The sequence below is a fragment of the Limanda limanda genome, chromosome 9 (genome assembly GCF_963576545.1).
Source record: "Limanda limanda chromosome 9, fLimLim1.1, whole genome shotgun sequence".
NCBI lineage: Eukaryota > Metazoa > Chordata > Actinopteri > Pleuronectiformes > Pleuronectidae > Limanda > Limanda limanda.
In genome coordinates, this window is record NC_083644.1 from 13,046,938 (window position 1) to 13,191,116 (window position 144,179).

Below are 144,179 nucleotides of genomic sequence, written 5' to 3' on the forward strand. Positions count from 1 at the left end.
TGCCTGTTGCCATGACAATGCTTGTTGTTGGTGGATGGAAATAATGATAGGAGAAAAAGGGGGATACATCACCGACTTTGTTCACAGATGAAAAAAAATTAGGCCAAAATATTGTGATCGCCCCCTGCAGGCCAGCGGCATCATAGGTCATAGACCCTGCTCCACTCCATAGTGAATGGGACAATGGTCAAACTTAAAAGTTAAAGAAATGTTTTCCCATAGATGGTTTCTTATCGTGCTGATGTATGTTCATAAATTACTTTTTTTGATAAGCTTGTTTTTTTTTTAAATAAAAGCTAGTAATTTGATGATATAAGAAGACAGTGCTCTTTCCTGCATGACGACTGTGACTAATTCACAATTGGGTCGGGTGAACATAAGGGTGGGACCTAAATACCAAGCTGCTATTCTATAATGTGGATGTAAACCGTTCTCCTGATTGATTGGAAAAGGTGGATGCTATCTCAGCTGAATAGAATCCCCCACAGAAGGTCTTCACACATCCTGTCTTAATGTGTCACTCTGGTAATATACGCACCGGCAGGGCCTAAGTGGCTGTTAATCACACACTGGAGCTTCCCCGCAGCCAGCCTGTTGCATGGACAGTAGCACACTGACCTAGTTGTGAGCTCTGCTGTTTGTGTCTTATGAACTATCTCTCCTGCCATACACACAACAGAGTAGGTCGACGTATCCCGGCTTCATTATAGCAAACCTTTCCCTCTGTAGTATTTCCATTCACCAGTGTGCATGTGGAATGTATGCCTCTGTGTACATGTGTGTGATTGCCTCTTTTTGTTTGTGTGTGTGTGTGTGTCTGTGTTTTCCTCAGTGTGTGATTATCAGAGTGTGTGGGTGAACATATGGGATAGGGCCATTATACTGTATATGTGTTAGGAGAGACAGAGATGGGTGGTTACAGTACTTTCAAATTAAACACACTGGAGTTGTTGTGTAAGCTCTGCTGCCACACACACACTCACACACACACACACAGCAAACTTGAATAAATGCCATTTTACGATCTTGCCAGAGGCGACACGTGTGGCCTCATTGTGAAACAGACGTCATATCCCCAGCATTACCACAAAATGGGGTCAGGTTGTAGGTCTTGTCAGGTACCTGACATGTCAGGAGCTGAAAACTTAAACAAGCTCAACAATGGTGACGCACATGGAGCATATAACAGACAAGCTGTTTGGTGTTGAAGACGTTTCAATGCCCACGAAACGTCATCAGACCTACAGGGCGTTTGATGTTTTAACATCTGGGTCATTCACACTGTGAAAGAATAAAAGTGATAAAATCCAAGATTATTCAAGACTAAACAAGTTCTGCTTTAAGCTTTGAAAGAGTTGTTTTTATTTCCTCCTTCTTTCTGAGCAGACTTCTCTCTCCGCAAACACCAAGTCCATGAAGTGTTTTACAGTCAGATATTGTCTTTGCAGGAGAGGAGATGGCCCGATTCGCTGTAGACTCATTTGGTCCTTGATTTATTCATTTAATCAACTCGATAACTAATATGGGAGCTTCATTTTCTGCCCACTCATGTCCACCATCACCTGACAATTAACAGAGATGAGCAATGAGAAAATAAGTAGGTCAAGATAATCAATTCTCCTCTAAGCTGTTGGAAGGTGAATATTTTCATTAGTAGTTCCCCTAAAGACGTGTTTGATCTCAATTTATTTTAAATTAAAAAGGTTTAATGTCTAAAGAAAAACATTTAAAGTGAGAATGTGTTAAGGTGGATCATGATCGTGATGATGGATCGTGATCCTGGAGGCAGCTGATCATGGATTATGATTACAACTAGATTGCTTGGATGTATTATCCTTCTACTCACTTAAACTACAATTATTGGCAATACCTCTATCATTGCAATTGTCATTTCTGCTCCCTTCATCTCTGTCAGACCTTCTTTTGCATAAACACTTGAAACAATGATACAACTCTCCATTCATGTAAGACACTGTCTTTCTCATCAATGTTATAAATATTGTTTTGTTGATGTGCTCTGCTCCTCGTGGCATCTATTACAGTTCTGTCCGACCTGGGAGAGGCGTCCACCACATGTGACTCTCTCTGAGGTGTCTATGATTAAAGGTCAGAGGATATCAAACCTTGTATAACCCTTTGCGGCAAATGTTGATTTGTGAATATGTGCTGTACAAAATATTTGGTTGATTGATTGATTGATTGAAGAGCTAAACCCAATCTGCATATTGTGTTGCTGTCCAAAATCTAAATTAAATCTGTTAAGCAGCACCAACACAATCCATTGAGATTCTCCAGGACTGAAGGCATTAGGCCACTGCCGCATGTGAAAACCTTCAACCAAACAGCCAAAAGTTGCAGTAGAGGATAAACTAAGATTTCAATCTTCTGTGTAGAGAAATCGTCCACATACTGTTTGTATACAGCAGCACATGGGTTTGGGGTTTAGGGGGAGATTTAGTTGATACATTTCGTGGAAGAGACTCTGCTTTTTGACGAAGCTGTGGATTCTTTCGAGAGAGCTAATCCCTCATTAATCTAAGGGAGAATCAGGGGACCACAGTCAATGAAAAAATCAAATCACTACAGTGATTTGTGCACATGAATTGTGTATGCAGGTGTTATGACATGAGTTTGATAAGTGAGTTTACATAAGAAGTGCATTTAGTGAAATGGGTTGGAACGCTAGCACTACTGAATTAATCCATCTTTATTATCCATGTTTTTGTTTTTAGTCCAAAACTGTTGAAAACACAAACTGAGTCAACGATATAAAAGATGATAAGAAAAATAAAGCCATTAAACCCTTTTCATGCATGAAAAACGTCACCTTATTTGCTTCATCAAACCATTTTATGCTTTATCACCAGATAACCATATTTGAAATCTTGCAAAAGACCTTGTTTTTGACTCGCACAAATTGCACATTTACTTTTTTCTGTTTTTCAAATGTAATCTGGGCAGATCATAGTCATTTTACAATCTGATTAAAATTACTTCCATCACTACCTACCCCTGTAGACTCACTTGTACTTTCCTGTCTATCATGAATCAACTAATTTAAACTAGACACTAGTTTCCACCTCATGAGATTTTCACATTGACTTTGAATGACCTAGGGTCCAGTTTCTAAAGTATTTTAAGACCAAGATGATCTTAATCTCATTGTAACTGTAAGAGTTCAGGTCATCTTATCCTTCAGATGCTTTTGGCTTTTTCAGAACTGAGGCTGATACATTTAATTACCAACAGCAAAGCCACATTTCAGCCATAATCCATAAAAAGTGAGTGAACTCCACAGTACTGGGGACACGTTCAATCAGAAATCCCCCAGGTTGCCACCTCTGTTTTCAAATCAGACTCTGAAGCGAAATACAAGATTGGATGTCCACACTGGACATTTCTCCCCGTGGACTTTGAAGTAGGGCGACACAGAGACCTAATTTCGGTGAGCTGGAACCATATATTATGTGGGTCAGCCTCCCAGCCAGTGTTCACAGTTTGCATCCTCCCAGAAGGCATTGTGATTCCATATCTTGTGAATAAATGACTGAAATTTGTCTCAGTGTTGCTCTTGAGACCCTCTGTTCATATATATCTCATTGGTCTGGTCATTGTGAGACGCTGGCTTCCCTGCGGTTTGTGATGCACCTCGTACGCCTGTTTCCCCCTGATCTCACGTAGTCTACCTTCTGTCATTCACATGATTAAAAATGAATATACAGAACATATGAGGAAATGAGCTTACGTGTCTGGGGTTGTGTGCTTCCTGTTGTTGTACTTGAACTGTGCTGTGCTCCATATACATAATCCCTTAGAGGCTTCGGTAACACATTATTTCACAGAGGCTTTGTTACATCCACCAAGGAGGCTATGTTTCCATCTTTGTATGTTTGTTTATTTTTCAGTAGGATTATGCAAAACACTTTGTGCAAATAGGTTCAGTATATTTGAAGCAATGTCCCAGAGGGGTTGCAACAACCTAAACACACTTATAGATATCAGCTCCTTATATGATCCTTTTTTCATCAAGATCAATGAATCATTCCCTGGGCAATTAGTAACAATTTAGAAAAAAATGGCAGTTCTCTTTATATTAAAGAAAATCAAATAAATCCTGGATCCACCCCTAATCTGTGTCCATACCAAAACTCAATGGCTGACTCAAACTGTATAATCGTGTTTACATACAATCAAACTCACATGCAGGAATCAGGCAAAACTCAGAAAGTTCAAACCCACAGTGTCAGTGTCTGTCACTCAGACATGCAAAGGTTACAGGGGATCCAGAGGCAAAAATCACGACAACGAGAATTAACAAGCAAAAAATCCCAAAACAGAAGAAGGCAGCAAAACCTACAGCGCAGAGGAAGTTACAAAGGAAAACAGGCAATGGTCTCACCAGGTGGGGAGATGTGAGGACAGAATGCTGTACAGATAGACATGAAGCACAACATGGCAGGGAAGTGTGTGTGTGTGTGTATGTGAGAGAAGGTGTATTATACTGGGTTATATGGTGATGAGGTGCAGGTGTTGTGAGTAAAGTGGGTGGGAGGGAACTGAACAATGGAAGGAAGTGAAGCTGGAGATCATGACCAGAGTGGAAAACAAAATAAAACAGGAAGTGAGAGTTCAGTCAGGACGGGTCATCTAACAAATGGACAGGCGTGAAAAACATAACCTCTTAGGTGGAGGTAATAACCCCAAACCCTAACCCTAAACCCAACACAACCCCAACCCCAACCGAATACCAACCGCAGACCCCAACCCTAACCCTAACTTACCAAGGTCGTACAAACTTGTAGATGGTACAAATCGATCAGGCGTGCGCGCATCAGTGGGGGTACAGCGTCCTCCCAAGTATCTACAACATTCATCAACCCTAACCCTAATTGCAACCCTAACCCTAACACTTCACAAATTGGGTTTTTCCCTTCCGATGGTCGTAGGAGCTCAGGGACGGTACCATTCAATCAGGAGTGCCTGCATTAGTTGGGGTAGAGCCTACTAAATAGTCTCTACGACATTCATATCCATAACCCAAGCCCATAACCCTAGCCCATAACCCTAACCCCAACTCTAACCCTAATTGCACCCTAACCCTAATTGCAACCCTAACCCCAACACTTAACAAATTGGGTTTTTCCCTTCCGAAGGTCGTAGAAGCTCGGGGATGGTACCATTCGATCGGGAGTGACCGCATTAGTGGGGGTAGAGCCTACTCGCAAGTCTCTACGACCTTCTTATCCGTAACCCTAGCCCATAACCCTAACCCTAATTGCAACCCTAACCCTAACTCTTCACAAATTGGGATTTTCCCTTCTGAAGGTCGTAGAAGTTCTGGGATGGGACCAATCGATTGGAAGGGCCCGCATTAGTGTGGGTAGAGCCTACTCACAAGTCTCTACGACCTTCTTATCATAACCCTAACCCTAACTCTAATTGCAACCCTAACCCCAATACATCACAAATTGGGTTTTTCCTATTTGCAGGTCGTAGAGGCTCGGGGATGGGGCCAATCGATTGGGAGTGCCTGCATTAGTGGGAGTACAGCCTACTCGCAAGTCTCTAGGACAGTGGTTCTTAACCTGGGTTCGATCGAACCCCATGGGTTTGGTGAGTCACTCTCAGGGGTTCGGCAGGGGTCAGGACACACACAGTATAGCCCGGTTCACACTAGCAATGTCTGGCCGTTTTTGTCGGCCGTCAAAAAATTGGCTCCCCACAATTTGGCAGCACACAATTTTTCTTCGCCTGTCAGATTACAAATATTTAGTTGCTTAGTAAAAATGTGTTACACAAAATAAAATCAGCCCATTCGTATTATTCGTGACGTCACGCTCCGCTTGGCTGTCATTGGCTGCAGATGATCACGCCATATTGCTTAGCTTTGATATCTGTGCTGCAGGGAACTTGATGCGCTCAGTAGTCGACTTGTGGCTGTTGTGATTGTACGTCATTCAGCAGAGCCAGCTTCAACAGCAACTCTTCAGAACAACAACGCTCTCAACGTTTTGGTCTCACCAAATGGTACCATACCCCCTTATTGCTAAGAAAGCCCTTGAGATACTCACACCGTTTGTTACAACGTATCTTTGCGAGCAATCCTTTTCAAGGATGGTAGACATAAAAATTAAGAAAAGGAACAGACTTTTGCATAAATTATATGAGAGTGGCACTTGCCAAGGTCAAGACGCACATTTCTGAACTTGTATCTGAAAGGCAACAGCAGAAGTCCCATTGATTTGCAGTAAATATTCATTGAGTTAATTTAGAGTTATGTTTCTGTAATTTTTTATGGTTGTTTTTGTTCTTTGAACACAGTGATTTTGTGTGAACTGATGCATGGTTCATTTTGTGCACTAACAAAATATATACCTATGTTTTGAAGAAATCATATTTTATTTTCCAATTACGAAGGGTTCGGTGAATGCACTGATTAAGCTTGCAGGGTTCAGTACCTCAAATAAGGTTAAGAACCACTGCTCTAGGACAATCATATCCATAACCCTAGCCCATAACCCTAACCCTAGCCCATAACCTTAACCCTAATAGCAACCCTGACCCTAACACTTCACAAATTAGGTTTTTCCCTTCCGAAGGTCGTAGAAGCTCGGGGATGGTACCATTCGATCGGGAGTGCGCGCATTAGTGGGGATAGAGCCTACTCGCAAGTCTCTACGACCTTCTTATCCATAACCCTATCCTCTAACCCTAACCCTAATTGCAACCCTAACCCTAATTGCAACACTAACCCTTCACAAATTGGGTTTTTCCCTTCTGAAGGTCGTAGAAGTTCGGGGATGGTAACAATCGATCCGGCGTTCCCACATTAGTGGGGGTAGAGCCTTCTTACCTTCTGGAATCAAAAAATATTTCATCTCCTGCTTGGGATTTAATTTGCTATACTTTGTAATATTGTCAATCCACAGAGTTCAGGTTATTCCACTGTTGCAGCCATTGGATGTCAGTCTGGATATCAGCACCAGCCAAGTGTGTGTGAGCCAGATCCTTAAGTCACACACAAATGAATCAGCTACTCACACTCAAACTAATGAGCCACAGAAATGATGTTGACCGGCACTGACACAGTTTCCAGCCGTTGATGTTTCATCTGTCGGTGATTCACAAAATGTCACTCTGCTGTCATTACCATCCCCTTCACTTGTGTGTGAGATTTGGCTGCTGTGACCCTGGGAGGTGCGAAATAGAGCAATCTCTGAAGGCCGCAGATGGTGCTGGTGTGTGTGAGTGCATCTTAAGTTCTGTCTGGCTCTTTATGAATATGCAAAGCCCTAGGAAGATAAGAGCATGATGATGAAAAATGGACAGAGAGTAGCTCAGCTTCTGTTGATATAAAAGATGGGGTTGTGTGTATTAAACATGATTACGCGTCTTTTCTTTTCTCTCTGGATCCTCGAGGGAGACACGGACTGGAGAAATGAATCAACACCTCAGCAGCAACACCTATTGTTTCTGAGTGCGGATGTTCACCTTGATATCGACCATTGTCGACGGACTGGACATAAAAGGAGCTCAGCCGCTTTCGTGACGGCCTCTTGAATGAAACACTTTCATGCATATTGACTTGTGTAAAGGTGAGTCACGGCTGAGTACGCCCCATGAAAGAGTCACTAAGAGAGGCCGGGATTGAAGAAATCATTTCTACGAGCTTTGACCCACAGACCCAAGTACAAAAAAAGGTTAAAAAAATGCAATACGTTATCTACACAGAGTCTGGAACTGCTGCGTTGCTAAGTTACATGTTTGTGGACAAACAAAAAGTGTAAAAGCTTGAAGCAAAAATGTAACAAAAGAATATTTTAAATGTGGCAGCATGGTAATCCTTAAGGTTTGCAGATATAGATATAGATTCAGATTCTAGCCAAACACCTCTTTGTATAAATCAATATCGTTAAAAAAAAGCATCACAGACTATATCCTCCACATGATCATATACAGTTGAATCAACCATTTTTCAATAGAATAGAATAATTTTATCTTTTAGAAAAGAAGATTTATTGAAATTATATCAGACTGTATTCGTTGTTGCTTTATAAATAAACGTTGAACTGTGTGGATGTGGGGAGCAGGATCTTCCTGGCTACCTTCACCAAGGAGGTTTTGTCTTTTTCGTCCATGTGTTCTCTTATTGGTTTGTTTGTTTGTAAGCAGGATGACACAAAAACTACTAAACGGATTTCCATGGAAGAATGGGACATGGGCTGAGAAAGAATTTGAATAAATTTGGTAATGGATCCAGACAAAGGGGAGGATCCACTTTTCCACTTTGCCTTCTTTTTACATTTTCACCAATTCCCCGGTGAACTACAATGCCACTCAGGAGCACACATAACTCTAACAAGGCCCAACAGTCCAATCAAGCTGCAGAAATTTACACACACTCAAAGATATTAGTTCAAGATTCATAATTATGCTCTGTAAAAACAGGGGAAATGTAAAAAAAACTAAACACACATCTCACAATGTTAAAGAAAGACATGTCTCAAACCACATCCATCCACCAACAAACAAAACAAACACAACCTTCTTGGTGGAGATAATAATGAAGGAATCTTGATGAAACAAATCAGCCCTATTCAATGCGTAGTTAACGGAACTTCGTGTTTAGTGTAGTGAAATCCCAGTTTGTCACTATAGTAGAGACACTGGGCTTATATTGTTCAGACTTGTGCAGAAACAGACAAGTAAACCAGACCAATAGGTCACCTATTGTCCTTGTATGTAGGAGTGTCGTCATGGGATGTTTCCGCTGGATTTGAATGCAGGGCTGATTAAGTGAGTCGTCTACGATAAGCAGCTCAAGCAGCGATAGATCCTGAGGAGGGTTTTCTATCGGCAGGAAACAGAGCTACAAGATACAAGATACATCTATTAATCCCACACACATGCACAGACACACTCATGACCTCTGCTTGTCCCTGCCCAGGGAGCAGATGTTGGGGGAGTAAGGGGCCTTGCTCAGGGGCACTAGACAGTGGGGTAGGGAGAGTCCTCTTGGGCTTTTGAACAGATCCAAGTGTTGTCGATCCAGGTTCGTTTTTTTGTTGATGTTACTCCGTCCAGGTAGGTTTTTGTTGTTACTCCGTGGAGTCGAACCAGAGACCTTCCAGTCTGATGTCTTCCCAATTTTCTGTCCATAGTCCAAGTTTTGGACTATGGGCAAGCTGCAGAGAAACACTCCTACTCTCACTGAGCTGTGTTGGACGTGGATGCTGCTGCTGCTGCTGCTCGCCCTGGAGGTGAATGAGCTGTTTGTCGATGAATCCTGGCTGAGGGATTTTAGAAATTACAGTATACTGATGGTCTGGAATGCCCAGGGTTATTGAGCTATTATAATTTCATCAGTGCAGGAGCTGTAATACAAGGCCAGGCTCTGGAAACTCAAACAGCCAGGGGAGACAGGAAGTTTGAAAATTGACTTTGTTAATGGTGTGTTGGGATGAGCAGATGAACAGTGTTGCTCTCTTGTTTACCTGTACTGAAATGCCTAATGATCCATGAGGTCACGCATGTGAGAGATTTCTCAAGTAGTGCAGAGATCTTTATAAGAGCATGTGTAAAGTGCTATTATCTCTGAACAGGTGAATTTTTGTACATATTTGGATAATGATGTGTTTTTTGTGAATCAAAATGCAGTACATATACTCGCAACATGGAGATAAAAAGGCCATAAAGCCTCGGTGGGGATAGGAACTGTCTGAGCGCCTAATCCCACCAAGGCACAATATCTGCTATCAGAAAAAGAAAATCTAGAAAAGCACGAAGCAGTTTTGTTTTCATCTCTTAGCTGCATTATTAAAAGAAGTGCAGAACAAACATCATTCAAAAGAAAGTAAAGGTCATAGACAAGGAAAGCAACAAAAGTCTCTTCATTGTAGAGACAAATTATCTTTATATTCTGCTGTTTTACTGTTGAATGTAAATTGGGATATGATGTTTAAAACTCCCCAGTATTCATGATCATGTGCTGTTTCTTTTTGCCAGAATATGTTGAGCGAAGATGAAAACTAACCACTGAGCTAATCTGAAGACGCTGCAGGCGAAAAACACACGGTTCCCTCTCAATAAAAGTCACAGTGAAGAATTTCCACCGTGCGTTGGTTAGTTCTGATTTTCACTGGGTATAGTCATTGCATTTAGCAGCTGGCTGATGCTGCAGTTCTCCCTGCGCTGGCAAGCTGGAGTGACAGAAACAGGTCGCGTCTCGCTCCAAACAAGAACACAGCCACAGGTGCGTAGGATGACAAACGTGCAGGCGCTCCCATCAACGCACATGGATTTCACCACCTCAGTCTAACCTTTAAGTGACTAAACGCGTCATGTTCATCGTGAGTGTTGTCAGCTCTGCCCCCCCCCCCCCGCTACACATTCTCACACACACACACACACACACACACACACACACACACACACACACACACACACACACACACACACACACACACACACACACACACACACACACACACACACACACACACACACACACACACACACACACACACACACACACACACACACACACACACACACACACACACACACACACACACACACACACACACACACACAAAACCTGTCTCTCATGTGAACAGATCAATAACTGGAACAAGAACACAAAAGCTTTTGTTTGTCTTTTATTTTTTTAGGAAACAACATGAAAATCATCATGTAACTGATTTGGGACACATATAGAAGAAATAAAACCAGGAAGCTCGTCTATAAAAAGATCATATTAAGCTACTTGGAGTTTTTAACCCTTAACACAGCATCTTTCTAAATCAAGTGGATTCCGAGTAAGAGAGAGGACAATCCCATTTATTAAACAAATATTCATGAGCCCTTTAAAAATATCATTGCACAAAAACATGTGACTGATGGGTTAAAACAAGAATACTACCTTTAGCACATTTATTAAGTTGCACCTGTTCATTCATGTCGCCCTCCATCTTAAATCTCTACCTATTGTCACTGCCCCATGTTTTACAAAGGAGTGTGTGTGTGCACATAAAAGCAAGAAGGAAAAACACATAAAGCTTGAAGTAGAGAGATAATTAACTATTAAATGATGACATTAGTGTTTTTTGCACATTTTAGCCCATTAACTACAAGACAGCAGTATTTCACATGATTGCCAACCACAGACCGTAGCTAAAGATGGACGACATCACAGCTCCCCACAAAGTGAAGCCAAATACTCCTGATCTCCCCCTGGTGGCTGACTGCAGTATATGGCATCAATCCCACTTCACCATGTTAGTGGATGGGACATGGACCAAACTAACATGTCATAGCACATGTCAACACATTTTTTCTTGAAGATTCCATTTTCTTATCACACTCATGTTTCAAGTGTTTATATTCAGGATAATTTTGACATGTTAAGAAGATGACTTTACTTTCAATGAATGTATATTTGTCCATGAGGGTATTCCAAACGTGCGACTGCAATGCAGTATCTTTAATGTATATGCTATACTTTTCAAAAGCAACTACTATTCTGCAGTTTCTGTTGTGAAAGAAACTGAAAGTTATTGAGTCGGGTATCAATCAAAGTTATACAGTGTAAACTTTAGAGTAACAGTCATGGGCTAAAATGTACATAAACACTATCTGTAAAACAAAAAGTTATAATCAATAAATCTGGTAATATAAATGCATCCTATGGTACTAAACTCTTCACAATAAAGCGTGTGTTTTGAATTTGTAAAGTGCAGTCACGAATGGAGGATAAAAATAGTTTTTCAGCATTCACACTAACAATTTGTTTTCAAGCTAAAGAGAATCGTCTTGAAAGAGGCAGAAACCATACTGATCAGTTTCAGAGTGAATTGAAGGGAAGCTTATTGATTTCGAGCGATGTTTATTGTCAAGTGTCGTCAGTAGCCTCACTTTGACTCCACAGGATATTCAGCAGCTTAACTGTCACTCTGTGTGTGTGTGTGTGCGCCTAATTGGGCACCACCTCAAACATTCTCCAGGCTGAATGTTGAGTGTATACTTGCCTTAGAATCTGTCTGTATATTCAGTTGAGCACAAGAAAACTCCCTCCCTCTGAAACGTGTGCTGTGGTAAAGTGTGTTTGTGTTTGTCCTTGGCTGCACCATAAATGCAGAGCGCTAACAACAGCCATCAGTCACATTATTGTTAGCCATTATCTACTTAACCCCCCCTCCACCCTCTGATGTGATTTTTTCCCCTCTTCCTATCTTCCAAGCTGCAGGAAGATGTGTTCGAAAGAGCAACGGCAGAGTGTTTGTGCCCTGCGCCCACATGGCTCCAAAAATTTGGAGTCAACTGCTATTAAACATATCCCTCCCTCTTCTTCCATGAGCCACAGGGGTGGAAAGCAAATGGCACCAGATGAGCCGTCACCTGGTGTTGCAGGAAGATAAAGTGACACAGGCTGAACTCGTCCCACTCATGGAAGGAAAATGGAAAAAACAGGTCTCTTGTTTTTAGGCGCCGATTAACACATTTGCTGACTATACTTTGTACTGATATTTCAAAATTGGTTGGCAATTGGGGCAACAACTAACTAAATTATTTTCATCATCCATTAATCATTTGATTATATTCTTGATTTATTGGTAAATTATTTTGTCTATAAAGTCAGAAAATTTGAATATTCTAGAGCCAAAAGGTAACGTCCTCACATGTCTTGTTTTACTAAGCATTCAATTCTCACAATAAGAGAAGCTACAGCAAACCATCATTTGATAACGATTAAAATAAAGTGATAAAAACTACAAAATAGTTGGTGACTAATTATTTTGTGCAGCCCCAATGGCAACATCAATTAATGCGAATTATCAACTCAAAAATGTGATATCTTCCACTACTTTGCATACAGGAGTGGTCTTTTAGACTCTCCTCAACCGAAACACCAATTTAACGATAACAAATTTTAAAAAAAAGGAAATTTTACCATCATTTGAACGGGGGCAACACTGACTCAGTACCAATGCAGCTCACTCTGACAAAAACGTGGACTTACCCTGCAAAGTGCATCTTTGGCCCATCACAGATAATCCAGACCACATTCCTGGTAGATTACTTGTTATTTTCGAAAAGGATAGCCACAATACAAAGTTTTCAACGGCAGAAAAATCCATCCGATAATATTGTTAGCTCCTATTTAGTCTTGAGAAGCTAATACGTCTTCCTGAAACTAAAATTCACATATTTCTTCATCTTTGTACCACAGGACATGATTAGTGCAGCCCTCTGCGGTGCTGTAACTCCAAGCTGTTTTCTCTAGATTGACACAGATGAACGCCATACTTGTAGTAAGTGTGGGGGTCTCTTCACCAGCCCCTTGACCAGCAGGAGGCAGAGTCTGTGGCTAGAGGCGCACGATCAGGAAAGTCACGATGTGTACACCCAACAAGCAGGAAAAGGATTTCTTTTACAACAGCGGTGCAGCACATAGATCAGTCATCTGGTATGGGAGAGTTACAGTTACCATGGTATATGTAAACAGGTCCTTCACAGCGATAATACATCTGAAACACGTCTCCGTATCCGTGGTCCCGCCACCAGGTGCACAGCTGTCGGTTCCAGCCACAGGTCAGGGAATAAAACAGTTCAGGGTGCTCCATGCCGATCATGGTGAAGAAGTCCTGGTCCCCGAGGTGGCCCCTGAAGCGATACTGGTCGGCCAGTTTGGCAACGTTACTGGGCTCCAACAGCTGGTTGTAGAGAGCCGAGGCCCTCATCGCTCCCAGGTCCAACAACATCACGCCGCTGTTGAAGCCCGGGAGGCCTTCAGGAGGAGGTTCGCCAACTCTGGTCTGAGGGTTCTCCTTACGGTACTGCCAGAAGGTGTGTCTGCAGGAAGAGGGAAAGAGGGGCACGCTGGAGCTTAGTCCACAAAGCTGATTTCAGACATGCACTCAACATCACATAATATCAGAGTCAGTTGCTTTGGACATTATCTGGATTGTTTCCTGCCAGCCCCCCTAGTAAAAACTCTGGATAATGTCAGAGCCCATGTGAGAAGACAATATTATGCCTGTAGACAAGAAGGGCAACACAAATATCTCAGAAATCACTAAGGAGACGCAGAGGAAGGTGTTAACTTGGCAAGATAATTCGATCTAAAAAACAGATGATGCAATGTCACTAACCAAATATACTGAACGTGTGTGTAAAACAGAAGCTTTCTAAAGCGGGACAAGATGTTCAAAGAATACTGAGCTGCAGCAGAGGAGTTTAAAGCCACAGAGGGAGCAAGGGGTTTGGATGAGGTCCAGTTCACTTGACCAGTAGCTGGAAACGTCCTGTTGCATCCAGATAAACAAATGCTCTCTTCTTCAGTCACTGAGCTGATGATCGTCTACTGAACCGCTGTTGTTTGAGCATATATGTGTTATTTAGCTTTTTCCACTGAAGTGATAGGTCCACGTCTGATGTTTTCTCACTGCGCCTCTGTTGGTGAGGTTTTTAAAACTTCTATCAAATCCATTGTGGCTATTGGCTGCACTGTTTTAAAAAAAGTACAAGATGTTTTTTTTAACATTCTGACTAACAGCTGGTGGAGCGTCACACACACACGCACACGCACAGAAACACAAACTTTGGATTATTCTTAGCACTGGCCCAGCTAAAAGTAACCAGTGGATTAAATATTTATGGTAAATGCTGCTCGCTACAAACACACACAAGGGGATAGCAGAAAGGCAAAAGGCAGTTAAAAAAATAAAACTTAATGTTAAACACACATGGGGAAATTGTGTAGAATAGTTATGCTCGTTATAGCAGAGGGTACTTTCTTTCTCTCTGTGCAGTTTGAACAAATCCAGTGGGAGCTGTGGATTCTCTGAGTCACACTTTGATATTATTACTGACCTATATTCAGCAGCTGCAGCTCGTCCACACTGTTCTACACAGTGTGTGGGTTTAGGAGCTGGGGACTGGTGGCCCCTGTGGAGCATTTATCATCTTTAAAAGACATACATTTGGGGCTACGTGCCTGCAGACACACTCAGGGTGAGCACGGTCAGCGAGGGAACATTTACACAGGCTTTTCCATTGGGCTGTTAGGACTTCACATGCCACGGCGGTCATATTACACAACTGACACCACACTGGTTTAGGGTTTGGAAAGATTAAATGGGACATATTATGTGATCAGTGATTGATGCAGTTGATATCACATGGATCTGGATGGTGATAGTTGATGTAAACACTAGTCCACCAGTCGTGTTCATTAAAATAAGTAATAACCATCAGACAAAGAAAATCCCGCTAGACCTTGGCCTTTTATAAAGTTTCATGAAGTCCACTACACTCTGACTGATTCGTCTCACATGAACTAAATCATTTCACAGCAAATGTACCTCAAGTAAACGTTAAACCCTGAATTTAGACTTAACCTTAGGTCTTGTTAATTTGAACAGGGAGTCAGATCAACCAGGACTTTTCTATATTGTACTTTGAATGAGGTCATGGAAATTAGCAGAAGCATTAAAATACACCTGAATGAAAATGTTTCCAGTCATGTTCTCACATAAATAACATCAGGAACTATTTAGAGGGCTGCGGGTTCAAATCATTAAATGTTTACAAGCCTCTTCCTTTCACATACTATATCAAATACCTCATAGTTGTTTTCAGGCTTATTTCAAGGAATTACAAATTAAAAAACTTGGAAAGAGTTTGGCCAACATAATCAAACCCAATAACCCAAATCAGTCACATGGGTCAACTTCAACATATGCTGCGACAGTTTCCTGTGAGATTTGAACGTCGGGTACAGAATGCAGCTCTGTCGTTGGTCACGATAGCCGCAGGCGTTTCTGCTCCACTCAAACCACACTAAGTCAAACTACACCTATACAACCTCTTACAGTAACTGGGATCACTGCCACAAGTGCCTCTTCTCCAGCTCTGCCAATTCAGAGCTCCATCATCTCCTTCCTGCAATTTTCCCTGCCACCCTTTCAGGTGACGCCTCTCTCACACGTATTACACTGAGAATCATTAGCAGGTGACAGGGACATTCTGTCCAAATGTGTCCTCCGTTTTGTTCAGGAGGAGCAACGGGCTGCTCCCTGAAAGCCGTGGAAAACACTCTGACAGAGGCGAGCCTGGCTCTGGGGAACCCAAAGGACATGTCTGGTGTTGTTCACCACACAGTAGTTTGGCAACATGATGAGGATATAGTAAAGACAATTTCAGGGTTATGGAAAAGAGGGTTATAGAAAGCATATGGTGCCCCTGCAGAAATAAGATCCACATTTAAAGAATCATAAAATATCTCACAAAAAATACTTGAATTTGCAACATAACTAACAACCATCTAACTGAAAATACTAAGATTAACAACCACTGTGTTTAAAATGTAATTGCATATTTCACTTAAATATTTGAGTCCAAATAGGAGGGAGTACGTGGGATGAATAACACCATGGAGACTCAATGTGCTGTCTTTGTATCTGTGGCTTTAACTGCGACACTTATGTAAGAGGGTCTTGTCTCCTGGGTTTTTAAAACATTACTAACGCAACTGCATAGAAAAGACACGGGGCATTTGTTCCAATAATGAACTTCTCAATGGCAGGATGTGGCTGGTGGGAGGAAGCATTCTCCTGCAGAACGCTCTGTCCATTAGCACCAATACAGAGTGGGAGCCGAGAGCCATCCACACGCTGCACAGGAATACACTCCAGAGAAGAGGATGCACACAAAGGCTTGGTAATACCAGCTTTCAAAAATTCCAATATTTCATTGTCCATTGGCCACTGGCTAATGGCTAATGGCTAACAGGCCATCTTACTGGGCTAAAGGGCTGGCGGTAGATTTGTTCCTGAATGTTCTCTCTGGCTGGATTATCATATAAATAAAGAACTTGATGCACGGACAGTGTAACTATACTGGTTTGTTTTCAGATACAGTGCAGCTGGTGAATTTTTAACAGGCTATACCACAATGTTCCCATATAAGACATCCCTGGTACCCATTTTTTACTGTCTTTCAGTTCCCAATCATGAGATATTCTTGACCTGCATGTCAGATGATTCGATTCCTGGTGTGTTCCTGCGATAAAGATATTGGGAGAGGCTTATGACTCATCTGAATTTCTTCCTGTGATAACCCTAAACCTATAATCTTTTCAATCTACATGAAATGTTTGGATTTTTATCCAGTAATTGCACCTGGCATGACAAGTCTCCACGGATCAAAGCGAAGCTGTAGACAATTATCGCCTGGGTGGGTGGTAATATCCTTGAGAGTCTCAGTGATGTAATCCATCGACTGCTGTCAACACTTTTTAATTTCTTAAAAAAAAATGAGAAAAAATCTGGTTCTGGAATGTGGTTCATAAGTCTGAACTTGAAAACTCAAACACGCACTCACACATGCAGTTGCGCACTCTCTTGTTCTTCAATCTTAGTGATGGAAGAACCCAGTGGAGGGGCAGAGATAAACATCCGTTTAGAGACGTTGGTGCCAAATCAAGTCTTCCTGGAAAACAGCTCTAAAACTTCTTCAAAAACATGACATCACCCATGTTTACAGTTATACACAGACAGAGCAGGTGTAAGTAATCACTTATCCACCTAGTATTACGACAGAACCATCGTCAGCAGAATCACAAGGCAGACACCATAATATATTTCTACATTTGAGGACCTGAGTGAAACAAGACATAGACTGACTTATTATTTATATTATTATTATGATTTATAATTCTAACAAAGACAGATAAAAATGCTCATGTTTGAAAACCTAAAGCTTGCAAACATTCTTAGTTGTATTAAAAACTTAATCTGCAATTAATGTTGACATGATTGTAAAATTGCTAATGGTCAATGCTCAATTTCAGCTTTTCTGTCAAATAAATTTAGTAGTTGAATCTTGCAAATCCTAGACATTTGAATCCATTAATATTGACTTTAAGAATCTTCTTTAATTGTTTTAATGCCAAAGAATTAACTTCAAAAAAATGCTTAAAGTTTCATGAATATGGTGCTAGTGTTAGTTCATGAAATTACAGAAGGAAACTTACAAAAACATGTAAAAGGCTACTTATGAGTAAAACACTTTAAAAAAAAAACAAAAAAAACTTGCAATTTATATTCTTGTTTCATTCACACAAACGTTCAGGGTAATTCAGAGAAAAAACAAACTGATTGTATGTTTCTACCAGTAAGCAGCTGGCACTTAAAAACTCCCACCTGAGTCTGTATGGGGGAAAATAGATCATAGGGAGATTTGATGTGTACTGATTCCCAAAACTTCTTACTCAACAACTTTCCAGACTGATAAGCAAAGACTTACTGTTCCAGTAAAAGCAGAAGTACTGGTCGGCAGTATCTCAACTCTAAAACCTCAGTGTTCTTCCCTATAATTGTACAGCCCCTGCAGACCAACAGGCCAACAGAGATATTAACTTATTTTGAAATCAATAATTATTTGAGTTTTGTGCAGCAAAATGTAAGTGTCGAAATAAAGCAAAAATCTAAACTCGATCTTTCAGTAACTGCTGCAGTGACTCTTACACACACTTCCCTTCATCTTGTGCTCTGCATGGCTAACAAGGGGCCCTGTGACCTGAATTGAGTTTAATTAATTGATGTTGAGTTTTCGTTTAACTTGACACATTGGACAAATAATACAACCAGTTATATGAGGTTATACTGGTGCTATGAGCGTGTTGCCAGAGTTTGTTTATTGGCACCAGACAGATCTGACGGAGAGACTGGGGGCACGTCTGATTCATACGATGAGAACAAAACATTTCCTGACTAGAGACGCCTCTCTGCTTAGTTCCTGCCGAATCCTCATTTATTTATCTCCCATGCAGGACTTAAAATAGCATATTCATGAAAACATCACATCAGTCTGTCAGTGTTTCACTATCAAGCAACTCTCTCACAGCAAAGGTCTCGATGCAGGTAAAAGGGCACGACTGAGCAGTTTGTTTTGTGGCTGGTTGCTTTTCTAATTTAGCTTTTTAATGGGAGAGGAGTATAAAGCAGGAAACATAGACCATCAGATTAAATGCTTCATTATAATTCTGATGATAAATGACAGACAGGTAACAATGTTGAGGTTCTTGTGAATCAGTTTGTATTAGAGACCACTGATGTTCTTTCTCACTTTGAAACTGTCTGAGAAAATAATTGTGAATGTGTAAGCAGTTCCTGAAAGTACAATAACAAAATCCATCTGTTGTCAGTGAGATTAGTAGTTCAACACAAAGAGATGGGGACAAACAAAAAGCGTACTGCTTTTGTGGCAGATCTGACCAAAACTGTGCATAAATACAGTATAACAGCCCTGAAAAATCTATTTGAGACGAACAAACAGTTTTTAGAGTATAACCAAGTGATTAAAGCAGGATAAAGTCAGAACAAACTAACAAGAAAAAACTTAGTGACCAAAACAACCAAAACCCGACTGTCTTAAAAGACAAAAACAAACCTGTAAGTTTCATTGACTCACAATGGATTTGCAGATATAATGAATTACCTAGTCTAATGCTTCATCAATCCATAAATTTCTGCCTCTGTCTGGGTCCAGGTCATGTTCTTTGATCGTAATCTTCAAATACTGACAAAATGTGCCACAAAAATCCTTGTACTTAAACAACTGTACACCTTATTGTCCCTATTGTGTTTCAGTCATTCTTTGACTGGTATCCAAGGGTGTTGAATTAATTTTAGTGTGGTATTAAAAAAGTTTAAAATATCTTAAATTGAGTCAGAATTCAATGTGCTAAGCAGCAGAAGCCCGGCAGCAGCATGTGTGTTGTGTGCAAATTGTTTACCTGTAGACTGGCTGCATCTCTCTGGTGATGCCTATCACGGCTCCCGGAGGAAACAGGTCAAATTCTTGGAAGAGGTCTCTGATGTTGGTCCGGTACTTCAGATCCAGGTCCAGCTGCACTATGCGCGTCTGACCTGAAAGACGAGGACTTTGTTTAAATAAAACATCAAATGTACATTACACTGATGAGACTTCAAACTGATCACTGTGTGATCTCAGAAAATGTAAATATACATCCGAGTGAGCTGTGTTCAAAGAGTTGTTTTGACCAATGGCACATCATCTAGTGATGGCTTGGCTAACCACTTCTAAGACTCCTTCAGGAAGACAGAGTTAGAGGAAATAAGGAAAGACTCCTTAAAAGAAAGGAGGAGCAGCAGCCTTATATGGTTGACTATGTGGCTGTGTACTTATCTTAACCTTCCTGTAATGTTACCATTTACCTAAACATTTTAACTGCACAAATGTGTCTATAAATTATGCAGCGAAATATATAGAAGGCTGAGAATACTTTAAAATCACAAAGTGCAGTTTGTGTTTCGGTAAATGATTAACATTGTGTCTTGTTTATAGATGAAATCATAACAACCAGGATATTCAGGCCCTCATCTGTTCATTGTTTCAGCTTCCTCTGTTTTGCTGGTTGCCGTGGTGATGAAAGGATGGGAAATACTCAGGAAAGGTGCCCCGCGGCCACAACTGACAGACGAAAACACTTGCAATGTCAGATGACGGCCTGGAGTTTTACTGCAGTAAATGTTTATCGGCGACGCAAAAGCTTGGTTTGATGGCATCTGTGCAGCTGCTGCTGAAGGACTTACAAGATGGAGCCATTAAAGAATTATGAGCTGCATAAGAATCACATGAATCTTGAAAGTACATTGAATATAATCAGGATTGTGTGAAAGAATCCATCTATATCGTTACCCTTCTAAAAAGAAAGAGGCTTAAAGAGGACATGTTGACTTAATATCTGTGTCTCAGTTCAAGTGCTGCAACCTTGAGGCTGTATTTGAAGAGTGATTGCATCACAGTGGCCTGACTTGGCTTTCCCATTACAAATGCTGAGACAATTCTTCATTCTTCCATTCCTGAGCAACCAAGGCTCCACAGGTTCCTTTACAGGCCAACCTGTCCCACGATCCATTGCAATTCGGTGACAAATAGTTTTGCAAAGCGATTATGACGCTGGCAATTGATGAGACCAAAACGTCTGATGGTCACACTTTTAAATGCAAGTATACGGCCAATGTTAAAAAATAACGAAGGTCAATGCACTTTTCTCATCGTGTCCCTCTGTAGCTTTGTTGGGACACAACAGAGGTGGTGACGCAAATAACAGAAAACTCCCATAGACCAGGCGTCTCATTTAGGCTTGTCCTTCGTGGTCTATGTGCTCCATGAAGGCCACCTTCTTTGTAGGCCACATAGACTGCATCCTCTGAAGAAGGCGGCCCCTGAAATGGGACACAGCTAATGTGGGAGCAAAGAACAGAACATTTTATTTCACTAAGTAGAATTTCCCCACAACGACTATCAACCTGTCAGCATATGAGCTAGTCCAACAGTTTTTCTGATTGAAGCTGGCAAACTGCATCTCAGTTTCCTCGAGTACATCAGTGTTCAAATCATAAAAAAAACGATGCAGTGGTCTCTCACCTCTGTAATTTGATTTAATTTTGTCCAGATAAAGAGTGGATCCTGAGATTGTAAATCTTGAAGGTAGTAACTGAAGTGGGTATTTTCGATAGTAATCACCAGCTTACTAAGAAGTCAAAATCCAGCAAAGCACCAGACTCAACAAGGACGGGAATCATAGACATCGAAAAAAAAAATCACAATCTCGGCCCCAACAAAGCAAATTGGAATTCGGATCAATCCAGAGAGAAGCTATGGGAAGACCGTGGGCGGACTAGAAGTATGCGCTAAAAAAATCACGTCAAAACAAACGACAGAAAAGCACGACTCAGCAGTACGGCAGCGACCTGTTTTCTGTGCTCTCCAAACAAGGAAGCTGTCGTGACAATGCCTTCGTGTGCTGTGGCAACAGAGAGCGGCAGCAAGTGTGATCCCTGAGTGATGGGCGCTGTTTGTTTGCACTAACCAGGCTTAACTAGTGGGATTACAACAGGATGAGGGTCTTAAATTATTAGAACATTGTGATGTGGTGCCTTTGATGTTAGATCAGTTACTCAACACAAAGTTGTGGAGGTGAAAGTCCAGTCGGATGGTGGGCGGTGGTTGTACTGCTGCTGGGTTTTCTCGTTAGAAGAACAGAGATCAGATTATTACTGAAGCAACAGTTCTGAATTGTGGTTTTTTCCCCCACTAGCTTGTTGCTTGTGTCAAAGCTGGAGAACATTTTCAAATATTCCTCATCTTTACGTGATATAAACTTCTTTCATCATGAACATGTGTTTGTTTTGGATTAAAAAAAAGGACTTTCCATTCACATAGCGTACGCTCAATTTGAAGATATGTAGAGCGACAAAAGAAACATAATTTTTCTTGAAAAAGTGCAAGAAAGAATCTGTAATAATTATCAACTAGTGTTTTAGTTAAAGCTGGATATTAGCCTGGACAGAGAAGGAGACAGAGGGTTCTTATGCTTCCACCCAGTCAATGTCTTTGTCCATAATTTCCTCAGCTTGGTGATGAACAAACAAAGTTGGTTTGACACTGGTTAAACAGAGTTTACAATCCAGCTGATTATAATTAATTTTGCCTTTATTGACAGGACTGTTCAAGTGTGAAAGGTTGAGAAAGGGGGTTTTCCATGAAATGTATTAAAAAATGTCCCTTTAAAAACATGAAACATGAATTAATGTTGCATGACTTGCTCATACACTATATATGTACCGAATGTTTGACATGAATTGATAAATAAAAGCAAATCACCTTGAAGAAAAGATGGATCCTTTTAGTCATTTATAGACCGAGGTTCTGTTCAACTTTTTGTGGCCGTAATGAGAATCACAAAAACAAAATTAAAGAATGTTGTCTCTTCTTTCTACAGCTCCAGAGGGAAATATGATGAGAGATAAAACTTAAAACTAGACAGAGTTGGTTTCTAATTCTTAAAACAAAAGTATATCTTAACGTCATAATGTTTTACTTGAGTAAAACCACAGAAAGCTGTCACATAAACTCAATGACTGCTGGTGCAGTTGATCCACATCATTTTGAATTGTTGGAGATTTTCATCGTTTGATCTTAAATCATTTTCCAGCAGCATTAAGAGAAGTGTGACGTTCTTCGGATGATGGAGGGAAACAGGAGGCAAGATAAGAAAGCTAAATGCACATATGTAATAAGATTCAACCAGTATAGAAGCCCAATGTTTTTTCCCAATAATCTCTTAACCCCATACAGTTTGATGTTTTCTGAATCGACAGCAGCCATTGAAGGAAACCCTTGAATAGAAAGAAGATCAGTCTCAGCCAGGTGCATGGGGGGTGTTACGACGGCTCGGAGCTCGCCCGAGGCTCTGGATAGATGGGACATTTATAAGTGACTAAACATCAACACAGCCACAGCAACAACACAACTGAGACACTGTTATCCAACAGCACTTTTTTTTTCCTGAGAGAAAAGTGGGTCAACCTTGTTAAAGCCTAATATCAGTCTTGATGTGAACACTTGCCTCTTTGTGAGGGTCATTGTATTCTGCTTTGCCACAACATTCATGAAAAACACACTGCTGCTTTTCTTCTAAAAAGGCAAACACTTCCCATGTGTCCAACCTCTGATGTGTTTCCTGCTGCAAGAAAAAACAAACAGTCTAGTGCTAACCAGGGTCCTCAAGTCACGGGCACAAGTTACAGGATGAAATATAAAGAAAGAAATAATCTTTAGATTTTGAGTCTTTACGATTAAATTAAAATCAAGTTAGTGTTTGTAATTATCTAGATGGTAAAACATTATTTAACCCCCTTTAATTTCTCACAGTAGTGGATTTTTATCTTATTTAATGTTACCTTTTTTTCCAAGACAACAGAACAATAGATGTTTCAAAAACCAACACTGAGAAATACAAGTTTTACTAGAGCATTTACACTCGGATCTCATTGCTTTGACACAATACTTAAAGAAAGTAATTTGACTACAAACTGACAATTTAAATCAAATTGGTATCCATCACTTTGTTGTTAGTTTAATCTTGTTGTTGGAAACAAAGTGGGGATTTACGTCAGTGATTAATTTTATTGGGTTTCATTGCAGATCCAAGGGGATCTCTATGTGAAGCTGTCACATGCACTTCAACATGTGTTAGTTGGACACTGATGGTTCCTTTCAGTCATCTGTCTCGCAGATTAGATTAGATTCTTGTTTGATATCTAGCCATCTACACAGGCAATTACGTTAAGTCTGGTGTTTTACTGACGCTATATGTGCAACAAAAAGGATTGTGTGTTGGTCTCTGAGGGTGACCTACAGGAAAAAGGACTGACAAATTTGTGTGTGTTTTTTACTCTGTATAAACACTGTTTTTACTATAGCTGGGCTGGTTATATTTATTGAGAGATGTGCATCAATATTGTCCAGTATGCCAACTGACAATCATTTTAAATTCAATATTTCCATGCAGCATCAGTTCTGAGTGGTAAGAAAATATTTACTGAGGTCCAATATTGTCACCAGAATCTGAAGTGTCTGAAATTTTTACTCAATTCTGTACAACCCAGTTACTTTATATCACTAAATACTTGAGGAAAAGTAGGACAAAGTGTACGAGGTTTGACTATAGCAGCAATATCTACTAAAGCTTTATTTAAATATAAAAGAAAATGTATACATTGTTTATTAGAACCGCTAATTGATTAAAAGGTTTTATGCTAGGTATCTGTTTTCAGAGATTCATGAACAGAACGATCGATTTCCTCACTGTCAAGAAAATAAAGACAGTTTGACATACTGTTTTTCTGCCATGTTATTTTTGGCCTCCCTGATGACAAGCAGATCCGTACAGGCCTGCTCCATCACCTTTCTCATTTATATAATACGAGTCACACATTCCACCTTGGGTGGAAAATAAACGTCGGGGTTGTGGAAGAGACTCATGCCCCGACATGCTGAGACCTCTAGAGGGGATGCAAAAGACGCAACACCTCTCCACTAACAATAACAATTTCTTAGGAACCTTATCATTCATTTCAACATTGTTCTATCGTACAGTTTTATTTACCGTCCTCTAAAGACAGATGGTGTGAACATAGTATTCTCTCCACCTGACTGCTTTCATTATGGTATAAGTGCCTGTCACAGCTTCAGGGGTGTCACAGAAAGCTGCTGTTAATTACTCGCTAATAATTGACCAAACAATTTTATCTCAAGGTCTAAGTATCTCAATGTTTCAATTATAAAGCACTTCACAGTGCATTTGGTAGGAGGTTAAAAGTTCTTAACCATTAAGTTAAAATTATTTACTATGAGCTGCTTTATCCAAGGACAAATCGATCTTAAATACTCAACTGTCAAAGATTTATCTTCAAACTGTTTCTATTTGAAATTAGGGTATACAGTTCAGTCTCATCTGTCTGTGAAACCTTTAAACTTTTTTATTTTCCATGAATGTTCAGCAAAGACTTTTGTTCAGGCTGTGTAATTAACTTAGCACAGACATCTTGACAATTTCCTTTCCTTCCTCCTTTTCCGACAACCAAATATTCTGAAATCACGACATCTCCCACTTCACAAGTTAGAGATTAAGACTGATTTAGATTTGAGTTCCACATATTTCCCCACTCCCTGTGTCAAGACAAACTCAATATGCCCTTTATAGATGAAAGAATCTGTAAATAGAAACGGTTGACCACTTGGATGGAGAGAGAAGAAAAGCAGCACTTTGGTTGATCAATAAGTTTGGTTGATCAATAAGGATTTTCAGGAAGCAACACGAGACACCAGCAGACACACAACTCCAGTTCCGCTGTCATATGAAACACACAGTGCCTCTATAACATCCTTATAATCTAAGCACTTCGATACTTCACCACAAGCAGACTGACAACCACACACTCAAACACCACCTCCAAGCAGGATCATCTTTTGTGCCTTAAAAAAATTCATCCTTTCCTCTCCTGCAATTATATATTCTCATCGAGCAGTGGAAATAGCCAACTCTGATGATCGATAGAAAACCTCAATGAACACGTGGATTCGACCACAGGGGTTGTGAAGTCTGGAAGAAATCGTCCTGGAAGGGGGAAAGCATTTGAACACAAAAAGACTGTTGATTTCCCCCTGTTGTGTTATGATCCAAACTTCTGACATCACTCCTCGCCATGCACGCTGAGCTACAGTCTAAAAACCTTCAATGGGATGATGCCGGGCTCTCTGCAAGACACGCTTCCGGTTTCACATGTGCCTGTGTTGTTTTGATCGAAACCGCAAAAAGCCAAATGGTGTGGTGCATCTGTGGCCTGACGCCCCACGCTGCACACCCACCGACTTAAACAGTGATCACCGGAGGAGATCGCTGCCATCAGTCAGCGCCAACACAGGGGGCACTAATGTGGGAGGCAGTGATAGATCACGTCTTCTTTCCTACTCCCCAGGGCCTCTGCAGCATGCCACGTGTCTGTGAGATACCTGCCCTCACTGGCTTCTCCAGCTGTGCACTGTGCCAGAATAGAGATGTGAGCCTCTGAGTGAATTTAAAAACACCTCTGATTCAGTAGAAATAAATGCATGGGCAGAACCGAACTGGGGCTGTACTGCATCTCACCCAAACACAACTTGGAAACTTCTCAATAAGTCCTTTAGTACAAGTTAACTTCTGGCATAAAGTGACAAAAATGGTGAAATCTAATTTTCCAAGTGTCCTTGCGCAAGATGCTGAACCACGAATGTCCCCACCATGGATGTTGATTGCACAAATTTGAAGTCGCTTTGGATAAAAGTGTCAGCTAAATGACATGTAATGTAATATGTACAGTATTTGACACTATCCTTAGATCTGTAATTCAGATAAGAAAGAACCTCCCAACAAAGGAGGGATCACTTACTGAGGGGGAACAGAAATGTAATAGATAGTGGGTACAGAATTGAGAAACAATAAAGTTATTTAATAAATATAAAGGGGGAACCCTAAATTCAAAATATAAAAAATAAAGGATCAGTATCTGCTTTTGCAGCCTTTAGAACTAGGAAAAATACAAAAGAATGTTGAAATCTGAGTTATTAATGTTTTCTGATGGTGTGGTTTACAACTAAATACTATCTATAGAACTTTGACTCTGAAAATGCATTGCGGTCAGTGTCGATTTTAAACATCTGACCAGCTTGAAGGTCGTTTCATCCCTGTTACGTTGGAGTGGTGACAGATTTCCCAGAGATAGATATCTCAAAACTTGGCTAAAAAATACCCAAACTATCTGCATTGGCAGGAGAGACTTTACATTGTTTTGAAATATGGGTGAGATGACCCTTTAAGCATACAAAATATAGAAAGTTATCTGTAACATTTACCTTTAGATTGTTTAAAAATTATGTCATCTGAGACTCACACCAGCAGGCTATTCTAAAGTAATCTGCACAAGTAGTTGAATCACTGCTACAAAGAAAAGTGCTTTTCTTACTGTCAGGCATGATATGATGCATGGCCACAGAAAGGAAGAAGATGGCATCGCTGTAGTAAGCTCCGGAGCCGGCACTGAAGTGCTTCTGCATGGCCTCCACGATAGGGAAGAGCTTCTGTGTGAGGGCCACCACGTCATGAAACAACACCTGCAGGAGAGATCAGCAATGAGATCAGGTCAGTGCAACAGTCACCAAACTGCAGAGGAGCTGGGGAAGTATTTAAGATGCTGGATAAGATATTGCTTTATTAGACCATCACAGTCACAGATTTTGGTCAGTGGCTTCATTTGTGTTCTTTTGGTTTAAAGTTTGTGTTACAATTTGGATTACATTGAAGAAAAACTGCCTCCACGTGCTGGGATATCCCATCAAGCTGAATTAAGACCTTCTTGTGTGTAATCATCTTTTTAAGCATAAGTACTCATCAAAACTCATCTGGACTTTTGCAGAACATGTGGTGAACAACTAAATTAATTTCTCACAGTTATCCCAATGGCAACAACGACTACAATACCAAGTAATGAAATCATAAGTGATAAAAATGAAAAAACCACTGAAGTGGAATTTTCATCATCCAACAAGTTGGGGGCCAACTAGAATATTTAACATAACATTTTGTTCTGAAGATTGCAAAAGTAACCAAAGTGACTCAAAGCAATCCGACGCTCGCCTCCAGTTCACTGCTGACGACTGCAACTAAGCTCTGAAGAGAATTTAGACAGCGATTAAATGTCATCTTTGTCTTTGCTAATGCAGATTTCTGTTGGAGTGAGTCACTTGGAGACGACATTAAATGTAATAATTCGATGAGAGACCTTCACAGAATTGAGTGGAGAAGTCTGCTCTCCTGACCTTTATAGCTATGAGAAAATTAGCTCCATCGTGTTGAGAAAGTTGATCGATGCTATTGTCGATTTCAATGCTTAATGAGCTGGGGATTTAGTGATGTATTGACAAAATGGAAAGAGAAATTGCTCATAACTGAAAGCTCCACTACAGAAAACTTCTGACCTCCTATAACCTCACACAAAAGGACCACAGTATATTATTAGGAAGAATAAAACCAAAAGTACTAGTCTTTTGTTGCGCCACATTATCATATGTCGTTTTCAAGGTCTAACATTAAACTACAGCCCAATTTTTTTAAATTCTGTCGGCTTGTGGGGAAGTTTCCTGCCGCTCCTGAGAGCTTTTAATCCTTCCACAGCTGTGAGGCAGCAGTTTCTGCTCTGACCATGTACAGGAGATATCTAACCAGATTTATGAAAGAGGATCTTTTTTTAAATACAGTAAGCGCTGATAATCAGTCAAGCTTTCCTGCAGGAGAAAAACTAAATATGCTGATTCGAGGCAGTATTTCCGGAGGACGATCAAGACTTTTCTGTGTTAAGCCTGACATCAGTAAGTGTGTATGTTAGCGGCTTCATAAAAAAAATAGACCGTATGGATGTAATATTATAAATCAAACCCAGGTGCCTCGTTGGGAAAATATAATTTAATGATCCCTCACAGATTAAGGTAAACCCTCGGCCATATGTGGATATCAGTCATGTCCTGGACTGCAGCTGGTAATGCGATGTAAAGGCACATGAAATCCTTGCAATGGTTTGAAGAAGTTAGTTCCAAGGACCTCATAAATAATAATCAAACATGAAAAGGGTAATGAGGTTTGTTGAAACATTGTTATTATGCTAGAAGAACGTTATTTCACTTACACACTAGAGAGTGTATGAAAGCCCTTAAATTCAATAGGCCCACTCCACTTTTCCGACCCAGATTTCTCATATCAGACTTAACGACATGATGACGATTGGCAAATAGAAAATCAGCATTTTTATTAAGTGATCAAATAAATACTTTTGTGTTTATAACCTATACTTCTGATACCACTGGTATCCAGTCTATGTGGCAAAGTATTGGTTTTGGCGTACAGACAAAACTAGCTGCACAAAGCCGACTGAGAGACTGGACTTGTTTGGCAGTCGTTGGCACGTTGAGCTGCTTGCCAGCAACAAGCAAAACTTCCTTTTTTGACTTTGGTGGTAGGACCTGTAGCCTATAATCTCTACTGAAGACAGCATGAGAGGGAGAAATAAAGACCTTTAAGCCTGTATAAACTTTAATACAGAATGAGACATATTACACGTGAAAGCTGGATATGCAGTTGACTTTAAAACAACATTATTGTTTTCATTAGAGATTTCTTTCTCTGTCTTTTGCGGGGGCAGATTTTCAAAAATAATGAACGCATCTTTTAATAGAAACAAATCTGGAAGAAAAAGAAAGTAGTTCACAAAGTGGAGATTGAATATTTGTACAAATCAGACTCCTTGATATCAGACGATCTTCATATAGAGGTGAAGATAATGACGATGAAGATAATGACCCTTTTCTTCTTGGCCTTTAAAATTCACCATCCCACCCATGGGGCACTTGAACGTTGGTAACATTTCTTGAGAAGTCTTTTGGTTCGTATCGCTTTCAGTCTTCCCACGAACTTGACAAATTCCACATTGTTTGATCATTCAAAGTCTCTACAGGTTTCTACCTGTACAAATAATTATTACAACGTCAGCGCAACAGCTGTTGACGCAGAGTTGGTTCAGACTTGTGGCTCTGAAATGTTTTATTCATATTTTATTGGGTACATTATATTCAGACTTGTGCACATCGTCTGACAAAATGTGAAGTATTACGGACCCACATTCAGGAACTCTAAAAGTCTGATTTACTTTGACTAAGTTTTATGACATTCAGGTACTCCTGCTTAAAGGAACAGGATTTTCAACTGGGAATCGTGACACAACACTCTGCCTAATCTATCTCCAGTGATTAACACCAGAGCACACAGTGTGAACGACTCCAGAATGTAGTGAGAAAGCTGGTCAGCAGTAATGAGCACAGCCCCGGGGCAGTGACTCCACAGACCTTTTGTCGACTGTCAAGTGGGTCATTGAGTTGTCGGGAAGACATGGAATTTAAAGTTCTTGCATAACCACTGTCTTACCACTATGCTCCTCTAAGATAAATAATTAAAGAGAATGAGACTCGAGATGTCAACATGCTCGGATACACTGCCTGCGTCAGCCTCTGGGCAGTCGGCTCCCAGCTGTAACTTTGTCAGGAGTGAGTGTTCGAGTGCACATTATGAGAGACAAGTGTTGGTGGTGGCAGACAATCCTTTCATGAGTCATTATCTTAATCCATGTTTGAAAGCAGTGGACTGGAATGATGTGAAGAGACCAATTTAAAAGAAAATACAAAGTTTACTTACTTTATGTAACGGCACTGAATGTTGTGTGTGTGTTCAACAGAGACACAAGCAAGATTGTGAGTCTGTTTTCTATTGAAGTCGATGAGAAAATGACCCTACTTCACACTTAATTAACATCAGTCAACATTTCTACTTTAAGAGTGTTTCATCTCAATCGTTGGTTTCAAGTCTTCTTCAACACGGCATCGTGTTCATTTAGTAAATTATGAACAGATTTAGTGTAAAATAGACGATCAACCATTGAACATTAATTGAGCGTGGATACAGTGTGAATGAAATCGACCGGCCAATGGTTGCAGGTCACAGATGTAGGTGGGTGTGCAGTGTCCTCAAGCTCTCAGTGGGGCTCACCCCCCCCCCCCCCAAACCTCCATGTACAGCTGCTTTCAAAAAACCAATGGGGGCCCTGGACAAAATGTGAAAGTGGAGGCTTCAAAAAGGGCAGTATCACCCAATGTCAGTCTTGTAGATTTATCTTTGTAGCACTGACCAAAATGTAAATGAAGATGTTGGACAGCACGTCATGAGATTTTATCAATATTCTGTCTCATATATCCAGTATTGCAACGGCCAGCACACACCACTAATGACCAACAGCCCTCGCCTTATAGGTTGGTCTGAACACTTATAAACTAGAATAGATCATAGCATATCTCCACTATTTCTTATTTATGCCTCCGACATGTTTCTGATGACAATTTAAATAAACATTACGAAAAACATGTGTTTCTTAAAGCCAAAATGTTTTTATAAATGTGATCCTTTAAAAAAAAAAAAAAGACTCTTACGACTCTTTCCTTTGAGTACTGCCACTACTCTGTGCTATCGCTGTCCCACGGATGTGTTGTGTATCTTGGCAAACTTCAGTCGTTATTGAGCAATCAGTGATTATTAATGTTGGCCGCGTGGTGCATTAGAGGAAGGGGTGGAGGAATCATCTCTGCGTGCCAGTCTGAGCTGCAGCTAGAAGAAAGACACCTTATCTGGTCTGTCTCACACCCTGCTAACAAAACAGACCCAGCTTTAATGAGTGTTGCCGACCTCACATCATTACACTGTCTTGTCTTTTACCGTACAAGACTCTGAAAAGAGACTTTGAGTGTAGAGAGTGAAATGAATAGTGAGCATCTAACCCACGGGCTCCAGGCTGCCAAGAGATGTCAAGCTGAACAAATCTCGGACCAAATGCAGAGCAGACCTGGGATCAGTGTGAGCTAATAGAGAGCGGTTACATCCGCACCAGATGCTGCTGCTGCTGCTCAGGAGGGTTTAGGAGGGGATGTGTCATTTGTAAGCAAGTTTGTGATCATGTTCTCTGTGCAGAATACAAAAGAGGAGGAAGGATATTGCATGTCAGAGAAAGACCAGCAGAGAGGGAACATAATCCTCTGCTTTGGCAGGAAGAGAACAGTTGGGGAGGGATACCCCTGCTGCTGGGGGACTTGTTTGGCAGGCCAACACTGCCCCCATGTGTTTGAACTTCAAACTGCATCTACGGCCAACGCAAACATCAACAAGGAGGCTTTTATAAATGTAGGTTTAGGGCTTTAAAGTTAGCATCTGCCATAACTTAGAGCAAAACTTATTGTAATGATGGATTAATCAATTGGCAATAGCTTTTTTTCGTTGCAACACTAAACTGTTACTGTTTGGTCTTTGAAATGTAAGAAACTTGTCAAAATAGTCAACAACAATTTCATAAATCTTAAATATCTTTTGTCAGGTCAATTGTCCGAGATCCCAAAACTACTGATTGACCATCACTCATAAGGAAAACTGTTATTTCTTCATATACTGTTTATTATCAGAATGAATTGCCTCCGCTGAGGAGGTTATGTTTTCGTCTGTATTTGATTGTTAGTTAGTAATTTTGCGGAGGGGAGGAGCATGACCCAAGAAAGAACCCATAAAATGATCTGTGTGGATCTGGATCAGGGGGCAGATCCAGGAAATGTTATCATAAAATGCTTTCTATCTTTAACATTGCAAGCATTTCTTAGAGAATAATTCATGAATCCTTATGAAAGAAATGTGGCATATATAGAGAACTGATATTCATGAAATATGGATTTATAAAAGACTGTTGGACCTTGGTGGAGGTATCCACTGCTGTTTCTAGTTTTTGAATGTTTTAAAATAAAATACTCAAAGAAGCTTTACAGACTTTTTATACTTTGAAATCAGTAGGTGACTGACAAACGGCACAAGGCCAACACATCTTTAACTTGCTTACCTCGTACTCAAACGTTGCGTCGAGGAGAAACTCTTGCAGCATCCTCTCTCCCAGTTCTTTGCTGGCCTGGTCGCTCACGAAATGAAGCACCAACACCTCTCCCTCCAGAAAGTGTCCGTGCTCCACCATAGACAACATGGCCACCCGGAACTTGTCCTGCAGGCTCCGGCTCTTGTCCACCTTGGTGAACATCATGAGTGCGTGGTAGCGTTGGTCAGCAACCTCACTAGGCCCCGACTTTGACCTGAAATCCTCACTCTGTCCTCCTGCATCTCCTTGCTCCTCAGACCCCCCCGTATGCGAGAGCCTGGTGTCCACGGTCAGGTCGGCGTCGTTTCGGTTGGTGTTGTGGCTGGCCTGGCTCTGCTTGATCCTCTTCGTGGTGCTGGAGAAGTTCTGCCTCTCAGAGCCAAAGTAGTAAAAAGCTACGACGGCGAGAGCGGCCGCCAGGAGAAGCACAAACTGATAGGACCTGAAGGTGCTGATCCTACCCATGATTCTGAGCACCAGTCTGAGGACGCCCATATCTTCCTGCTGGTCTCATGAGAGCGGGGGAGTCAACGGGTAAAAGTTCACCATTTTGTGTCCGTCCGGGTCATGGTCACTTTTTATGACTCGTCAGCATTTTCCTGTAAGAGAATGGACAGAATGGAATAGAAAAGATAAATTATTAATACTAATCAACTGACATGTATTATGTCATTGTATTATGTTGATTAACACCATTGCGAAGTAATGTTATGCCACTTCAGATAAGTCACAACTCCAAAACCAAACTTTCTGGAGGTTCTGGAGACATTATAAACTATCTTTGGATCCAAATCTGATCAATTGCACAATATATATTTTCCGTGCAGTTCCACTGTGTCTGTTTAGATCCCTCACGATAATGTCAGGGACAAACATCTCATCACTAACCATGCACAGTAAATAAACGATATAACACACCTTTGTGTAACCAATGCAGACTAATAGGTTCGGTTGGAGCCCAATGTGTAAATGCCAAGACACAGGAGACACAGGTAGCTTTTGAATACAATTTGTATTTTTACTTAACAAAACAACAGTATTACAAATCGTTCAACAAAAATAAATATTTCTCAGTTAATTAGTATTTTCCACTTCAGTTATATAAGTTCAGTTCATTAACATGATTTCAGTTCAGGCAGATTATTTCAGGTCATGCACATTAATTTAGTTCATGTAGTTAATTCAATTCATGCACATTAGTTTAGCTCATGCACATTAATACAGTTCATGCAGATATGTTCAGTTCATTAATATAACTTTTGTTGATCCAAGGAACGTCGGAATGTTAACAAGGGAAAACCAAGAAAAAAGGGGTTAGGCAGAGAAAGTGTGGGACTCGCCTGCCTCCTGCTGCAGATCCGTGCAGTCACATCCTCTCCGGTGATCCCCGGGATCAGACTTTCTTCATCCTGGACCTGAATAACGTCACACTTGCACTTGTCGCCCCACCTGCATGCACAGAAACCCCGCAGGAGATGAGACCCTCCGCGGGGACCGAGCTGCTGCAGAGACCTGTTGACACCTCCGGCTGCGAGGAGGATGCTAGCGAGCCACGACTCTCCCTTTGAGTTTCCCTCCGACGCTGAGTTTGCACCGAGCCGAGCAGAGTTCGAATGTTTGAAAAGATAAACCGACGAGTGCGAACCTTCGTGGACCCGCAGGAACCAGCGCGTCCGTGCACACGTAAGGGTTTAAGGAGGGAAACCCGCGGGGGGAGTAGGAGCCTCAGAGCTGCAGCTAACAGCCTAGCAGCATAATCCTGTGACGCTGCCGTGACCACACCCACTCTGCGTCAAACGTGGTCCGGCCCGATGCCTTCGGGTACTGTCGGGAAAAGACGGCACTTGGTGTTTTTAAAGGCCACCTCCACCCCGTAGATAGACTCCATATTAAGATGGACGACATGGCTGCTCCCAAAAGTGAAGCCAACGAGAGGCTGGCTGCATAACGTATTGTTTCTTACTGTATATATTGTTGTCTTAATGTATATATTGTTGGTTTTTGCTGTTTTATGTTTGATGTACAGTGCACTAACCACACCATGGTAATTTTTCAATATGTGCAAATATACTTGGCAATAAAAAGGATTCTGATTCTGATAATGACACAATGACTGTGGACTATAGTGGCATCCGATCTTGATGGTGGATAATGATCTTGCCGGCTGCTGACCATAGACTATGTTTGCAGCATACATAGTCTTTCTCCTCAGATACTTGACCATTACTGAATTTTTGATTGATTGATTGATTGATAATGCTACATTCCAGACAACTCGCATATTGGGATTTTCCAACCTCCGACTTGTGTGATGGAACGCCACTTAACTCTGGTCAAATCTATCTGCCTCAACCTCACTGACGAGCAGTTGTCTCATGTCACTCAACAATGTCGGCACTCATGGAGACATAGATACTGTAGCGCTGAGGCCTGTTCACCCTCTGTTGGACTCTTGTTTCCTCCTTTGTGAGATTGAGGGAGAGTATGTGGGCTCGAGTTGTCGCCTTCTTATGTATTGGAATGTGTTTCCAAGTGTAAAAGTGCCGTAAAATAAATGTAGAATGGTGTCTGTTGCCTCTCGTGTCATTTTCCCTCCCTGCTTTGTTTATGAATGGATGCTCCACTGGTGTCAGTTTTTATTGTCTCACCATGTCCCAAATAAACATCAGCTTTTCTGTCCTACACCTGTTTCCTACATTTAAAATGCCATAACATGATCTAAAAAATGTGTTCATGAGAAGATATGCTCTACATCACAGTAAAGTAACGTGTATGTGCAGAGGTGTGACCTTTGACACTTTGTCACCTGTTATTTGTATAGCACCTTCCAAACAAGAAATGCAGTACAAAGTGCTTTACATACGATATATAGATACAAATAAAAACCTAAAATTGTATTCACAAAAGAGACCAGATTTTAAGAAACATAAGAATATGTGAAAAGGAAATTTAAAATAAAAGGAAATCAAAAAGAAAGAGATTTGAATGTAGCCATGACAGTAGATTGAGAATCTTTGGGTTTTCAGCTGTTGGTCAAAACATGTAAACTGAAGGGCTGTGGGAAATAAGTGCACCTTTTTTATTTCTTTCACCGTTAAAACATTGTTATTACCATATTACTGCTGCCCCAATGTAATGGATCCAATTGTGTTTAGTGTGGAAAGAATGATAAGTACGCGCTGGACTTGAACGCACCCCTCTGCCCCTCCACAGTGCTGGTCGCGGTCTAGTCTCTGGCTGCTCGCTGCTCTCATTGTTTGTCCCTAACAACGACCAACGTCTACTTCCTGGAGAGATGCCGCTTCCTCTTCTCGACTAATGTGGTTTTCTTCTTTCTGAACGTTTTCGCAGCTCGTCTCTTTTGGCTTTAAACCCAGGCGCGTCGCTAGCCTCGAGCTAGCCAGCTTGCTAACCAGTCGGGAAACATGAACTCCAGCACCCACGTCGTCCAGGTGACCAATGTGTCCCCGAGCACGACGTCCGAGCAGATGAGGACTCTGTTCGGCTTCCTCGGGAACATAGAGGAGCTCAAACTGTTTCCTCCCGAGTGAGTATCCCCCATTACACCTGGGTCAAGCGTCTGTCTTTGCCTCGCCGGGGTCTGTGCTCTTCCTCGGGCCTGTAGCGTCGAGCAGGCCCCGCTACACGGCTCGCTAATGCTAATGCTAGTGCTAATGTTTGCCCGCGCCTTCGGTGAGCGGCTCCCCACAGAACAAACTATCTTTACGGCCAAAAAAGCCTCGATTAGCGATTAATCCTCCGACCAGTTCTGGTTAATTCCCATGTGTTTTAATTAACGCTTGTAAATCCTCATCATATTCTACAGGGTAACGACTTATGTCTATATGTTGATAGTAAAGTTACATTTTATTTTGAAAAGCTGCTACCAAAAAATGTTTGACATATTATTTTACAACGATCAATAATAATCAAGGATATGATCATGTTGTAAATACGCAGTATAGTTTATTTCCAGTTGAGTAATCGATAATGCATTTGATCAAGACCATCATCCAATAGAAATATAATGTTGTCGATTCATCGTCTGGAAAAAACATAACTTGACCAGTGAATGTTTAGAAAATGGGACAAACTGTAAACCTAATAAATATTCAGTTTACTGTTAATACAAATAGAGCGATAAACAAACACACAAAAGTCTGATCATCTAGTTTGATTAATTTATGAGTTGACAGAAAAATACCAAGCATTAGCCGTGTTCTGCCTTTTTTCTGTTTTACATTACCACAAATTAGTAACATTCTTCCTTTAGATATTTTAATAAATAAATATAACATTAACTGAGATTTATCAACTTTGATTAAATGTTTGTTACGTCTCTATGTGGCAGTGAAGAGCTGAGGTAGAAAACGCTCAAAAATTCATATGGACAAATAGGAGGAATACATGCAAATCTCGTGATCAGTGCCTCCCTTAGAAGACCCAGATCCCTCTAGGATGCCTGGATTGAAGTATTTTTCATTTGACTAGGAAATAATTGTCCTCTGCTTTGTATTCTCTTCTATTGAATTACATCTGGCTACTGTGCAGGTAGGAAATGTCCTGCTTTTCAGGCAAGATGAAGACATCACAACCATCTAATGAGAAGAAGGTCTAAACATGAGTGATTGGCAGTATTCTTTAATTCTCAACCGTGTGGACACACATGTGGAAATGATTGAACACACTAAAGATATTGTTTTTTAACCAAGTCTTATCTCAGTATGTGTTTTTCTCTCATAATCCATCAGTAGCTCAGTTGTCCCTGGGGACACAAACTCAGTGTAAACATGGCTTGGTGGGTCTCCTTGTTTCTATTCTTTGCACAACATATCTGTATTTTTTTCCAGTGACTCTCCCTTGCCTGTGACTTCACGTGTCTGTTTTGTAAAGTTCCTTGAGTCTGAATCGGTGGGAGTCTCTCAACACCTGACGAACACCGTCTTCGTGGACCGAGCCTTGATCGTGGTCCCCTTCGCAGAAGGTGGGTCCCTGTTTTGTTCTCATGTCACTCACTTGGCTATCTCTGAATGTTACATCACAATGTGTAGGTGTGTTAAACAGCATTGCAATCTGAGCCATTGTGAGTTTTTCCTGACCAATCAAATTAAGCTAAGCTTTTCACTGCTTAGCATTTCTAGGTACATAAAAAGGGACTTGTGCATTTGTGTCCATGTCTTACAATCTAGCTGTAAACTTCTCTCTCTGTTATTTGTGTTGTGGTTTTCATAGTGGACAAGTCATTTGCAGAGAGCCCCTTCCCTGCTGGCTGAAAGTGGTCCACTGCTGCCATCAGGAGATTAGAAAAAAATATTGGCACCAGGCTCGCAAGCCACCTTCTCTCTCTTGTTCTGCAGTAAAATATTAACTCTTTATTTTTCTCTCTCTGTTCAAGGCATCTTTTCTTTGAAAATAAGAATAGCCACATGACTCTTAAGTTAATTTAGGGGAATGGGGACAGGGTGCAGGGCAATCTCAATTCCTCACGTTCAAGTATTACAATTACAAAGTAGGCATGCAGCGACCTAGGGATGCCCCGAGCAGGCCTGAATCGAGGCCTATCAAGGTATTAAAACAAAAATAGATCTACTGTCAAGCTTGAACCATTTCTTATCCTGTGTTTATATTTTTCAACCTTTTTCCAATGTGTTAGTCTGGATAAATCCAGACTAACACTTTGCTGATAAATCCAGACTAACACTCACCTCTATTACAGCCACTGTTTGCCATCACACAGCACTGATGCTGGTATTTCATACCACATAATAGGAAAGCCTCAAGTACTGTGCACTGACACACAGGTATTTTCAGTAACTGGCTGATTAGAGCAATTTTTGGGTTCAAGTTGGACCGGGCTCTGGGAGGAGTTTGCTGATGTCATCAAACGCCAGGTGTCCTGCTCAAATAGGTGCAAGAAAACTAAGCAGGAGAGGGAGATGTCAATCATTCTTACAGGCCCACCCCCCTGAGGGGGGGGGGGGGGTGCAGTCAGCCAAACAGGCTAGAAATCCTGTGAGTTTACTGTGGGAATCCCTTTTTTCTTTTTCTTAATGCAGAGCTGTTCAGAACACAGTATACTCAGTATACAGTACAAATACATGACAAAAGAAAAAATATAAATACTGGATCAGGGCTTGGTATTGGCAGATTTTTATTATTAACTTGCTCTGATCGGAAATGTTCGGGACCTCCCTATACCACAAAGCATGCAAGATAAATTAACTAATCAGCTCTGCATGCAAGACTAAATTTCCAAAGTGTGCTGTCGTCTACACAGTCGATTTTGTGGAAGTAAATAAGCATATCATTTGGTTATTAATTATAAGCGCACAAGCTGCCTTTGGATTTTACTTGCTTCATGTGCCAAAGCATCATAGTATTTTAGACTGCATTTGTGTTCCCAAATTTCCACTAACATACAAGCTAAAAAGTAGTGTTATAAGTCTGCTTGATGTTGCAGTAAAAATGCATATTTTTTAATTGACCCTCTCCACACATGACTCTGACAGAGTTGAGTGAATCTCACGTTTAACAGTGGTGTTTCTTTTGTTGTTGTGTTTTACAGTTCTTTTTCCTGGTTCAGCCAGCCCCCTATATACCAGGCCCTGCTGAAAATGCCACCAACAGTTTTGTCTTCTGCAGCCTTATCCTGTTCTCAAGTGTCCTTTCTGTTGTGTGTGTGCGCGTGTGTGTGAGCGTGTCTCTCTCTCCCCCCCTCTCTCTCTCCCCTCATGTTTTTAAAAACCATGTAAAAATGTCAGTTTAAAAATAGCCCGTTTTCAGATTGCACAACCATGGATGATCATCTCCTTTAAGATTTTGCTGTTTGGTTTTTCTTCAGCTTTGGGCACATTTTCCATGATTTTTGCTGGCACAAGCCCATAACTGTTTAGTACAGATTATCTTGGACATTGTGTATTTGTACTCTGACATACTGTTGGCTAACACCAGTTCTGAAGCTTAGTAGTATGAGTATTTTATCATGTTGCAAATCAGCCTTTTTGTCTTTGTTATTCTGCTGGTATTGTACAAAGTAAGCACAATCAAATCCCAGAAAAGGTAAAATGACTGAACCTTTTCTGTGTTTTTTTTGTATTGGTAGTGGTAAGTCATGTTGAAATGTACCCTTGTGTCTACACCCAAATCATGAACTTTGTTTTCTGTATCTCAATGTTCTTGTGTACTTTATAGCGAAGCAGCCGGCGCGAGTCGCTTGTTCATAAAACCTCTAATGAAACTTGAGAGCACATCCCACGGGACAACTGGCTGTGCTTGCTAACGTTTGGTTCATGACTTAAAAAACAAGTACAGGTGATAAAATCTTGGCAGTGTTGACCACAGTGTGTATTGTGACTTTAAGACTCATAGCCGCTAATCCTACAATCATACTTTGACACAAAAAAAAGTCAGGGATCAAGATTTACAGACGAGACAAAAAGTGGTATTATTATTTTTTTTTTATTTTTCACAAAAGTGGAGTTAGACTAAGGAGGCTTGTCTGCAAGTCGTGAGTGTTTATTGATTATATGCTCTGAGTATATATTGAAATGCTGTTGTTTTTCTCCAGGAGTCATTCCTGATGAATCTAAAGCTATGTCTCTGCTGGCTCCAGCCAATGCCGTGGCAGGAATGATGCCTGGTGGAGGCCTTCTCCCAACACCCAATCCTCTGGCATCAGTGAGTTCTTACAAAAAAAACTTGTGCTCCTCATATATGCTACTCGTTGAAAGATAAATAAATGTCATAACTGTTTTTAGTATTACTTGATTTAGATTGTTTTGTACCTTCCAGGCAGCCTCACATATCAATGACCGGTGGAATCAGCCCACATGAATAAATGATGCATTAGAGTTGTAAATGAGCGCTGCCTATCTAAGGAAAGTGGTGTTAAATGACATGTGTCCATAATATGGTCAGCTTAGTATCTTGTAGCACTTAGCACGTAGCAGAGAGCAGAAGATGAGCACTGTGCCATTGTTAGTGTAGCTTAACATGCTGATAAATTTCCCTACAAACAAAACAGCCGCTGTAGCGTTAGTAAAAAGTCACCTGTGCTGTGTTGGATGCTGTTCATCCAGCTTTGCCTTCAATTTCAATTGTTTGACATTTCAGATGGGCGGGACACCATTTGGAGGTCTGGGAGCTCCCAGCATGGAGCAAATGGCTGCCATGGGAATGCAGGGAGCAAACATGAACCCCCAGGTGAGCTCCCAATGAGCCACATTCCCAGTCACAGCATATTCAAACAAATTGTCTGATGTTTTAACATCTCGTGCGTCTCTTTCAGGCTCTTTCTGCAGATTTTCTGAAGCTCATGCAGTCCATGGACCCCAAGTAAGAAACTACAGTCTCATCTAGAGTATGTAATTTCAAATATTTATTGAAGAAAAATGTAATTCATTGATTGCTCTTTGCAGATTGAATTCATTAGCAGCCGGACTGAACTTGAACTCGGGGATGAAGAATGACGCCTCCAACAAGGAGATTGAAGAGGCTATGAAGAGAGTCCGAGAAGCTCAGTCTCTCATCTCTGCAGCCATCGAACCTGGAAGTGAGTTGTTTGTTTCTTGTATACGCTGACAACCAACTTAAGTCTCTAAAACCTTGTACATCCCGTTTGTTCTATTGTCAAAGCAATTAGTCTCCACTACATGGTCGATATTTAATTGTCGTCGTTTTGCAGATAAGAAAGATGACAAGCGTAAACATTCCCGCTCCCGTTCACGCTCTCGGCGCAGGCGGACCAGATCTCGCTCAAGACACAGGTACGGATGCCTACTACTAGATTACTAAGATGAGTTCTGAGCTACGTGTCCACATACAAAACATGGCATACAGTTGTGTTAATACCCTTTAAAAATGATCTTATCTTTATTTTGGCAGACGTTCGAAGAGCAGGTCTCGGCGAAGGTCCCATTCTCGTAGTAGGAGGAGGACCAAGAGCCCCCGAAGGAGGAGGTCCCACTCCCGGGAGAGGAACCGCCGCAGCAGGTCCAGGTCCGCAACTCTCTTAAGGAACATTTCAGCTAACAACATTCAATGATGCAAAGCATGTGGTGGTCATTAACATTGGGCCTTGAATAGGATTTGTTTCTCTGCTTTGGTACTTTACCTCTGTTTTGCTGTGCATTTGGCCTCAAATAGTAAAAGTGTGGCGTTTTTTATAATGCCACACTTTTACTAGATGACCACTGTTATGTCATTGTCTAACTTTGCTTGTGTCTTGAACAGGGACAGGAGAAAGGAGGAGAAGTCTAAGAAAAGGTCCAAAACGCCTCCTAAGAGCTACAGCAGCGCCAGGAGATCTCGAAGCATCAGCCGGTGAGTTGTTGAAGCAGTTTAACTTAACTGTAGAAGTGAATAGTTTGAGAACCAATAATTGAATTAAATGTGGACATGCCAAATTAAACCCAGATAAGAATTACACAAAGTAGTATTTGTTTTTTATTTTGTGCCTTGACTTTTATTTTCTTTGATTGGCTTCAGGAGACATAGGCGAAGCCGCAGTGCGACTCGCTCGCCCAAGAGGAAGGTGTCCCGGTCTCCGTCCCCCAGACGGTGAGTTGAGTCATGTGCATGCTTCTTTAATTTACATTCAAGTAAAAAGCTTAAGATAACAATATCATGTATTGATAATGTGTGCAGCCATAAGAAAGAGAAGAAGAAGGACAAGGAGCGCGAGAAGGAGCGGGACAGAGACAGGAAAGAGGACAGGGACCGCATAAGAGACGAAAGGGAACGTTCCACCAGTAAAAAGAAGAAGAGCAAAGACAAGGAACGAGAACGAGACCGAGAACGCAAGTCAGAGAGCGAGAAAGGAGACGTCAAGGTACATACGACTACGTTCTGTGTGTTGTTCAAATGTACTTTGGGAACTTAAAGCAGCATTTAGATTCCAAATTCCCTTCATTGGTTATGAACACTCTTCAATTGTGCGTCACAGGTGACCCGGGATTATGACGAGGAGGAACAAGGTTACGACAGCGGAAAGGAAGTTGAGGATGATGACGACGAGAGGAAGAGCGACTCCGACTCGGCCTCATCTCCCAAAGGCCAAGAGGAGGTGGAGAGTTCCGAGGGTCAAATTCCCAAAAAGTCCAAACAGAACGGAGACGATCACCATCAGGAAGACATGGAGATGAGTGATTAACCCCCCCCCCCCCCGAGAAGACCATGGCAACGTTCTCTTCCCACTGTCCTTTTTATATTTTTAATATCGGCCACAACATGTCTGTGCCTGATCACAAGGTTAAAAAAGATTTGTTGTCTTAACTGTAGACGCCTTGGGGGAGGGAGGGGTGTGTAGAGGAAAACAGTCCATTCATTTTTGTAAAGACGTTAGAAAACGAGGACTAAATCATGAATAACACAAGACCTGTTTTTAAATTGTCTTCATGTACTTTTTTAAGATCCTGTTTATTTTTGCTTTGAGTTCAGATGTTGTCTTCCTGACGGTAGAATACGCAGCGTTTCCCTCTGATCGGCTGCATTTGTAAATATTTTACTGGTCAGGACTGAATCTTTCCCTCAGACTGTTAGTGACGCAGCACCAGCTTCCTGTTTCTTTTATTTTCCTCTTTGGTTGTGGAACCATTTTTGCTTCAACTGTTATGCACCCAGTGGTTGTTCAGCTGACCTTCCTATTTACAGCGCTTTGTAATTGTACACTGTAGACTGAATATGTTGCAATGAAATAGTTTGTCTGCAATAGGTTTTCCAAAGGAAACAAATAAAATCGGATCCGACTGTCGACTTGTTTCATTTGAAAAATTTAGGAAAAGTTTCATGGTTGTGACTCTTTTGCTGCTGCTTCGTCTTTGAACATTTTCCGCACAAGCAGAGAAAACGGTTGTTTTCATTTGTCAAACGTATGAATAAGCAAAATATATAATTCATTGATATGAAATGTACAAATCGCAATCATAAGATTAGCAATGACACAAACTAGAATTTCAATTCCTTTTACTTGTTTGAAATGCAGAACCAAAGCGTTTTACAATTTGGTTATAAATGTGACGTTTCCTTATTCTCGTCGATGTGTTTTGGATCAGTTAGTTATTCCACCAGTTTTTAAACTGGAGCTTTTTTAACACGTGACATTTCATCAACTCAAATTTCAACTTTAAGCAAAAAATATTAACCGATATACATGTATACGACAGTAATTAGTGTCATTGTCCGCTGCAAAATAAAATGTGTTTGTAGAACTTTAATTTAACTTTTAACTAAGCAAATGTAATAAAACTTCATATCTTGACAGTAGCTCCACATTAACCTGACAAATCAGTTCAATCTTCTAATTACACTTAAACACTTATTTACCAAAATGTCAAACTATGTCCTCCTGAAAGAATTATGACTGTAAAAAAACATGGAGTCCAAATTCAGTTACATATGTGGAATTTTTTATTTTAGTACTTTTTGTATGAAAATAGTGTTGCAGACCTTTACAACAGTTTTGGCTGCACTGAATATGGATATAAATAAACATGTGCTCTTTTAATGTTGATGCTGAACAGCCAGGGAACAAGAACATCCTCCAACATCTGTTGTCTCAGCTTCACTAAGAGTTCATGAACCATAGCAGCACCGGTTCAGACCTCATGGCGGTTTTCCCCAGCCTCCAGTGAACGCCTCACAGCCTTTCACACACTCACTTCTCTAAGAACCTCTGTGCTTTGTGCTTTACACGTGGTGGAAGTGATTTTTGGTTCCACACATCTGAAGGCTTGTACAATTTATCAGGGGGAAAAAAATGACAGGAGAAATGAAAGGTTTTCATTTTTTTCCTTTAAAACAACACAAATATGTACAAAAATAGCAACTGCCACCATGTTTACAAACCAAGTAAATGGACCTGTGAGATGCTACTCACAGGCCTTCTGGTCTTAGACGTAGCACGAGTAATGAGAAAACATAAAAAGACAAAAGCAATAAAACTTATTGTGCAGGAGGAAAAATCCTGGTTCTGGTTTAAGTGTAAAAATGTTGTGAATGTTTTTGTCATTCATTCCCTAACATCTAACATCTGTACAATGTCCGTCCGTTGTACACTTTGTTACATAGTTTACAAAAAGGTGAAGTCAGAAACAAAACACCCGACATTCTAACATTCGCTCGCCGCTGCTCAGAGAAAACAAAAAATCTGTGGTACCATTAAAAAACAAATTCTGCAGCATTGTCTAACGTCGCCTTGACAACCAACGCAGCGTTGTGCGTCAACAAAGTGAACTCAACTGAACGCAGTCGCTGTAGTGGATCTAAATAGTGCCCAGGAGCTCAGTGGTAGTATTCCATGCCCATGAAAATCATCTTTACACACACACACACACTCAAGACTTTATAATGTGCAGGGTTAAAGTGGAACTGTAGAAAAAGAATATTTTTTAAAAGTTCTTTAACCTTCAAAAGTAAAAGATAGACTTGAACAGACTTTCAATTTTGTGAATCTTAAATGTTTAGTGTTTATCTTTGGGAAAACTTTAACATTTGATGATGTTCAAGAAGTGAGAGTTAAAAAATGAAAAGAGGATGATTCCATTCCCCTCAACATCTGTCTGAAACATCTGGATTAGACTATATACAGTTTTGTGTTGTTGACCTTTACATCGAATATCCCAAAGTTAAAATGACTTTGCACCTTGAGAGTTTTCTTTTTTACTTCAGTAGGAAAAGAAGTTAAAAAACAGGTTTTTAGTGAAACTCCTCCTTGACGTGTCACACAGTAACATCAGTGCTTCACTACAGGTCAGTTAAAACACAGTCGCTTTATAAACATCACGTACAGATGGAACTACGGCGAATCAGCTGAGCCGGTCGTCTTTTCACGTCTGCTCCTACCCCCCCCCCCCCCCCCCCCTCAACTGCCCTGCTCTCACCCATCTCTACTTCAATGCCCTTTCACTGATGAGACGCTCCCTCTCATCAGGTGCTGACGTCTCCGTCAGCGCCGTCATCTTCATCAAACTCTGCTCGTTGGTTTGGAATCAGAGTCTGGACGTCCGATGAAATCTATAAACTGTCAAGAAGCGATTACCGCCGCTTGTTTTTCCCTCAGTTTCTCCTTTTCGTATTTTTATAAAAGTATGTCTTGTAGCAGAATGTTGCCCGGTTGTACGTTTGTTTCCTTTGCCCGGCATGGAGAGGTTAAAGGTCAGGGAAGCGGCTGGGGTCTTCTTTGTACTCGCTGGGAATGGTAAAGATGGTCGCCTCAAACTCGTCGTAGCGAAACTCCTGGAATGTCACCGTGGCCGTGATGGTAGGAAAGACGGGGATGTCTGCAGGGAGGCAAGAGCACAATTAGAAAACAGACCAATATCTTATTCTTTGTTTTTATAAAGTCACAACATCTCCAGTGGATTTCGTTCCGTATAAGTTACCACATCCTTCAGTTTGCTGACCCTGTATCTTTTCATTTCTCAGTCAAACTGTCAGAAAATCCTAAAGATGGTTCAAATCTCTTCTTTTATTCACATCTACTTACCGAGTTTAACAGGAAAACCAGGGGGGAGCTTCATCTGCACAAACTCCCTGAGTTTATTAAAGTGCTTGAAGGGAGCAATCACCTCCAGAACATTTAACAACCTGAGACAGAACAAGACGAACAAATGATTCAGAAAATAGACACCGAAATCCAGACAAATATAAAGCTGCTTTTGTCAGTTATTAATCCTACATTGTTAGATTTTGGCATATTTAGCTTTAGATCGATTTTTATATATATGAATGTGCTAGTTTAGGTCATTATTACAGTGTCACTTCACTTCAAATTTAATTAGAGGACAAAACCCCTTGAGATGCACAATTACATTTCGAAGGGGGTCAATTACAAAATCAACATAGTATCAATAATATTTCACAAACCAACATATTAACAAATACATACAGGCTCCCTCCCCAAATCTGAAACCTACTTTATCTGATACAAATGTTGTCTGCACTAATAAAAACAAATGAAAATAGATAAATTAAGAAGGAAAATATCATAAACAACATGAACAGCTTCAACTGCAGCTCACAGGCGACATTTGTGTCTTCCACTAACTGTGGAAGTGTGAGAGTTAAAGAGACGACTCACGATTCGATGCCCAGAGGGAAGTCTTGGCTCATGGCGATTGTTGCTTTGAAGTTTTTCTTGCTCTCTTTGCAGGTCAGCTCTCGTCCCAGATGAGGAGCTCTGACACGAGACAGAAACAGCAGCTTGTCAGAAACTCATCTCAGAATAATGTCACTGACGTATTCTCCTAATTCTGCTGCAGTGGTTGTTGGTTGAAATGTTCCATTGGTTGCGAATCTTAATTCTCAATTATGATCTTTACCCTGAACACTAGTGGTGGGGGAAAAAATCGATTCTGTTCAGTATCGCGATATTTTGCGCCCGCGATTATAATGATACTGTAAAACAAAGTATTGCAATTTTTTTTTTTTTTTAAATTATATATGTAACAGCCCCTGGCCGGCAAAGCATGACGAGGAGAGTTTCAGAGTTTAAAAGATACCTAGTGTGTATGCGGAAAGGATGTTCTCCACTGCAGGAGATATAGTAACGTTCCAGAGGAGCACTTTAACATCTGAGCATGTTGACCAACTCCTTTTTCTGAAAAAAATGCCAATATTCCCAAACGAATTTAACATTTTGGGTCATTACCTTGCAGACATTTGTTTATTTTTCTCAATTTGATTGAAGCTCTAGGTTACTCTTATTTATATGATTATTCTCAGGTTTATGTTACTCTATTATGTCTGCTTTATGTTACTGTATTGTATTTAAATAATTGTAAGTTATGTGCTGGGAGCTCAGCGTTCATGTGAGAGGTCTCCTATTCAGAAAATAATTACAAAGGTCCTGTGTCCTGAATGTTCAAGGACAAAGTTTTTGCACTTCAGTTAATGTGTAGAAGACAATGTTGTTCACAGAATTAAATGTGACATTTGAAGTGAGTTGAGCAGTCTTATTTTCCTCATTTTTTGTAATGCCTTTGAATAATATGGGCGACATGAATCGCAATATATCGCAGAATCGAATCGCAATACTTGCAGTACCGCAATATATTGCAGAATCGCAATACTATTGAATCGTGGCCCAAATATCGCAATACTATTGAATCGTCACATTTTTACCAATTCCCACCCCTACTGAACACTTACCAACATGAACTTCATCAAACCAGAATATCGCAGTTACATTATCAGAGACATGCAGCATGTGTGTAAAATGACATTGTCGTGTATCAAAATTACGAGTTACACCCCAGTTTTTCTTTTCATTAAACATATTAAGTCATCAGGCCACTACTGCATCTGTAATTTACAGTTACTCTGTCAAAAATACAAGTGGAATCTTCATGTGTTCAGAAACCTACCTTCCATTGTCAGAACTGATGTATTCCTCCCAGGATATAGTGTTGGGTGATGGGGGGGTTAGAGATTGTCTCCTCACGGGCTGAGAAGCAGAGACAAACAAAATAAAACAGGTTGAATTCAGATTTCAGATGAAACATCTGATAAAGTTTCCCCAGTCACAGAAACACCATCTTACTCTGACTTTATAATATCTATGATCTTGAAACAGGCTGTGAACCTGTGAGCTGTCAACTTGGGGATCTTGATTCATGAAAAATCTTTTAATACATTATTCTTGTGTTTTTGTATGTATTTCCACAGAGCAAAGCACAGGACACTAGAGGGCCCCAGTGGATCAGTAAAACCAGTTTATCCCGGTCAGCCTCACAGTGAAACACATATACCACCAACAGTCAAACACTGAACATGGGATGTGAATTCTGATCCAACTTTCTGACCTTTTCCTCCTGAACACCAGTGTTTATACTGATTTTGGGGCATTTAGACTCTACAAATGCAACAGTGACAAATAAAAGTAGTAGAAGTAGTGTGCCTCTGTAAGAATGAGTTCTTTCGTACACGCTAATGTAAGATTTGTATCTGTGGCTGGAGGACTGGATGCTGATGGTGGACAAACAGATGAATGGACAAAGACCACAGGAAGTAACAAAATAAAAGCACTCATATGATCATCTGTGTTTAACATCATGATCTATCAAGGACATAACATCCTGTTAGATGCAGTTAACCACCAACGATGTATTAAGTACAATTCTGAAAGATTCACACGTTGATATAAAGATACAAATGTAATATATATATATATATAATTTACAGCAGGGTTAGTTTTATCTACTATCAATGCAAGATGTACTTTGAAGTGATGAAAATACAAATCAGAATTATCTGAATGAAATATATAAAATATATGTACAATTAAATGAAAGGCTTTCATAATCCTGTGCAACTTATTTTTTAATTATTATATTTAATTTGACCTTTTTTCAAATTCAACTTAATAACTTCTGAAATCTACCTTTTTAGAAAAAGCTAAGAATAAAAGGAAACAATAATTCAACCAAATATATATAACTTATTGTTAATATTTCCTTTAAAAAATATAAATTTTCCTTTGTTTGTTGTGTAAAGTATAAGTTTTCATATTGGCTGTCATAAATACCGATGCTGATATGTTTGTGAGAGGCTCACGTCGGCCAACCGATAAATTGGTCACGCCCTAATCCACAGATTCATCCAGCAGCAAAGCAGCATTAAAGAAAACTCTCTCCAAAACAAATCCATCATTTCAACTTTCTGTGGAAAACGATCTCAACTCTGCCTCCTATGTCAGTTTATTTTCAGATTGGACGATCTCTCCTTGCTGACCCTGACCTGGGATGAGCTCTATCCACTTTCCCATGAAAACTACCGTTCATTTAAAAAATGAAAGAAATAGAGAATGAGGCCAGCTGACCTGTCCTCTGTGGTTAAACAACTCAACTAGGGCAGAATAATGTGGGGAAATGCGGCGAGTGACGAGACCCCGGCCTGAGCCAAGAGTCAGTCGTCTGAGGTGAGAAAAACACCGGGGACAATCATGTCCCCATCATTTCCAACAACAGTGCAGCCATCACAGAGAGGTTTGGTTGATTTTCTCCTCCTCAGCAGCTTGGTCAGGTGCTCCCTCTCACACTGTGCGTATCAGCTCTGGCGTGTTGTTGTGACGAGGGCAGAGAACACACAGGCCGCGGAGGCCCTGGTACGCTGGTATGCTGCTTCCCGCTCCCCCCTCCATCATTCCATGGCACCAGGGGTTTTAGCCTTCATCCGTGAGATCAATAGTGTCAAGCCCCAGTTGAAAAGCCTCCCCACGCTTCCCTGTGTCGCCAGGCACAGAGCTGACCCGCTGGCCCTCTCTGTGGTAAACACAGCCACGTCACGGCAGCTGCTTATCCCCCCCTCACCCCCGTCCATGGATCGTTTTCCATCAGTGTTGAGGGAGAAGTTATTTCCACACTGACAGCAAGGCAACCTAAAACACAGCTTTTTACTTTAGACATGAGTAGAGTCTGGTTCAGATCTTCACGGATAGACTGACACACATCATATCATACTGGGATGAGACAAAGCCCAGCACGGAAACAAGGGAGTGTCGACAAAAACACAGGCGAGCAGTTAAAAAGCATCGGTGGAGTGTTTGGAGGCTTTGTCTTCACAAAGCTTTATGCTCCGTGTGTGTGGACAAGGGCTAAGCAAACTCTGGAACATACTGCAGTGAGGTGAGGGTCGTGGGGGGGGGGGGGGGGTGATAGGCCGGAGGATCGTCCCCGTGAACAAGGTGCCGGTTTGTCGTTTTCACCACAAGGTGGCAGTGCTGGGCACTCGATTCCATGCAAAGTGGATGAGGAGGGGAGCAAACCTCCCTCATAACAGAAGTGACCGGAGCAGCGTCTCTCATGTTGGAGACATTGAAGAAACAACAGTGGGGGAATGAGACTGGAATTTTTCAATAAACCATGCAAAATGGATTGATAGAGTCGAGGGGCCGTGCTGTTTCTACAGGATTGATCTTTGAACACATACAGCAGGGAGGTGGTGGGAGGTGGATTGGATTTTTTCTGAGACTTATGTCCTACCCCAAGGTTCCAGCGGGACAGGACAGTTTCAGGACTGGACTGGTGGTTACGCTGCAGGAGGTATAGGTAAACAGGATGTTTAACCAAAGGGAAAACTGTGACCCGACTAGTTGTTCTATCTGCACTGTAATCATCATTGTTCCCCGAGAAAACATCTAAACCTGTATTTAAACCAGTGGAACCAGGAACTAAACGTTTGTGTGGTAGTTTAAGTTAAAAATCCTGTCGTACTTTTTGTTGGTTTATGGGATGAAGTACACAGGACTGAGTGCAGCTGATCGGTCATTTGTCATTCATAAAAACAAGGAAGTAGTGGAAATCACTGGAATTAATATTAAGGCTGAAAGACAAAACATTTATTCTGGTGCATAAACATTAAAAACAAAGTAGTTTCCCAACTAGAGAATAAGAGAGACAGGAGTTACTTATTTTATCATTTCAGCATAATTTTACTTTTCCTTCCTTCATTAAACCCAAACATCAGTCACACAACATTAAATAAACACAACAGAATGACTGTGTGTAGATTAATCTTCATCTGACACTGGTCTCATTTGTAGAAATCCGCTTATATGGGTTTTTGAGGATCAATGTATTAATATTAAGGGAGTAAAAAACTTCCAATATATCAGTGATTGGTATTTTTTGTTTATTCTGTAAATAAAAGTTTTCATATCAGAAAACGCAAAAAGCAGACAATACATACAGATGCTTGTCCTTCCCACTTGTTCCATAATTCATTCAACCTTTTGGTCAAAAAGGTCCAAAGTGATTATGGAGTTAAAATCCAGCTGTCACTAAAAGAGGGAGATAGTTTTGATTCCTTGGACAAAATAGAGTTTTTAGGAGATAGAAGAAGTTGTGTAACAAAAGGAAAACAGAGCAACAGAGAAGTTCAACCGTTGAATCCTCTCTGACCTCTGCACAGCTGGCACATCGTTGGATCGTTGTTTTGGAAAGTTACAGACGTGGTCAGACAGAAACACCCCATAGCCAACATTAAAAATATATGTGTTTGTGTGTGTGTGTGTGTACACGTTTGAGGGAGTTTGCGGATTCCGTGCTCAAGATGGCCCCATAACCCCACTTATCTTTACGCAATCGTGTGTAATTATGGTTTGGCTCTGTAGCACCACACGCCCGCTGTGGACAGATGCTGTAAACGCGACTGTTTACTCTGTCGCTCTACTGAGTCGACCAGTGAGAATCATCCCGACTCACCTCAAAGTTCTGCTCTACGAGGTTCCCTCCTTTGCTCAGGCTCTCCATGATGGCTTTGTTCCTCAAGATGTCCTCCTCGCTCAGATGCTCCCGTCTCTTCCTGGACTCGAGGACCAGGCCGTTCACGGAGTAGAAATCTGCCAGGAAATTTCCCACGCGCTCCTTGAGATAGAAGAAACAGTGAGATAAGTCCCCCCGCTGAGCCGCCAATTTCCCTTTTAAACACACGTCAAAAGGACAAAGGAGCAATTTCCACATATCTCTTTCACCGCCTCCGTGTCTCCCTAACCCTGTCTGTGTTGTTTTTAACCCTGAGCCTATCACCTGCGGTTCCTTCCTGGGGTTATCACTGTGCTACCCCAATTCATTTACTGTCTTTTCCTGCCTGGTGTGGGTCTGAAGCACAGGAAATATGATCAAGAAAGTGGATGGAGTTCAAGGTAAAAAAGTGAGAAGACCCAGAAAAACAACATTTACACATCAAGCAAAGTAAAACAAAATGGAGAGCAGTTAAGAAAGAGTAAACGATAAGGGTTTCTTTGGTTTTCCATTCAAGACCTTTCATGGCCTTAAATATTCTATCAGTCTTTGTTTGTTTGATTTTTTTTCAGGTCAGAGAAGATACAGGTCCAGGGGTCAACTGTCTGGTTTACTTAAAGCATAACATATTGTGTACATTACACGCTGATAGAAATCTGTGTACTGAGCCCCGTCCATTTCCTGCATTTCCCAAAGAATTAATCAAATTTCCAACTTTGTGTCTGGGAAAAGCTACTGAAGATTCCAGCAATTCCTGGAGCTGGTGAGACCCTGTGACCCGGAGCAGCGTTTGGGAAAGCGGTGGCAGTGGGAATAACAATTATAATCTGACAATGAATGTCACGCTAACGACAGAGAACAATAACATGACACCGACCGTCTTGTCTTCTCTGAACAGCCAGCCAGACTGCGCCCTGGAGAACGTGATGGACTTGGTGGAGAGTGTGGCAGAGTAAACGTCGCTGCTCATCAGGATGTCCACTTCCTCCTCCGTCTCCATCTCGGACTCCTGAAGTTACACAACATGAGCATCAATACAAGCAGAAAACTATTAAAAGACAGAACACATCAAAACAAGATATATATGAATACGGCTGTAGGAAAATGTATTTGACATTTATCAGACAAAACGATAAATTGAGACAGATATCAGCAGGTTAATCAGTAATAACAATCACTATCCATAACTGTAAATAAGTGTTGTAATGTTCACTGTGTAAATTAGCAGGGTTCATACACATTTTGACCAATGGATTTCCATGACTTTTCCATGACTTTAAACCAAATTTCCATGACCGAACATTGCGTGAAATCTCGGTGTATACGTGAAAAAGTGACAAAATGTAGTATTCAAACTAACAATGAGAATTCCAAGGCATACAGCACATATTAAATGACACAAACCAAAGTATGCCTGCTTATATTTTGAGCATATTTCTTTAAAAATGTATGAATTACTTAAAACTCAGCGTAAATGAACTAGGGATGGGCATTCGATTAAATTGTCTTAATCGATCGTCGGAAGAATTAACGATCGATTTTTCGATTAATCATTCATATTTTATTTATATCACTATTTATAGCCTATATTAAAATGCAGTGAAAATAGAAAAAACAGCGTGTTTCCTCATTGAGATCTTTATTACAAGATTAACAACTCTTGTTGCAGTTAAACAGGATCCGTTCAATGTTGCACTTGTAAATAAGCGCTGCTGTCCTCCTAAGCCACGCTGAGAGAGCAGCTAGCCGCTGAGAGCTAGCTCGATATGACGGCTCTCGGCCTCTCAGTCCGGTCGTTGTAACGCCCTCACTCCCGGAACCCCTCACCCAGACCCGGGTCTGTCCGGGTTACCCTCCGCGTGGACTGAGGGTCCGTGTGCGGACATGAAGCCGAGCCGCGGAGGCTTAACTCCGGGCTGCTTCCTCCAGCTGCTAACAGCCTCGCTGTGCTGCGTTCAGGGCAACTCGGATATTCCGACCTCCTGCCACATAGCGAACATGAATAGTTTATCGATGAAAACATGTCATCAATGAAATTCTTAATGATCAATTAATCAATAGTCGAGTATTTATGCCCATCCCTAAAACGAACGACATGAAAATAAGAATATAACAAATTTCCATGACTTTTCCAAAACTTTTGGGAAATTATTTTTTTCAATGACTTTTCCAGGCCTGGAAAAACACATTTTAAAATTCCATGACTTTTCCAGGTTTTCCATGACCGTACGAACCCTGAATTAGGCTTTATACTTTCACACTCATATCTGTGTGGGTCTCACACACCTCATGGTGTATCCGCTGGAAAACCTTCTGTTCATTGTCCAGCACGACAAAAGACTCGGAGGGGATGGCGTTTCCATTGAAGATGAAGCTGAGGTCACCGCGCTGGCACTTCATGTCCGTGAAGTCTATCAGGGTGGTGTCCAGTCTACACACACACACATTTTATTTAGTTTAGTATGAGAACTTCGGAAATATGAAAGGAGAAAACAGGAGAAGTAACCAGAAGATGACAGCAGAGGAGCTAAACTGAGTTTACTGTTAGTCACATCTAACTCTGCAGGAGACACTGTGAAAGAGTGTGAGCGGAAGAAAACCTCTCACACCATTGCTCTGAAAGATGAGAGCCGTTGTGTATGCTAATCGTTGCCACGGGAAACCAACATATCAAGAGTCTTAAAAAAAAAAAATTTGTCAGAATGGGAAGTCCTGGAGTCAAATATGGCAGAAAGAAAAACATTCATCTTTTGAAGAGCAGAAACAAAGTGTTGGGTGCTAGGAGTCAATGTGACGGGTTGACACACTGTAGCACGAGAAAGTAGATTAGCTCAGGGTGACAGTTCCTTCACCATCTTCTTAACCCCAGGATAATCAGAGGGCATTATGAATACCAAATCAGACAGGAGCAGATTCTGAGTAACGACGAGCTCCACATCAAGGCCATCTCACGCAAACTGAATTTTTTCTTCAAATAGATTCCGTTGATATGTTGTGGAGCCCAGATATAGAAGCATGTGCGTATGTGCTAGATAAGGGCCTGCCCTTGTCTGTCAAGCAAACAAGAATAACTTATAGTACACTGAGCAGTGGGTTAATAACTGTGCATATGCTACAGATGTGGCCTTATACCAAAGCATTGTGGATTCCTGCTATTGCTTCATTGTTTTGTGTGTGTGTGTGTGTGTCAGCTGCATTGGAGTTTTGCTGATGGCACTTTGTTGTAAGCTCAGCAACACTTTAACAGTTTTGTGTTAAGGGTCTGGATATTTTCCGGAGTTTGTCTTTCAATTATGAGGAACAATGCAGGAGATTGTCCGTGACAGGACCGTTTACAACAAGAGGAAAATGTCCGGCACGCTCCGGTGAGGGTCGCTGCTGAGGCAGGACGTGACGTATAAATTCTGCTGTATATTTTTTATTGACAGCGGCATCTGCCTTTATTGTCAAAAGATCTTGCATCTCGCCTTTCTGAGTTGACATCTTCGTCTGCGTCCTCTACAGATCTATGAGGCTCTAATTGTTTTAGTCTATCTCACACTCAAGTTAAGCAAACTGGACTGAGGAGATGAAATGAGAGGCAGAGAGAGAAGGAATAGATGATGGGTTGTGTGCTGCATGATATGGCAGAAACATTCTGAACCATAAGGTAACTAAGTGCCTCGATTGAAGGTTTTCTTAAGGAATTGCAGTTTATTTCAATGCCGTTTCCACTAAGCTGCTCCTTGTCTACTTTCATACAAACTCAATAGCATATAATGTTCCAAAGCTAATTTAATTACCACATATTTGACATGTATGCATTCCATTTGTGGAGAGGACTTGCCTGATGTTGATGCCCTGCTTGTAGATCTTACAGGCGTCTGAAGGCAGGATTCTGGAGAGCAGAGGCACTGCAACATTAAAAGATTCAGTTAAACGTGTCATACATCTTGGAGGGGCCTCGATTTAGAAACTTCACTCAATAATGAAGGCGACCACTTCAAAGCTTCAGTAGCATATAGACCATGTGCATGTCTAGTTATGTGGCTTAATATTTAATAACTCAGAGCTCCCCCCAGGCTTTAAGTCACTGGAGCAAGAGGCTTCATTTTCCTTTGCTGTTTCAGTTGCACAAAATTAAGTGGGAGTTTAAAAGTCTAGTAAAGTTCTGTGGCTGCATTGTAAAAAATAACAGAAAACACTGGCTTCTTCTACCCAGCAGAATAAAACAGGCCTGTTGGTCTGATCAGGCCTGAACGGCACCAAGCCAGAAATCCCTCAAGCGATGTGAGCACGGATCCATGAGACGTGTTGGTTTAAACATGATTCTTCTCATTCACTAAATATTCAGACCCCGTCACCTATTTTATTTTACAACCCTTTTCACGTTGATGCCTCAAACTTAAACCATTTAAATATTTTATTTATAAATCTGCACACAACGCTCCTAATGACAAAGAATTTATTGAAAAGGAAAAACTGAAATATTCTTTTCTCTCAAAGATCTTTGACATGTTTTTACACTTGATCGAAGTCCACCTATGACGAATTTAATCGATCGGACATTATTTGAGTCTCGCCTGGAGGAAACCATCTCCTGACCATTTAATCCCAACTGTGAAACATGCTGGTGGCTTCATGCCGTGGGGGGGGGGGTTTCGGGGTCAGGGACTGGGGGGTTCATCAGGATTGAGGGAAGGGTGCAGAACAAAGTACAGAGATATCCTTAATGAAAACCTGGTCCTGAGTGTTCAGGACCTCATACTGGTCCAAAGGTTCATCCTCCAACTGAACAATGACCCTGGACACACAGTCAAACACAGGCTTTGGCACAACTCAGTAAATTACCTCGAGTGGTCTAACCAGACACCTGACATGAACCAAATTAAACATCTCTAGAGAGCTTTAGAGAATCTGCAGAGAAGAACGACAGAATATCTCCAAATCCAGGTGAGCAGAGCTTGTTGTGTCATATTAGCAGGTTCAGGACTATAATCACTGCCAAAGGTGCTTTGTCTGAATACTTGAATAAGTGTCAACATGATATTCCTGTTTTTACTTTTGAAGAGTCGAGTGATGAGGTGAAAAAAATAACACAATGTGGAAAATAGTAACTCTGCAGTTCTGTAACCCACAAAAATAATCTCAATGTCTGTCTCTACAGCAAAGCTTTTACTTAAAAGCTTTGCTTTTAAGTAAAATTAGTAAAAACTAATTCTAGTACACACACACAGTTATGCAACCAGCGAACATATAGTTCCCATCACGCGACCATTACATAATCTTGCCCACCTTGTCAATAATTCACAAAGACACTGCGGTAAACACAGAATTCAACCCGGGCTCAGACCAGACTTCTGCTGACAAAGCAAAAGCTCCTACACCAGCACCATTAGATACATTTATTAAACTCTCATACAATATCCTTCATTACCATATACAAGGCCCTGCATTGTTTAGTAGTGGTGGCAGCTGGAGAACACATTCTGCTCCTGGTGCTGGCAGATATCCCTGACAAAGCATAAATGGACACTCACATCCACATGAGAGGATGGTATGTCAGCTCATTCCCAGAAGGAGGAGTAACTTGACTCCAGCAGCGGACCTCAGAGCACAAGGTGAAAACTCTGACCTCATCATATTTTACTGACTATAGTGTGTCAGTCCTCTGAGTTCCAGACGACACCTTAACTCAGGACATGTGGTTACAAATTTAATCTCAGTTTCACAAACATAATTTATTATGTTTGTGAAACTGAGATTACATTTTTATGTTAACATAAATATTATGGGGCAGCAGATTGTGGAACTTGACTCACCCCAACTTTGGAAGTCCCAGTGAAGCTCCAAGTAAAAGTCACCAAGCTGCAAATGAAGATAGAAAATCACTGGTTAAACTATACGAGTCAAAACACAAAGCTATTCACAGAAAGACAGATTCAGGTCTTATTGTCGATAAATTCAACGAAAGGATTAAACACTGTATTATTTTGGGACTAATTTCAGCTGCGTATTAATCTAACTTTTCAGCCCAGTAAGTTTTGACAGTGCCGGGAGGGCGTATGAAGAAGTGACTGAAAATAATCGGTGACCATGTTCATTGTAATGAGAACATGTCACCCAGGGCAACAGTGTGGCTAACTGAAGTGGTTTTAACACCTCTGAACAACAGTGGAGGTCCGCCAAGGTGCTCAATGGAGTGGAATAACTATTCATCGTCTTTGCGTTGGAGAAACTAGTCTCATTTTACAAAAAGAAATCTTGCAGAACCAACCTGGTGGTCTCAATCTATCCCTCACTCAGGCCGACAGAGCAAACAATCACCAGATGATTACACCTACAGAGTCAATAACCTGATATCAGCAGCGAGACTATAACAAAAGGGCTCTCGTGTGGCGAAGCTCAAAGATGTAGATAAAGTACGTCAGCCTGTAGATGACTAAATGTTTACTGTGTCTGTGTGAAGCCTGTGCGTCATCATGTCAGCCAGACACAACAAATCCAGAGGGATAATTGTGGCTCTGATAGTCATGTCTGTGTGTGCTTACATTGCAGTGTATGTGTGCATGTGAGGTCACACAAAGGCACAGTGAGGCTTCATTAACCCTGAACAAGCACATCTCTGACTCGTTGTAAATGGCCCCGTACAAAAACTGCTATAAACATATATATATATATAAATTCAAGTTATTATTATTATCATTATTTGATCAACAGAAATGACATGAATGTTTGTTTGTATGAAGCCGGAAGGTGGGATCCGATATGAGATCCAATCACAAGACACATGTAGGGCCACCTTTAAGTGTCAGGTGTGAACGTGCGCACTCACAGCTGTCCACTTGTGATCGGATCACAAAAAAACACATGTTTAAACCAGGCGTGTATGGGGCCATTGTGAGTGATTGTGTGTCCCTCTTGGCTTCAATTCATTGTGAGGACAATCACTCTTCATTGTGGTCTGGGAACAATGATTGTGGATCTGTGAGTGTGAAATTTGTATATTTAAGTCTCTTTGTGTGTTTATTTGGTTTTAACGTGACAAGAACATCCCCTAACACCTGGATTTGTCAGCAGTGAGAATGGATACAATTGGCTTTCACCTCTGGGTCAAAGGACTCTGTAGTAGACACGGTTCTTTATCGGCTCCAGCTCTGATCAGCCGTGATGGAAACATGACACCCGGTTGAACCTGCTAATTTCTTCTTCTTTATTGTGGCAGTATAGACTATAGGCACTGACACTGCACTTTCTCTCTCACAATTACATGGCGCGCATTGAAATTCCAGGCATTGGCACATCAATAGCAATGAAGTTTTTTGAAGTTATTAACTTTTCACATCTTGGAAAAAAAATTGCGAGCGATCTAAAATCATTCAGTCGCCTTTGGGTTCGAAAGAGGGACTGAAGTAAAAGATATAGAAGTGTAATCATTGTAAGACTGTCGCTGATCTCCATTTTGTTTGTTCTGTTGTGTGCTGTGCTTCACGACACGTTGTGACATCGACCGTGACCCACCAGAGAACAGAAGGGCAAACTCCTCTCCTAGCAATGGGAGTCTAGCCTTTTATGGGGAAGTTTACCCGTGTTTAAAAAAAACCTGGGTATACCCATGTGGATTCTGGTGTAAACGGGGTACAAGAGGCAGAACGGAGATGTAAAAAGACTCAAGACACCAAAACATCAGGGGCAGCATCATCAGAGAGAACAGATCAGACAAATAAGATTAACAAACCTCTTTCAAGGCTTTCAGCAGCTTGGGCCTCTTGTCCTCCACAGTCTCTCTGGACTGTTGCTTCAGCTTCCTCAGCAGCGCCGTGACTGGAGACGAACAAAAAAGACAAACACAGATGAAGAAAAAGCACAAGTGAGTCCAAACCCATCAACAAACAGGAAGCTCCCTGCTGTGTGACTGACGAGCGTCTGGAGGGAAAAATGATTCACAAGTGGAGACAAGTGTTAGTTCCCATAACAGCTGACTGTTAATCACCTTTTGTCGTTTTGAATCTGATCCCTAGAAATAACTCACTCCAAGAAGAACATTTAGTCACTATATTCAAAAAGTAATTCCTCTGCCATGTTGCTGTTATGCCAAATGGAAATGCTCCTTCTCTACGTGGCAGGAAAGTATGACTCTCCTCAAATCAGGATTAACTGGTTGAGAAAGAAGACATGTTTAAAATGTTTCTAAAACACAGAGCTTGTCTTAACTTTGAAGACAGCTGCACTCTTACATTAAGAAGCTTTCTTGGTGTATGAAGGATATCATTTATTTTCATTTTTTGTTCATTGCTGTATACATTTTGATATACACTTAAATATATTGTGAGAGAAAAAAGGAGCTTTTTTTGTTTAAATGTAAAGGTGGAGCATGCACAGTTAAAATGTGACCTAATATAATAACAAAATAAATCCATTTTCACAGTGGCAACAGTAATGCAGCATTGATGTAGGACCGTACAGAAGTGGTCCAGATTTTGTCACAACACATGCTCCGCTAACACATGTCAGCAACATGCTCAGGGAGATAATAAACCATCTTGTGTGTATTAATGTAAAACTCGCTGCCTCTTTATGCAAATCCATCCGACAGTGAATCAAGCAAAAAGCAAAGAGCACGCACTTTAATGTATATGTGACTTATGGTTCCGAGCTATATTGACTTCCTGCAGCCACATGGGGCCCTCCGAGCAGCGTCCGACCAATCCCTGCGCACCACCTGCAGGGATTAAACCATTCCAGGAAGTTCAAAGGGAACGTGCCTGGCAGACACGGAGCTGCCTGCTAATAAGCTGCCCCCATAACTCCTCAATGACCTGGGAGAGACACACTCCAAGCAGGCTCTTAACCGTGATGGGCTACATTAACAAGCCATCACATCTCTTGTGCCCGGTGGCTGCAGGAGCCCTGCTTGTTAATGTAAGCATTTATTTAAATGTCATTTGCTGTATATAAGTGGAATGGGAGCATCAGCAGCCCATCGACATAACTGTGGTGGTTTTATGGCGCCAGGAAGGGGATTAAATAACCACTTGCAAAACTCATGGAAACAGTGTTGAAAAAAGAAAATATTTGGCTTGTGACACTCAGACCGCCCTCTGTTTTATTAGCATGAAAAGCAACAGTGGACATATGGCATCATCAGCAGCCTAACTACCCCCTGTGCGGCTTAATGTCCACGTGGTCAGTCAACACACACAAACATGTTGTTCACATGGTGTGACCGGTGCTCCACACAAGGTGGAGTGGAGGGGGCAGGGGTGAAACAGGGCCAAATGAGAACACAATGCACACACAAACACACACACAAACACTAATACACATGATGACACACGTGGCAGTTGACGCAGACACAAGTGGAGGACGAGGGCTGTCTTTGTGGCCCGGCTGCCTAATGAGTGTAGACAAGCCCTGAATGGGGCTCCTCCTGATCCTCGCCGCCTCTCAGCGGGATAAGGAATGGAATACAATCTCACCATCTGCCCACGGCCAACCTGTCCAGCACAGGCCGAGAAACCAATCCTGACTGCTTCAGTGCTAAAACAAACTGACTCTCCATGCTGGCACTAATTGACTCTGATACTGATTAGGACACTTTCCTGGCATTAATAAGGTGAGTGATCCCAGTAAATTGACCTCCTCAAATTAATGAACAGAGGCAGAGTCAGGACCTTTTTTGCATTTAAGTCACCACAAACTGCTGCTATTTAACAATTAGCTCTTGGCTGTGACTGGAGAATAATCCAATAATCTGAGAACAGTCAATATTGACACAGGTACGCTGTGGAGTCCCTGTGTGGAACAGACAAGCGGTTGGGCTGCTGCAAACAGGCCTGAATGAATGTACTTTCAAACTTACTGAGGCACAGTCAATTCATTTTACAAGACATCTTAAAAGACTCATGACGGCCGTGCAGCACGGGGACTTTTGAACATCTGATTAAAAACTTACAAGCTGCTTTCAAGAAGTCAGTGAATTTAGTGAAGAGGATTTAGTTCAGCTTCAGGCCTGTACAGGAACTGATGTCAGTAAAAAGTACTCTATCATAGAATACAATTTGTGTTAATATTTTATAGTATTTTGTCAGATGTGATATTGCTTTTTAAATGGGCCTTTTCACTTTGCTATAAAACCTGGAGTATTTAATTGGACATCTAATACTACGGCTGTTAAGGACTCAGGTTCAAGCGAAGAACAAAGATCAACTGTGTTTCAAATATATTGCAACTCTTCAAAATGTTGCCTGAAGAAGCTGAACTTCTTAGATAGTTATAAGTCTATGTAATAATGTTTATTTGTATTTTATAGTATATGTAAAATCTAAATTTCTGTGGTCAATCTTTATTTTTGTGTTTCAATGGAAGACTATGGAACAAAAATTATTTAGGATTAACTCTTACTGTACATATGATAGTAAAGACACTTCAATCTCTTGAGTATAAATGAGATCAGTTATTGGTGAGAAGTTCCAACAGAATCTTGGGAAAATGTGGTGAAAACACAAGACTTTGCCAAAATAAAAGAAACAAAATTCCAATAAAAAAAATTACCAGCACCATATCCCCACCTGGTCAGTTCCCTCAAATATCGACAAACACTGATGGTTAAACAAAGTTTCCATCTTATATTTTATATAACCCACATATCACTCAGAAACATGTTACACATATCAACCATAGACTGGATATCAACCAGTGATTTTATGGCTTTGAGGTCACAAGTGGATGATCACTTGATCTTGATTATTTTTTAAATAATCCAATGTTCTACAGATTTCGAAGAAATCAAGAGAAAATTAGACGACGACCTTAAACTTGGATTGAATCAGACAAACTAGTAAAACCCTAACCCTCTTTTCCAGGCGTATAACTTCTGACTAGCTGCTGAAATTCATTTAATCTCACACAAACATATTTTTGGCAGCTAACTCAAATCTGGTTCTTTATTCAACAGTCAACTACAAAGACCACTGCAGTCTGACACTCACAGAAAAGCTGTTCCTCATCTGAAAAACACTAACACTGACTGAAGCAGCTCTTTAAACAAGCTCCTGCAGGTGACGACGCAGCAGAGTGAGGATGGAAATAGCTCTTTCTGAACCAAACACTGACAAAATCTATTTCTGAGCCACATTTTAACACTTTGTTCAAATGGCTGCAAATGTGGGTAGATATCTGCAAAAGTTTGACACAAATATTCACCAAAAACATATTTTTTTTATGATGATCGCTTTCGAGAAGATGCTAGCCTGGTAATCGGACCATCTTTATGGAAAGTTGTTGAAGTTTTGATTCAGTCTAGGACACAACCCTTTTTGTAAAACAAAGCTCCTGGGTGTCATCGAATGTCTGATAAGTGGGGCTCGGTTCTGCTCATCCTCAGGAGGACTCAACATTGAATACAGAAAAGGTCAAGTTTTCCTCAACATCTTTCACCTTAAATGTCATCATGGCAGCCAGGTTAAATCCTATAGAAGGAAAGTGTGAATGCAGTCAGTGGATCAGCATCACACTGATCAGTGCAATTACAGTGTTGCTTGCCTGGCCTGCACATTAGTGTGTCAATAAATTTGCCCAGGACAGGAGGCAAAGACAAGTCCTGCTCACAGAAGCTGTAGAGCCTCTTTCCTCTGAAACCTGACGGATGAATCAAGAGATCAGCAAACTGACCCACTCAGGCTGTCCTGTCCTCCGTCTGATCCCCTCAGACACAAGCCGAGCCAATCAGACACTTACCTTCAAACTCACAGCAAACCAAACATATGCTGACAGATCAATTCACAACAAAGCAAAGATAAGTGCATTCATTCTTCTCAAGATGTGATGGGCTCGTGGCACTTCACATGCTCTTACAATGGAGACGGCTAAAAAAAAAACACATAAAAATGACAATTTTGAAATGACATCAAGGTATTTATATTGATGCCGAACTACAAGAGCTGTTCTCTCTTTCTAAGACCTGTCAGTCGTAAACCAGAATCAATTTGTAGCATTTCACACACAGTATGAAAGCTTTATTTGTCTTACAGATGCAGAACAAAACTGAATGAACCAATGGAAGGTAACTGGGGTTGCTTTGTGTCAATTTTCATTATAAACTACTTTGATTCTTCCTGTACAGACAGCCAGCAAAACCAAGTGAAAACATTGAGACATGATCTATTCAAAATCCTCATGATTAACATATTAGGAACTTTAAGTAGATAATTAACTAAATGCATCTTTCAAACATCCCCATGTTAATATTCAATAAAACTGTACAGCCTGCGTACAAAGAGTGTTCTGATGCTTCCCTCTTACATCAAAAGCATTAAAAACCCTGCATGATAGATCTAAGTGCCAGTTTTTTGTACAATGAGATAATTACTATTAGCGGTAATTGGATACATAACATTTTTAATATTCCGAACCCCAGTTTAATCCAGACTTTGGACTGTGGGCAGGAAATGGGCGAGAAAAGGGCTTGAGCTTAATCAGCCTATGAGGAGAGAGATAGAGAGAGAAACATCTAATGAATTGCCTTTCATCGAAGCACAAAAGCCAGAGGGCCCTTGAGGAATGTCCCCTCTCTCTGAGGGACAAAGGAGGCAGGCCGGCGTCACGGCCTCACTGGGAAGCAGAATGTGCCGAGCTGTTTGTTAGTTTGCATCTGTCCATGGGACCTTTTCTCTCCCACTTCAATGTTTTCACACAGGAAAATCCCAACTGAAGCTGCACCAAAGCCACGTTTGTTACAGTGAGTGAGTTGGCTGACACTTTGACGAGGTGATCAGGATGTAGCGGTGGTGGTGGTGGTGGTGGGGGAGTTTCAAAAGCTCTGTCTCAGTGTATGACCAATCAGAGACAGCCAGTCAGTCACAGATACTTACTCATCTGCCGGTCTCCGTAGCTGATGGCTTCTGCAAGGGGACTCCATCCCTGAGCGTTCTTCACCTTCACTGGTGCATTGTGGGCCAGCAGCAGGTGTGCACACTCTGTAGGAGGTCCAAACAGACAGGAGAATATTACTAAACACTAACTTACATGGATGATAGGGTTAACTCATGACATCTCAATTAAGACAGGAAAGACACAAAAGTAAAAGCATGCAAATAATAGACCAGAGACACAGACAACAGCAAAGGAAACCGAAACATTTATATTAATGTGTCTTATGAACACGACTCTACAGGTGCTACCATCACAAAGGTAGGAAAACCCAGTACTAAGCCCTGGCAGGTGCTTTCCGTTCAAACAAGAGGAAGAAAAATGACCTTTATTAAAACAAATGGAGGAATAAGAGCTTATGGCTTTTCTCATTTCTGTATCTGATGCATCCACAATGCTGAACACACAATGTAAAGACAAGGATGAAGGATAACACCTGCTTTAAAAACACACAGAGGAAAAATTATCTTTTCCTTATGAAATTGATAAGATGAGACTGACTTCACAGCCCTGCTACTTGTCAGCACATTTTACGTTGCTAAGGTAACTATCACATTTAATTCATAATAAGATACTCCCACGCAGTCACACAGGACAATAATACAGGACAATATTTTTTACTCCATGTCCACACTGACGCCAGGTCTAATTTTCCCTTCAGCTTGTCTTATAGCAGGAACCAGTCAAAATGAACTAGAACTAAAATGACACTCATACCTCCACCAGGAACAGTCCTCTTAAATTCAACAAACTCAGGTATCAGTTCTCTAAATGTACCTGACTTTTTTCAACAAGATTCATTAGTCATTCACTTGGAAAATGGGAAAATGGTGAAAATGTAAATAAAACAAATTGTGGAGTATTGTGGAAATCTGTTCAGTAGCTTGATGCAACTTGTGTAATCTCCTTTACAAACAAACATACAACCCAACCAACAAATGGACAGGGCTGAAAATAAAGTCAATTCTAGGACACCATCAGTGGCTTTCATTAATTTTGTATTTATGCATATGTGCCCTATTTATCTACGCTTATTGGCCAATGAAATGCATTGATCGCAAAAACGCGATCAACTTGCGGTAGATTCAGGTACACACGACTGACTGGTCCTGCTGTAAACATTTTTGATACCCAGCAGAGATTCTTCCTGTGGCATCGCTGATTTAAAAATAATCCTGGTTTTATACAGGGACAGATTGTGTGTAGGATTGAGGTGACAGCTGACCCATTAACCAAAGAGCCACATGGGGCCGACATACTGCTGTAAAACGAGGAAAAGATTATCACATGGAAAACATCACACTGTACAGAGTTACCCTCGGAGCTGTGCGGGAAAACATCCAGAGAGACTCATCCCTTTTTTCTGTGGCACTTACTGCAGCACAAAAAAATCCCTACTCTGCCTCTGGGCATCGTGTCAACAAACTACAGCGAGGGAAAAAGAAAAAAAAATGAAAATAAAACCTGTTGTTCTGGCTCAGCTGTCAGTTTGTTTTTTTTAGACACAATTCATTATATTGTTGGCGTCCGTTGCGCCTCAGTCTAACCACTGGGCAGGAGCAGTCGCAGCCCTGTGAGCAGAAAATTGCCCAAATGCAAGAGCAGAGGCTAACTGCGAACAGTCTGCTGCTGAGTGAGTAAGTGGTGCTGTTTGATCGGCCCAGCACTGATCTCTTAGTCTGACAAAAGCCGCACACAAGCCTCTCAATATACCTGGTTCCTGTCCTCGTGTTCAGACCTGTTCCTCTGCTACACGCCAACATCAACTCTACAGAGCCGACCTGGTGTCCGGAGGCAGAGGGAGCTAATCTTGCCCTTTGAAAAATCAAGCACAACACAAAGTCTAAACTACCACATCACCTCAATGATCTACATACCAACCATGTTTTATTCATACGAGAGAGGCCAGCCTCTCATACATTCTTTATGATGGAGAGGAATGCATGTAGAACTTCCTCCCAATTAAACATTATCTTCACAACAAAGAGCAGCGTGGCTGTCCCAGGGGTGTGGTTACACAGGGATAAAAAGGCAGGTTTGTGACACCACCCAAAGTATTTCAGCTACGGCCTAGCAACGGCTTTGCCTTAACGTGCAGCTCACCCCAAAGTTGAGAAAACGAAAATGAACAAAGACAGGCCAGTGGGAATTAATTGTGTTCGCACCGGGGGAGCGGCTGAAGTTCAAAGACTTGGATCGTGACTCGTCTAAATTTGTCTGCTCATTATATTTCTTCCCAATTCGCTGTGACATGATCTGCATGTTAAATGCTATAGATCGTTCAAAGTCTGACTACCTCCAAAATATTGATTAATACAGATAATATTGCAGGATTTCACGGTTATAATCCTGAGTGCCTGTTCTAATTGTTCATTTCCTCTGCCCAGGAGGTTATTGCCACATCCCAATTAACCACGGAATTTCCCACTCCAGCACTCATACACATAGTACTGTTCAATTACTGTCTGTGGACGTTTTACCAAGCCGCTGGTATGCGTGAAATGCCACATAATACCTTATGAACTTTTTGTAATAACAATAGCTAGCTGGCTAACTTAAACATTGTTCCTGTGCAACTAGAACGCTATCAACTCGGCTTATTCGAGCGGGTTGATACCGTCAACTCTGGCGAGGGGGCGTGACACACTTTCTGCCCCATTGGCTACTGTACACGCCAATCAATAGCTGTGACAATTTCCTCCACAGCTTTGGGTTTTTACTGCACACACACATGTGAGGAAACCAAAAAACTCCCTGACAACATCATTAAATAAAGAAGCTGTGCTGGCACCAGAAAGAGTGGATATCACTGCAGAGTGGATCACAAAGACGTCTGCATCAGCAAAGAAAAAGGTCAACCTCAGTGTGAATGCATTAGTCCGCTTCGTGCCCCGGCTCAGGGACAGAGCAGCTGATAAACACAGACGGCCAAGTGAACGAGCGCTTGCCTTCTGACGTAAGGCTCCAATTCCATCTGGCCTTTGACCTATATATCATCCTGCTAAATCCAATGATTGTGTTATATAATGGCAACATTTAGCAGATATACATTACATAACCATGAGGAGAACACTCAGGCCAAGTGCCCTGAGCTTCAGACCTGCCCTTGCTTCTGATGATGATGATGATTTGAGACAGCATCATGCACAGTGTTTCTAGTACCAGAGGTTTTCTGTGTTTCAAATGTCCTCCAGCATGAATTTAATCCAGGAGCTACATGTTTAACGATTCACCCTCAGAGACAATAACAGCAACCATCTGTTATTTAACAATGCAAACGGAACATTGCTCTTATAGTTACGTTGCTCTTATATGATACTCTTTAACAACCTCAACAAACAGGACATGTAGCCTCATCCAATGGCACCACACTGAGTGTATGATGGGTCTAGAATGTCACTTTATAATCCAATACTGCATGATAGCATCTAAAGTTATAAAGTTTGAGCTCTGACATATTATTTACTGTAGCTGCAAGAGCATCCAGACATGTGGTGATACAATGTGCCAGCGGTACAAACTGGACCATGCCTCTCACCCAATATCAGCTGGGATTTTCTTCAGCTCCCCCCCCAACCCTTAACGGATAAGCGGTAGATAATGCATGGTTGGACGTGCAACAGCTGTGTTCACTGTGAGAGCTACCAGTTTTAAATTGACCAGTTATCAGTAATCAATCCTGGTGACATGTACATTTAATTCAGTTATAGGGCAATATTATATGTATATAATACAGTTTGTATGTGTATTCGTGCAGGATTATAGCGAGAAATAAAAAATAAACAACTCCAGCTCATTCATTACAATCAGATCGGATGGATAATGATGGATACATTCACACTTATCCTATAATTAATTATCCACGGGTTGCTGTCAGATTTGATAGGATACGCATTTGTGAAAGTATTGATATAAGGAAGTCTCCTGGTGGGCTTCTGCGTTAATTGCATGTGCAGCAGCTGCACGAGTCACATGCACCTCTTTGAGCGAGGCAGAGCAGGGTGGAGAAACTAAGTGCTAATCTAATGCTGCACTGCGTGCACCGGCTACACATGGGACACTCGTCAAGAAGCTCTGTGGGCTGTTAAAGCCCCCGACCATCACCACTCATTCTCATCCAGGCTGAGTGCGTCTATAAAATTGCTTTTTTGCTCACTTCTTCTCCATCGATCACACACTCAGCGAATGAATCAAACAGGAGTTGGATTGTTTCCAACTCTGAGACAGAACTGGAAACCCTTCAACATCTCCTTTCTGTTTTGCAGACTGAACCCAGCCCGTTGATACGTTTTCTCCACAAACAAATGATGTTAATGTTCTGTGCATAATGACTCTAATCTTCCCTCTTGACTTAATGGGCTGATTATTCAGTGATGACCTGACTTTGTAATCTCGTATCACTGCAACCAATTTAAGATAGCTCATAATTTTATTCTAGTACCATAGAAACAGATATCAAAGCTATATGACGGAAGGAAAACTTGATCTTTCTCCATCGTTTGATGTGACATGAAAGGAAATGGGCTTCAGGAGAAAAACTGCTTAAACAATGACATCATCCAAAAACAGTGACAGTGTTTAGTGTAGTGTTTCATTTCCAGAAAAAGCATTAGTGCTCTATTACAAATTGTGAGTCAGATGGTGACTTGAAGAAGATCAATGAAATAAAAAATACATCACCAATTCATCTTAAATAATATGTTTGAATCTCTTCTTTTCCTCCTTCAGTTACTGTTTTCCTGGACGTTTGACAATCAGTCGATGAACAGAAAATGAACCTGCAACTAGTTAGGTAATAATGTGTTTCATGATAGCAACACTCTTTGTCTGGATTTGAGTTTGTTTTCATCAGCAGAACTGCAAACATGAAATGCATTTTGCTCTGTATTAAGCTCATAGTGACGTCTTCTTCTAAATGGGATTTTTCCACTGTAGAAGTGTTAAGCTCAGAATTAAAGTGGCTAACCAAGAATCATTTGCCCGGGTAGACACACAAAAACACAGACCCATACAAAAAGAGAGCCTTGTCCTCTCTATCCCAGCAGGACGGCCACACCCAGTCTATGATCTCATGCTGAAGCCTTCACCATGTCTGGCCCGAGCCTCCCTGGAGGACAGAGGCAGCAGCAGGGAGGAGATAGGCAACCTCATTAGCACGATCAATTCCATAACATAGCATCTACCACTACACTGGGGCACGCCGCTAGTCCGAAACCCCCATCGGTAGTGGCATGGCCTCTGCTCTGGCGACAGGTATTGAACTTTGCGAATGTGAAATCGATGGAGGCCCAGTGTGCCGATGGATTCCAATGACGAGAACTAAACAAATGAAGGCTGCGCGGCACAAGTCACCCTGCACTTGAACTGCTCACAACAGCCTGCTGCAAAAAGGAGGGGGAAATAAATGTTTCAATAGCAGGTTCCAAGGTCTCCTCGTGAAATTAAACGCGCACATCGGCTCACAGAGGGGGCAGTGCATTAATGTTTCATGCACATGCTTTCAGTCCAGGCGGTGCAATTCAGCACGAAAAAAATCACTAAGAGATTTATTCTAAAAGCCTTGATACGTTATATACTTCAAAACAAACAAAGCACTGTAGGATACAAGTCAATATCTGAATGATTTGCTGCCTTTTCTGTTTCATAACCTAATAAAAGTCAATTAAATAGCTCAACTAAATGAAAATGACTTCTTATCGCAGTTAGTTATCCTTTGCACCAGCTTCAAATCATTAGTCTTTAAGCCAGGAGTAGAAGCTCAGTCTGAAGAGACTCAGAGAGGATCTTATTCATTGCAGTGTCATCATTGTCTAATCCTCACTGATTAAATATGTTCTCATATCCTCTGTGAATGTATTAAATAGTCAATCCAGATTTTTTTTTGTCCATGAACAAAAACTCTATCTTCTCTTCTGGGATTTGAGTGGCGATGATCAGTGACAAATGTTGGATGATGACTGCACAGACAGAGAAAGACTGAAAGCAAAACACGCACATAAACGGCATCACACACTTAAGACATGCAGCCTGGCAGAGAGAGAGTCATTTAGAAAGCCACAGAGACAGACACACAGAGAGAGACAATAATAGACCAGGGGAGGTGAATCTTGTAACACTTCTCACCTTTGTTGCCCATCATGACAGCGAGATGCAGCGGTGTGTTTCCTGTTGAAGAAAGAAACAAGAATTTGTCGGCTGTGTTTGACAAGCTCAGAGACGTCAGCATTTTGCAGATACGAGTGTCACATTTACGGTGAATCAGAAGTTAAAATTGTGAGGCAAATTCTAATAAACACCAAATGATATGCTAAGTGAAACCAAATTGTGTTTTCTCAGGTCATGTCAAGCAGTATTCAAACTCCTGCACCCCCCAGGCAAGGAAGTGGCCTATTATTGACACAAGGTCAATGGGGAGGTCTGCTCACACATTCAGAGAAAAAAACATTTACATTAGGTGAAGGGAGAAAGGTTTTCTTCCCAGGATGTGAAATGTGCCTCATTAGCACTGGGTCATCCCTCAAGAGGAAGACACAGTGTCCGCTCAGCTACTCGAGTGGCCCTAGTGTGGTTGAAAACAGAAGCTTGAGATCAGCTGGAGTCCAACTGGATGTTTGGATTGTCTACATCATAGAGTGCAGAGGAACAACAGCGGCCATATCTGTGCTGCATGGCTGTGGTGTCAGAACCACCTCTACTGTCTCCTGACACTTTATATTTAATTGCAGCACCGAAAGCATCACTTCACCCAGAGCAGATAATGTTTCCTCCCATTTTCTCCCCCTGAGATTCCGACAACCGGTCCAATTCCAAGGAGAACATTTAATTTACAAAAAAAATTTGATTTCAACTGAGCAACAATGTGCTTTTCTTTTCAAAACCAGCAGCTATTGGTTTCAATAGATAACACAGAACTTGCTGTCAATAGTTATTGTTTGATTAGGGACTATTTCTTCTGTTGCGTAAAGAGGCTTCAGAGGCAAGAAGCAAACTTTTTTAGTCTAACAGTTGGGGGGTTTTCTCCAGACACCAAATTTATCCAGTTTGAGAGAAAGATCTATTTATCTCCATTCTGATTAGTCAATTGATGGACTGCACCAATCATATCTATTAGTTGACTGGACCTAACACAAAACTTTAATTTATCTTTGATTACTTCTGTGATTTAATATCCAATTTTACAAGCACTGATTACAAATTTGAAATGAATCATCAATGATAATTGCTAGTTGCAGCTCTGTTATAACTCGAAATGATCGCATTATTTTCATGGTCTGATTCTGATACTGGAACAGAAGGTGAGAGAATATGATTTTATGATGATGAGGGTGAATCAGTAACCACCCATGTTAGTGGTTTACAGCCATTCATGTTAAATTAGATTTGCCATATATGAGACAGATGTTGTGCCAAGGAGAAGAATAATAAGCATTGCTTCTTGTCCTTACACTACTGGCTGTTACTCAAAGTGGAAACAACCTGATGTATTTCAGTGGCTCGGTGCATCAGTTCAGCTTTAGCCTCAGTGTTTCTGCCCCAGAGGCGGAGTGTGAGTGTGAGTAAACACAAACTGCTGCCACTGAACCACACCAGTCCACAGCGAGGCGAGCAAACTGCAGGTTCAAGTTCCACAACAACAACAACAACAACAACAGAGGCCAATGTGGCTCAGGTTATTGTCAGAGCTTTGACTTACAAGACAGACCAGTTTCCAGCACTGACACAAGTGTAGGCCACTTTCTGTCTCCACACACACGTGAACTGGATCAAAACAATGCTGTTGTTTCAACAGTTCAGGGAGTGTCTCTGGAGATTGGGCCATAATCTGAGCAGACTTCGTACTGTAGAAGATATGCTACCGGTCATGGGACAATGCAGCAATGTCTAATTTGTGATTGGTTCCTACCCCAGAAACAACAATCAGGTCAATTAATCAATTGATAGACACTTTATCAGCAACTATTTTGATTATCTTTTCATCATTCTGAGTCATTTTTGAAAGAAAATTTGGATTTTGGAGGGTTCATCTGACAAAATCAGTCACCTGAAAACATCAGAGCTTTGACGAAGATGGATAGATATCACAACATTATGAATTGAGGACATATCATGATCCGATGAATCAATTGATGAAGACAATAGTTAGCTGAGTTTCCCTGCTGCTGGTCAGAGGACGCACAGATGAAAACCATGGGTCACTTTTCTTTGTTTGCTGACCAGAAGAAACTGAATGAATAAAGTTGCACGGTGGATGAATCCAACAGAGATCGGGGCCTTGACAGGGAGCAGCCTCGTTTACATCCAGTGCTGCCGGACACTCCACGGCCTGTGAGCTACAAACCAAGCTCCACTGCCCCTTGACCCAGGAGCATCGTGATGGAGCCCTTTCCTCCAGTGGGATTCTACAGGTTCACTCACCGTGCACGTCTTTCTGCGCGATGTTCTGTGTCCGGATGAGCGAGGACAGGCGGCGGACATCTCCCTCGAACACGCACTGGTGCACCGGGAAGTCGTGTCCGGTCCGGAGGATGGGGTTCTTGTTGTTGTCATCGATGACCTCCGACGTGGACAGCGCGTTGGTGTTGTCGTTGATCTGCTGGTTCTGCTGCTGCTGGGTGGACGACGACTTGACCAACTTGTGATTGCTGAAGATCTTGCTCGCTCGGCTCTTGCCGCTGGGCTTGGCGGCGGTGAAGGTCCCGGTGGCCGCCTCCTCGTCCGGCTCCAGCAGGTCCTCGTCCTTGCTCGGCCTCTGGTCCTTGCGCAGGGAGCGAACCTTCTCCCCGGTCATCTTCCCCCCGAACCCCGGCGCCGCTAGCGGAGCAGAGGGCGTCTCGTCCCGGACGATGACCCTCCGGACCAGCCGAGGCGAGCCGCCAGCTGGAAGTGTTCAACACGCCGAGAGCCGCCCCGCATGAACACACGTCCCGCGGACACTGGAGAGGGTGAAGAAGGAAGAGGAAGCGGAGAGGACCGGGAGGAAGCTTCCGTTCAGCGCCGGTTCTCTAATGAAAACAAACAGTGCGCTGCCCTCGTCTCGCTGCTCAACGTCAGCGGCTCCAGTGGACCAGGAGATGCAGCTTCCGCCTCCGAGTATCGCGATAGTTCCGGAGAGGTTACCAGCGGTCACATGACTGTACATGGCTCCCATGTATACATAGACCGTGTATATACATGATTGGAGCCAATTTCCTCCTACAACAGGACAATGACCCAAAGAACACCTCCAAATTATGCAAGACCTATTCATGGAAGAATCAGGCAGCTGGTGTGCTGTCTGTAACGTGGTGGCCAGATCTCAACCCCATTGAGCCGTTGTGGGAGCAGCTTGACCGTATGGTACACAAGAAGTGCCCATCAAGCCAAGCCAACTTGTGGGAGTTGCTTCAGGAAGCATGGGGGGGGGAATTTCTACAGATTACCTCAACAAATTAACAACTAGAATGCCAAAGGTCTGCAATGCTGTAATTGCTGCAAATGGAGCATTCTTTGACGAAAGCAAAGTTTGAAGAACAACATTTATATTTCAAAAAAATCATTATTTCTAACCTTGTTAATGTCTTGACTATATTTTCTATTTATTTTGCAACTCAGTTGATAAATTAAAGTGTGAGTTTTAATGGAAAACACGAAATTGTCGGGGTGACCCCAAACTTTGAACGGTAGTGTATATATATACTGCCCCTACTCATCATGATCACTAATCAAAACTCACTAATCATTAGGAGCAGCTACTGTAGGCTGATATAATGTACAAGAGTGAAATATGATGTACATTTGCTTATAACTATAGTTTATTGTTAATAAATTGATTAGAAAACAACAAATCAAATAAATGTTTCAACACTATTCTGATGTTATTACTTTTAAGTCTACTTTTATAAAGTTTTTAAAATCTAGAATTAACTAATTATCTCCAATTTTCCGAGCAAAATTTGAAAAATGAATCCTACAGTTTTGTTTTTATCTATCGCTTCTAGAGCAAGACCAATATTGAAAATTGCCCGATAGGAGCCATATTGGTATCTGCGTTTATGTTTGCTGATGTAAGAACTTGCAGAGAAAACAATGCACAGCAGATTCATGTTACAGTACACTTTGCTTTTTAAAAAATATCTTTGTTTAAGTTGTATTCATTGTGTTCTCTTTTATATTTTCAGCTATGTATTAAAAAGTTTGTGGTTAAACTGTAAATAATCAAGCCTCAATTACATTTCTGTGTCTTGCGGTTTCTATTACAACATCTTGTAATCTTTGCAGGATTCAAACATGTCGTGCAGGGTTATAAGTTCAGGCTTAATGAAGCAGACTGATAACAGTGAGTTTTGAAGTGTTATCACTAACTAACTATGGAGCACTTCTCCCCCTATGGCCCACGAATGGAAACAACAGCCACACGTGTGTGAGTGTGTGTGTGTGTGCAACAGCAAAATGTCCATAAATGGAATGAAGCATTTCACAACTACAGCTGTTATGGTGATGGTTCGGAAACACTATGAGTATTACAGTTGCTGCATGTTGAGAAGGACCTCATGGGGGGAGGGGGCCCAGTTGTTGGGGCCCTGCAGGTTTCCACTGTACATGGCCTCTGGTATTTCAGGATTTCCCCCCCAGCAACCACAAAGCCAACCAGTAGAAAATGATCAGTGATAAAAAGGATTTATTGAAACAGTAAAAACAGGTGGAAATGTGACCAACGAACTAGCAGCAGCTTTTCAAAACGTGACTGTTTTCTTCAAAGAGCTCTTGTGGGAGGAGGGGGGGACTTCCCTCCCTGACTCAAACGACAGGAAGTGTTGCATCATTGAAGCACACAAACACACACACACACACACAAACGAGCAGAGCCACAAAGAACGCATACAACGTGCTGCGTCACGTGGCTTCTACTCCCCTGCCCACGCACCAATCAGCAGCGGGCGTGCCGTGTTGATGGCCGCTGATTGGCCGGGGCGGAGGACCGCAGCGCTCTGTTAAATGGTCTCTCCGTTACCCGGTCTGCGGTAAAGACTCCTCCCGGTGCCGGTCCACAGCAGCCATGGATCCCAAGCAGGAGACCCAGGACGTGTTCGCCGGTTTCTGCTCCAGGTTCAAGTCCTTCGCCACCGAGGCCATCCATGTGGGCCAGGAGCCGGAGCAGTGGACGTCGATGGCCGTGGTGCCGCCGATCTCTCTCTCCACCACCTTCAAGCAGCAGGCACCGGGGAACCACGCCGTGAGTAGCCGCGGCTCGGGTTACCCGGCCGGGTGGAGGGTGGAGGGGGTCGTTAGCGAACAGTTACACTGAAGAGGCGCCATCATTACATCGCCTTAACGTCCGTTTCTCTTTATCAACAATCACAACAAATGAGTGAGATCTGAATCAAAGTTCTATAATATGAAAATGTATATTTAATATAAATCAATGTGCTCCTGTGACTGATTCAATATCATAACATTATCAGTATTAAGGGTTCATTGCATAAGGAGTACATTGTGCAGTAAATACAATGTGGTAGCTACAATGTTTCCCAACCTGGGGATCTAGGAACATCCAAAATAAAAATACAAATCTATTCTGTTTCATACATTTGTATTTTCACTTTCGTGAAATTTTCGATTATGTGACCGGTTTGAGCCTTAACTGTTCAAATAAAGCCACGTGAGAAAGTTCAGTGGGGGAAGTTGGGCGGTGAACGACTCTTGCCATATGATGCATGACGAAGCATTTTTCGGTTGTGTCTATAACCTGATTTTGTTCAAACAATTTAAAACATTCATAGTTTAAATGTACAATTAGATCAGATCTTCTGCAAAGTAGCATGGGATTCATGTGCTCAAGTACAGTTCAAGTACTTCAAGATTCTCGCAAATACCAGTGGGGAACTGTAATTGAAACACTCTAAAGACAAATGTAGAGTAAAAGAAAGTAATATGTAAGGAATAAGGAATTATTTGCGTTTATATTCCTAATTTCCAATCCCTCCGTCAATAGAGCTTATTTTTAAATGGCTAGTTTTTCCATAAAAATTTAAATAATGTTTTTAATCCTTTCCTGTATGACAATATGATGATGAAATAAACAATGTTCAGGTAATCTATTTACTATTTAGCATACCTTAAACTAGAGCATGAGACTCCCTATTAGAAATGCATAAATATTGGGACTTACTATGCAGGGAAATAAAAAACATATACACAAGTATGTTAGATAATGGAGTGAAATGACTGTGTGGCCTGAATCCAGGCTAAAACCAAACCAGTTTAGAAAATGTCTTCTCCACCCTAATTCTTCCGCTCTAATTTTCAGTTTGCGCAATAAGTGTGTGTGTAAAGTTCTCTTGAACAACCTCTGTCAATGATTATACACCACAATTCTGGTAAAGTGCCATTGTGCTGGCATGAGAACGGCAAATAACATAAAATGAGTTTATGAGAGCTGTAGTCATTTAGGTTTTCACACCAAATAAAGAAAGAAATACCCCAACGCACCACTCGCGCTGATCTCCTCACCTCTTGACCTTATTTTCCAGACCCTGGTATGTTTATCCCCATTACTCCACCAATTTTATTGTTGCTGTTTGTTAGACTCTCAACCCAGAGTTACCTTGTCAAACTAGGACAGTGACGTCAAGCTTATCTGCTTTTTACTACTGCATGGCTACAGCTGGCCTTGTTCACTCAAACTACAAACTACACCAACCATGTGTTCAAGGCCATTCAGGCTCCAATTATTGCCACAGGCACCAGGCCAGTCTTCACACCATTTTCCTGCTGTATCTTGTTTTAAAGGGAATCATCTCTGTTTCTGCTCCTAAAATCTAAAATCTCTCCTCAGAACTGTTTAACATCAGTGATTTTGTCCATAGTATAAATCTTCTTCTGTATTTTACTCAATTTGTCTTTCATACACTGTGCAAAGCTGTAGACAACACAAACTGTTAAGCTGTATCTGCTATATTGTTTGAAGAACTTTCTTAGTATTTGCTTTTACCAGTGTGCTCACGTAACCGCTCAAGGTGTTCCAGGAAAGAGGTTGTGTGCTGTCCTGACTCACCTTACACTGTTATTATTTTTATCACGCAATCAGTTTCAGTTCGTTTGTGCCTACACTTGTTTTTTAACAGATAAACAAACAAAAGATAAAATTGAATTGCAGCAAAGGCAAAAAATAATTTATGTTGCAACAAGGCATGGTATTTGAACACACTTGGGCTGTGGCAACCTGTTGTCCATTTATACAATACATTATTTAAATGTTGGTTGGTTGCTGAAATGTTGTATTAATGTTTTCATGCAGGGGTTTGAGTACAGCCGGAGTGGAAATCCTACAAGGAACTGTCTTGAGAAGGCCGTGGCAGCTCTGGATGGAGCAAAGTACTGTAAGTTGTTATTCATGCCATATCGTATCCCTAAGGCGGGACATGCTTATCATAGGGCCGAGTGACCAAACAATAACACTAATCATCACCTCTGCGTTGCGTAAGCACAGTGAGGGGGGTGCAACACATAATTAATCCACCTCAGATTTGTAAAACTGTTGCGTCTTGTTTTTTTTCCCATGCAGGCCTTGCTCTCGCCTCGGGGCTTGCCGCCACAGTGACCATCACTCACATGCTCAGATCAGGTGACGGGATCGTTTGCATGGATGACGTGTACGGAGGTGAGTGACCTTTCTGAGGCCTGGGCCTATCACAAACATACGCCTACTAGATGTTTTCTTAGACCATCAGATACTCACTGTTTGCGGGATGCTACTAGTGTTAAACAGTACTTTTTGGTGTACTGAATCACCAGGATCAGTGATAGATCATTTAAACCTGAAACACAGATGAATACTCTTCCGCTCAATAATTAGCTAAATTGCAAACAGACAATTTCAGTGGATGAACTTAAAGTTGTCCCACTCCATTATGTAACAATACAGTTCGTATATTTTTGCAATACCAAATTATAATATAAAATATCAGGTATACTTCTCTTTATAAATAAAGGAGAAGAAAGAGGCGCACATTCACTCAAACTGCCTTTACACCATTAGCGAATGCATGCAGGTTATTTTTTTTAAATGGGAAAATCGCCAATACAGCTATTGTCTCCATGTGTCTGTTTAAGTGAGAATGCAAATTCCCCCGTGAGAGGCTTCAGGGTTTCCACCGGGGGTTTCACTATTAGTCACTTGTACAAAATGGTGGGTCTTACATAAAATGAGCCGGGTTTGAACCATAAGTGGAGCTATGTTTGAAAGTGTTGACTGAGTTTCAATTTGGTTATTTCAAGGAACAAACCGCTACTTCCAAAGAATCGCTAACGAATTTGGCCTGGAGGTGTCGTTTGCTGATTGTACAAAACCAGAGCTTGTGAAGGCGGCACTGAAGCCCAATACAAAAGTATGTAAAATATCTTTTTACAGTTTATTGTTTGTTGTTCCTGTAGGCTCCTCCCAACTGATTTTTATAATGGTATAAAATGAACCACTTACTATATTGAAGATATAACATGAAACTATTCTGTATATGTAGTTATCTTGTCCACTTCATTCCTAAATGTCTCCAAAAATATTCAAATCCAGAGAAAGCCCCAATTTTATACATGTTAACAAAATGTTTTATTTTGGCCACCTTTTAAATTGGGTCGTATTACACTTGGCTTTGCCTGTCTCAACTTTTGGACCGAACGATGTATGAAGAAGAAGAAGAAGAAGAAACAGTTCGCCAGTCTGCTCGTTTTTCCTTCCACTGTTTGAATAGGTCACTCGCAAGCGATCATTATTATTCTCGGCTGTTTGCTGCACCTCTCAGTGTCAGGAGGATGTTTCACCAGCAGTGCTGGTGACGACAACAACTCCCATGATCCCCCGCTGCTCGACAACATCATCCAACTAGGTCTTTTATTATTGTTTTGATTCAGAGACCCCTAGAGGCCAAGTTACATATTGTACATTTAAATAAATGATAACAAATATTCAGATCCAGCTTTACTGTTATGTGGTAAAACAGGGCTTGTGTCTCCTCCCTTGTGTTTGTGTTATAATCATTATATGAATTTAAGTCAAATGCTTTGATGGAGCTGCAGTGACACTCCTGCTCATGCAGCTGCAGAGAAATGACTCCCTCTCCTCTCTGGCCTGTAGCTGGTGTGGATCGAGACGCCCACCAACCCCACCATGAAGGTCGTCGACATCAGGGCCTGCTCCGACTTGATCCACGAGCACAACAAAGACATTGTGGTGGTTGTGGACAACACCTTCATGTCCGCCTACTTCCAGGTGAGAGGGACAGATGTGCTCTTCGTGCCCTTTCGATTTTCAAATAGCTCTTCAATCATTTCCTGCAATTACATTCCAGCTCATGTGGAAACAAATGGCTGAATGATTAACTCCGATGTTTGTCCTGTTCACTCACAGCGTCCTTTGGCTTTGGGAGCTGATATCTGTATGTATTCAGCCACCAAATACATGAACGGTAGGTTGTGTACATTTTTCCATTTTGACCCATATAAAAGACAAACACACACACACACAAATGAAACATGTTTTGTCTCTGACTTCTCTCTTTTTATTCCTGTCCTGATTTCTCAGGTCACAGTGATGTGGTGATGGGTCTGGTTTCAACCAACCGGGATGATTTGAATGAGCGACTGAGGTTCCTGCAAAACGGTGTGTACTTACTAAACGAATACAACTACTCATGGTGTCTGCAAAACACAAAAAGCTAGTCATCATGTCATGTCTTGTGAGGAATTTCTGGATCTCAGACAGTAAAAGTAGAGACCTACCCACTGTGCTGAACTGGTTACTCCACCTTTACCTACATTCACCGGTTAAAGAAACCAGAAAATGCCCCAGAGGCCTAACTTCTAAATCAGTGCAAAAGCTTTTCATCAGGATGTGGATGCTTGTTTAGGTGTTTGTTGTTTGACTGATCTGGGTTTTGTTTTTTACCTTCTATGTTTTCTTCATGTGTTGTTGTTCAGCACTGGGTGGGGTACCATCTCCATTTGACTGCTTCCTGGTCAACCGCGGACTCAAGACGCTACACCTTCGGATGGAGCGGCACTTCAAGAATGCCATGGGCGCTGCCAAATTTCTCGAGGCTGATCCCAGGGTGGAGCGTGTCATCTTTCCAGGTAATCACATGCAACTTTAAGGATAAAACCATTATAACAAGCCAAATGATGTAAGAGATAAGATAATAAAAGAGAAGCCAAAGCGTCTTGATGCCCCCTAGTGGTTGGCTGCATAAATCACAAATCTTGCATCCTTTATGTTAGTACTTGGGAAATGGACCAAATTGAACTGATTAAGTCCCTAAAAAATATCTCAAGGACGTTACTTTTTAACCACACAGATCCAAGTAACCTTATCCAGGTAAGTTATGGTTTAAGTCAGTTATCTGATGCTAAAACAACGTAGTGATACGTCATGATTGACAGCTGAGACTGACTGCCGAAATTTAGAGCAGCGGCTATTTGCTACCGCGGGTCCATCTCCTGATCATTACTGCACAGATTCTTTAAGTTATGTCTTTGCCACAAGATGGCAGCGTTCTAATATCATAAATATTTAATTAATAATTCTACATAGTGATAGGAAGTGGAGTTGTGTCATCTATCTCTGTATCGTGTTTATGGTTTATCTTCCCTGAGTCATGTCCCACCTTTCCACAAAATTTCATTGGAATCAGTTCAGTAGTTAGTTATCGTGCTGACAGTCTGAGACAAACGCCAGCGATGACTCCCTTGTCTGACGAACTTCTTATTCACCACTCATATATCACCATTACAGTGTTACGTGCCTTCTTACTCCAGTGTCTGTCAAACTGTGGGTGTTGAGAAACATTACATAAATAATAGCAAAACGAGGACACACAGTTGATGCTGTGCTTTTTGCCAATGTGGGTCGTTTTAGTTCAAGTTGCCCAAGAGGCTTGTGAAAGATTAACTACAAGTCAATAAAGCATCTTATTATTTGATGCAAAAGAGCCCCAGCCTAAAAGCAGAGTCATGCTTGTGTTGCGTTTCACCAACTCAGGATCTGTTCAGAATCTTTCTTTAACAAGTGTCCAAAGCCTCAAGTCAAAACAAACCATGGCTCAAGAGCAAAGGCAATGTATTCCTCAGGTAAACCAACAAAACCAGACATACTTATATAAAATGAACGATGTAATGTGGGTTTAAGGTGCCTTTGCTTGTCTCTGCTGAGGGTGTAACTAAAGGATTTGTCTTCTTGTCTTACTGTTTTTTTGTGTCTTCCCTCTGTCGATCGACGCAGGCCTGCCCTCTCACCCACAGCACGAGGTGATGAAGAAACAATGCACCGGGTGTCCAGGCATGATCACCTTCTACATCAAGGGGACCCTCAAGCATGCCAGCGCCTTCCTCAGTAACCTCAAGGTAATTTGGCAGGACATATTGTTTTTATCAAGGCTGTTTACTTTTGTGTTTTATAAAGTGGGTGTTGTTGTGCGACTGAAAGGGGGATTAAGCTAAATGGTTGGATTAGATTTCTGGTCTGACGGGAAAGCTGAAGGGAAGAACACGTCAGTGTCAAAACTAGAAAACCACTGAAGGTGAAGGTTTTAGACATTTTACTCTTAAGTAAAACAGCTAAAGAAATAACTTATTTAAATATTTTATTAAAGAAAAGACGCTGAGAGTTCAGTGACTGGAATAAAACTAAACTGTTTTCATTAAGATCCATGTATTATTCACTGAGAAATCAAGTAAATGCTGAAAAAACATTTCACAATGTTAAAAAAATTATTCGCCCTCCGATCCAGATCTGACTCAGTTCTTCCCTGACACCACATTGTTCCCCCAAGTTTCCTGGTAATCCATCTAGTAGTTTTTGCGTAATATTTTTAACAAACAAACAAAAGGACTGGGGTGAAAACATAAACCTCATTGGATGTAATAAATAGTTGTCTTTCCAGAAATCTATATATTTGTCTGTCACCAGACTGTCCCCTCTATAAAGATATTTGACTTTATTTTCTTGTTGGTTTTGGACGTCTTCATCTAATTATTATTAAATGGTTCATTTTGTCACACAAACACCTGATTGTATTTTGCATTATTACTTCATCTTATCTATTCTTCTTGTTTCAGATATTTGCGATAGCCGAGAGTCTCGGTGGTTACGAGAGTTTAGCTGAACATCCGTAAGTATCACAAAATAATTTTTTTTTGTTCTTTGTTAGTTATTCTCTGCACCTAAAGGCTGATTGTAACAAATAGCACCACATGGGGGCAGCAGAGATCAAGAAGAAATCACTGTCTGAATCACTTAGAGAGGCTTAAATTAGACACTTTATTTTCATTACGAAGGCTCAGCTGTAATCTCTGTTGAAGCATCAGGATGTTTATTTCCTACATCAGGCTCATATGTTGGTGTCTCTACCCTCTTTATCATATTCAGGGCGATTATGACCCACGCATCAGTGCCGGAGAAAGAGAGGTGTTTGCTGGGGATCAGCGACACACTGATCAGACTCTCTGTGGGCCTGGAGGATGAGGCCGACATCATTGAAGACCTGAAGCAGGCGCTGGCTGCTGCTGTGAGTACACAATGACACAATGAGTGATGACAGCCCTCATCCAGTCCTTTAGGACGGAAACAGCTGGCTTGAGAGTGTTAGGTTCCTCTACTTTGTATGACTCAGAGGTGTGTTTGTTGTTTTAGAGCAGTTAACATGAGATCTTTCATAATCTCTCAGAAAACAAAACCCGCCCCAGAGTTATAAAGGTGACTTATCTTGTTAATGCTTTGCAGTAAGTTTCTGACAGGCTGTGAAGAGTTACACTGCAGGGAACCTGCAATTCAGGTTTGAGACAGAAAGCCCTGTTTGCCCATCCTTCCCCCCCGCCCATGTGAACGTGGCTATGTCCGGCAACCTTTTATCAAAGCCAGCCACCTGTCAGTGACTTTAACCTTGTGGCTGATAAGTGCACATGTTTGATAAATCTAGTTTTGACTCGCTGTTTATGCATCTCAGCTTATTTATTTTTTTATGTCAAAGTGTAAAGAAACCTAGAAAAACAAGGTAAAATACACAAGTTAACTTAATGAATAATAAGCATTTTCCAGCAGGTAAATAAACTACTACTGCATAAAATAAACCACTAATGTTGTTGTGCCCTCGCAGTTGTTAATGAGAATAAAATCCCCTCAAGTCATAAAGCACAGCAATACAATACAAAACCCAGTTTGTGTTCGTGTAAAGACAGTTTACATAAACAGGCATAAAGCCTGGGAAAGACTAAATAATATATCACTCCATACACAGACTTTTAAATTAGCCTTTTATACTTTTGTATAATGATCATTACATTCAGTCACTTTATCTCACACAGTGAAGTGTTTTCATTGGGACCTCATGAGGACACAGGCAGGATTTGTATTCTAAATTAGCTGTAATTTAATATGACACTCTCATGGTCCATGACGCTCAATCTGAAAGCTGGCCAACAGAGCAGCTGACAAATGTAACGCTATTTAATGCAGCACAGTGTCTCCACTGCACCACAGCTTCATGGTTTGAGTGTTATGAAAAGGACCCAGATGTTTAATATGTGACTCACTAATTATCAATCGGAGGGTAAATGGACCCATGGCTCTATGGGCTTTACAGTCGCCAGGCTATATCTAATCTCAGCGCTGCATGGGATCCATCACTCGAGTCGATACCTGCACTTTTGGACAGGATTTAAATAAAAATGAAGATTGCATTAGGGTTTCCGTGAATCTATTTTCAGTTAATCTTCGGAGAGTCTATGAAACCCTTCCCATACGGAGTTATGGCTGTAAATTGTTAGTGTTAATTAAGGCACATTAGTCAAAACTGAAGACAAACCCCTCCTGGAGATGTGGTAATTATCTTGGGAACATTTAGGGAGAGCCAGGACAGGAAGGATTGCAGACCAGGATTGAGTTAAGTGTGCAGCGGTTTCATTTTGTGCACTTTGTGTCGGGCTTTGTCGTATCCACCCATCCCATAAACCCACTCTCTTTCTGCTGCACAGCCAAGGATCTGTTTTCCTAAAGCACAGTTGCTAACTACATTAGCAACTTAAATATATTACATTTTCTCATTTGGCTTTTATCCAAAGTGGCTTATAACTGAGGGACGATGCTAAAGCTTCAGGAATCAAGGTCAAAGCTGTTAGTGAGCATTTGGATGCGGCATGCATTAATTGCCACATTGTTAGCGAGTAGGACAGAGGGATTCAAACCTATTAACTTTGTGCCAGCAGAGAAGGTGGGTTGCACCACAGGGACGACATATTCAGAAGCATGCCGCTGCAATTGTCTCTAAAGCTGTGTAGAGGATAAAGTTTGAAATAACCTGGCAACTGTCGCTTTGTGCCAGCAGCAGCTCCACATAGTGGGGGTGGCACAGTGATTCAATGGTTAGCGCTGTCGCCTCACTGCAAGACCAGTTTGAATCCCTGCGTTGGCGGGTTGCTCTCCTGGAGTTTGCATGTTCTCTTGTGTTAGTACAGATTCTCTCCAGATACTCCTGCTTCCTCCCATAGTCCAAAAACAGATTGGGGTTTGGTTAATTGGAGACTCTAATTTGACATAGATGTGGACGGGAGAGTGACTGGTTGTGGCTCTATGTTGGACCTGTCATAGATGTATCCTTCCAGTTGTCAGATTGGCTCCAGCTCACCACGACCCCCAGAGATAAGCTGCAGATGATGGATGGATGGATGTGTCAGGTTTTGGTAACATTCGTAACTTGCTTACTAAGAAACATTTTTAAGTGACACGTGTCGTTGAGTTGTGTAGTTTGAATTGCAGCACAAACTGTGTCTATAAGCTTAAAGACAGCAGATGCAGAGGAAGACAGCTAGTCATCATGTTAGCTAAACCTTGCTCAGTTTCAGCTTTTCTCTACTGTGCAATGTTAGCCCCTCATATCTTTAATCATTTTCATGAAATAACCTTTCTCTCTCCAATTGAACGGCAAGTGGCTCGTAAGTTTTTATTACACTTCTGTCTCTCTCTCTTCTCTTGCATGGGTTTTATCAAATAAAAAAGGTTTCAATCAAATCGTATTCTTTCCAGTGGATCTTCTACGAGTATGTGTGTATTTTATATTCTGCGTAGATGCATTAGAAGAAAGCAACTTAAAATGAATGGAATTGCTCGGTTGCAGCAGCTTATCTGAAGACCAGATTTGGTTGAGATTGTATCACATTAAAACCAAATCAACTGAGCCTCTGTGAGCTGGTTTTGAATGAATCATCACAAATGTGCGTCTATCGACCTTATTGCCATCAGGAGAGAATTTGAATTCCTCTCAAACCCTCTCTGCCACCTCATGCAGCCATATCCTGTGTTGTGGCCTGCACCTTCTCTCCACAGGATTCAGATGTCATTTCTGAATCCCTCTGCTGCTCCTCTGTAGCGAATGGAAATTAAATGGAGACAAATGTCTCTAATGACCGTCTGTGTCTGGCCTGGGAAAATGCAACTTGTGATGGGTTGCGCGTTTGATTGGATGGGACGTCAGGTCAGACTGAGGCAGGCGGTGAAAGTACCGGTCAAGCTTCTTGATCCAGGGGTCTGTTTTAAGTCACAAACTTGGCTGATGGTTAATCATTTGAAACCTCTGTGGGTGAATTCCATTAATTATATTTTCATGGTCGTAGGAGACCTTTTTTCATGAGAAAGGAGGAGGAGTGTGGATTGTGCCTCTTTTTCTACGCTCCACGAAAACATGTCATTCCCGAAAAATCCTGCTGAAATCCTCAGCGTTGATTTAGATATTTTTCTTTCTCCCTTTTCTTAGCATCCAATGAAGAATTGATATTTCTTCTGAAGACTGGAGGTACCTGAAGTCTTTAAACACCGCAGATCAACTCATGGCGCCTCATGATCAGCCCACAAGCAGCATCTATCAGGGAAAAACCTGCTCCTCTTAAATAATACAAATCCTACTATCGCTTAGTAATTAATACAATGTTTTTAATAATTATTTTAACTCAAGTTGAAATCTTATTTATCTCATGCTGGGTTTGCTTGTTTTTATGTTTCTATGTGTTTTCTGTTTTCATTTGGAACTTTTTAAAATTCTTATTCATTCAGACTGACATGATATTCAAGTTTTTGGGTCAAAGACAAATAAAGCTTCCGTAAAGGTATTTTTAAAAACTTGTCTCAGAACGGATGTCATTCATGTTTTCAAAAGAATTTGAACCGTTTCTTTAAAGAAGTCTAATTTGTTAAATGACATTTTAAAGTCTTGGAATTCGCTTCCTCACTGTATTTTTAACTTCACAGCCTAGAAAATGTCAGGTCGTGGAATAAGGGACCCTGCCATCCCCTTTAGAACAAAACAAGACCCTAGATTTTTCTAACCTGTTTCAGTGGAGACTCCTCGCCATGAGGTACAAGGTTTGAGGACCTCACAGACAGAGTCAGATGTTTGACACCTCTGAATCGATGGACAGCTTCTACAATATCCTGCAGCTCTTTGACTATCTGCTCACTGACAGGGCTCCGACTCTGGACATTTCAAGCAACCAAAGCCCCATCTGCATCTGGGAGGATGAGAGGTGCTTGGTTTGTGGTTTTAGCAATAAAATAATTCTCTCCACAGTGATGCAAATGCAGATAGAAAGACCATAATGTGCATGAACATGTCGTTCAGGTTGAAGGTCACCCTACCATATAGGACTTGCCATCAGAATGAATCTTGGGCTGTTGAGAATCCTGGTTGAGGGGTGGGCCATCGCAGCATCAGCATTTAGAGTTTCTGTATGTACCTTAATGTCACAGGGGGTCTCAGCCTCGGTGCCAATCAATCCCCTTTAGAACTCCACACGTTGTGGTGGCAGACTTCGACTTATCCTCCCCCTTGTAATCCTTAAATTACCTCTATCTATTACCATTCACCAGATTTGCAGTCTCTCGTTCCCTTGGGCCCCTCTCCACATCTCCCTGTTGCACTTTGCAAGTGCATCAACACCTCCTGTCACAGGAAAGGTGTTATTGTTAATTCTTATTTCCCAGCAGGGCTGTGTAGGCAGAATTTGTTATCAGCTCACAGACAGAAGGGACAGCTCCTAGACTGCTAGGAGATATTCAGTGAATTTGACAAAAGGTGTATTGGATTATATCTATTAAAACTGTTCTTCAGGCTGCTTTTTAGAATGGATACACAGTCCAGTCTCCAAATTCATATATTATATTCATTAATATTATTCCTCACGTTTTAATTTAATCAGGGTTTTGCCATTAAATGAGGGTCATGCATTATTCGGCGCAAACTTTAGCCGCAATGACAATGTTCAAGGTTTACTTTTTATAACTGAAGGCTGTAAAAGGAGAGCTTTGTCAGAAAAACACAATTTAATGAAGAGCTTTATTTGAGTTTGACGTATTTGGGCCAATCACAAAAACTTAATTCCGTCCTACTTTTTCATTTGTTTTCAGGGATTTGTCCACATCGCATCACCGCTCATTAAAAAACCTAATTTAGATCAGACCGTTCATGGACAATGTCGTTTAAATAACCGACTGATCCTTGAAAATGAGTTTGCGGTACAAGTCTCTGCGTGTCTCACTTCCTCTCAACCATCCAGCTGTCCAAACACGAGTGGAGTTCAGTGTCCCTGACCATTACGAGTTGGCACGACAATCAATTTAGTGGTGGGCTGCACACTGGAGTTTGAGCTGGTGGATCAAATGAGCGAGCAGCCGCCCTAAAGACCAAACCATCAATAACTTTCCCATTAGGAGACTGAAGGGTCTGGCTCTGTCGAAGACTAATCGCCCTTTTAAAGTTTCTGGTTCACTGGAACTTTAATTTCTTGCTACCTACGAGCGTGTAATTGATTTGTAACATCTCTGTGGAGCTTCTGCATCAGGCATTCAAGTTGACCAGCTCTCAAGTCTCTACCAGAAGAGAATCAGTTTGCTAAAGTGTTAACTCAGCATCCTCCACTGCCTCACAGGACTCGTAGGGAACCTGGCATGTGCTGGGTTTAAGTGGAAAAAGGACTGAAGGAGGCTGAACTGAAATTGGGAGAGATGCGGGTACACACCATGGACAGATCGACAGTCTGTCTCAGGAACAGCACTCAGAGACAAATCACATTTACACCTACGGGTAATTTGGAGTCTACAGTGAACCTAACCTGCATTTCTGTGGACGGTGGGAGGAAGCAAGAAGAGGGAGAGAACTCACACAGATAAAGGAAGGACATGTAAACCCCACACAGAGTGGTCCTGGTCAGGTTCCACCCCAGATTCTTCTTAATGTTCCTGATACAAAATAAAATACCAGATATCTTCTTGGTAATAACTGATATAAAGGTCTCCTGCCACAGGACTTTCTAAAAAGAATATAATTAAAACACGTGCTCATTTAATGGAGCTGATGTTCTCTCATGGATCCGTTGAGGTACAACTTCATCAATCAAATCTGGAGAGATGCAAAAACATTACCAAATCTAATACTAAGAAAGTAAAAATCCTTCACAGTCAAAAAGAACCTTGAACTGTGGCATAAAAAATGGCCACCGGGGTCTCCCCACAAACCATTCAGGCTTTAAACTGTATTCAGACACCAGGTGCAAACAAAAACTTAACTTCAAACATAAATCCAGCAAATTCTGCTGGCCGGCAGCTCTGCAGCTTGTCTTGTCTCTTGTGTCTTTCATGTGCGTCTCGGTCAGGGGTGGACTGGCCATCTGGCATACCGGGCATAATCCCGGTGGGCCGTTGACCCAATGTGGGCCGGTCTGGTCCGCTATGTTGTTTTTTTGTTTTTTTTCTCTTCTTCCTCTCTAAATTCCCTCCAATTGGGCCGGCCAATTGGCTACAGAGGGCTAGCAGTGTGTTGCCAGCATCGACACATATTATTGGTCTATTGTTTGTCATTGTCAATCAATCATGGGCTGACAGGCTCAGAGAGCCCTGACAGTGCTGTCAATCACAATACAAACCGGGGGCGGGGGGGGGGGGGGGGGGGGGAGTCGCGGGACTGGCTGCTGCTGAGACAGAAACTTAACTTAATGGATAATAAGAGTAAAAAAACGCCCGGGTGGCGCTGAGAAGCATCGGGAAAAAAAGCAGAAGTCTCTGGAGGTGGAGGCTGCTAAATGTGCCAAACTGACGGACCTATGTGGTGCCGGGTTCACCAGCCCAGCAGCAGCAGGTGCGCCGGGAGACGAGCGAGGAGGACTCGACAATGATGAGCGAGTGGAGGCAGACATGTGAGCGCGCATTTTCAATTTTCAATACATTCTCCAAAACTGGCTCGTTACTTGAGCAGCGGAGGTTGGCGTCGCACGCCTCTACCCACGGCGCACCTCTCTCTCGCTCTCTCACTCGCTGCCCCCTCCCTCCTGAGATGTGCAGGTCCCGGTGGCGTGTTTGCCGTCGGGGGGGGTTGGTCTATCCCTCCGCAGGTTCACCTTCAGAAATCTTGTTACGACTTTTACTTCCTCTAGAATAGGATAAGAGATAGTGTCTTATTTTGTGTGCCTAGATCTGGTTTCCCTTTGCTGAGTTATCATAAGGGGCATTGTGTATCACTCTTGCTACTGATGAGAGGTCCATGTTTAGTGATATTTACAGAATGTTTTAGTGGTTATACTGCGGTTTATTAATGTTCTTGGGCAGACACAAGAGGCACTTGTTTATAGTTAATTCTTTGTTGTCTCTAGATGCACTGGTCCATTACTATTTGAACCTCAGCATCTAGGTTCAAAATTGGTAAAATTATACATTATATGCATATTGTTGTTGTAATTTTTCAGTCAGTTGAGATAAATCTTGAGGAGAAACATTTTGGGTTGTTTTGTGTCTGTATAGACCTATACTAAAACTTTATTTTAGTTCTTGTACTTTTGATACTTAAGTACATTTCAACACCAGATACTTTTGATACTTAAGTACTTTTAATATGAGCTACTTTAAGACATTTAGAAGACATAAGTTACGTCAATTTAATGGCAGATGTGCTCGGCTAATTATGTGGGCCGGTCTGAGCCAAAAAATGCCCGGGCCGTTTTGTTCTCCCAGTCCAGCCCTGGTCTCGGTCCTTGTCTCTCTCTGGAGGCTCAGCTGCTGCCTTTTGAATCAGGGAGAGTTGATTTGCCAACCAGTCTCAGTCCCTGGTTCACCTGGGCGTGCTCACTTAAACACAAATATTTTGTTTTACACTGCAGTGGTCGTGCTAGCTGTGTTAAGTATCAATGTAATATTTAGAACCTCTTAGCACAGTAACTACTGGCCAACAGACTATTTGATTCTGAAAGTCTGTTACACACGATGTGCTGTGCATTGTAATAACCAGTAGATGTCACAAATAGACAACATTCATCCATCACAGGCTCATTCCTGTAAAACATGAGGCACGGTAGCCGACTTTTATTTTAATTATTTGCAAGCAATGAAGTGCTAGCCCGTTGTCATGAGGTGCTAATGGATAATTTTACACCACTGGGTTTAACAAAGCTTTAAAAGTAAAGTAATGATCATAAAAGGTTAATTTGAGGTTGCATCAATTCCTGTGAAGTGATTCACAGGAATTCTTCAGAATTCCTGTGAAGTCTGAAGAAACACGCCCTTGTGTGTTTCTTCAGATTTGTGTTTCTCTCCCCATTGATTGTGTAGCCACAGGGTTTCTCTCTGACTGGCCTTATGAATGGATCCAAACTTTTTTGTTCTTTTATCTTCACACAATTTCCTGCAGAGGTAGAGTGTAGCTCTTTCTAAATAGGACACTTTATCCTGTCGTGCCTTTCTGAAAAGCTGAATGACAAACCACTTTTCTGAACTTGGGCCATGTTTTCCTGCATCTCTTCTGTGTGTTTCACTGCTGATTTGATTTGTTGCATCTTGTATTTTCCAGTAAATAGTCCATCGTGAATTTGTTCATGTGTCTGAAAATGTGAAAAGCTCTGAGAACTAAATTTCAACCTCCTCTGTGGGCAGGTTTTCTTTCCAGCATCGTTTCCCAAACTCTTTCCACCTTTCTCAACCCCCGCTCTGTTCGTTATTCTGTTGATGCATTTCAATTTGAATGAATAGAGATAATGACCGAATTTTAACTCTGATACTCGGCTGCTAAGCTGCTGCACCGTAGTCTGTGTGAGGTTTGACTTTCCTAATGAGCATCATCATTCAGCTCCGGTTTTCACTGTTTGTCAGTCCCTGATAACATCTAAAAGGATGCATGAGCAGTCATGTCATGATGGCTACGAGGGGATATGTATTGTTTATCCTACAGATGACTATAAAATGACATTCTATGATAAATAATGGCGCGCTATCTCCAGTTAAAACAACAGAATCTGCGGCTAAAGTCTTCAGAGTAAACACAAAGTGGCTCCTGTAACTCCCGGTGCGGGTTTTCAGTCCCTTGTATTATAGTGAAAAGGAACCCTGGCTGGAGGCTGTCTGCACTCCATCACATCTCAAGTCAAAGATTACATTCATGAACACACGTTTGTAGATAAGGGGTTTGAATACAAGAGGGCAAAATGTTGTGTCATGGACTCTGACTCCAAACTTGGCTGTAAGACGCAGAAGTTTGAAATATTTACTTTGGTTTCCCAGAAAGTGACATCAGCTGTAAACAGCATGTCAGTACAACAAATAATGAATGTGGATAAAGTGTAAGTGACTGCCGCTTCGTTAATATTCTTACTTCAAGTGAATTCTTCACGTCAAACCAGTGATTGGTATGCAGTATATGTAAATTTAATTAGTAGAATTAAACAATTGGTAAGGGGTAACATAAATCACAGTTCTTATACTAACTTGTTGATTAATGAGCTCTAGTCTAAGTAGTAGTCTAGGTTCACATTCTTCTCAATGACAACACAGCAAATAAATCATCCTTCCCATAATCATTTTATTTTTTCAAAATAAGCCAAAAAGATAATTGTATTTCACAACCCAGTCAGCAACAATTGATCAGTTATCAGATATAGAAATTCAAGCTAAACCAGGTGGTAATTGCTCATTAAGACACTGAAATGGTGTTAGGAGATTATATCCAATCAACACTTCCATGAGAACTGAACTAATGAGGATCAATCACAGGCTACATGTTGAGATTCTTTTCTCTCTCTCAGCACAGTTACATCTTTGATGTTTATTTGCTCTTGAGAGACCAAATGTTCCCCATTGCTGTTTTAAATTAACTACAAAAGGACTTTCTAATCGTATCTTATCTTAAATAATTCCTCTTTTGGTGGATTCAACAGGCAGCAAGGTCTGGTCCTGCAAAAGCATTTCTGTGGCATCTTGCACCATATGCTTAACCTGAACAGTAAAGCCCTGTAAGCCAGGATCTCTGGGAGATGGTGGTTTGATGACGTAAATCTGTATGTGAACTGAATCAACCCTGAACCCATTAACTCCCTCCCATATTACCAGTTTGTTTGCAGAGAGGGGAGACCTGAGATTTTAACAGGAACATGGTATGTACTGTGATTTATTGTCTATGTAAATTACTGCGGGTAAACGAGAGGGTAAATAAACCTGTTTCGTAGTTGATTAAATCTCCATCAGTGTCCAGTGAGTGTTTAGTAAAGTGACTGAATTCTGCAGGTTTTAATGAGTCAGGAGCTGCAGGATCCAGATCTACCACTTCCACTCCACTGTTATTATTATCATTGTTATTTGAAGCAAACAACCAAAGTACAGCACAACATAGCACACAGAAGTACAAACCACAAACCCTCTACTTCCACCACAATTATTACTACTAATACTTCTAATAATAATTTGATATAGCACCTTTCTAAACAGAATCAAAATGTGCTTAGCTTTATGCCTGTGCATGCACACACGCACACACACACACAATTGTTATTGGAATGATTCCTCGAACAGAAAGAAGACGATCTGAGAGGCCTGATCGAGTTATTATCAGTGAGCAATATACAAATGTACTCAGGAGCAAAACCATTAAGTGCTTATGGACTATTAGAAGGATTTGAGTCTGGCTGCTGCATTTTAAATGAGGTTGGAGATGTCCGACTCATTGTTTGGAAAACCCTGCACATAGAGCAGGGTCATTCCACAACAATGTCAAGGGTAAACACATTTTCTGTCTCTCATCTTTAGGACCAAATATGAAACCAGTCTTATCTCCGATCAACAATAAAACATGTGGGGTTATCCGGTAATTCATTAGGGGGCGATATCCATTAATATAATCACTACAGTTTACATCTTTGTTTCCAAAACTGGGACTATCACTAAAGTGTGTTTAGTCATTGGCAAATGAAGAGCAATGGCTCAAGGACTGACTGTTGGGAAACCTCAGATAATACTTATATTTCTGCAGATTTAAAACTTCCTATTGAAACGCAGGCGCTCATATTGTCCGACGGATGATGAAAACCAGTTACTCGAGGAGTGCATTTCTACAGATCGTAAAACTAACTTATAATTTACTCTTCAGTCCATTTCTGTTGAGCTTAGGTGCATATTTTCACCAAGGAGCTTTCTATGGTCTACAAACCTAGGTGCATCATAATCAGTGACATTAGAGAAATCATTCACTATGGTATCGCACAATGGAGTGGACAGAGTATCGTTTCAAAATTACCTGCTAAATATATCAAATTTATTAGTATTAATATAAAATGTGTATAGAACTGTATATTGTTCCATTAAAAGCAGCTCATTACATGAAAACACAAACCAGAAGAGCTGTTATTGGGATATCAAAACAGGGTCAAGTCTTTGACCCTTGGTTATGGGCGGAACCTATTGACATATTGTTAGCACAGATACTCTATTCACCCAAAAATGATAATGCTGTAAAAATGATTTATGATTTTAGATAAAAGTTCATTGAACTCCTCTGTCTGGTTTTCGGTTTCCTTGAGTGTCACAACTTAGCTTGTGTGATGCCACAGCCGAGAGAATGTTCTCAAAGAGGGCAGATGAATGACAGGAGATGAAGCACCTGCTGATCTGATCAGGACAGACCACGGATGAACCAATCTAAGATCCCGCAGCCAATCTTCTAACCATGAATTCTCCTCTGGGGTAAAAGACTCCCTCTGTTCACTGTTCACTGTTTACAGTCCGACTAGTTTCTTTTATCACACGAGTCTAACGTTTTTTCACACAAAACACAAACAGCGATACTTTTATAGCTGTTTTAGGTCCAGACGACATTCACTGATCAGCTACATTTTTTAAATGATAGCTGATGCATGTGAGTCAATGTGTTTCACCTCTTGTGCTCTCCACACTGACTGTTTACCTACAGGCGACTAAAGTCTGCTCCAACCTGCTTCCTAGAAACGGAAACCAGAAGACTTCCAGCCCCAGAATCTTGACCATCTGTAGATTAACATGCAGCATCTGTTTATGGAGATAATGGATGAACAAACCACAAGCAAGTTGGAACATTAGTAGGATTGTCCTGAGCGACTGCTTTCAAACATGCTTTCTAGTTTCCTAAATGGCTGTATACATCTCAAATTACTTGATATTTAAAATGAAAGCCTTGGGTTGGGTTCCATAACAGCTTTGTCTAGTCAGCACTGTGTTGGACAGCTCTGTCCAGAGTGAGCCAACAAGACAGAAGTGTAAACGGTGCAAGAGTCTATATTGTGAAGCAGTCAGCACCCCCCTCCAAGAAAACAGCTCCAACGTCTCTGGCATAAAAGGTCCACACTGGACGTTATTTTGATGTTATCAATAGATCTGTAAGAGATTCTTTGGTTCATTATGAAACTGTGGCGGGACGAATTGAACTGTAGCGGGCTGTCACAGTCTAATCTGAGAAACAAGAAACACTGATCGCCATTCTTCTCCTAACAGCTCTGTGCTGAAAAGGGAAAGAACATAATTAGTTCTGTATTGATTCTGTGTAATGTCAATTCCGCTGCTATTCAAGGAAACCCAGAAAGCAGTTGTTTTTTATAAACCCATCTACGCCACAAACTGAGCAGAACCAAGGTCAGACGTGTAAAAAAACATGCTGTAAATTTGAACTGATTGATGTGAATCATAATGGGTGAATTATGTCCGTTGAAAACCGGTGCCATAAAAAATAATGATGCTCAGGCCACAAGAGAACAACATTAAAGCACCAGCAGAACAGAAAGTATCTCGAAATGTTTTCATCAAAAGGATGAAATGAACACTTTAGAAATAAATGTTTTTACCAAATCAAAGCACGTACTGACTTTAAATGCCAGGTTGAGGTGACGCAGACTCTAACAACGCTGCTCAGTCCAAACTCCTCCAGCCTCAATGAGTCGTACACATCATGTCTTCTACCCACAGTATCTGCTGCAGCCTTATTAAATGTTTCAAAAGGTCACGAGAGACAGATCTGCATCCAATAAAAATATCCTTCCAGTATTTGACTTCCATCTGTGTCGACTTCATATATTTTTGGCATGAATGGATTTGGTCACGCTGCATCAGTCAACTCCCGGGAAGTTCCCTAGTCCCATTTCAGAAAATGACTTTCTTCTTTTTCTCTTTTTTAAACTTTTGCATTTGAAAAAAATCAAGGTCACTGGTCAAGTTTGTTGACTCAAAAGGGATTTGTATCTCGACCTGTTTACACGGAATCAATATTCAAGAGGATTAAAAAAATACTTACAGCTGAACAATGATAACCTTTTCTGATTTGAGCTAATAACCAAAAAATAGAACAAGCCTGTTACTTACGGTCAAGAGTGCTTGAGTGTATGTACTACAAACAAGGCTGGAATAAATATTGTATGAATAACACGCATAACACTATATATATATAGAGAGGTGCTGTTATGTGCATGTACTGAGGGAATAGGTACAGGCTCGAGTCTGCCTTGATTTACATAGAATAATGAAAGGATATTATATGGACGCTAGAAGGGTTGATCACTTTAACCCAATTTCACCATCAGTAAGCTCTTCTGACGAAGCATCCTGGCAGCTGCACACTATAATTTACATTATAAATATACATTATAGCGTAAATTAGGTGATTGACCAACCGCAAAAGCAAATAAACAAAAGATAAAGTACCTCAAGTGGACTCCTGCATTTAAAAAACACCAGTCTATATCATGAATAAAACATGAGGTTCGAGAAAATCCATTTGAAGTCATAAGCAGGTCGTTCAGATGGATTCACTCCATGAAGACAGAAAACAGCCTCAAGGCATCAAACTGTTCGGGACAGACTGTATGAAATGTGCAGCCCAAATATGTAGATGTTGCAAATTTCCACTTAAAAAGGAGAATACAATTGTTTGTGAACTGCTCGACATCAGGCCACACAAGAATTAATTTAATTTAGCAAATCTAATCTTGTCCGAGAGAAGCATTTTAATGTGAGTGCCAATGCACAGTAGATGCTTATGTTCCCATACTACTTTGTAGCCTGCAGGGTGTTTTCAGCCGTGTGTGTGCGTGTGTGTGTGTGTTTGTTTGTATGTTTGTGTAACTCAGCAATGCATACATGGATTTTCAGTTGGCGTATCAAGGAATTAGTTTCACTTTCTTTAACCTGCCCATAGGGATCGTTTTTTAATTTATTTGTTTATTATTTAACATTTTCACAGATTTCTCAGAGAATAATTCAATATTTAGGGGACTGATATAAACAAGACTGTACAATTGGACTGCTGAGCCTCAGTGGAGGTAAACACGCTACATTCTAGTTAAAAAATGCAATCCCTGTAGGACTAGTGATATGACCTAAGGTTTGTAAAGATTGAAAATTAACTAATGATCATATCATATCATCACGATGTCGCTATGAAGTCAGAAAATGTACCAATGCATTAACTTTTGCAAACAATACGATATAGAGACACACTCTACATCTTATTTAACCAATCATATGGCTAACCTAACCCTAACCCATATGGTTAACCCTAGCCCTAACCCTATGATGAAATGGTATTCTTACAACATAAAGAATAACAAGTTCTGATGGGGTATATACAGCATGCACAGTGTAGGCATTGTCCCTCTGATGTTTTTTTTAATTTGTGTTGTCGTACTTGACACTTGAGTAAAGCTGCTCTGTAGCCGTATCTGATGTGCCTTTGCAAGTCTTATCATGTCAAGATAATATCACTACATGTTTTTTTACTTGGGGCTAAAATCTATATCAGCACAGCATGTCACACTGTCTGCTGTGTACATACGTGGTGATAGTTGAAGCATGAAATTACCTCTTGTTTCTCATCAATGACTCGTGTATGTCGGTGCTGCTTCCCCAGGAGGAAAGAAGGTCAACAGAAGTCTATCAGATTAGAAAGTGGAACAAAGTAACTCCTGAAGAAGGAAATAACTTGTCAGTGTTAACATGGAGGAGATGGATGCCTCAGCACATTCAGCAGGAAGGAATGTTTCCCTGCTCCTGGCCTTGTCTAGGTCAGGTATTGTATCAATTATTCACTCTCTGAGGTGTCTTGTGTTGTGGGCAGAGCAGATAAAACATCTTCTTTTCTCTCTCTGTCTGAGTCCTCCTCCATCTGATGTTTCATCTGTTTCCCCGGAGTCCACGTCTCTGCTGTTAGAAATTCATAATCCTGTAATTAAAAAACATCCTGCTCGGGTCGCACAATGACCTCCTTCCCGTCATTACAGATAAGCCTGACCCTCGGCTACTCAAACTGTTGTGACTCACAGCCAGTGAAGCTGCATAACACCAAATACAGAGACCACTAACACAAACATTATGAGTAATGTTGAGCACGATGACAGGTGAAAGTGTTTGAAGAGCGACTGTTTATAAACTCTTACAATTTGAAGATAATTCCTGGAAGCTCAAGAAAAAAGTATTAAGTCTTGTTTTTCCATAACAAAAGACGTCTGATATGAAAAATTCGGGCCAGTGTTGTGTCAATCAATAAAATGTGATGGCTGTACTTATTGAAGGATCCATATTTAGAACACCTTTGTTTCTGTGGTTACTGGATTCCAAACAAGGTGACTTAAAAAGTAAAACATCTTTCTTCTCTAAACCTCCCACCACTGGGTCAGAGATTAACAACAACAACTCTCTTATGTGTGATGATTAACCAAAGTAGGAGTCAGAAAAAGGCCTCTTGAATAATTAACATTCTAAAATGTGGAAATGAAGCAAGTTATACCAGTAAATAGTATCTTGAAAGGGTTGGGAGTGAATAAGGGACAATTTTTTGTGTGTGTTACAGTCCTCGCATCTAAGATGTAACGCAGCGTCCAGCACTAGATGGGGCAGCAGCCCCCCACTCCCTGGACCAGTATACGGAATAGAGTACAACTAACATGGTTTAGAATTATTTTTAGCCCAAGTGCATGTTGACCCATAGTCTGTAAATGAAGATTGACAGCACCACAGCTCCACAAAAGTGAAGCCAAAGAATCACAAACGCCCCCTGCTGGCTGGCAGTAGTATAAGTCCTAAACCCTGACTCCTCCATGTTAACAGATGGGACATGTGCCAAACTAAAAAGTCAAAGCAGGCTACAAATTAAATTTGACATAGTTTTCACTCTAGTGAATGTTCACGTGTTAATTTTACAGATATGTTTGGCTTTAATTCGTTTATTTGAGTTTTCATGCTATAAAGATGGGGTCAAACCTAATGATTGACGTCTGAGACTGACTTGTGAGCCTGTGTATCAGCGGGACCTCGCTAATGCGGCTCCACACCCCCACCACTACTGTGCAGACTTTGGCAGAATCCGTATCCCAGATAATTTGTCTTTACTTTTGCACTGTGGGAGGATATGTCTATCTTTGTTTGTCTATATTTAGAGTCTATGATTTACACAGATGCTATGAATCTGATAACATTATGCTGAGCTGTAACTGTTGTTGTTAGGTCTGTTTTTCGTCTGAATTTAAATTTCAGTTTAGTCGACCAGGAAACGAGTCATTAGGAGCATCTTTGACGTCAGGTCAAACATTCTCTTCCTCTGATGTGTCAGGTTTGTTGTCTTTGTTTCAACATCACTGCCAAATGTCCCTGATTGTGTTTTGAACTGTTTCTATGACTAAAGTAATATTTTAGGGAGTTAAGATTTCCACCACCTTTTTTGGTTTTCTTAGATTGATAGATAACTATTGTGTGAATAAGAAAAATAATCAGTTAAAGCAAATGCCACCAATAGATTTTGGATGTTTCACTTAACTTTGTACAAAATTTGAATTATACTCAGCTCTTTTTTGCTTTGCAAAGCTTAAAGGCGAAGACAGCCTGGCCTTGTGTACTGGACCATCAAAGAAGTGCTTGTTCTTTTTTTTTTAAATCCTCTGATGCACAAAATTACTGTAGAGACACATCCACTCTTTTGGTGATGGTATTATATAAAGAGAAAAATTATCCGGATGCTGAGCTGAACTGCACAACATCTCTGCCAAGGCCATGCGAACCCAATCATGTGAGTTCATGTGACCCTCTTGAAACAATCTTAAAAAGTATGTGATTTGTACCATTTCTAAACTGTAACAAAGACCCAGAGGCCTGGATTCTTTAGATGGACGGATGCATGTGAGACAAAACATTCTCTGCACCAGAAGCACATTGATGGACGTCCTCCAAAGGGAGCCAGGCGCAGCAGCGGCATCTGCATATGAAAAGCTAGCAGGGGATGTTATCTTGTGTTGTTCTACCTGCTGCTATCTGACATTTTCCGTGCTGAAAAGGTTTATAGGATGTGTGTTAAGACATCAGGATGAGTCATAGCGTGAGCAACACGAGATCACAAATGATTCCCAACAGCGTACAAATGTCTTGGGTGTTTATCGTTTAATATTTCAGCCACATTGGTGAATTGAGAGGAAAGAAAACTGTGCCATTGACTGAGCGGAACAGAATTAGGATTGAAAGGTTTTATTTGTCCCATGCTCACACAATCCGTGCAGTGAAATGCGAGGGATCCTTTTCTGTTTGTTCTACAATACCAATGTGCAAATAAGATTTATGATTAGACAAAGTGTCAAAACAGAATAAAAATATTATGGATCAGAATTTAAAGATAAAATGTGAAAATGTATGTAAAATAAGTATAAAAGCCTTGCGTGCATATTGGTGTGGTGTGTAGAAATTATGTTAAATGTTTTAAATATTATTAAGTAGAATATAAAAGCAAAGTTACAGCTAAAAAGGATTTTGGCTTGTTTTTCTACAGTGTATTTGCAAATGGACATATAGATAAAGTGGGAGTTACTTGTGAAACTTCTTCTCTGGTTGTATAGTGTTAAAGCCTCTCAGTTTCTTAAAGAGCTCTGTTTACTCAGTGATGAAGATAACAACTCATATTAATTTTCTGTACATATACAGTATATTAAACTATTCTAATTGTTCTACAGTATATAAAGCTGTAAAGTCAGTGGAGGCTTAGAGCAGATCCTTGGAGTATTCAAGGTAAGTCATTAAGTAAATATAAATGCAGTCAGTGCAAGGTGATTAAATCCTCATCGATCAGATATAGATTTACTGAGATTAAGTTTGTACATAAAATCAACAAAAACCTGTTAAATACTCCTAAGTTCTGTACGATTTCCCTTTCTGTTTCCTGGTCAATGCACCACTGCACTCCTGATCCCTGATTAGTTTCCTGTAGCTGCATTTCCCACACGGGGAATTGCTTTATTTCTGCTCCTTCTTCTGTTCTTTGTCAGTTTTGTACTTTGCTGTCAATCATAACATTATGATTGACATTACGATTGACAGCTGAGACAGACTTACATTTGGTCGAGTGTGTGTTTTCAATTCCAAGATTTCTTGTGCACAGACTCTGGCTCCAAATGGCGTAATCGACACAAGATGGCAGCGCTCATATTAGGGACATTTTGGCTTCATTTGTAGATAGTGGGAGGAAGTAGAGACACAGCATCAATCTTTATATACAAGATATGATTACAGCTTAGTAAAAGTATATTAATAGGATAAGTGATTTTCAGTTGTTTGAAATTAATACACTTTGAAATAGGAGTGGTGGAATAAAGCTGAAACAAAGTTTTGGACAAACAACGAGCACAAGACGTGGATAAAAATAATCTGATGTGTTTTGAAAGATGATGTGGATATCACACTGTGATGTTCACAATTAAAACATCTCAGTCCGTAGAGTAGCCTAGCCGTGTATCTGTGGGCCTCCCTCAGTCTGCTTCTTAGACTGTACAGGCCCTGACAGTTTACTGAGCCAGATCCTCAGCACACAAGACAGTGTGATCGATCTCTGTCTCTGATGACTTTGAAAAGTTGTTTAAAAAACTTTCAAGCTGCACAAAATTCTACATTGGTATTCAAGACTTCATTGTGAAAAGACCAGGTCTAATAGCATCCTTGTTTTTTCACATTTCAGTGGTTATACTTTCTCTTAAGACAACTGCTTCTTCCTGGCACTAAGGGCATTTTTTTATGTTTTTTACGACATTGTAGTGAGACTGATTGGATTGAAATGTTCCTGAATTTTAACCTTGATGGTTAAAACTGTACATTTTGGAAGAACAAAGTCTTTGGAAAACAAAACCATTAAGTGGAAGAACAATCTTTATTGCTTCTGTGCCCTCTGGCTCAGACTTCACCTGTTTGGGTCGAACGAGATTCCGCTCATTTCACTTTTAAATGTAACTGCCGACCATTGGGGCTTGTGTTGTTTTATGCCACTGTGTTGTGGCCAGTGATTACAGCAGTTTGTACAAATTAATGTGAACCCATAACTGTTTCCTGCTGCAGATCCGGCAATGAAAATAAAAGGCTGATATAAAAGTGTCACTAAATGATTGAAAACTATGACAGAGCTTTTTCAGTCTTGAACTGATGTAATCATAATTTAACATCTTTCATTTCGAACATTGGCAGTAATGAAACTGACTCAAAGCCTATTTAATTGCCAGTTTTGCTTTAGCGCTTCACTGGCTCCCAAATTTATCTTCTATTTTTATTAGATTTTTTAAATCTGTTGGCATTTAAAATTGGATTTATGTTTACATAGAAAGAAACAGTATGGTCCCGATTAGATGAAACATCTGTGCACGGGACTCTCAGGCCTGTCCCCTTTCCGTCAGCGAGTATGTGTTGCTGCAGATTTATTGTGGCCTCTTTGATGGGTCAGTACAGTAAAAACATTCACAGACACACATCTGCGTGATTTAAGTCCATGCAACACAAAATGGTGTATGTTTTGTGTGAGGAATTGGTCGGGCATGAAAAATCATCAAATAAAATAAAATCACAACTCAAAGTGAATCCATAAAAAATAATTTGATCCTCAGTACAACGTGGAGACACATTAAATTCACACGAGTGCAGAGAGCACAGACATCCCAACAAACACAACAACACGGCAAGTAATGAAACACATGGACACTGACTGGCTGCATCTGCTGCCCCTAACAAATATATTAACAACAGAGGACATTTTGGATTTGATAAAAAGCTAATCCAAACCAACAGCTAAAGAATGTCAACATCCCCCGTCTCTGAAACCAAGAGCTAGCACCAAACATTTGGTGGGAGAGCTGTGGCAATTTACGGATTGCATTTTCATGATTATAAGTAATCATCAAATTTATTTTAAGGTTTAAAAAAAAAAGTAATTTAGTAATGTAAGGCAGAATTTTAGACAAGCTGTATGTTCCATGATTGTACTGGACGATGAGCTAATACCGACCCGACCAACACATAGTTCTTTTCTCCAACAACTTTCCCTGTAGTTTGTGAAAGGTCCTATATGTGCTGTTTACACCTGCTCTTTAGGGGAAGAGATTTTCTCTGCAAAACTAATTATATGTTCCATAGGAATTGACCTATTATTTGCAATATCCAATATAATGCCTAATGCATGAAATCATAGTAAGTAGTAAGGTGAGAGGCAGATGTTTTCAAAAACTTGACGCACAAACTGCAACTGTTTGAAGAATAGATCACATGTGTTTGGTGCAGGATGCACGACATCTGAGCCTGAGCTTCAGTAAATCTGTTTAGAGGAAGCAAGACTTGTTAACGTTTGATCGTTTTCCCACATAGTCCCTTTGGTGTTAAACATAACAGATCGACCAAGGTGGGTCCTCTGTGTCCAATTTACCGATTTCACATTATATTCCCATGGTTTCTCAGAAATGAAGCTTAAAAGTGTTAATTCGATTATTTTCTTTTTGCCACTCTACCTCAGTCTAACTTACTGAAAATATAAAATTTTTTCCATGATCAGATATAATAGAGAGAGAGCCATTTAAAAACAATTCCCAGATCGAAGATGTTTTTCATAACATGTAGTTGAGGTTTTATCCAACATTATTGTTTGGGAATCGTGTTGTTCTGTGGATCAGCGTTGGATTGAAACCTTAATTTATAATTTAAAATTGGGTAAACCATAGCCTCTATATGAAGATGGATGAGTTGCCCTTTTGAAGTCATTTGGAGCCAGCATCAAAATCCTACCCTTATACTGTACATGCTCGACCAACCAGCACTCAGTCTCAGCTGTCAATCATGACATTTTTCATAAGCCTTAAAAAGAATTTTAAAATGTTATTAATACATACATCCAGCAGTTTGATAAGCACTATTAAGATGGCAGAAACCATTTGAACATGTAATTTGACTATTAAGTGTGGCACAAGTCCCATCCACTAACGTGGAGAGGGCAGGGTTAATGAGCTTTACTGCAGCAAGCCACCGTGAGCAATCAGGTTGATGTCATTCATCTTTATATACAGTCTATGGGCCTGACAGAGCTGTGAAGGTCCCAGTCTCTGGCTTGGGTTCATAAGAATTGAGTCAGCAGCATAAACCTGAATATCTGGACCCGGAGGGCAAATCTGAGTTATGAGGTCTTTCACTGGGGCTGAATTTGCTGTTTGAGAGGGTGGGGCTCCATGAAAAAAGTTCTCGAAAACCCAACATAAGCATTTTTCAGTTTTCTTTTTCATCAACTACAAATCATTTTAATTCAGTTTCATATATTGTACCTCAGTGGTTCAGTGAAATGTGCGCTGAAACGGATTAATTCTGACAGAAGTCAAGGTAAGATTTCCCAGCAGACTCTCTGATCTGAGAATGTGGTGTGTACTTCTATCACAGGGTTCATCAACCCGAGTTCAAACCTAAACCAACTCCACAGGTCATTATTTGTACAATCATTTCCAACTGCAAGCACAAACATTAAACAAAGAACATTTGAAAACAGTCCGTCATTTTAATTCAATGATTGGATCGATGTGCTTTTGGTTTATTGTTCAATACAAACAAAACACTGTTTGTATTGATGTCCTAAATGATAAGATGTTCATCGACACAAAATAATGTAAATCAATATTTTGCAGTGCAACTTGTGATGCCCTAACAAAACTATGTGAGTTGATACTGATAGTACCATGACTACCATTGATCTTATCCCACTACAATAATAAACATTCCACGTGATGCATTCTCCACATTAACCTGGTGACTCTTTTAGATTTTGATCGATTCCTGCTACACAAAGAGTTATTTACTGTGTGGGCATAACGATGAGAAAGAGCCACTTTACAAAGATGGACGACACAACCCATTAATGCTGAATCTGCATTCTTGACAACATTTGACAACACCGATTTACAATGCCATTAAGAGTGCTGCTTATTCTTCAGGTCGAGTGGAGCAGTGGTTTGTTACGGGCCAGATGAAGCATATTCCCAGATCACTTGATCCACAAATTGTTCAGAATGAGAGTGAAATAAATTGGGGGCTTAACCTGCTTTTCCCTTTCCTTTCTGTTTCAGGTTGAAATAAGGTTCTTTAAGTTGTAATATATCATCAAACACAGGGTTCTTTGAGTAAAAGCATGCAGTAAATTCTCATAAAGGACAGTAGTGTATTTGTTAGGGTTATGGAGAAATCCTCTTTTACTTTGCTCTTTTGCTCCCTGTCTGCCCCTTATTGGCTGTTATTCCCTCAGTTTACAGTAGGTGTATATCTGCTGGGAATGGTCTGCTCTTGCTGCTTGTTCCACCGCAAACCTTCAGTCAACGTGTAGACTCACACCTGCTGCAGGATCAATAGATACCTTCCACTATCCAGAAATGAAGGCAAATTATCCCAGATAGTCATTTGGAGACAGAGGCTGTGCCATAGCGATTTAGCATGGAACCCCAGTATCAAGGTTCCCCCCATACACATGCTTGACCAATCACGAGTCTAAGCTGTCAATCATGAGCCCATTCTCCCCATCATATAACTAATTAAAAGCAACTTGAACATGCATTTGTTTGATAGGAATTGTCCCAAATATTATTTGACATGTACTCTACTTATGACCTGTACTGAAGCCACTTTTGGAGATTCATCATTTTGTCCATCTTCTTTAGGAGTCAATGGATAAAAGCCTGGTTCTTCCGTCCAGTCTTCCTCAGATGCTTCAGTTGTCCCTACCTCTGGGACTCATGTTGGAATTGAACCAATTTTCGTATTCCTCCTATGACGACCAATTGATCTAGGTAGCATTCTTCTCACTTGTGAAAGCCAAGAAACTTTGGCGTCTTCTCTGACAGTATGAAATATGCAGTGCTTTGTTAGTCGGTAACTCTTGTCTAGTATGTCTCAGGTTCACCTGCTTCTTGCCACGTCCTCCTGCCTTGCCTTCGCAAGTTCTGGAACCAAATTCAAATAGATCTTCTCTTTCTAATGAAGAAATTCTTGAACTCGCTCTATATTTTCAGATTCACCTGGCTTCCTCCACAGTTTTTGGTTCGGATCCTTTGTTACTCAATCTGCAAATTCCTAACATTCAAGTTTGTAACAGTAAATCTTGTCCGTCTTTTCAGGTCCAGGCGAAACAATTTACTGAGAGAAATCGCAACAGTATCTCATTTTACCACAATCTTAAACTTTAAGTGCAACTGTCCAGTAAATCAGTTTTATACGTTGCCCCTAAGCCTTCTCCCTTTAGTTGTCACTATGTGACCTTTTCAACCCATGGCTATTTAGCCAAGACTGGATACGATATGTAGGCTATAAATAAACACGTCACTATTCTTAGAAATCGGTCTTTATGTACATGCTTGAGGTAGATCATTTCAACTTCTAAATCAGCTGTTAGGTCTTGTTTGCAGACAAGTGGCATGAGGACACATGGGAGTTTGTACACCCACCCCCCCAAAAAAACAAAAACAAACACCCACTGTATCTCAGATCAACAGGTTGTGTGGCCTGACGTGGCTTTACTGCAGGGTGCTGCTGTTGGATTCCCACAGGCGATGTAATGCAAATGAAGCCTGCCATAACACTACATAAAAAGTTTGTTAAAAATACTACTGCAGAGGTTTGTGTGTTGACTGAACTCTGTGGTAACCCTGTGTTAAATTTTAAAAATGAATAAGAATTAAATAACTTTTAACATTACATGTCTATGCTCTTTGCCCAAAGCATTTATATTCAAGTAATTTGAGGGGAAATAATTTTAAAAAGTATTCATTTTCTCCTATCTTCTAATTCTGATAATGGTATTCTGACACCAAAGGCATCGTAATCGGAGAACAAAGGCAATTGGACTCGCTTACGGTCCCTGAAGATGTTCCACCTCTAATCCAAAAGGCTTCTTCAGTTTTAACTCTACTCATCAGTCCCTTACAATGCACTACTTATCACACACTTACAATGCACCACTTATCAGACACTTACAATGCACCACTTATCAGACACTTACAATGAAGTCTTGAGATCCTTCCCCGGGCAACTTAACACGGCTCATGTGACCCTAACCACTCACATGATGACTGGGCGGGTCAAAAGAGTTATCGTGACCTCAGCGAATCGAAAGGTGTTAACAAACCAACAAGAGGTCAAACGTCTGGGACTTCCCAAGTAGTCAATTGGATTAAACAAAGTTGGCAGAAAAACTGCTCGAGAGTTGCAGCGGTTGTAGTGAAGTTGTGACCTCGCCAACTGCCCCTCACACACGAACTGTTCTCTGAGGCTTATACATAGACTGTATATAAATTAGGACGTGACTGCTTGTTATTATCACACTGTAAGTTTGATGCCATATAAAAGGGGTGCAATGTCTTGATTGACAGCTGAGACTGACTCACCATCCCCTGATCACTACTGCCCGACAGCCGGTTCTAAATGACATGATCAGCACAAGACGGCAGCATATGTATCTGGTATTTGTTGGCTTAATTTCGGCATAGTGGGTGGAAATGAAGATGCATCATCCATCTGTATATATCGTCTATATACATATATATATATATATATAACACGGCTCATATATATATATATGGTTTTTAATGCATGACCACCAAATAACCTGCCATCTTTTTTGTTTTTTAGTTGTTTTTTCTGTTTGACCATGGCAGCTTCAACAATCAGGCTACACCTAGTGAGTAGGCTCAAAAGCTACGTCCAGCCTGATAAGTTTTCAAAACGAAAATGGTCTCCATCCTGGTGATCATTTTAGTTTTACAAATAATCCCATTCACACATTTAATTATGCACATGACATGCTCATTAACATATACTGGTCATACATGTGATGCGTAAACAGGAAGCAGATCGCTCTCTGCAATTATTTCCTTAGTTGCAGAAAATGTTATGAACAAGGAAGGAACAGCAATGGTGAACACAACGTGATCCTGACAGCAACGGGTAATTTTGATCCAGTCTTTCTGCAGATCAGTTCAAGTTCAGAGATATTTCAGGCCGTCTTGCACAAACCTCATGTCTCATCAAGGTCTATTTTCAGAGATGTTAAAGCAAATATGGGTCGTTCCATTCAGAGTGTTTCTTGGACTTGCTCATGGTGGATTTTGAGCTCTGCGTTGAATCATTGTCCCGTTGTTGATGACAGCCTCTTCAGTTTCACTTTCTTGAATTGACATTTAACTGTCATCTGTAAACCATTTTAAACACTTCATTCAGTTTCACTTTCTTGACTGATACTTAATGAGATTCATTCGTACAACCCTATAGCCTAAAAGGAACTATCATTCTGAGCGGAAATATCTGCTAGGTGTCCGTGAAACAAGGCATTGCATTTGTGTGTTGTGGCAGAAAATCCATTATCTCTGGCTCTTTCCACCACCACGTCTGGAGTTTAGATGAAACCGGAGAATTATTTCACATCACGCCTCCTCCATGGCTTGAGAGGGCCTGTGGTCAATCAGACTGTGTCAGAAATTCATCAAATGCTTGCGGCTGCAGCAGACATCTGAGCTGCACCGAATATCCTTCGCTACCTCTCCATTATTCTTGTTTGATCTGAACTCGCTCTGTAATAACAGTTTCCTCAAGCAGCTCTCTCACTTCGTACAGATGGGAGCGAGCACGTCTGACCCTGCTCTGGTGTTTCACCGGTGAATGTTACTGCTGCCGGGTTCCCTTATGAGCATTTGATGTGCAGGAAATATAACAATGCTTCACAGGAGCTCTCTAACCTCGGCTGTTGATTAAGAGGTGGGATGATTTATTCGAAGTTCCAATTTAATCATCCATCCATCATCCATTCTCTCTGTAAAAAGACTCGCGGAAATATTCTGCTGTGTGATGTGCAAGATATTAAAGAGAAATCAAAAGACTGAACAGCCCCTTTGAGTTTCTGGCCGCCCTTTGAAGGAACTCCTATCATGTCCAATTATTTGCAATTTGGTCAAGCTACACGGCAGAATTTCCCCAGGAGCAAACACAGACGCCTGTGTCGGATGAAAACCAATTATCTTGGTACATGTTTTTGCTGCAGCTGCTGCTGCTATATGCAAACTGACTGTTTAATATACTGCTGCTTCTAACATGCTTCACGTATTATCCATTTGCTGCACCTGCCATATGCTTTTGCCACACTCTGCATTGAATATGATTATCAGCTTATTATCATCAAGTCAATACCAAACTGCTGAGAGAACCTACACTTATTATGTATCCAAAGCTGCTACAACCAATACTTTAACTTGAACATTGGATTTCATGGGGGGGGGGGGGGGGGGGGGTGTGTGAAGATGTTGGTTGTTGGGATAAACTCACAGAAAGATGTCCCAGCTGCTAATCCCCTCAACTCTGCAGAACTTAATGGAAACATTCAGTTCACTGATTAGGTTTGAGGATCCACAACTTTACTAATCGTTTCAGTATTCTTTAACCACACTGGTGGCATAGCTCAGTCCCTGATTTTACATTTATTCTTCATCGTGTCCACAGCTCCTGGATGGATTCTCCTGGTTCTGAGTTGTCAGGTTTTGCTACACCTCGCTGAGAACGTGAAGTGAAGGGGAGCTGTGGCTGAAGAGGCCGAAGGTGAGACTGAAGCATTTGTTCAGGTGTTAATCTGACATCTAGTGGAAGTGACTATCACATATTTGTACTTGTAAAAGTTAATTTTCTCATTGACTTTATGTTGACTTGATATCATTCACATTAGGCTGATTGGGACAATGTGGAAAAGTAGCACGAGGAGGAAAAAATTAAAAGCCTCGCAGCATGGACCGCACCACACAGCCCAGGTAAGGTGGAGAAGACATCACACTTCTCCCTTCTTCTGGGGCAGCAGGAGGCTTGAGAGCCACACAGAGGACAGTGCCTCGTGCACTGGCTCACACTCAGCATCCTGCCAGTCCCCAAGCACCCTTCATCTGGGCCTAAACCACCAGATCCGGAGCCTCAGGATGACTTCCGTCCTTAAGATGCTCTCACCAGCAGGAATGTTAGGAAAGTCTCATCAGGTCCGTCTTCCTTTCATGAGCAGGGCTTTCTGAACAAATTACATCAGTAGGAAACAGTGACTAAAAGCTTGTGGTTAGATGTGACGGATTATAAATGATAAAGCCTCCAGTTATCAGATTGGAAAATGCTTGTTGGAACCTCTTCCTCTCGTCCTTCATTCATAGCTTCCTCGCTTCCTCTCCACACCACTAAATTTTAGTTTTAAAATAAATCATTGGCCACGCTCATGCCTGGGGTCCACACCACTCTGGGAGATTACAAGCAGCTAAAAAGGAGAAGTTTCAAACTGCTGATGGCTACGTTGTTAGTTTAAAACTCCAGGGCTGTGTAGTAGTATGGACTGGGTGTCAAAGTCAGCTGCATTAGCTTCTTGATTGTTTCCTATCACTCACAACTCGACTACCTTTTCAGGACTGACTGGGTATTTTCCCCATTTAGCTCATTTTTTGCTCATTGTGGAAAACTCAGCTGTTTGTCTCTGTATATTCTTTGATTTATCTCTGAGAAGGCATCTAGGAAACAGCTCTGCCTCTGAGAAATCAAAATCCTAATCAAATTTTAAAGCAACATCTCCTACAAAAACGGTTCAAAGTGCTGTATACAAAAACTGACTGAAACGGAAGAATGTCCTCATGAAAAGACAAATGCCATCTCTTATCCTCCAGAGACAAACCCTCACCCCAAACCACACATCGGCTTAACATTTACCCACTTACACAGAACTTCATACTCACACTTCACTCTGAGTGACAGTGATTGTCAGTTGAAGAGATTTTCTCTGCGATAATTAACAATGTCCTTATGCTCCGTGCCAACCACTGCACATGTCAGTGGGCTGGAGTGGGAACTTCTCTCTTGTGTTCATGACATTGATCTTTCACTAGTTTTTCGACTTCACAAAGTCTTCATTTAGACTATAAATATCAATTGTTCTCATTGACGGTGCCGACACCGATTTCTGGCTATGGTCCCTTTTTCGATTGGAACACTTTATTAATAACACCTGCAGGGATGTATCGACTCGCAGGGAAGCGGGTGGGAGAACGGGTTAGAATGGTCACTGCATTTATTTTGTCATTTTGATGACGCAGCGTCTCATTTGGAAAAAATATCAGTCAGCAAACGTCACACAAAAGTGGGACATTACTTTCATGATTTATAAATCATTAACTTCTGCATCCTGCATTTTGACGATGGAGGCGTCAATGCTTAGTCTGGGGGAAAGTGTCACCATAGGCTCTGAAATGGTGACACTGCAGGTTTGATGATTGTTGGCTAAGTATTTATACACTAAGAGGAGTTTAATTTTCTTCTGCGCTTGTGATTAAAATGCAACTTTTGTTGCTGAACTGGTCAAAACTGCTGGTAATTTATGGGATCTTGACTCAGATACTACACACAGCTGTTAATTTAAAGTACAATATTTCACATAAGGTCTGATATAAACATGACCGCACATGACATTTAATTATCTGTGACAGTACTCTGGCAGTATTTAATTAACCGTAATTCCCTTTGGTCGGCCACGTCCGATCTCTGTCTGTCTTGCCTTTGCAGGCCACACTGACATTGACCGTCATGACCTCTGAAACATAGAGTTAATGACTCAGAGGCCACAGGAAGCCATTGTAGACACCATCCCCATCAGTCACTGTACTGATACATGCAATACTGTCAGCAATATATTATGTGTCATGTCACAAACGAACCATTTGTCAGTGGAAGTCAAATGCAAGGCCAGTATGATGCATTTTTTTATAACTAGAATGACACTCAGTAGATCGCAGACATCAGCCATGGCTGAGCAATCCTTCACATGATTGTCTAGTGTGATGGGAATTTTGTATTTAGACATGGTTAAATGGAACAGATTACATTTATATAGAAAGAAGTTTACTGAAAGATGTATTTCTGTGTTTAAGACTCATAGTCAGAGTTTAGGTCAAGTTAACACTATGCATAATACTCTTGAAGGGCCTTATAGACGTGGCCTTCTCAGTCTAGTGTGAACAAAAGGTTTCTCAACAGGGGCCAATTAAGTCTTCTGCAGCAGGGAGCTTCAAAGGCTAATAGGTGTGACCTGCAGAGACAGGAGATCTCTGAGAAACTCAAAGGGTCTGGAACAAGATGCGTTTAGCATCTTGTTCAAACTTCAAAGAGACCGCCAGAGACCAATGTCTGGTCTTCCTGTAAACGACATGGAGAGAAGCTGATTGGACAAATGTATTTTACTGTGGAGAGGAGGGATCTGATTGTATAAATGGAGTGTACTTTTGAGAGCTCATTGCCATTGCCCTCATATCTGTCACCGTGATGTTTGAGCTCTGTGCCATTGAGGTCAAGTCTGTTGTCGTGACTTGACCTTTGTAAACCGTCCGCAGACGGTTTGAATTAAACATCCAGAATTGATAATTGCTTGTTGTGTCATGATATGTAATAATTTTTCCATTACATTTGGCTGTTGTTGGCAGTGACATCCACGTGAGCGACTCTGGCTCTCGGTGCTGAGGGTAGGTAATTGCGCCGGGGCAGTACGTTTGGAACTAAACCTTTATTATTTCAGTGGGCCTGATGTTCTGAGAATCCGGAGTGCTCACTGAGGTGGGCTAAAGAACCGACTGGGACAGGCAAGCAGTTTCATTCTGGTAAAGTATAATTCTTGTTTTTAGATCTTTTAAGGAAAAAGGTCCAAAGAAATTCACTCATTCAGGGAAGTGAGTTACAGACGTGTATATACTAAGGAGGTCTTAGAGACCGGTATAGGATTCACAATAAGCTTAATAGGTTAAGATTCTTTTCAAAAAAAGATCAAAATGTTAAACAGGGTTTAGCGAAAGAGTTTAATGCTAAATTACTTTAATATTGGGCGCTGCGGCATGCTCATAGTTATTGTAAACAAGCAGAAGAGTAGAATATAAATATATCATAGTATTATTATTTTGAAATGGAGGAAAAGCTGTGACAGAGAGACCTAGGCCAGGTCTGTATCGTCTCAGCATAGCTATCTGTTGAAAAATCTGATAAATTCCCATACATTTTATACCTGCATGTGTCTTGTTTAAGAGAAATGTGAAATTAAGTTTTCTCTAAGGCGATTTGATTCATGCAGAGTTTTAGAATTGTATTAGAGGAATTAAAATTAAAACTTAGTAATTACAAGAGGTGATTACAGTGGCAATATTATAACTGAAGGGGTTTTTCTCATTGTCTCTTAAAAAGTGTTTTGAAGGTGAAAGGTTACTGTCAACGTTACACAAATGTTGATGATTTGATACAAGTAACATGCATGATTTGATGAGACTAATCTGAGAATTACAGCTGAAAAAGAAAAAGTGAGGAGTGAGTGAGAGAGGATTTCTTGGAATTCTCAACACTGGAATAAGGTGAGTATAATTTCAATCATATTTGGGATATATGTGTAAGTTTTAAAGGCTTATATCAAAAGAAAAAGAAAAAGATTCAGATCAATCTTAAAACGAATTTGAAAATAGACGTTTTTTAAGAAATAGGAAAATTATTGGCTTTAGAAATTAATTCTGAAACATTAGGGTCTTTTCCATATCAGTAGAACTTAAATTCCCAAAAGATTCGTATTCTACTGAATAAATCAGAGTTTAAATTGATAAACAACCATTACAGAGATGAATTTACCACAGATTTCTTCTCCTACAGTTCAAGATATGGTTCTGAAGTATGGTCATTATAGTGTTACACAGTTTGGCTTGTGGGTAAAAAACTATGATTTTCCAAACACAGGGAACATAACTTTAAATCAGTTGAAGCAACTTAAGATCAAATTGCTCATTGAACAAGAACGAAGCAAAGAAGCAACAAGAGGGAGAGATGTGGAGCTATTTGTGCCAGACTGGAGAGCATTTGAGTGTTGGTTGACTGAAGTCAACATAAGAGACAGTATACAGAAGGAAGTAACCGAAATAATCTCCAGGTATCAGTCTCTCCAAATAGGTTCTGATCTGGATACATTTCCACTGAGAGGGAGATCATGGAGACAGAGCAGCCATCAAGAGCAGACCATGATGGAGAGAGAGAAGTTCAACAAAACTTCATATAAGTAAGAACACAGCTGCAGACACCATGTGAATTAATGTTACACATAAAGCATATGGTTAACATTATTATAGTTAAATTAGAAATCAATAAAACTAATTGCTAAAAACACACAAATTAAATCTATTTTTAGGTTCAGGAACTAAAAGCACCAGTAAATATGTGTGAATAGTGTGATATTACTTTTAGAATGAATGTTATATAGCTCATAATGATAGAAAAACATATGCAAAAGTTGTAGATAGATCCATTTTTATCATTGGGGTTTAATAATGTGGTTAGAGGCTAAATGCAAGACAAACATTTATCTCTGTTGTCACTTTACTGCTGGGTAAAATTTAGGGGGAAGATAGAATAGTATGCTAAATTTTAAAACAGCAGGGCAGTAGTGGAAGACAGAGTTGAATAACATCTGCATTTATTTAAACGAGAAAGGGGGATCTGACACAAGCGTATCAATGGATGATCCGAGACAAATTTCTCACCTCTAAATTAACATCCTCTTGCAAAGAGCAAGGGGAGAGATCAAATTAGAGCACAAATGGTATTTACTTAGATTTATCTAAACACTTGGTAAGACAAATTTAGTTTAAAAGGTTATATAGTAAGTAAATTAAGGATAAAATAAGTTTGGTTGCATTTACAATAGTAAATACGGTGTTGTCTCAGTAGTTTTTGATAGATACATTGGCTATAAGAAAAGAAAATACATTTAATCAAATTAAAAGATTTTAAAAGGAAGGTTTAAAGTTAATCGCAAACGATTTTCTTTCATGCTAAATCACATTGGGGTTTCTGAACACATTTCTGCATGAAAATGTATTTCTTTGATGTAATTGAATGACATTTTTAGTTTGTTGTAAACATTATTGATTTTTCTGAGTTGATAACAGGTACTATCATGTTTGTGAAACGGACACATATATGATTTTGGTCTGATCAGAAGAGCAGACGCAATAGAAAAGAATATCTGAAATCTTCTTGTGGAATATGAGTAATCTTTTGTTTAAACAGAAAAACTTTTTCCTTTAGGGGAAAAGCAACAGATGCAAAGTTTCAAGCAAGTCTCAGAGCAATGGCAGCTTCTGAGAGAACAGAGTAATGTGATATGTGTGATACTTTGAAATAAGACTCTACTAGTGTCATATGCTGTAACAATGATATTTGCTTGAGAAAATAACATTCACTTTTCAACAGCTAGGAGGTTCAGCTATGATACAGTATTGTTTTGGATGATAGACATTACTATTTACAAATAGAAAGTTTTTAACTAGGAAACTCTTAACTTTATCAGTAGAGCAGATTTAAATGGTTAACAGCTGATTACTGTGAAACTGAAGTGTTTGATGACAGGTTTTCAGCATCACAGTGTGATAACGAATGACAGAGGGGTTTTACGACTCTGTTTGAAACAAAGGAAAACCGTCCCCATCATTACATGCATGAACCAAAGAGATGCAAATATGCTAGTGGCGAGAGTGTCAAGATTTACACTGATAGCTTGTTTGCATGGGGGTTCTGCATGTGATTTGGGCTGAAGAAGACATTCATGAGATTGACTTCACACCATTGTCTTGCCTTGACTGTGTTACTGGTTGCAAACAGTATGCAGTCTGTAGAGGACATGGAAGGCATTTGAATGATTCTTAACACTGACATTTAATGTGGGTTACAGGAGCGGTTAGCAAGACTACATCGAACTAAATTTTTTTTAGAATGCAGATTTGGGTTTATTAGTTTAGGAATTAAGTAGTCTTGATAGACTGTGTTTTGTTTGGTGGTCGATGGACTTTTTGATGTGGGATATGGATGATTTTGTTCAACCTGTGTACGTTTTCTCATTAGGTTGGATTGACACATGACTGGAGTCAGTGTGTCAAGAGAGAGGAGTAACATATGCTGGATATAGATGAATTGGGTTATTGGGTGTACACAAGAAACACTCTAAATAATATTCAATAAAACTTTTTTAACAGAGTTATGTAATTTGAGTTACAAATAAAATAGAGACATCCAGATTCTACAAGATTGACATCCACCTCAAAACAAACGGTTTAATCATTTATAGAGAGGTTTAATAAAGATTAAGTTAAATAAAGTAGGTTAGGGAAATAAATTAATACTGTTTTGTTTTATGACATGATTTCTATGCAAGCAGAAGTGTTTCCCAAACATCTAAACAGGATTCTCCAGCGGTGAAACAGATACTGTTCGGAGAACTCATTCCATGATGGAAGATTTCAAAAGGATGTCCGCTGACAAGGGTAACATATTCATAAGTATAGCTTTATGGATACTGGTGAGTATGAGTATCAACACAAGGCAACATCATGCCACATCCCGCCAGGGATGGGACAGTGGAGAGAGAAGGAAGTAAAAAACAAACATAGCAAACACATTGAAAAACACATTGAAAAACAAACTGGTAGATATTGTTTTAAACTGTTTCCTGTACTCTTTAAAATCCACAGGCAGACGAGGAGATTCTATCTAAATCCATGGAGAGAGGACTGCGTGACCTGAAACCAGGAGACTGGATTGTGCTTAAGGACGTGCGGATGGAACGAGTGCAAGCCAAATGCCTCTCAACACAGATGACAGGAAGGTCGCAGAGGTCAACCTGGAGATGAGGGCCAACGCAGGAGGATTTCCAGAGCCAGGGGTGGATCTACAGGACGGGAAGTGCTTTGTGCCAGTGTGTGAGCTTCAGTCTGAAATTTTTAGGTGTTGCAAGGAGAGTCAACACATTTGAAGAGCTACACGCTGAACACAACCGCACCAACAGGAGATCAGCAACACATGATTATACGACTGAGAAGCATTCAAGGGAAAAGAGATGGTTTCCCTGCTCACGAATGCTTGGCAGGAACAACATCAAATTTCTGATCATCAAAGTCAGAGCATACAAGATGTCTCTGAAACAAGATGTTCTTCAACAAGGAGGTGTTCGACACACGATCAGGACGAAGTGTGGCACCAATACAGTGAACATTTTGATAATATGATGATCATCATTTTAATAATTGTAAAATACGTTATTGAAGTTTGTAGAAACTGATCATTTTCAATTGTGTAACTCTGTTGTATTGTTTTTGCGCTAAGACTAGTGTTACTTCTTTAATTCACATATCCTGGAAAATTCCCAATCTAAATGATGAGATGTTATAAAGATGTTGATCCCAGATTGATAAAAAGGGAGGAATTGTGATGGGAATTTTGTATTTAGACATGGTTAAATGGAACAGATTACATTTATATAGAAAGAAGTTTACTGAAAGATGTATTTCTGTGTTTAAGACTCATAGTCAGAGTTTAGGTCAAGTTAACACTATGCATAATACTCTTGAAGGGCCTTATAGACGTGGCCTTCTCAGTCTAGTGTGAACAAAAGGTTTCTCAACAGGGGCCAATTAAGTCTTCTGCAGCAGGGAGCTTCAAAGGCTAATAGGTGTGACCTGCAGAGACAGGAGATCTCTGAGAAACTCAAAGGGTCTGGAACAAGATGCGTTTAGCATCTTGTTCAAACTTCAAAGAGACCGCCAGAGACCAATGTCTGGTCTTCCTGTAAACGACATGGAGAGAAGCTGATTGGACAAATGTATTTTACTGTGGAGAGGAGGGATCTGATTGTATAAATGGAGTGTACTTTTGAGAGCTCATTGCCATTGCCCTCATATCTGTCACCGTGATGTTTGAGCTCTGTGCCATTGAGGTCAAGTCTGTTGTCGTGACTTGACCTTTGTAAACCGTCCGCAGACGGTTTGAATTAAACATCCAGAATTGATAATTGCTTGTTGTGTCATGATATGTAATAATGTCCCATTACACTAGTTTTTATGATGGAACAATAGCAGAAATATGAAATGCTCTGATAATCCCAATGATTATCGTCATAAATCATAGTAACATTTTTATATCATAGAAAAATGCTGGGTCTGCCGCTTAATCTGCACCAAAATTTAATGGGTTCAGGCTCAAGTTTGTTGGCAATGTGTGTTTTAGTTTGATTCTGTGAATAAATAAACCAACAAATGAAGTGCAGACATGGTGAAAACCCTTAAAACCTCCTTGGCTGAGATACTATGTGTTATCTACAGCTCCTTAATGGTACCAGTGAACTTTACAAGAAAACAGCATTACTCGACCCTGAACGTAAATAAAACAGCTTCATCATCACATGTCTTTTAAATATGAAAAGATATATTAAAGATTTCATGGTTCTTTGAAACTGAATTGGATTTTAAATTGTCAATTTTTTATAGACAAGAAGAACCTAGAATGAAACTCAGTAGAGCACATATTGAACACGGCTCTCTCAGCCCCTTGAACTCAATAAAGCTGCAGCAAATTGCACTCACTCATAGCTATTGGTCCCGTGGTCTGATTTTCATGCATCATTCCATGGGAAATCAGTGAAAATAAATACAACGCCTACAATCTTAGAGAAAGTAATAAAGACTCCTGGATCCACGGCAAAATGTAAGAGTTCTCCTTTCCCCCTCCTTCCATCAGTTTCTATTAAATCTGTTACCATTAAGCTATCATTACGTTATCAGGTCAGTAGTTTTTGCGTAATCCTGCTGAGATCATAAAACACTTTATACAGTCATTATAAGCTAGTTAACATTGATTTCATCCATTAATACAGAGCTTGCTTGAAACGTTCTTTGAACAAATGAACAATAAAAGATTTTATGCTCCGGGTTGCAGCCCCATCTTACAGATGTTCCCACCTTCTATTTCAACATCTATGCTTTACTCCCAGTTCAAATGATCTTTAAAAAACTGAAAGTTGTGCAGGGCTAAAGCCGACATTTTAACAGCACATGACACATCTCCAGCCAAATGACAAAGCTACTCACTTTGTGCAAACAGCTGTTATACAATCTGTTTAGATCAATGAGGAGTGATAACATATAAAAAGCTGTTTGCTCTCTGACATCATACACATCTTTCTTCTGTAAATAACTGTAATGTTAGCAGGAACCTTTTACTGAGGAAAAGTGCTCATTATAACCCCCCCCCCTGTTAAACCAACACAACTCTGGCCTCATTCATCTGGTCCTGCTTTGACCGAGCGCAGCCATCTGGTAGAACCAGCAGAGCAGCTCGGGCTCAGGAACATTGATATGGATGATTTTATGAACACGTCCGAGCAGTCAAGCGTAAAATATTCAAGGTTTCGCCGTCGGCTAATTTGTTTAAACAGGAGCTGAAGCCTCCCCCGGCTGCAGTAACTCCATCTGCTGTGGAGGCAGGTTTCATCTGGGAGGGAAAAGCACTAATCACCACAACATCCACGGTCATTAGAGTCAGGATTGATTATGGATCTGCAGCACGTGCTCCTGCGCAGCCTGACACTAACTGAGCAGTTAGCAAACCTTTTACAGGGGATTTATATTAATACAATATACGGTTAACAAAGTAGGGGCTATGCATATAAATTCATATATTGGTTACTTTAAAAAAACTACATGTCAACAGAAACACAAAGAGAGGTTCGATTATTGTATATTTCGAAAATACTATCATTTATAATTTCTGTACACCCATATCATACAGTTCACAAGTACACATTTATTAGCTCCACCAAGGAGATTATGTTTTCATGCAGGAAAAACACTTGTCCGATTTCCATTATATGTTGTGGAGGGGTGGGTCATGACTGAAGGAAGAAACTATAACATTTTGGTGCATATCCAAAACAAGTGGCAGATACAGCACTTTTTTTTCCCCACTTCAAGATTGAGAGACAGGACGTTTTTCAAAAATGTTCTTATTTCTCAGAGAATAATTCATGCATCTTGATGAAAGAAAGTTGGGCCTTGGGGGAGGTGAGTGTGAGTTCTAGTTTTCATAATCGTTTAATCTGATAAATATTTTCTTCAAATAATCATTTAATTGATGAAATCAAAGTGATTGCAGAAAATAGTGAAAATTGATCAATGGGCCTGATCTCATTGGTCCCAATTATCCCACCAATATTTCAAATCCCCAAATATTGAATTAACATCAACAACAAGAAATGCAAATGTTTTCCTGTATTGTAACCACTGTATGCACAACAGTGACATATCAATTGAACCTCTGCAGCCTCCAGTGTGGACCTTTCACTCCTGCTGGACGTGACCTCATCCATATTCACAAATCAATGTAGCCTTTTATCATACGGCACATTCTGCAATTATCTGATTCAGCGGGCATGTGCAGGCTAAGGCAATTAGCTTCCCATTTTGTCGAGCACAAGCTCATTGCAATTCAGTTCAGTCTCGGGTCTGGAGCATGAGACCTTTTACTGAGTTACTGTAAATCCAGATAGCAAATGAGATGCCTGGAAAAAGTAAGAGCTTCTCACGGTGCAGGAGGGAGAAGGAGATTCTTTATGGTTTGTTGTGGGCTGTTGTGGGGACACACTGGTTATGGATGTATATACAATCACCGCCTCTGTTTTCAAAATACCACAGAAATCCCATTATATAAAATCTATTGTACGAGTTGTAATTATTGTGCTGCTTATTTATTTATTTTCCCCCTTTTATTTATTTATGCTCTTCAGACTCGCTTAGTATTGATTTTAAGCTTTCATCTAACTACAGTGACAGGCGTGATGAGACTGCTGGAGCCGGGTCACCAGTGGTCCGCTGCTAACATTAACCCAATCACCAAAGCCAATGGGCTCCAATGTGCCAAGCCGGCCGTCTGTTTTAATGTAAATGTTTTATGATTTACTGAAACCCACCCGTCACCTGCAGCCATGTAATCAAAACCTCCGTTCAGCATGCGGCCAACTCTGACGTGTGAGAGCAATTTTATTACAACTTGGCTGACTATACCAACCTTTATTGATTTATCCACGTACCTGCTCCATTAAATATCAATTCCATGTGAGAAGTTGATGCACATCCCCAAGCAGCGAAGTTCTGAGCGTCTTGAAGGCTGAACTTTGTCCTCATAACGTTTGTTGCCAGGACAAACACTGTTGCTACGCAGGGCTCGAGTCCAGCCGAGTACAAACATCCTCCGTGAAAGCAGTCAGGTAATGTCAGGACAGTGTCTATTCACTGTGTAGATCACAGTTAATGGTGCTGCCGTGATAATGCTAATCTTTTTGCTGTTAATGGAAACTTTGAACAGTCACATCTTCCTGCTCTGGGGAGTCTCAGTCTATCTCTTCACACTGTGAACATTTTCCCGGTTGCCAGATTTCTTCTCCAGACCGCAGAGAGCGACACAAGGCCCTGTCGCTCAATCTGCAGATAAGGATTTCCATTTCACAAACAATGATCCATTCTGTGATTTTTAGAAGAACAAGATGAAATTGAGGGAAAATGGCTTTAATCCGGGTTCGCAGCCGGATTGTCAGAAGCTCATTCTCTGGGAGGATCTCCATAGACACAACAGCACGGGTAAACTATGTTTACAAACCGATTAGTTAACAAGAGGCTGAACCTCGGCCAGGTCCCCGTCGACCATGACTTCTCCCCCTGTGAAGCAATCAGAGAGCAGCATGTCAGTTTGTGACGCCGGAGCATTAGTGAAATTCAGCTGTTTTTGAGTCCAGAGGAAGGTTTGATTATACTTAATAGCACTTGACTGAACCAAGTTCTTTTGTGACTAATTGTGTGTTCAGGTGGCGTCAACTCAACTTGGAAAGTCAAAGATTTGGGTAAACAAGTATTTGAGTTGCTGACGTCACTTAAAAACGAATCAACATAATTTTACAATCAGTTCCAAGTAGTAGCTATCTCTAACACAAAACTTTGTCTGCCAATACAGATCAGCCAATTCATATACCTGTCAAACCTCATCCTTTTTCTTGGTGCTTCATTTTTCTTCAAATAGTGGACAGAAATGTCAAGGTGTTGCTCGAATAAAGTTAAATCAACAACTTTTGATCAATGTTAGTGCTACTGTTGTCTTGCTGCTCTATATTTCGTTGCTCTTTCTTTAACCCTATCTGCTCCCATCTACTCTTATTTGTTTTTACTCTTATTTGTTTTGCAAAGATGTTTGTAATTTCCCTGGTTTTCCTTCTGCTAATGTATCTCTGTATTTTATTTGTATATAATTGATTGATTGTCTACATTACGATAACTGTTATTTTGGGTATTAGATTTTAGGCTGACAACTTTACCCCTGGCCAGAGCTAGGCTAACTCTGGCATGTTAACAGTGTTGTTATTAGTAAGCACTGTTCCTAAAAAAAAATAAACGTAATAAAAACACTTGGAGATGGGACCTTCTGAGGAGCAGGTGAATGAACAGTGAGAGTGAAATGCACAGATTAAACATTTGCCTTTTTTTTTTTTAACCAGTCCCACATCAAGTTTAGAAAAGTGTGTTGGCTAATGGACGTTTACATTAATGAGTTCAATACCAACGCTATGAATTAGTAACTCACTGTGACTACTCATTTTCAGTGAGTAAAGCCAGGCTTGCTTTCCTGAGATAGAACATACAAGGCCTGCACGCTGTCTCATGGAAAAATAATGATTATTTGATCCTTTGTTGCTGCAGTCAGAACAGATATTCTCTTTCTTCCTGCCGTCAGATATCAGCTACAAATCCCAGTGTTTGTGTCAAAGGTGCCGAACCAGGAGCCAGTTCCACCAGCTGTTCTCAACTTCAAACCAGTTACGTGTCTACTCAGGCATAGCAGACCCATGTCATCATGGCTGCAATAATAAAACACACACACTCAAAGCTTATGCTCATGGTTTAATAAAGTCATAAAAACTACTTGGCTAGATTCAGGAATATAATGTGGTTTGGGTTAAAATAAGTACCCCCTTAACGTTAGAGGGCCTTCCTTGTGAAGGCTACATTATAAGTACGCATTGGTTAAAACAAAATTATGACTATTGAACCTCTTGCAGTCATCATTACCAAGTCCCCTAGAGGTTGTCTGGCAATAAAATGTAGTCTTAATAAGCTGCTTTTTACACAGAGTCATGTTTACTAAGTTTGAGGTTAACTCCCAATTAAAGCGGATTTGGTCACACAAAGTTGTTCTGCGCTGGAGACTAGATTAAGTGGTACTTGAGCTAATCAACATCGGAAGTTTTCTTGAATGCCTTGTTGGGTGTACCTCAGTTTGCTGGTTTTCACCACATGTGTGGATGTGGAAAATGATGTACGTCAAGAGTGATTCTGGTTCAGACTGTAAATACAGATGGACGACACATCTCCACTCCCTTCCACTGTCTAGAAATGAAGCCAGAATATGATACGCATGCTGCCATCTTGCATCAATGACATCATTTGAGGAGACAGCTTCTGCACAGTAGCGATCTGGGGAAGGAGCCACGTTGTCGAGGTCCCGCTGATACACACGCTCGACCAATCATAAGTCAGTTCCACCTGGGCTCAGTGCTGCTGCAACTCGTACCGCAGCTGCTGCAGCACTTTGGCCCGAGGAAAATCTCCCCATGGGGACAATAACGTTTATTTGATTTGATTATAACCAGCTGTTTTTAAATCTGTTAGTTAGTATATAAACTCTTTCCTATGAAGCATATAAACAGTCATTCGTTGGCATCAATAAACATAAATATATCTAAGCTAATAAAGAATGGAGTGTAGCATTGGTTCAGGGAGAGCAGTCTTTACAACTGTCACTCTGCTTGTCCTGCTGCAAAAAAAGGAAAACCAGAAATGGAGATCACAGTACATGATTTTGTTGTTAGACCCGACATCTGATGGCAGTTCACCATTTTTATAGTGTTTACTATGACCTGTCACTGTCACAAATGTTTTTACATTTCATCAAACGTCCTCCTACTTCACGTTTTTTTCTTAGGCTCTGAAGTTTTTTTTCAGGGAACATTAGATTTCAGATTCTTCTCTCCAGTTTTCAAACTGGCTTCAGTTTGCTGCACTGTCAACAAGACAAACTGTGCACAGTAGAAGTTCATAGTTTGAACGATTGCCAACATTCTTCCATGACAGCTTAGAGGGGAGGAAAGTGGTACAACAATAGGGGTCAAGCCCCCCCCGGCAAACTCACCTCTTGAATCGAGCTGCTTGAAAAATACATTAAACTCGAACTCGCCGAAGGAGCGAAGAAAACTATCAGAGTAATTTATTGACAGATTCGTTTTCCTCTGCAGATTCACTCAATACGTAACTAAGTTGTCCAATCTTCTCCACCAAATTTCTATCTCAAGGAAATACAGCATAATATCCACATTTACAAGCTTTTATTTTCATACCTCCAGTTACCATCAGTGGCCAGCGGGTGGAAGCCTAATGATTTGTTTGTCTCCATCTGTATTTACGTACCATGGATGACCTGATATGATTTTGGTGGTCAAAGGTCACCGCAGTCTTACAAAATCCTTTTTTGCATTGTCATAGCATTATCTTACTAATGGCTCAAGAGAATCGTTTCAAATTTGGTACAAATGTTCACAAAGACTCACAGATTAAATTACTGAATGTGGCTGGTAAAAGGTCAAATCTCAAGGCTGCTGTGTGTCCTCACAAAACAAGAATTTGGCCACTTGAAAATGAAATATTAGGTCTGCAAATTAAGGAATTTCTTCAAATTTTGACCCTTTGTCATTTGGGCTCAAAGATTAATTAGTTAGATTTGGGTCGTAAAAGGCCACAGTGACCTCATACTATGTGAATGTCAGTATTTTATAGAGGCATTGAACTGGCTCTAGTTGGCAGAGGTACACAATCACATGGCTGTAATTCTAGTTATTTCCTGCATTTACAGAGACTTTATTCTGTGAGTGAATGTTGGTTATATACCCATTTCATGATTAATCTTTACACGTGTATAATCAAACTGTGCTGTTAATTATGTGATGTGACCTGTGGAGATGGATTAGAGCAAAACTGCAAATAACAATTTGTCAAAACTAGTTAAAGTGTTGGAGAAGCCTGAGTGGTTTTCTAAAAACGTAATAGTTTCAGGGAAATTTGCAGTATAATGAACATAATTACCTTTATTGATGTTGTTTTAATTGTGCCTAAAATTTTTATGTAGAAGTGTGAAATAATAATCCTTTTTGCAACTCTGCTGGAAGCAGGGATAATTAATTATTTGATTAATTCAAGTGTGTGACCTGAACATTTTCAGCTAACACACAGTGAAATAATGAACATGTTTATCTTAGTATGACATCTATGTATCAAACCTTCTGCTGACACTGCAACAAGCAGGGCTTCTATTTACTCATGATTTGTTAGTGTCTTGTGTCAGGTGACCTGACCCTGCTGCTGCAGAGGGAGCTGTCCAAGGTGCTGACCCCAGTTCACTCGAGCAACACAGCTATAGAGAAAGTTTTAGGCCAATAATAGAGCAGGTATTTTTTTAAATAACCTGTTTGTGTGGTCATATTATAATATATATATATATCTCATGTGGTCTTTCTGCTGTTTAACTCTCATAAATTTTGTATAAAACTAAAAAGATATACGTCTGTTTGGAAATAAATTTGTAAAAATTGCACAAGGTGCTCTTTTGCCTAGACTTCATAAATCTTGATAAAGTAAACCAAAACACACTTGATGTGGACAAATTAAAAAGCCTTAAATAGTGTGGCTAATGCATGACCAAGACGAGAATGGCACTCAGCAAAGTGCATACTGTACCAAGGCCCAACACTCCCTTTATGAAACTCATTTAAATTCACTGGATATGGATTTTTATTTAGATCTGCTACAAACTGCACACACTCAGAAGTAACAGTCCCAAAAACATTTCTTTTATCAAGAGCCATCAATTATTTTCTGAGAAATCAAAGAAAATTAAGCAAAATGCAGCACCATGCCCTTCAACTTATAAGTCTTGTCTTCTACTTGATCGAGGGTGTGTGGAAGCTGAGATGCTGTTAATCTTTAACAAGGCTGCTTGGCCCCTTCGGCTCCACTCGTTGACCACCAGCACCTCGGGAGCATGAAGAGATAACAAGCAGCAGGACCCTTCAGTAGCCTGTTCCTGTCAACAGGACCATTGACCTGACAAGATGGCAGACTGAGACACTGGCTTATCTTCTCTGTTTCTCTCTGATAATCAAACCTCCTCTGGGGTCAGACGATCACGGCAGGATTAAAGGAACATAGACAGTTTACTGCTGACGAGTAAAGGAATTTGAAAAATAAAGTAGTAAATTAACAAAAAACCTCCCCCAACCCTCAACAATTCTTTGAAACAGCCTCTTAAGCAGCTGCTTCATTCGTCATTATGATAAATATTTAGTTCAGCTGCTGAAATCCTGGATCAACACCTAAATCTGCTCATCTGTTATTTTGGTTATGGTTGTTAATTAGAAAGCCGTTGATAATAGAAGACATATTCATAATAAAAACTAAATAACCAAGAATAACTGAAAACAAGATGGAGACAGCTCGGGGTGGCAGTTTTAGCTACTGTTGCTTTAAGTTAATTGATAACTAAGACAAGGTTTTACGATAAGATAAAACAATTATCTTTTACCCTTTAATTCTATTTTCTAATATATTTAATATGTTCACCTTACTTTGATATTTTTTTAACTCTTGAAGGTATTCATAGTGGAAAGCAAAGAAATAATTTCCTTGTACAGTGACTGTTCATATGACAATGAACGCTTTGAACTTGAGATAAAAAAAGATAAACCTTTATTGATCCTCCATTCAGGAAAATAACAAATAAAAATAATAGGCAAGTAATAAGGTTCACGATCTTAGTTAAGCTTATTTTCATGATGACATTTGATAAACTATGAATCAATAGGCAGCATGGCGGTGCATTAGTTACATCGACGAGGCTCTGGGTTGGAACCTGCCAAACAGTTTGGGCCTTTCTGTGTCTTGCTGGCAATCATGCCAACATAAGCTGGAATCGCAAGGAAAGAATCTGTTATTCTGCGGCCTTGCACATCAAGTGTTTGCCGCAAAATCTCTATGTTCTCCGGGGATAATTATGGCAGCTCCAGATGGTTTTGAGTAATGGGAGACTTCATGCTAAAATGGCTCTGTGCCATTTGGGCCCATCATCTTCATGGAGTTATTACAGACTGAAAATGCATTCTCATCTTCCTCACTATAACATCTAGCTAATGGATTTTAAGCCTTTGATCATTTTGAAATTTACCACTGGGGAATCACCGAGACGTCCAGACGTGATTCAATATTTGTTTTAGAGCATAATGATTAAAAGTAGCATCCGGATGAGGGGCATTCTCTCTGAGTCGTGGTGTAGACCAGCTGAGAAAACTAAAACAATTCTGTAGCTGTAGTTTATCCTGCTGTGAGATTTAGATGAGGTACTGTTGTCAGCTGCCTTTTGTGAATACTAAGTATTAAACCACAGATTTTATAGCAAGTGCTGATTTCCAATCTATATCTTACCTCAACCAAGTTTTCACCCCTGTCCGCTTGTTTATTTGTCAATTTGTTAGCTACGCAAAAACAATACCAAACCAGTCCCCATGAAACTTGGTGGAAAGACGTGTCTCTTGGATTGACACTCTCAACCCTGTTTTGGGTTTTACTTTTTCAAATTCTCAAGGCAGTTCCTCTGATTCAGCCTTCTGTAAATATCCTCATGAAGATTAATCAGGAATTTCACAGTTTGATTTTAAAACTACTTTAAGTATTCCCTCAGAGACGACAGAATAACATGCTGTTGTTAAAATATTCCAGGGACGAGCCAAAGCAGGCTGTACTCCTTATTACACTGTATCATACTGAGCAGCAGCAGCTTCCTTAAAGAGTCTTTCCTACTGTGCATAACCTTGAGCTTGCTGTCTCGAATGCTATAATCTATCCATGCGGCCTGACCACATCAATCACTGTAAACTGGATAATGGCTGGACGTCTTCAGTACATTTATATTCATTTTAACAGGGATGCCCCTGCAGCACAGGAGAGTATCTCACTGCGTCCCGTCCCCCAAATGGAAGGAGAGCTGATAAATCGGTGGAGCGCTGAAGAAACCTTTATTTGAAATGAGGTGAATATAATTAAGTAACCCTCGTTCACCATGGGATTGTCTCGACTGCAGCCAGACGCTGTGCGAGGCGAGCCAGTAAAGTTTTACTCTGTCATCGATGTGATTTACTGGTTTTTCCCCGGCAGTACCGCACCTCTGAGAGACACATGAAACACTCCACTGCTGAAAACAATGTGGTGCACAATTATTTTTCTTCAGCGGTGAAAAATTTCCTGGAATCTTTCCGTTGTATCAGGTCACTGCGTTGGCGCACTCAGCTAAAAGGGGAACAGCATTGTGATATTTCTATGAATTGAACCTGTGCAACTGCAGCCTGACGTTGATAAATTGGAAACTCTGCCTCTTCCAGGAAAAAGAAGACAAGAATGTGCAAGAAGGAAAGTGCCAAAATGGAGCAGGATACATTAGGGCTTTATATCCCGTTGACAATGTGTCTGTAATAGCCATTATGTTGTAATCAGTGAGGACACTCCCGCTGTGTTCCTGCTCTTCGGAAATCACCTGCAGTTATTTTTCTTTATTTTATTATTATTATGGACCGTAACTGGTAAATGGACTGACAGCACTTCAGAGACTAATCAACTGTTTAAAGGGCTTCAAGCCACATTCACACAAACAAATTTATACATCGGTTCTAATCTATTCACAGCGCTCTTTCTGTCCACACCGTGTCTGCTCTCCAAAAGTGAATCTAAAGCGTCTAAATTGCTGCCTTGTGGTTGGCCTCCTCCATGTTAGTGGATAGGACATGCAAAAAGGTCAAAGTACACGTTATTTTAACCAAAAAATATTCTTATCTTATGTATTTCTTATCACATTGATGTTCAATTGCTAGGTTTTGGGGTGAAACATCACGAGACTGACTCATGATTGTTCCATCATGTATGTCCTCGGGATCTTGCTTTCCAGTCCATGATCGCTGCTGCGTGGACTCTGGCTCCAAAAGCTCAACATGGCAGTGTTCATATCTGAAAACACTTTGCCTTTGTTTCTGGATAGTGGGAGGAAGACGAGACGCATCGTCCATCTATATTTACAGTCTACCCTCTTGGCCAAAGTTGCAGACATTACTGCTTTATTCAGGTAAGTGTAAAGATAACACCAACAAAGGATCAGGATTTTCTTTAATAACTTTAAAAAAATGTGACGTATGCTTTAACTACAACAACTACAATAACTATGTGACAGATCAACAAGTGATAACCTACAAATGAGTACGGTTGAAACATTAAAAATATACATGTGTGAGGGATTAAAATATAAATGGTGTCAGGTTATTCTCTCCAGTCCTCCAAAGCACATCCCCTCTGTCACATACCCTTTTAAAGGTTATATTCTTCTCATACTGACAAGTCTCTGACAGCTTCATTACGTCCATGTGCCGCTTGATTTCACTTCTTTAAAAAAACGAATCTTCACATAGTAGAGCCCTTCAGCCACAGTCTGGCATCTGGCTTGATTGCTGGCTGACAGTATAATTCGGATTCATGCATGATTGACACTTGGTAAATAACTTGGACGCACTCATCTGGACACAAGCAAATCATTAAAGCACGATTGTGATGCACAGCTGAAAGTAAACACAGTGAAACCTCAGGAAACCAGAGAGGGAAAGGTTTCAAATCCCAGAAAAAAGTATCTCAATTTAATTTAAGACAAAGATAGACTATGGATGGATATATTGTTTTATTAGACTTCATATTTTGCCATATTTTGCATAAATTTAGACAATTTAATAACTGGATAGAGCAGTATAGATTCCTTTGTATGGAGTTTAAAGGTAAGGGGAAATGCCTCTGAATGAGTAACAACAATAAGGTCAAAGGTTGTTATTATTATTCATTATTATTTTATTTATTTTGTATATTATATATATAATAAAATAATAAACAGAAGATCTGACATCATAATCACAACACTGTAACATACACTTTTCTGGTTGAGTGGTTCTTCAGTTTAAAAGCAGAGACCCCACTTTAGAAAACATGAACATTTTCAGACCAGGAACCTCAGCACATTCTGAAATAATTTCCTGCTTTTGATCAATAAGTCTGTAAATGCTTGACTTGTTTTAGCTATTAAGCAATAAAAAATGTTTTGCGGCATAAAAAATCATCTTGCTTTATGCACTTCATCATTGCACTTCCCACAACTGTCTTCTCTGACAATAATTACACAGTACCAGTAAATGAGAAGTGAGTAATACTTGTTTTCTTGACTCACAAGTCATTAGGAAGGATTTGACCAAATAATCCCCTGCTAGTGTTTCTGAACTGGCACCTGTTTTCAACTCAGTAAACTGAACACGCGTTTAAAATTCATTCCAAAAATCTGCACCGAAAGGAATCAGCAGACTCTGTTCCCCTCGGTTTAATGACAGCAGAGGTAATTTCAGGAATAGAATCTCCCGGGAGCCATTATACCCTCCTGGCAGGGGTAAAAAGCAATATGATTTGTGGGCGTCCAACTTTGCAGCAGGCTGCGAGGAGATATAACCCTGAAGCTTGAGATGTGAATGTTGCATCTTGTACCAAAAGGAGCAGAGATGCAGGCTTGCTGTGGTCAGCACATCTCAAGAAAAAATTCTCCCATTTGCAGAAAAGCAAGATGAGCTACATCCTCACCCTTCCTGACTTCCTGTGATCATCAAGTTGGACGATTTGTTTTGCGTGTAATTTAATTTGTCCTTGGAAATGCGGGAACCAATTGGAAAACCTTTTAGGTCAGTGATGCAGGTTACTTGATAACAAGCATTATGGTTTTTAAGTCTTTACGAAGGCTCCAGATCTAAATAGAAACAATGAAGTAGTTGGTTTGTTGTCACAGAAGTTGCTGTGTTTGATGCTGTGTATTTATTTTGATTCGCCTGGCTGCTAAAAACATTCAGTTTAATTCATCCAGGCGATCCATTGTCCTTTTCCCTCCTCTGAAATAACAGTGGGGTAATTTATTTATCCACGAGGAAAATTCAATTGCAACAGCAGCTGAAAACTTTTCAGCTCGTTCACTCGGTAGAAATGAGCAGAAATGACTCTGTGTCTCTTCATGCTGTAGCTATTGGCTACAGCATGAAGCGGTTTTCAACCCTGAATATCTATAAAGAAAAGTCTGCACATCAATATTTGTTATTACAATGATAAGGTAAAACATTTTAAACAAATTTAAATAAAAAATGAAGAATAGGAATAGGAATTTATTGGACCAATATATTACAATACTCTAAGGTTCTATGGTTTAGGGTGTAGACTGATGTTGCTAAATCAATGAATCAAACCTTTCTTTTGAGGTATAGCGTTTTTTGTTTCGGCCATTGTTGTCCCACATGTTAAAGTGTCGCTGGGTGAATGTTAAGCCTTGAGTCTGCACTGCGTTCTGTTTAAAGCGTACTCCGAAGACACAGTCCATTCACCATCTGTTCAATTGCACATCTGTTGTGAGCCTATGGCACTGATGACAAAAACGTGCCCGCTCGCATTTCTTCTTTCAAAATAAAACATTGGAAAGTACCAATGACATTTGCACCAACCAGCCTCAGAATGGATATTTTGATCAACCATTTCATCATCTTTTTTTTATCTGGCTCTATTAAGGTCAATATATTCTCTGTATTATGAACTAGATACAAATAGTTTAGTTTCTGTAAAGTCGCTTAGCTTCTGAAATGTGAGTGTTTGGTTTGTCAATTCTATGCTCCTGTAGAAACATGGAGGTGCAATATGGTGGACACCAGATGAGGAACAACTACCTGAGAATGGTATATAGGGCTTATTTCAAGCTACCCGAAAACAAATTTCTTAGTTTAAGGTGATTATCCACACAAATGTAATTATTGATATTATATCCCAACTCTGTCAATATATCATTCTAAAACCAACATACTTGACCTTTAACTTGAAAAACAAACCCAAGGAAAATCTACAAAATGACTCAGGCTCAAGTCAAAATTAAAGCTAATGAAGTCCACAATGTCAGAGCAATCATGCTCGTTACCCAAAATATGATATTCAGTTATTCCGCTGCAAGATATAATATGGCTGTTATTGCATTTGGTTGAAGCAGTGACGACAATCTGTTATTGAGTTATTTCTACCGTACGATAAACAGTTCATCGGCTGTAAATTCTCCACAACAGTACCGCTCTTTGTTTTACTGCCACACACTTGAGCATTTATATTCGTAAAGACTGAGTCCTCAGTTTACTTGTGCCTGTCCCACATTGTGACCTCAGTGACCTCGTTTTCTTTTTTTTTTGGGGGGGGGGGACAGACACGCGACCTTAACTTTACCTTACTTGTTCTGACCTTGGCTTGTGAGTCTTGGAAAGTTTTTATCAATCCCTGCATTTTCCACCTCGTGATAATGTAAGCATGTAAATAGTCTCGCTGTTAAACAAACTTGAGTTTTTTTTTTCACCTTGAAATAAAGAGTTGTATTGTTCTTATTGCACCAAACAAATACAGATGAGTGAGGAAACTGTGACACGAAAAATAGTGTAAATAGCTGTAGAGATGGACAATAATTCAGAGAGAAGAGAATGAGAGGGGCAGTTTGACGATGAGAATATTTTTTGTTCCATTCAAACATTTTAAGTGGAGAGTTTCTTTTGAATTATTAGAGTAACTTCAGAGACTTCATTATAATTTAGAGATATTGGGCCTCATGCAAAAACATTTTTATACCTCTATCTTAAATCATTTTTAACTGTTTCAGGTCAAATAAAACGTACTCTCTTGGCTCGCTTGTTTCAGCCTGATTCATACCATCTGTTCATAATGTGCACGTTCATTACCATAATCAATGCCCCTAAACTGCAGCGTAAGGTTACTTGTTGTGGGAGTGTGGGATAAGTTCAATTTACAAACAAGTGTTAGGATTCAGTGCCATATAAATGTCTGTATGAATTCAATAACTGACTGTCACTCAAATAAAGTACAATAGTAGTTCAACAATGTTTATTATTTATTTTCACACTGAATTGAAGTTTACTCTAATAATAAAATAATAACAAAAACATTTTCTCATGTCAAGTAAAATTAGGTTTACATTTAAAATCTAAAAAAGAGCTTCTGAAACAGGCATCTTAAATTAATGTTAGAAGAAAAAAGACATATTTCAAGTATAGATTTTTTTTGTGGCTTCAGCTTGTTCTTAGGATAAATCCACGCAGCCACTTTCCTTACAATAAGTCAACGCACGTTACGCAAATTAACAACGTCGATGCGTCACCCCAGCCCTATTTGACTTTATACCTATGCTTTATACCCAGTTATCAGAGGTTTGTAAAGACACTGAGCAATATCAACATCAATGAGATCTGAAATAATTAGAACATTTGTTGTGCAGCTGAGAGCCTTTTATCAGAGTGAAGAGTACGAACTAACTAACTAACTGAGACATGATGAACCAGACAATATTCATTTATACACTTTTGAAAAATTAGGTTGCAAGATGTTTCCCTGTGATCTACATGTTTTTCCTCTTTACTTTTATAGTGGTTGGCAAACAGTGCTGTGATGCATTATTGCCACCAACTGGAACCGAGTGTGGATCAGGAGCAGACTGAAGAGGAACAGTGTGTTGGACGGGAGAAGGGTCCACAACCGAGCGTTTAGGTCTATGCTCTGAGACTGACTCACATTCATCCCTTGGGTTGATGACCCAACTGTGTCTTCTCAAGAAATCCTCCCCAAAACATGCGCTCCAGTCAGAGACGAGGGAATGTCAACACAGACATGTCAGCTGAATATCACTACACCCAGAAATTGGACAGAATCCTGAGGAGAAACCTTGTAGGACGCCCGGGTTGGCCACAGACATTAAACACTCAAAAACCCACATGCACTTGGAATTCACAAGTGGTTAAAAATACAAAGACTTTGTGCATCCTCAACACTCCACTCTGCTCCATGTCCATGCAAGGAAATGCTTGATATGTGTGTCTGTGTGTGTCAGTGAATGGTCACTGTCCTTGAGGTCAAAGCAAACACACACACAACAGTAGGAGTGCTGTAACTTAACTGCAGAGAGGTCTTGTCTGAGTGTGTCCTTCCGACATGTGTGACTGTGATGTGTGAGGTGTGACAACATGACTGGACTGTTGAATCACCTGAAACCCTCTGTCTGACAGCAGGTAATCCAAGAATCACCGCCACCTCTTCTGGAGTACACACAGACAACGCACAGAGACGTTTCAGTGGGTCGGGTGGATTAACGCCAGACAAGAGTTTAGCGGTGGCTGTTTGACTTTGCTTATATTTAGGCTGCTTGAACAAAAACAGACCAAAAATAGAACATTTCTCTCGAACTGACAAACACAGCAGCACATTGGCTTTTTGCGTCACACTAACATTAACACACAGAGAACAAGAAAGAAGTTTGTAGGGGAGTAGCTTGTTTTTGTATTAATAAACACTCTGATGCATTTCAGAGGGAACTGTTGTATTTTATATGAGGCAGAGGGACAAGATGTCCACACAGGCTGGACAAATAATAATTTGGCAAAATTGTGAAATGCAATGTAGGAAAAACAAAACTTTCTAAAACACAACTGCTCAGACTCACTGTCAAGCGCTACTGTGCATTTAGCATCAGACAAGACTCCCTCATGTGATGTAACGTGACACAATGTTAAATGAACTGTTTTTGCTGAAATTCAACACTTTCTGCTAGTTCCTTCCTTCAACAAGTTTCCCTTCTCAAGAGGTTAAGTGTACATTTTGGAAAAAATGTGACCTGCATGTTGCCCTATAAGCACCAGCAGTATTTAACTTAAACATTCTTTTCACACTAAGATAGTGCACCTGCTCTTTTTGGGATGAACTTGGTGCTTGTGCTGTCTCTGAGTTGGTCCAACTTACAAACCTGGAAGGAGGCAGGTCCACCAGAGTTTATTGAAAACATAAGAATAAGGGGCAGGCCGGCAGGAAACAAAGAGGCAAACTCAAAACTATTCAGGAAAAACCAGGGAGGATAAGGAACAGACGACTCGACAAAGAACTGAGGACTTGACTTAAGTACAAACTGAACTGATGACAAACTAGAGACACAGGACGAACAGGTGAAACATATCAAAGCAACTATCAAAACTGGAGGGAAACACACAAAAGCAGGAAGTCACTACACCAGAAACGCAGGAGGGAGATCAGAACTTCAAAATAACACAGAACTAAAACAGAAAATCATTACAAAAACTTTGCTTTTCCAGTTTAAAGAGGACACATGAAAGCATATTATTTATTTGCACACTACACACAACACTAGCCCTATTCTTTGAATAGTTTATTTCACAATTTATTGATTGGTCTTGTTGATCCGGCTCGGGACATAACCGGACATAAGTGGTCTTGTGTTCTTATGAAGTTATAAAGTTTTTCAGGCTGAGAGCTTACAAAAAATAAATGGGGGGGAAATCCGGCACCAGCTCCAACCGGGCTTCAAACGATTTAAAAAAAAAAAGTGGTTCCAGAAAATCAAACAAACATTACGCCTGATTTGAGTATTGCCAAAATTTTGTTCCGGAGTTAAAAATGTAAACTGATTTTTCCTGCCGCATTCTTGACTCGATAAAGATTCTGATTGCGGTCGTCTAATGAGCGGCACTTCATCGTTAAGCCACTGTGTCTTGTTAGAAAATCAAAGCTTGAAGACCGGAAGCAAAAGACTGAAAGCACATTGTCAATGCTGCTGTTGAGTGAGTAAATTGTTTGTCCTGCTCGGGCCGATTTCCTCAGAGGCGGTGGACTAGTGGCAGAAACTTGGAGAAAAACTTGGACTACTGGCAGAGAAGGGGTCGCTGGTTCGACTCCACGGTTCGTCTCCACGGAGTTTCAACAAAAAAAACTTACCTCGATGGTATAACAACATAAAAGACGAACCTGGACCTGTCCAAAAGATCCAAAGACTATTCTCCCTACCCTGTCTAGTGCCCCTGAGCAAGCCGGACACGGCTGCCCACTGCTCTGTGTGTCCTGCACACAAAAGCTGGGTCAAAAGCAGAGGACTAATTTCCCAATTGCATGAGTGTGCCTGTGCATGTTTGTGCATGTGTGTGGGATAAATAAAAGTGTTTCTTCTTCTTCTTTCTAGTAGTTACCGCATTTCACACTGAAGTATTTGGCCACACTAAACACTGTCACCGCCAGAAACAGAAACATATTGATAGTCATGTGATTCTGGATATAAGCTGCATTATTTCATCAGAACAAAGAGCGAGCATCTTGCTGCTAAGTCACAGCAGGAACACTGGAGACATCAGGCTCCCATCACACTCACTGTGCTCAAGAGGAAAAATGAGTGATTGAGATGAATTCCTTCAGGCTTAAAGGATGATGAGGGACATTTATCATGAATCCTCTGACAAGCAGCGCTGAGGCCTGCGAGATCCTCCAAAGACAACATGAGTTATTTCCATCTTCTTCTTCAACATAATCATTTTAATAACATTAACAGCGTCAGTGTGATATTAATGTTGTCAGTGTCTTCATGTTGCGATGCTGTTGTACAAAAATGACCAGAAAAATTATTTTGAGTTCAGAGGATGAGAAATGTGCATCACAGCTATTTGAAGATGGATGTTTGCATCATGTAAACTCTCTCCCTTCCACGATAAATTTTTTGGAATCATCTAATCAACATTACAGGTTGTTAAAGTCACAGTTATTGATGGTGTCATAGTCTTGTCATGCAAAAAAATGATTGTTGAAGTCCATATTCAGTCATAAATTTAAATGTGGGGTCGAGTTTAGTCACTTATGTCTTTGTATGATTGTGGATGAATTTCCAAATTTTTGTTACCTCTGTAGGACGAGATGGGGACTTAAGCCTGGACCCAATGAGGCTAAACATAATTTCTGAGGTCCTGTTTAATGTTCAGGGTGAGATGGTTAAGATGTTTGATCTGTTTTTTTGACATTTGTACTTTGTGTTATTGCATTCCTTGTGCTTTTGAGAATAAAAAAAGATGGTTAAGATGAGGGTTAGACATGAATTAGTATAAACTAAGGTTAAGGATAAATGTTTTGGTTAGACTGTCTATAATGAATAGAAGTCAAAGCAAAGTTGTGTGTTTGTGTGTGTGTGAGAGAGAGAGAGTCGACTTGGGCCACATTTAAGTACCTAATTAATTTCCTCTTGTTCATTTTCTCCCTCATTGGTTCATGCTCACTGTGTCAGGATGTTGTTGTTATTGTGGGTCAGCCAGAGCAGTGAGCCCAGCAGGAACTGTTCCTGTTTGCCCACTTTCACTAAAACCTCCCCTGAATCCCCCAGAGCTCTGGATTGTTGTGAATATTTCATTCCTTCTTTCAACAACTTCAATTTCATCATCTGTTTTTGGGGTTGTGTGATGGCAAGAGCTCAATCAATCGATAAGCAAACAATAAATCAATCTTCCTTTAAAACGCCAAACATTTTTGAGTTCCAGCTTTTAAACTATCTGAGGATATGTTGCTTTTGTTGACTTTTGTAAGCTGAATATATTAAGTGTCATGGTTTTTTCAAATCAGATTTAATCACCTTGGGCTTCAGGAAATGATTCATAAATGATTGACAGATTAATATTGCCCTGCATCACATCACAAGTTTTGCTCTCTACCAACGGCTGTTTATAAGAACTAGAAACTGAGGCACTTCAGCCTCCTTTGTTTGCACTTTCCATCACTCGGGTATTAAATGTGTTTCCGTGTTTGGTAATAGAAGATAATTTGTTAAAGAAGCTTTTGATTAAATGGCTAATTAAAAATCACAGAGACAAGAGCCATTAATCCATAAACCACAAACCATCACAGCTGTAGTGAAATTAAAAGGCTCGTCCTATATTTCAGGACCTGACACAAACCTGTGTGTTGCTGTGAGGCTAATCTGAAGCTGCCGTCCTCTATATACACAGCGTCTCAGGAGAATAACATCATCAAGTGTTTGATTTACATCCGCTGCTTAATTAACAACGTCCTTAAACAAGCTTCTCAGTGGTCGGTAGTGTTAACTTAATAACACTCCTCACTTTGATACATAGAAAGTATAAAAAATAGCAGATACATGAGATAAACACAGGTGAGAAACCGACTGAACTGACAGGGTGCCGTACTGACGACTGCCTCCATGCTACCAGTTATTAATTGACTGTCCCAGAGTGTTAGATCCCATCTTTCACAACTACAAAGGGTGAAACAAGTGATGATTAGAAAAATATATTTTTTCACAACTGTCTTTGCATTTTTATCATTTTACTGAACTGAGATTTGATAATGGCAATGTCCAATGTGGATTCCACTGATATTCTTGGTAACATCTAGTTCCGATGACAGCTTGATCAAATGTCAGAATTGTTCCCTGTACATTCTGTACCAGTTGAGGTGACAATCAGTGAAAAAAGCCCTGTTCACCTATTTCAATCATCAAAAACTGCAGGATTATTGAATTCAGAGACAGCTGCGATATTCCCGATCTAAACAATTTTACAGAATAATAATGTTAAAATCATGAAAAGAGGCTTCACGTAGAAAAGTAACTTTCAAGTACATATATATATATATATATATATATATATATATATATGTGTTTTGTGTGTGTAAGTACATTGCGTGTGCAGCATCTGCTGTTTCCATGCAGTCATTGATCCATAGCCGATTTTTCTGTAAGGCCACTGTTCTGGTTTATAATTTAAATAGTCTTTCCTTTTAGTTTATTCCTGTTGGCTTTTGTATGTTCAAATATTTATATAAAAATGAGTGTGTGATGAAGTAAGTGGGATTTATTGTATTGTTTTTTGCAGTGGTATCGAATTGGGTATACAGAATCGTGGAAATGTCATGGTGTCGGTATCGACTATTACATTTTTGACCGAGGTTGGTAGCAGTTATTGGCCCAAATGCTCTAGGAACCCCCTGCACACTACCTGCTCAGCACCAAACAGACAAACACAGTTAGCGACTGTAACAGTGAACATAGTGGAGCATTTATCAGCCAAAGAGACAGACATTTCCCTCAGGGCTTTGCAGAGACCACAGTGGAGACTAAAACCAACCAATACAAGGGTGAATAATGGACACATTCATCAGGTGGAAACAAATGATAACATCGCTCTTTATCTGGTGCAGTCGTGATAAGCAACTGTTTGCTAACAAGTTTGTAGAAACTGAATAACTGATAAAATCGCGCTCGTTGGAAAAGAGGCAGCATGCTGAGGTTTTCCTTTTAACGGTCAACCTATATGTGTCCATGAGAGCTGCATGAGGCCATGATCGTACTCCCTGCCCCCCACCCCCCCCCCCCCCCCGCTCAGATGGAGGATAACTGAATAGAGGAACGATCGATAAGTTAATATCTTTGAGTCTGCTCTTAGGTTGTCCAAGAGAAATGTATTATTAGGTTTGGTGGTGGGTGAATCCTTTCACTGAGTGTGAGTGAGTGTTTCGGGTCTTTATACAAATCTCCCTCTTAAAATGTGGCCTTTTACACCAGCAGCTGATAATAATAATAATAATAATAATAATAATAATAAAAGTAATTGTCAGCATATAATCTCAAACCACGCCTACTTCATGCCAAAACTGAACCGCGGCCCCAGGTGTGATTTTCAACATTAATGTCTTTGGTTTTTTCCCACAGTTGTTTATTTTGTTTCGTACGAACAATGAACCTTCTACTGTTGCACTTCTAACTTCAGACACATATAGGACGAACAGAGGGCCATTCACTGTTGGGGAAATGTCATTTACTGCTAAATTCGTTAACTTCTAAATCCCAGGGGAGAAAAAGGAGCAGTGTTGTTGTTATTCCGGCTCAACAAGGATGTTTTTCTTCTGCTGAGACTGTATAAGTCATATTGGAAAACCCATTACGTCTTGAGGAAAACTGAATTATAGATGCAGGGTGGTCGATATATTATGTAAAACAAACTGTCATTACTTTGAAGAAAACACCAGAGTCAATAGGTTATTTCAAGAATGAACAAACCACAGAGCATAAATCAGCTGCTCTGCGATCTGACCACTTTATTTCGCTTCACTCCATGTACATATTCCTGGTGTATTAACATTTCATCACTGTCGTGTCCAACACAAGTAGGTAATGTATTGATTGGTGGTGATGTAACTCTGTCCGTTGTCTACTCTGCTGAGCAATGCCTTGGTCCAGATCAACAGCTTCTGGCCATGTTAGCCACTCTGAACACATTACAACAACTACAACAAAAGCCAAACGTTTCTGAAGCGCCAGCCTCAGTTTACAATGTCCACTAGTACAATGAAAGAAAACATTATATTGGTGTTAATGTGAGGGTGATTAGCTGCTCTCCAGAAATCCCTCAATTTGATGGAGAGATTAGTGCAGTCACGTTATCAGGGAAATAAAAACCCAATTCATTAAACATGTTTTTTTTACCAACAAGACTTTACATTTACCTCCACTATTTGCTAATATACAGCCTGTATCTACTACTGCTGTTGATGCCCTACTATAATTCCATATCACATAGTGTGCATGGGAATTATCGCAACGGTAATGTGGTTAGCATTGTGTAGTAAAAACTGAGAGCGTGTCAGGAAGGACAGGTCAACTGTTACGACAGGGAGTCAGGGACACATCTAAACTTTTGGACTTCGGGTATACATTAAATTTATGTTCAAATAAATTAGGAAATAAAAGGCATATCATTAAGATACACGTATGACACTTGTCTGTTTCGTTTTAACAATAAAAACGTCCAAGTATAACTTCAGACTCAATAATAACCTTCTCAGTTAGGAGTGCAGATCGGTAGTGCAGTGTAACAAACCACACAACATATATTTATGTACAGATCACATCTAAAAACTTTCATGTCCATGATAAACACACCCTCTTTATCTATAGGGTATAATAATATCCTACCCATTATATCCAGTATTATGTTTCCCAAAAAAGTAAAAATAAATGTTACATCCTCAGTCGTAATGAAAACAAGACCAACAATATTCAAGCAACCCCGAGACCTTTGCAGGACACACACACAGGATATACACACACACAGCCAAGCAGGTAACCTAGCAACTAATTAGATGAAATTGGGGCAATTCTGATTTGTCCAAAGCCCAAACACAAACTGTTCATGCAGCTGAGTGTGTGTATGGACAACCTGCAACAGCAAACTTCAGCAGCCTCGACCATAATATAATAACAACAGCTACTTTCAGGCCGACAGGGTCACTTTTCCACCCAGACAGCCTAGAAATCCTCCCTCTGTTGATAGCTAGGACCACCAAAGTGGTTCTGTTATCATCAATGTGTGTCATATTGGAGCAGATCTTAGTTCACAGGCAGTTCTTTATTTGCTCTCTCTTCAACACGGCCAGATAGGGAAATAGCATTGGTATGCACTTTCCAACGTCTCTTCATGTTGACAAAATAAACTGACTGACACACACAAGCAGCAGATCAAATCCTCTTCAAAACAATGGATATCTTGTTAATTAAATCTCTCATTTCATTTGAATAACGTTGCTATTAGCAGTTTTCACTGATGTTTAGTCACGCTGCAGTGCCTTTCCTTCACAGATTTCCCCAAACAACTTCTTTATAATTGGGTGTTTATTAGAATGGCTATGTGTTTCATTTATTTTTCTGTGATAAGAAACGAAACTGAGACTGCATCTTGGGAGCAGCGTGGCCATCAGGGAGGATGCAGAGCACGGTGCCATAACAAAGATGTCTGCGGATTGATTTGGCCTTTTAGTGCTCAGGCGGCTGGAGGATGCAAAGCTCATCCCATCCTTTCCAAAGCCACATGACTTTGCAGCTGTATGGAAAACCATCATATTCTTGTGACTATTGTTAAGACAATTTAAACATCAGATTGAAGAGGAGGGACATGCTGAGGGGTTTTGTTGTGGGGGCAGAGCTGGAGGAACCAAGATGGCAAAACAAACCTTAGACAAACTCAACAAGTAAAGCTGCGTAGTACTCCTGACTGATATTTGTCTCACAATGGTACTGTCTCTATATCAGTGTGGCCCTGGAGAATATGGTTGCAGTCAAAATTCAGTCATGATTAGAGTGTTACTTCACTTTCTTCTACTGTATCTGTGTATATCAGCCAACAGGGAGCTGTAACCCCGACGCTTATACGTTTACACTCTTTTGTTTCCTCCATGTGCAAACAGCGCTATCTACAACAGTCTCCACTTCTACAGGCCCTTGAACACGTTGCACTATTTTATGTTGATATTCGCTCGAGAACTGCTCCATCATGAAAATGCTAATGAAGTTCAGCGAGAGCTATTGACTGCCGAGGTAAATCCATGCATCAGTCAAAGAGAAGTCCCTCATTATTGAAGGGTTGGTCATTAACATACAGTCGCTGCCTCACTAAATGGTGAACCACACTTATGCTGGAGTAGTGTTCATGAATTTTCCAATTATACATTGCAATAGCTTGCACATTTGTTGTGTTTTCGGCCCATTCAGACTGAAATATCTCAGCAAATACTGAATAGTTTGAAATTCTAAACAGTTATTCATGGTGTCCAGAGAATCAACCCCACACACTATGGTTATCCCCTGATTTGTCTGTAGCACCACCATTGTTTTAGAAACTTAATAATATCTGTCTCCTCGAAGAATTATTCCTAAATCCCCTGATCACCACAATGTGTGTGGTTTGAAGTGGAAAAAAGTAAATCATGGAAGAGCTTTTGCAAGACTGGGCACAAGAAAAACCTCCTCTGTCTAATCCACCAAATCCCCTGCTGCTCTGTTATATAGTGGCTCGATTATCAGTCGTAAAGTGTGCTTGGCAGTTTGCAGAGGGAAAGTCATCCAGCTGTATGAGTGTGAAGCAGGGGACGCTAAAGTATAACACATATGCACAGACATCCCTTAGGAAATTAATTGTTAAAAACATCAAGTTTGCACAAGATTTCATAAAAATGGGTTTCTTTAGCACCTCTGTGAAAGGTTTCCACCCCTGTCCGTTGGTTTGTTAGTTAGTTAAGCCGTTTTCAGACATGTGCACTGGGTAAAATCTGGAAAACTGTCTCTATGGAGTTTTCCTTTCACACATGCACAACACAGCAGGAGGTTTTCTGCACAGACACGTTCAGAACAGCAACAAATCCTCTGCATTGCTCAGGCGGTGGTGGAGCAGCTGGCTGCAGCAGCCACAGGCAGGAAGTGAAGTATTAACTCCACTGAGAGAAATAACACAAAGTTGGAACTTATTTTAAAAAGCACACAACTTTAGTGTGCCCTTTTTGTATTATACAAAATCTTGGCTTTAATATAGTGTTACATGCAACATTATTGTTGTAAGACCTGTAACCTGTGAGAGAAGTAATATTTCCCTGAGAATCTAGACCTCTGATAGTACTGATACAGTATCAACGTAAACCTACCATACAACTAATTGCAAGCAAAACCACAAGTATTAACTGTAATAATGGAAATTAATTACTGTTTATCCTCTGAAATGTGGCAGTGACTTGTTCTAGTTACTACTTTAAAATTGATATTTAAAAGTCT

At 40.5% G+C, this 144,179-nt stretch overlaps 4 protein-coding genes across 5 annotated transcripts; 2 read left to right on the forward strand and 2 right to left on the reverse strand.

Moving 5' to 3' along the window:
• Nucleotides 1–10,663: 10,663 nt before the first annotated feature.
• Nucleotides 10,664–33,509, reverse strand: xxylt1 (xyloside xylosyltransferase 1). The gene is made up of 4 exons (XM_061078013.1): nt 32,886–33,509; nt 27,378–27,525; nt 19,799–19,931; nt 10,664–13,851 (listed from the first exon to the last, which is right to left on the reverse strand). The coding sequence occupies exons 1-4, from the start codon at nt 33,408–33,410 to the stop codon at nt 13,455–13,457; spliced, it is 1,203 nt and encodes a 400-aa protein (XP_060933996.1). The 5' UTR covers nt 33,411–33,509; the 3' UTR covers nt 10,664–13,454.
• Nucleotides 33,510–36,113: 2,604 nt separating this feature from the next.
• Nucleotides 36,114–43,665, forward strand: LOC133010060 (serine/arginine-rich splicing factor 11-like). Of its 2 annotated transcripts, XM_061077473.1 has the most exons (12): nt 36,114–36,462; nt 37,766–37,899; nt 40,483–40,592; nt 41,028–41,117; nt 41,203–41,249; nt 41,333–41,466; nt 41,599–41,680; nt 41,799–41,912; nt 42,147–42,236; nt 42,402–42,473; nt 42,561–42,744; nt 42,859–43,665. In XM_061077473.1, exons 1-12 carry the CDS (start codon nt 36,341–36,343, stop codon nt 43,063–43,065), a joined length of 1,386 nt encoding a protein of 461 aa, XP_060933456.1. In that variant the 5' UTR covers nt 36,114–36,340; the 3' UTR covers nt 43,066–43,665. The 2 variants fall into 2 exon arrangements, with proteins under 2 accessions (XP_060933456.1, XP_060933457.1); XM_061077474.1 differs by lacking the exons at nt 36,114–36,462; nt 37,766–37,899 and adding an exon at nt 38,604–40,226.
• A 2,114-nt stretch (nt 43,666–45,779) lies between these two features.
• Nucleotides 45,780–74,116, reverse strand: ankrd13c (ankyrin repeat domain 13C). Its single transcript, XM_061078311.1, has 13 exons — nt 73,478–74,116; nt 71,186–71,227; nt 65,005–65,109; nt 59,871–59,956; nt 57,955–58,000; nt 55,980–56,046; nt 54,440–54,584; nt 53,031–53,162; nt 52,115–52,276; nt 48,278–48,357; nt 46,993–47,091; nt 46,399–46,499; nt 45,780–46,192 (listed from the first exon to the last, which is right to left on the reverse strand). The coding sequence occupies exons 1-13, from the start codon at nt 73,848–73,850 to the stop codon at nt 46,062–46,064; spliced, it is 1,569 nt and encodes a 522-aa protein (XP_060934294.1). The 5' UTR covers nt 73,851–74,116; the 3' UTR covers nt 45,780–46,061.
• Nucleotides 74,117–76,043: 1,927 nt separating this feature from the next.
• On the forward strand, nt 76,044–87,197 carry LOC133011236 (cystathionine gamma-lyase-like). The gene is made up of 12 exons (XM_061078939.1): nt 76,044–76,274; nt 78,339–78,420; nt 78,606–78,701; nt 79,319–79,428; nt 80,172–80,306; nt 80,445–80,502; nt 80,619–80,696; nt 81,014–81,166; nt 82,311–82,432; nt 83,147–83,199; nt 83,457–83,595; nt 86,836–87,197. The coding sequence occupies exons 1-12, from the start codon at nt 76,098–76,100 to the stop codon at nt 86,851–86,853; spliced, it is 1,221 nt and encodes a 406-aa protein (XP_060934922.1). The 5' UTR covers nt 76,044–76,097; the 3' UTR covers nt 86,854–87,197.
• Nucleotides 87,198–144,179: the final 56,982 nt, after the last annotated feature.

Excerpts from the sequence above, each read along its gene's own strand:
- xxylt1 (XM_061078013.1), bottom strand. The coding sequence starts at position 33,410 with ATGGGCGTCCTCAGACTGGTGCTCAGAATCATGGGTAGGATCAGCACC. Across the intron at positions 19,932-27,377 it reads GCATCATATCATGCCTGACA|GTCAGACGCGCATAGTGCAG; the intron begins GTAAGAAAAGCA and ends CTCGTCTTTCAG. Across the intron at positions 13,852-19,798 it reads GAGATGCAGCCAGTCTACAG|ACACACCTTCTGGCAGTACC; the intron begins GTAAACAATTTG and ends CTCTTCCTGCAG.
- LOC133010060 (XM_061077473.1), top strand. The coding sequence starts at position 36,341 with ATGAACTCCAGCACCCACGTCGTCCAGGTGACCAATGTGTCCCCGAGC. Across the intron at positions 37,900-40,482 it reads CGTGGTCCCCTTCGCAGAAG|GAGTCATTCCTGATGAATCT; the intron begins GTGGGTCCCTGT and ends GTTTTTCTCCAG. Across the intron at positions 41,250-41,332 it reads ATGCAGTCCATGGACCCCAA|ATTGAATTCATTAGCAGCCG; the intron begins GTAAGAAACTAC and ends TGCTCTTTGCAG.
- ankrd13c (XM_061078311.1), bottom strand. The coding sequence starts at position 73,850 with ATGACCGGGGAGAAGGTTCGCTCCCTGCGCAAGGACCAGAGGCCGAGC. Across the intron at positions 71,228-73,477 it reads CGCGCAGAAAGACGTGCACG|GAAACACACCGCTGCATCTC; the intron begins GTGAGTGAACCT and ends TTTCTTCAACAG. Across the intron at positions 53,163-54,439 it reads TCCAGCGGATACACCATGAG|GAGTCCGAGATGGAGACGGA; the intron begins GTGTGTGAGACC and ends GTGTAACTTCAG.
- LOC133011236 (XM_061078939.1), top strand. The coding sequence starts at position 76,098 with ATGGATCCCAAGCAGGAGACCCAGGACGTGTTCGCCGGTTTCTGCTCC. Across the intron at positions 78,421-78,605 it reads TCTGGATGGAGCAAAGTACT|GCCTTGCTCTCGCCTCGGGG; the intron begins GTAAGTTGTTAT and ends TTTCCCATGCAG. Across the intron at positions 78,702-79,318 it reads CATGGATGACGTGTACGGAG|GAACAAACCGCTACTTCCAA; the intron begins GTGAGTGACCTT and ends GGTTATTTCAAG.